The sequence below is a fragment of the Tenrec ecaudatus genome, chromosome 2 (genome assembly GCF_050624435.1).
Source record: "Tenrec ecaudatus isolate mTenEca1 chromosome 2, mTenEca1.hap1, whole genome shotgun sequence".
In the NCBI taxonomy this organism is placed as follows: Eukaryota; Metazoa; Chordata; class Mammalia; order Afrosoricida; family Tenrecidae; genus Tenrec; species Tenrec ecaudatus.
The window spans coordinates 29,646-173,824 of NC_134531.1; the positions used below are offsets into that span (position 1 = coordinate 29,646).

Genomic DNA, 144,179 nt, shown 5'->3' on the forward strand with positions numbered 1-144,179 from the left:
GCTCTTATTGAAAGATTAATACAGTTTCTATCAGGAAGATTTAACCTTAGTACTCAAGAAATTAGAATTGATACTGGAGTTGATAAGAGTTGTAAGAAAAAGTCCAAAACTGTGATTGAATCAGAAATTAAGAGCAGTAATTGGGGACCACTACCTAAAAGAACTATAGGATGTTTATTAAGGAAGTCCAACATAAATTCTCAAGGTGTTGCTGGAGTTATTGGTCAGGATTGTGAAGAAGAAATTAAGGCAGTAATGAGTTCTGATATACCATGGTTTATAAAAATGTAGGATCGCTTAAGCCAATTTTCCCTTCCTTGCATTTCTAGAGTAAAAATTTATACCTATCAGGAAAGAGTACTTGAGAAGTTTGACCACCCTTTAAATCAAGCAGTCTTCTGGACTGCTGTTGTGGAGAAACAGCGCCCCCACATGGAATTAGAAATGGAAGGAAAAAGGTTTGTTAACTGTGGATGCCGGGTCATTTCCTTAGGGCATTCAGGAGGGCCTAAGACCCTCCCATTAACTTCCCCTAAAGCCAGCATAGAGGGAATGAGTGAAGTTAACCAAGACAGAACAAAGGTAAAATCATACAGTGTGAGAAGCCTGAAAGGCAAAACGGCTCAATTGAGCCTATAACCTTATTGGTAAGCCTGGAGAAAAAATGTCTGCTTGGTAAGTTACTTCAAGATCAGCTGAACAAATTTATTAAGAATTTTTTCAGTCTTTCAAAGTATGATAAGAAGTTCTCCCAATTAGTTAGCTCTCTTAATTCTCTGAGGGATGGGAGCCAGTATTTACATAACAATGAAGGTTATCTAACTAGTACTTTTACTGGTTCAAGATCTAGCAAGGTAACAGACTGCTAGCAATGCTTTACTATTTAAATTGTTAAAACAGAAGGGGGAGAAGAGGAATCTTATGTGTGACAAAGTTCATTTACTCATTTTAACTAAAAAATTTTTCTCCTTACAAAAGCTTGTAATAAAATTAGGGAAATAAACACGTTTTCAATTCTACAGAGAAAATTGATCCTAAGAAATCTGAGGATGATGGAAACTGTGTTTGGGATCCAGGTCCATTCACCTGGAGAAAAGGCTATGCATGTATGTTTTTTACAGAATAAAACTGATGGACTCCCTTTAAAAGGACGCAACCACCTTTGGAGAAAGATGGACAAGGAAGAGATGGAGAAGCCAACCAATATTAATCATAAATCCTTTTTTCAGGTTAATGATACCCCAAAGAGAGGTGCTATTTCTTTATATTTTCACAGGCAAAGGAGATAGGTGGATTTCTCTTCAGCCAGCAAGGCCCAGAAGAAAGCAGGCAAGCTGATGTGTGACCTGACCCCCTGTCCTGTTATTGAAGTTATTCAAAACGTCAAGAAGACCTCGAAGATTCCTGAGAGTGGCGATTGCTGACTGCTGAGATATTTCTTCCATTGCTGACGCTGTCTAAGAGACACTCTGGGATGCTATCATAACTGAACATTTTATACAATGTGACTGGAATATTACTGCAGACTGCTTTGCTGAAAGATCAAGATTTTGAATTTGTCAATGCTATAATGTGATTGGAATGTAACTGATTTCTGTATAACCCCTTATCCTTATAATAAGACATTGCATGATTGGGATTTGATTAGGAAACATTTGCAAGGGTTTAAGGGAAACATTTCATTAGATATTGATCAGCTTAAAAAGGATATTTTCTATACATTCAAAGACAAGCTTGAGGCTTCTCCTGGCTCTGATGTGATTAAGCAATTGATGAGTAGCATGGAAGGGTTGGACCCGCGAGCTTGGGGGCAAAGTACTTCACATAGCTTAAGTTCCAGTCTGACTGTGTTTTTTATCATCATAATTGTGATGCTTGCTGTCTCATGTCACTTCTATAGGAAGCTAATAGATATGAAAAGAGACCATGTTGCCTCCGTGACACTATTGAATCTTAAACATAATGCAGAGAGGGGAAATGTGGGATACTAGCACCAAGGGAAATAATACTGGGACTTATTCCCTGACTGGTACAGAGGGAATCTGGGAGACTAATGTTCCATGGCTGGAAGACCGCCACTCTGTTAGTTGGAGATAGACTCCAAGTTCATGTTCCTGCGGTAATCTATCATTTCCACAGATTCTCCCTTAAAGCTGTGCTGCCTTAAAGTGAGCACATGGTTGATTCATTCTCCCTATAGAAGCAGACATTCCTATTTGGCTCTATTTCTACCCACCACAGTATCCAATCTCTCTCATACCTTCCTCCAATAGCAGATGGGAATAAGGGGACTTTACCCCCAGTGCCTGGATTCTAAATGTTTCTATCAAGCCTGAATTTTTGGCTATATTAATTGGATCATGAAGTTTTGCCTTTACAGCTTTAAATGTATAGAAAATGATTTAAAAACACGTCAGTCACGCCCACCACACAGGTTTCCCGCTCCTAAAACACACTTCTGCGCAAAAAGACACCTGAGTGGCAGGCGGGTCTGGGCGCCGGCATAGACGCGATGGCGCCAACGCCACTCTCCGCTGAGGCGCCCCCTCAGGAGGCGCCCGAACGTGCCCCCCCGCCCGCTGGGGACTTCCGGCCGCGCCTCAGCAAGGCGTCCCGGGGCCTCCGGGCGGGCGCGTCCTCCGAGCCGGCCGGAAGCGCGGCACGGGCGCTGGAGCCTCCAGCCGGGACCTGCCCGAGCCTCCGGTCTTAGGAGCTCGCCACCCGCCAGCGCGGGGCCCAGGAGCCGCCCTCAGCCACGCCCACATCTGGGTCCCGCCGCCGCTCTCACCTGCCTGGCGCCCCGCGCAGCGCGCTCCGGATCCTGTGCGCCGTCAGAAGCCCCCGCCACCGCGGCTGCCCCGCTCGGTCACCTCACGCCCGCCCTGCGCGGCACTCCGCCACCCGCCGCCCACGTTCAGGGCCAGCTCTGCCGCCGCCGGGACCGACGGAGCACGCGCGCCCGCGCCTCCCAGCGAGCTGCACGGCCGGCCGGGGCCTCCAGCCGCCTTTCTCGAGCCTTTCCTGGCGGGTCCTGAGGGACCGCCGAGCCCCCGACCCCTGCCTTCCGGAGCGGCCCGCAGCCGCCTCGCGGGGACCCCTCTGCCTCGGCGTTATCTCGCAGCCCTTCGCCCCACTTGTGCCCCGCGGCGCCGCAGACCCCAGACCCCCCTTCCTGAGCGTGGGAGCGCGGGGATGTTGCCCCGCACCGTCGATGGCCGTTGAAAGGCTGAAGTTCCCACTTCCAAGTTCAAGAATATTATTCTGTGTGTTCATTTTTGTGATAACAGCTAACACTTTGCTGCAGTTTCATCGTTTAACCAATTCTTTTCGTATTCTGCTCTCCTGTTCGCTTTTGTCTCAACCAGGAAATGTCACGCCCGTCATTCTTCGAACACAAGTTGAATTTTTTATTGATTATAAACCCTAATGTCGACTAAAGCACCTGTACGAGGAGGCTTCAAAAATTCATGGGAAATTATCTTCTCTTTTCATTCCATTCTCCCACGATCTTTCCGAAGCTCCCGCGTATTGTGATACCAGTGTACAATTAGTAAAGCCACTCTGGCAAACAATTCAGTAGTCTGGGATATAATTTAGAACTATATGCTATGCAAAGCAAAGGTGGCAAAACAATCCAGTGGTAAAGGAATACTTTGGTTAATGAGTGGTTGAATTGGCCGAATTTACAAGAAATCAAAGGAAGGAGCATACTACATTCAAAAATAAACTCCAGGAGGATTAGAGCGATAAAATATTCAAAGCATTAAAAACTTAGAGAGATTTATTTTCGAGAGTAGCAATTTAGCTTTAGTGAGGTGGAAACTTTAAGCAAGACAGGAAGGTTCATGTCTTTAAAGGAAAGATAAAGCTATTTGACTATATACAGAAATTTTTACCTTTTAGCATGGTATCACAATGACAAGAAAAGTGTTTTAAAAGAACAATTGGCTATGCAAAACGCATGGCAATCTAACATAAAGTTTCTATAAATTATTTTTCCAGACAAATTGCTCGGTTGTATATGTTTTTAATACAGGCAATGCATACACATAGACAACTAACAGAAGAGAGGTTCATAAGCATGATTCATAAACATTGAAAAGATGCCTAATGTCATTGAAAGCCCTGGAAACATAAAGGGTTGAGATATAAATATTAAAGTCATTGGGAGCATGAGAGATAGAAGAGATATTACAATAATGCAGTCACACACATATCATGGTAGCATTGCTCACCTCAGCCCCACTTGGTGGCTTGGTGGTCCACGTGGAGGGGGAAGGGAAGGAAGACAAGGGGAATTGGAAACGGGAGGGTAAAGACATACATCACAGGAAGGAGTTGCACTATGTTATACAGCAGTGAGAAGGGGTGGTCTAGGGGCATACATGCAATAGGAAGAGGAGGGATGGGGGTATACACGTGACAAAATGGGCAGATCCTACATTTAGAATGGCAGCTTTAACTTTGACCTGTTTTCTGGATCTCCATATGAACCATTATCAGTAGGGTGTGAGCTCCACCTACTGGAACCAAGCTAATGGTTCCAAGTTTTAGAGAGAAGCAATCCATTGTCTCCACCAGCAGGGAGCAGAGACTGCAGTCTGGCAGCATTGCCTTGAGGGACCTTGCAAGCATCTGACTCACATACAGTATCCCTCTAGTAGGAATCAACCCAGTTAACTTACATTGGGGCTTTTTATCTCCAGACTATATATTTTTATTGGAGTAGAAAGCCTCATCTTTCTTCCCTGGAGCTGGCTGGTGGTTTTGAAGAGTGAAACCTTGTGGTTAACCGCCCAACCCATAACCTTCTATGGCACTAGAGCTCCATGACTCTGAACTAGCAACGTAAAATGCTTTGCCCTCAAGCAGAGTTTGTTTGCTTCCACCCACTCCTCTGGCCAGCCTGGTGAGGAGTAGTCTAGCCCTCAAGAACTTGCCTGAGTATGCTCTTGATGGGAATTGGGGTACTGAGGTTGCACGTTCATGCCCTGACCAAGATGGTTGGAGGGCCCTGAACCAGTCCTGTAAACTTTTCTAATCTGCAATAATGTATTTACTCCAATCATGGTCCTTTTCCCATTTCTGTAGTCACATTTCCAACTGCGATGGTCTGATCTGCTGGGAACGTGACTTTTAAAGGGGCTTCCTTTGTTTTCCATGTGACCGAGCTGTTGTGGATCCCTCGGTCCCCATTATGGCCTCATGCTTACGGTCTCCCTCAACCAGATGATTTGTTTTTTCTGGACTTTGTCCCATTCAAGATTTAAAAAGGGGGTCTCTGTAAATTATATTTGAACTTCGAGTCTTCTCCCTGATCTAAAACAATGCACACACAAATATATACCAATTCGATCATTTCTACATGTACAATTTGCTAACATTCATTATATTTCTGAAATTATGTAGCCATTCTCACTGTCCTTTTCCAATTCCAAATTTCCATCATACACATAAGTTCACTGCCCCTCAAACTTTTCACCTAACCTTCCAAGTTCCTGTGTCAATCTGATCACAGACAGATTATTCTTTAAAAGAACACAATGTCTAAAGCAGATCTTCTTTACTGATTCAGCTATTGGATGGCTTTTTTAAAAAAAATTGGATGGCTTTAAAAAGGCTTTCCAAAAGTAAAATCTGCTGCTATCAAGTTAATGCTGACTCATAGTGAATACCGGCTATGGGCTTCTGAGACTGTAATGTTTACAGGAGTAGAAAGGCCCACCTTTCTCCTGAAGAGCGGCTGGTGGTTTCAAACTGCTGACCTTGTGGATCGCAGCCCAATACGTAACCACTACACCAATAGCGCTCCTCAAAAGGATTTTAGGGGATGTTTTGGGTTTAAGGTTTTAGGATCTCCACTTTTTCTTTTTTCCCCCTTCTTTTCACCCAATTGATATTTGATTCATACTATTTCATACCTTGGTTTTACACATAAGATAGCTCTTGTTCATAACAGTTCATACGGTGCTTCTACATTCTCCTCCTAGAATATATGTGCAAAAATGTGGACATATCATAACACTTTTACAAAAGAAGCACACATGCATAACCAGTTCACAGATAGAAAAAGAGAACGTAACGACATTGCAGACTCCCACTTGAAACCCCTCCCAGTCACCGACTCTGTCCGCAACTTCTAACATCAGAAATCCATTTTTCCTAGTTTTGATCCTTAATTAAGTGAATTCATACAATGTGAGCTCTTTTTATGTCTGACTTCTTTTGCCATTTATTGGTCCTAAGCTCTTGGTGATATACCTATACAACTGTGTAGCAATACCTTGTTCATTTTCAGTTAATATGTATCATTGTGTCATTTTTTTTCCATTCTCATTGTTTTATAGTATTTCATTACATCTATAGCTCCAAGGGAGCCCTAGTGCCAGAGAGCTTCTACGTTGAGCCTCTAACCTCAAAGTAGGCAGTTCCAAACCACCAGTCGTTCCATGGGAGAAAGGTAGGGTTTCTGCTCCGGTAAAGTCACAATCTCAGAAACTCACGGGTAGTTGTTCTACCCTGTTCTATAGGGTCACAATAAATCGACATGCACTTATGGCAGTGAGTGAAATTTTTGTATTCTGTTCTATATGGTATCATGTTTCCCTTTAGGAATAGTTGTTATTTATTTGGTCCCTATATGTTTGTTTCCAATGACTTGATAAGCAAAAAAATCATAAATTAAATCTCTAAAAGACTGTTTAAAATACAAACTGTCCACTCTTACATCATTGTCAATTGCTCTTCCATGTGGACATTGAACTGCTAACACCAAGGTCAGTGGTTCAAGCTTACCAGCCCCTCCGATGGAGAAAGATGAGCCTGTTTGCTCATGTAAAGATTCACAGCCTTGGTGTCTCCATGTAGGCTCACTATGAGTCCTGAGCACCACCTGTCTGTGGAAGCCAGTCATCTTCTCTCCCCAGCCACTGCTGTCATTGCCCAGTGGGCACAGGAACAAAGGGGCCATGGTGGCAGGTATCAAGGTTGTCTCTTGGAATTACCATGTTCTGTGGTTAAAGTCCATGGTAAACTACAACAATACAATTCTGACAAGATTACTAATGGCACAGACTCTTCAGGAGTGACAGATTCGGTCACTGAGTCAGGCCAAGAACCAGGACCAGCTGCAGGACTTGTGAGGGCAAAGGGAATACAGAGTGGGTGGTGGAAGAAGGCAGCTCCAAAGAGCAGACCAGCCACATGATCAGTTACAGAGACGAGGACTACAGTTGTTATGAGGGCTTCCTCTTTGCATGTACACATCCAATATTTGGGGTTCATTTATACAATATAAGATGAAAATGGGGTTGTGTGCTGTCAGTCGTACTCGTGTTAGTTGTGTCATGTTACATGCGAGTATGTCTTTGTTTGGAGATTCTGTTTGGTTTACAGAGAAGTGTGTAGGTGCCAAATAGACAAGAGGTTTCATGTCAACTTGGCTGGGCCAGGGTTCTCAGTAGGATGTAATCTAATTGCATGGTGAGCAGCTATGCAGTTGTGGTCAGATGAGGGTGGAGGGCAATGGACAGGCAGTTTTCTCTTATTTCAGCAAACTCCTGGGAAGCCATGCCTTTTCCTCCTGGTATGAATCCTGCAGCTGTCTCCTTGACCTCTGGATCTTTGGACTTCAACCACTAGCCTGCCACCTTCCCTGCTCATCCTATCATCTCTTGCGCCTGCCAAGTTGCCATCTTGTTGGAGCACATAGCTGTGGGAAAACAGCCTGAGGAGCAGGCTCCTGGGAGGGAACGTGGGGATTGGCAGGCAGAACGCCCAGGCCCAACTCAGTGCGCTGTTTCATTTCATCCAGACTGACGCTCCTCCCTGCGATGTCACGGAGGACAAGCTGGAAGCAGTTTGTAAATGACAAAGCACCTCACACCATGAGCTTTCTCTGAGGGTCCGAGATGGTGGGACCGTGGACTCTGATGCTTGGGCTCTCAGTCTAACCTGCCCAATGTGACTCTGAGGGACATTCCACTCAACCTTTAAGGTTTCTTGCCCCTGACCCTCACCACCATAGCCCACTCTCCTGATTTCCAGTCTTAAGAAGTTGCCACAAAGAGCTACATGAGGCTGGGCCCATTTGAGCTTCTTCAAACATAATTATGTGGCACTCATGTTCAGTGTCCACCTTCCTACCCAGGGGTCCTGAGTGGCCTGAGGGCACAAGGTGGCGAGGGCTGATGTGCAGGCTGTCTGAGGCAGGGAATGTGTAGGGAGTCCTGGGGAAGAAGAGCAGAAGCTCAGTGATGTCAGTGCTCGGGGAGAGGAGCAGTATGGCGTGGCAGGCGGGGGGTGGGATGGGGAGCAGGTGATGTGTTTAACAGAAGGGCATGGGGAGAGGAGCAGTGTGGCGTGGGGAGGGCAGGTCATGTAGTTAACAGGAATTCATGGGGAGAGGAGCAGTATGGCATGGGGAGGGAAGGTCATGTGGCTAACAGAGGGCATGGGGAGGGGTAACTCAGTGGGATAAGGACAGCTGCCATCAAGGTGAGGGGTGGGGGTTCAGGAGGCTGTGGATGATGTCAGGGGTGAGGAGGGGCAGGGGTAACAGAGCCTAGGAAAGGTTGTGACCATGCACTGCAGATGTCCCTGCCCCAGCCAGGACTACTGTCCAGGTTGTTTGCTCCTGGACACAGCGTGGCCTTCTGTCTCCTACAGCCACCAGGGACAGCCCCTAACAGGGGTCAATTTTGTCAGCAGACATGTCTAGAAGCTATTATTCCTGTGCAGGAAAGAACACCCAGTGAAGCCCCATTGGCAGCCACCCGAGGAGCAGTGGTCAGAACCCAAGACTGTGCTGCTTCCCTGCCGTCCATCCCCACAGCCATTCGCCATGTGGCCCCACTGCTTCAGCAGCCACCAGATGAACCTTCTGAGGGGACAGCCACTGACTCACTGGGCTGGAAGATGGTCAGAGAAGTCTTCTTCAGGGAACTCATATCGTTTGGGCCTTCTGTCCCGACAAGCTCTGACCTTGACCCATCAAGCCAACCCAGTTCAGCTTCCTCTTGGGCAGCTTTCCCATGTAGAAACGCTGTGACTTCCCGGCCAGAGGACACTTCCAACCTCCCAGCAAAGGCTTCTTTCCATGAATGTCTCACAGACATGAGCTCTGAAGCTAGGGCCACACTTTCCTTGACCCTGACATCCAAAAAGTTCCTGTAAATACACATTGTCAAGAGAACAAGTGAGTTCTGACTGACTCCCTGCCCCCCCCCCCCCGAGTTCTTTGGGGATGTTGCAATCACTCAGGCAGAGCAGACCACCTCAGTCCCCAGTCCTCTGGAGCAAACCGGCGCAGCTGTCCAGCCCTGAGCAGCTCATCTCTCCAGGACCTGGGCCATGCACACTAGAAATGGAAACAGCTCCTCAGGGGCATCCCCTCTGCACAGGGAGTCCCTGGGGATTACTGCCTGGGTCCCGAGGAGCTCCTCCCCACGGCAGTCTCCCTCTGTTCAGTCAAAGAATTTCTAGTGCTGCTCAGTTCAAATCTATCCATCACAGCTGAGGGAGTGAAACAGAACAGTCAATTGTGTTTCATTTGAGTGATTAACTAGAGATAATAAGCTCCTCTGTCCCACAGATAGCAGGGCCTGTGATTTTTCTGCATTCGGCATCATTGCATGTGTTTAGTGAGTCTGAAGAGGACTTTACAGATTATTATTTGACATATGGGCTAATATCAAACTTATGGACTTGATCTGGACTGGACTGGAATGTTTTCTCCATATTCAATTGCCATTGTATATAAAGCTCTTTCCTATACAAAACAACAACAACAAAATGACCACAAGTGTCCCAGTTTTGTTTATCTAGTGAACCCTGCATAACACACTCTCCAATCTCTCATAAACCATAAATCAAATATGGAGAAAAACTGTCAAGCAAATGGCCAGCAAGAGTAAATTTCCACTGGTTCAGGCCAGTAGATGTTGTCTTTCAGGGTCTTCCAAGGAGATCAGATCATTCATCGGTTCTGGAAGGGTACTGGGAGCTTTCTTCAGGGAGGGAACCCTGCACAGCAGCGGACTCACACATCTACACACAAGGCAGTAAACTTTCTGAGAGGAGGCAGGCAATAACCACTTGCCTCACGAAAAAACAACCATTTTATTCACTGAAGAATAATTATTTCTCCCGTGAACAACTGGTTTTAGGGAGGCTGGTACCATACATGGGATATGGAATCATCCTTGGTCTAAAGCATCTCCTTAGGTGAGAGTCTACTTGTTCTGTAACATCAGCAAGGGCTTGAAATTTTTCTGGAACCCAATCTGTGAGCACCTCAGAAGTATACAGGTACCTGAGTAAACACCCAACTCATGAAGTGCTAGCCAAGGATGCAAAGAGACTATGCTTTGACAATGAACTCAGTGGGTACTGCTGACTGGGAGGCTGGCAGTTCCAAGCCACCTGTGTCTCTGCAGGTAAAGGGTATGGCTGTCTGCTTCTGTAAAGATCCGGTCTGTGAAACCCTACATTGGGACTCTGAATCAGGCTGAAAGGACCACAGACCTGCTAAACAGCAACACAGTCGCTTTGGAAGCAGGACTGCCAGAATGCTCCTCAGAAGCAAGGATGGTGAATCTTTGTCTCACAGTCGGACATGACATCACCAGACGAGTGCCTGGGAAAGGCATCCTGTTCAGTAAAGCAAAGGGCCAGCGAAAAAGAGGAAGACCCTCAAGGACATGGACGGACACACTGAAGGCCACAACGGGCTCAAACCCAGTAACAGTGAAGACGGCGCAGGCCATGTTTCGCTCTGTCGAATATGAAGTCGACGGGTCAAACCCACTCAACAGCACCTGACAACCGGGATGGGGTGAGTGGATGGCAGCGTGGATGGCTGGATGGTAAGCTGTGCACGCACATAGTGGTGAGATGGAAATGAAGAGGAGAGTTCAGATCATGAATGCTTTCCTAACTTGTCATTTAATGCTGGTGAACATTTTTATCATAAACGCAATGGACTATAACCGGCAGTGGAAACCACTTATCCTGCTCTACCATCAACAAAGGGTTTGCCTCTAGGTTTCTCAGAGGAGAAGCAATCAAAACACACAAATGTTGAGCATTGGCAACCACAAAGAGAACTGGGGGAGGTTGGGCCTTGTATCACAGTGCAGGTGGGAAGGTGGCTGGCAGTGGCTCTCTAGAGAACAGAGTGAAATGATCAGATTTTTTTTTTCACAAAAGAAAGGCTTGTAGTTCGTTCAAGGATCGTTTGCTGGCCCTTAGGAGCATTTTCCAGTCCAGTCTGTTGGGGCACCACGCCCTGGCCCCAAAGTCCACTTTCAGCATTCCCTGGGGACCTTGCCACTCCATTCCCTTGCTGTTCCACTGCACTCCCCCAGTGCTTTGCCTCGGTGTGGTGGGATCAGGTCAGGTGCAATTCCCATCCTGTGTCTCCGGTGCTGTCCCCTGTATCGCCCTTAGTCACTGAGGGGCATCATGTCTCATAGTAGGGCCAGCCATGTTGTTCTCTCTGGAACTGATCAGATTTTGTCCAAAGCGTGGACTCTGGTCTATCCCTGCCTGAGTCAAACTAAATTGCCTTTACCTTGTGACCTCAGGAACAGTCTAAAATACCAAACTAGTCCAAAATCAAACCATTCTAACACAGCCGTGTGCAGGAATACCACTACGTTTCTCAAGGGGTCTGGGAGTTGCTTCTTCTGTGGATCAGAAGCTGCAGCTTGTCTTCAACATCCAGGCGAGGCACATGTGCTCCCCCTGAAGTTCCAGCCACCTCCCCAAGAGAAGCTCAGTCCAGACTGCTGCCGGAGAATTCACAGAGCATCCGCACCCCCACACGGCATCACTGGAGGCTTGGCCAGCAGGCTGCTGCTCCTGTAACCAAGCACAGCACCTTCCTCTACCTCCAGCTGTCCTCAGAGTGCTGACTTTCCAGCCCAGAGTATATCCTGGCCCGCCAGACTCCACCAGCTTCCTGCCCAGTGGATCCCACACAGTGCATTCCCTCCTCTCTTCAAAAACCCTTCCTCCACTTCCACCTGCAAACCTTCACCACCACCACGAACTATGTCCCTCTGCACCGCAGGGGCTCAATGCACAGGCAGGAGTAGAGTCTCTCCTCTGGGCCAGGCACTGGGACTGCAGGAGAGGTCACGCAGGGCCTGGGGGAGGCCTCACCTGGCTGGTGAGAAGGGGTAGGCTCAGCTCCACAGCAGACATGACTCCAGGTGGTTTGCCTTTTGGGGTACGCAGACAGTGCCCCGTGGAGTGTCTGCTTGTCAGCTTTCTAGGTCTTCAGGGATGTATTCAAGTTCAGACAAGTCTAATTTTCAGTTGGGGTCCAGAGTTGAGGCTTTGAGCTGGAGGGTCTCTGCTGCTACTTGAGCAGCGAGCTTCAGGCAGAGGCAGGCAGTAGCCAGCGCATCGGCCCAGAGGTTGCCCAGAACCTGAGGTGTCTTGACATTTTGGAGCTCGGGTGATGTGTGACAACTCCCTGTGTGGTGTGTGACAGTCTCCCCTTGTGGTGTGTGCACACCCCCCCCCCCACCCCCCCAGTGTGTGACAGCCCTGTGCCTTTTGTTTCTCTTTTCCTTCCTTGGAAATGCCTGTCCAGGTTTGGGAACAGTAACAAACTCCCTGGGGCTGGGATCGGCCCCACTCCAGATGCAGGGTCCGTGTGTCACAGGTAGGAAGGGGGGCTTGGACGAACCCCCACATGTGTTGCCACAGAAGTCGGGTCTCTGCCTGCTGCTGAAGTCAAGCCAAAAGGTCTGCTCCAGTGCAGGCTTTGGTGAGAAGAGAGTGTTTTATTGGGAGCAGACTAGCACAGGACACAGAGGGATTCTTCTAACCACTTTCTTGAATGCAGACAGGAGGGGCTTTGAGTCACTGGGGAGGAAGTGGAGAACGGAGAAGTGGGATTTGCGCATTGGTCAGTCAGTCTCATGCTTTCTGAACTGGGGGTCATCCCTGGGCAGTGGTCCTCGTGTCTAGGCTGTGAGACCACCAAGACAGCACAGTGTAGTGGTTTTTCTCAGTTCTCTCTGACTCAAGATCATCAGTTTTAGTGAAGTTTTTCTTTTTTTTTTTTTTAATTTTAATTTTTTTTTCCGGTGGTGGTGGTGGTGTGAAGTTTTTCTTAAGCATTCTTATTTCTGTTTGAAAATCAAAAAGTAATGATCTATTTAAAAATTTAAAAATCATTTCATTGGGGGCTCATACAAATCATTACAATCCATACACATCAACTGTGTAAAGCACATTTGTACATTCGTTGCCCTCATCATTCTCAAAACATTTGCTTGCCACTTAGGCCCCTGGCATCAGTTCCTCATTTCCCCCCGCCCTCCCCATTTCCCCCTTCCTCATGAACCCTTGGTAATTTATAAATTATTATTTTGTCTTATCTTACACTTTCCAACGTCTCCCTTCACCCATTTTTCTGTTGTCAGTCTTCCAGGGATGAGGTTATATGTAGATGCCTGTAATCGGTTCCCCCTTTACACCCTACCTTCCCTCCACTATTTAAATGTTTATTGGTAAAAGAAAACTTGGATGAAGCATATGGAAATAATAAAATGATGTAAATTTCAGGTTATAATAAAACTAATCTCCAAACCTACTCTTTGCCATCTCACTGAGTGAGTGAATACTACTCCCCAGCCTCCCTGGACACTTGAAACAGAGCCTGTCCTGACATCCTGCCTGTCTGTTTTTCAGACCAGAGTCGCCCCAGGCTGTGTCCTTCTTCCCTGATATAATTCCCAAGCCTTTAATAGTGGATGTTGGTGTGCTTACATATGAGCTTAGTAGTTGATGTCACATTCAGATGGCTGCTTGCTTGAAAACAAGTCTTTAAGACCCCAGATGCTATTATTTCTGAAAACTGAGCAACATGTAATTTCTTCGCCACACTTGGTATAGCACCCATATCTTCTGTGTTTCCTTCATGAGGGCAAGAATCAAGCAGGGCCATGTTCTAAGAACTAAATACTTTTATATTGGAGCTAGGATTAAGTGTGATCAAGAGGTCATTTACTGAATCTATGCTTTTTATCTGCCTCTGGTTCACCTAGTTGGTAGAACATTGTCAAGATACTGCTGGCAGATTGGCCCCTCAGGCCCAAGGGCATTGGAAATGTGACGGAGGAGGAGCTGACTTTTTGGTGGGGAGTCAACCATGGTGACGTGAGACGGGGAAAATTCATGGGAGTGGAGCCTGCAGCATCTTCATATGCTGATGGGGCCCAACTCAAAATAAAGAGAAACAGCTTTAAAAATCTTCTAATGATTAGAACTTGGAATGTGTGAAGTATGAATTTAGAAAACTTGGAGGTGGTCAAAATGAAATGGAATGTATGTAGATCAATATCCTAGGACTTAATGAGCTGATACGGACTGGTATTGGCCATTTTGAATCCGAAAATAATAAAATTTACTATGTCAGGAATAACAGAATCAGGAGAATACACAGAATTCAGCTGGAATACACAGAAATCAAGTTGACGACATCCATGGGAAGAATAATGCAGAAGCTCAATATCAGCTAAAACCAGATCTGGGGAAGTCTGTGGAACAGGCCACCAATTGCCCCTATGTAAGTTCAGGATCAAGCTGAAGAAAATTAAAACATATCCATAAGAGTCAAAACACAACTTTGAGACTATCCCACCTGAATTTAGAGAACATCTCAAGAACAGATTTGATATATTGAACAACTAATGACAGAAGACCGGATGATCTGTGAGGGCACATTAAGATAATCAATCATGCAGACAGCAAAAGGTTCAGGGTACAACACTGGAGACACAGTACAGGAATTTCGTCCGACCTGACCCCGCCACACTGAGGCGAAACACTAAAGGTGGCCAACAGAACAGCAAGGGGAACAGAACAACTAAGTCCCAAGGGAATACCAAAAATTAGATGTTGGGGCCAGGGCGTGGCACCCCTTAGGGCTGGACAGGAAAACACTCGTAAAGGTCACCAAACAGACCTTGAACTATGTACAGGCTTCGCTCTCTCTCTCTCTCTTTTTGTCCTTGGTATTTGTTGCTGTTGGTTTGTTTTCTTTTGTTGCTTGGTTTTACCCTGTCTTGTTTTTTTGTTCATATTATTATCTCTGTAGGTCTATCTAGATAAGATAGGTGGGACAAACAATCTGGAGGAGAAAACAATAGAACCAAGGTTCTGGGGGGACATGGGAGGCAGGAAATAGGGGAAAGGAAGTGGGTATTAACAAACCCAGGGACAAGGGAACAACAAGTGATCCAAAATTGATAGCAAGGAGGGTGTAGGAAGCCTGGTAGGGCTTGATCAAGGGCAGTGTAACCGAGAGGAACTACTAAAACCCAAATGAAGACTGAGCATGATAGTGGGACAAGAAGAAAGTAAAAGGAAATAGAGGAAAGAACTAGGAGGCAAAGGGTATTTATAGAGGTCAAAATACAAGCATGTACATATGTAAATATGTTTAAAATGTATGGTGATGTGAAAATATCTCTATGTGCATACATTTATAGGCCTAGTATTAAGGTAGCAGATGGATATTGGGCCTCCACTCAAGTACTCCCTCAATGCAAGAATACTTTGTTCTATTAAACTGGCATTCCATGATGCTCACCTCCCCGACACGATTGCTGAAGACAAATGTGTGCATAAGCAAATGATGATGCTTATGCTGATGATGCCCGGCTATCAAAAGATATAGTGTCTGGGGTCTTAAAGGCTTGAAGGTAAACAAGCGACCATCTAGCTGAGAAGCAACAAAGCCCACATAGAAGAAGCACACCAACCTGTGTGATCACGCGGTGTTGAACGGACAGGTATCAGGCATCAAAGAACAAAAAAATCATATCATTGTGAATGAGGGGAGTGCAGATTGGGGACCCAAAGCCCATCTGTAGGCAACTGGATTTCCCCTTACAGAAGGGTCGTGGGGAGGAGATGAGCCAGTCAGAGTACAGTGTACCAACGATGAAACATACAGCTTTCCTTTCATTCTTAAATGGGTCCTCTCCTCCCCATCACTATCATAATCCCAATTGTACCTTACAAATCCAGCTGGACCAGAGGATGTACAGATAGGAACTAGAAAAACAGGGAATCTAGGACATATGATCCCTTCAGGACCAGTGTTGAGAGTAGCGATGCCAGGAGGGTCGAGGGAAGGTGTGGTAGAAAGGGGGAACCGATTACAAGGATCTACATATAACCTCCCTAGGGGTCAGACAACAGAAAAGTGGGCGAAGGGAGACGTTGGACAGTGTAAAACATGACCAAATAATAATAATTTATAAATTATTGAGGATTCATGAGGGAGGAGGAGTGGGAAGGGATTGGAAAAAGGAACCGATACCTGGGGCTCAAGTTGAAGACAAATGTTTTGAGAATGATGATAGCAACAAATATACAAATGTTCTTGACACAATGGATGGATGTATGGATTGTGATAGGACTTGTGTGAGCCCCCAATTAAGTGATTTAAAAATATATAGAAAGAAAGAAATGTGCTGGAGAAGAATATTGAAAATAACCATGGATTGCTAAAAGGACAAACCGATCTGTATTGGAAGAAGTAAAGCCAGGATGTGCTTTAGAGGCAAGGATGGTAAGACTTCATCTTACATATTTGGAAATATTGTCAGGAGAGACCAGTCCTTGGAGAAGGGCATTACACTTGGTAAAGTGGGGGGGGGCGGTGAAAAAGAGGAAGGTCCTTGATCAGATGGCTTGATCCAGTGATTTGTGAGGATGGTACAGACCACTGTGGTGCATAGGTCCACTGTGAGTCAGAGTCAACTCCATAGCACCCAACAACAACAACATCAGAATCACCTGAGGGACATCCTGTTATTTTATGGTACACCATCTTATCCATGATCTTGCCAGAGCAAGCATAAGAATTTTTGGTTTATAGTGTCATTTATTAGCCTACGGTAGTACTTTTGAACCACTATTGAGAAAGAGAGATTGAACAAGTGTCATCTAACTATGAATAACAATACATGGATTGTTGACTTGTACAAAATAAATCCTGAGGTGACTGGATGCTATTTACACAAACAATGGGAGTTGGTGGTGAGGCAAAACTTATAATAATATTCACTGTCAATGTCAGACACAGGTCTGCTAGAATAATATGTATCTTAATACAGCAAGTAGGGCATGGCAGTAGTAGGTCAATGCTAGTCCACCTACTCAATGGTCAATATTCTGGGTATAGCTGTCTTCTGCCCCTTCACACACCACGTCATTTTGGTCTTAAGTCTTTGGGTTACAGGTGTATTTGGGGTAGAGCCCAGTTTACCTAGTGGGGTTTCCACATTGTATCCTCTGATATGACTTTTGGAGCATGTTGTATGCCTTGAAGATCCAGGGTTCAATGTCTTGGTATTCTATGGCATGTGACCTGGTCCCCAAGGGGTGCACAGAAACCTGGACCAGTGTGGCCTTTTGGGAGCCTAGTGTCAGACATACTCATCCCTTAGGGTCATTAAAAGTATTATAACTAACTTTTAAGGGACCGTTGTTAATGTTTGGTCCTATTTACAAACTTAGTTAAACTTCTTTTAAATGGCTTTTATAACTTTAGTATATTCAATTTCCTTTTAAGTACTACTATAATTGTCGGCTTTAACAGAAACTTTCTGAATATTTAAATAAGTCTTACAAATGCAATAAAACTATAACTATACTAAGTTTTTCATTCCTTTAAATTATTCAATTCTATATATAAACTTAAAGTATATTATGACTTCAACTTAAAATCACAAGGCTAAATCTATTACACATTTACAATTAGAATCACAAGGATGAACACTTATTCTTCTGGGCTAAATTATTTTAAACAGTACAAATTCATAAAAGGAAAACATTGCACATTCTCATTAATGTGACTATATTGACATTCTAGGTTCAAGGCATATAAACATTCTTATGCTGCTGTTACACACCATTACATGGGTTCCAAACAAAGTTAAGCAAAGAACTACTGTGCAGCTTTGTAACTCCATTCCAAGATCCTCACCCCAGAGAAAAGCAAGAAGTATTCGCAGCAGCATTACTCACAATACTCCCAAATTGAAACAAACTAAATTTTCATCATATGGTAAAAGAAAAGACAAAATGTGCTATATCCCTAGAGTGGAACAGTATTTGGCAGTAAAAAGCAGTGAATATGTACTGCTTCATGGATGAATCTCAAAGAAACCAGACACAAGAGACCATGTTTTATGATTGAATTTTTAGATGAAACTTCTGCAAAAGATGCATTCATAGAAACAGAGTGAATTAGTGGTTGCCTGAGTCTTGGATGTGAAGAGTGATAAACTCTAAATGGGCATGGAGGGTCTTCTCAGAGGAAAAAGAGCCCTGAACCTGATATGTGCTGGTGGTAGCAGCACTTGATAAAGTTAATACGAGTAATTGCATTGTACACTTAAACTAGGTGAAGTTCATGATATGTGAAATATGAGGTACCTCAGTAAAATTTAAAAACAGGTGACATTTGATAGGGGATTTTTCAAGGCTTTCATTTTTCATTTGTAAACTGGGGCCAGTGAGAATATTTACTTCACATGGTCAAAGGACAGATTAAATGTGGTAATAGATACATAATGCTGAAAATACAGTGAACACTCAATTAAATATTGGCTAATATGTTTATTAGGAAACATCCAATTACTGAAGAAAAAAGGAATTTATTTCTTTTACAGGAGTTGCTAATATACCAACAATGGGCCCCCCATTTTTAACAGCACTCAAGTGGCATCTTCTCCAATCCTTGAAGCTTTTCAGCAAGTGCACAGGAATGCGGCCCCGTCTGAAACAACAGCTGGTGTGCACATGAAGAATCCGTCACTGAGACATCAAAGAGGAGCTGGGAGGAGGAAGACCTTCACCTTGTGGAGCACAAGAACTGTGGTTGAAGTCCAGAATGTGGTAGAAGAAGACCTTAAACATACTTAGAGCTACTGACGTCAGGCTCTCTCATGGTTCAACAGTTTCAATTTTAAGCTTTTGACTTACAGGTGCAAAAGTTATTGTGTGAGAATCAGCTCAAAGAATGGATTTTTTCCCCAATAAGTCTTTTAAGCAAGGTCAAAACCACTGAAGGCAATTTTATGGAAGGAATTGTACCTGAGAACAAGTCTGGGCTTTTCAGATACAAACCAGAGAGCAAAGTCAAGTGAAAACAGTGGCTTCTAAGGCGGTCTGCTGGAATAATTAACTTCAAGTTAGAGAAGTTAGCTCAGAAGGTGATGGCAATTTTTTTTTAATTCCCAAGGTGTAATTTTGATAGGTTTATCAAAGAACACAGGGTGATCATGGGAACTTATTACAAAGAAGTTTTAAAAACCAAAAGCCACAGTGTTGAGATAAAGGCCAGTAAACTTGTGCTGAAGAATTGTTTTCCATCAGGACATACTCATTCTTTGAGTGTTACAAGGGCTGTCCTAAGGGAATTTTCTTGGGAAAACTTACCCATTCACCTGAAAGCCCTGATATTGCCCCTTCAGATTTCTTTTTGTTCCCCAAACTCAAAGGAAATTTCAAAGGCACACAATTGAAGTCTCTGGAAGATGCCCCAAATGACTGTTTTGATGTGGTGTGAATGAAAGAGTGCAGAATCCTTCAGGGGAAGGGATGGAAACAATCTCTTCAGAAAGGTCTCCACTTAGATGGAGGAAGTGTTAAAGGCCAAGGTTTCTGCGATTATGTAGGAGCCATGGTGACAAGGTAGATTAAACACTGGAACACGAAACAAAACGTGATTGCTTTGAACCCACAAGGCGATTCTTGGCAGAAATATGAAGTATCCTTCCACGAAGATCTATATCCCGGAAACCCCCTGAAGCAGTGGCATGTAACGGTTCTACAGTGTTGTTTTGAGTTAGAATTGCTCAGAGAGTTGGTTTTTTGTTTAATGATTGCGTATCAATACATTTTAACTTATCCTCATTTGAAAAATGTGAGTTAGATACAGCAATGTGTAATAATGAACACCTGCCAGACTTTATGGTGCTCTTGAAAAGGTGCAGGATGAGATTGCTGTCATGTCTTTTTAAGTCGGAGCACATTGCTGTTGACACTTTTTTGAATGTGGAACTTTGTGTCTGGACTAAACTTTCCCCTTACTTAGCTTTGTAACCATGCCTTCAAAGTGTAGATTGGATGCAAATGTTGGTGCTTCAAGGAACATGGACAATGATGATGATTGGAAATATAGGCCGAACAATACAGCCAATGGAAAGAGGAGAAATGCCAGTGGTTATTGGAAAGACTTTACTCAGTCAACAACTGGTACAATTTAAAATGCTGCAGTGAGAATTATGGAGAACGTGAAAGGCTCGGCCTTGCCGAAAGCTAGTAATTACTAAACAATGCGGTGGTTTCATTTTTGAAGTGAAAGGCTATTGATAATTTGGGTAGAAAACAAAATCAGGGTAACAGGCTATTAGCTTTACCGACTTTCTTGAAGACTTTTCAATGCTTTCAGAGGTGCATGTCCAGTAAGTAAAGGTGGCTGTGATACAAAGTTTGTTGTGAGTAGGGGTTGGGTCAATCATTCCAAATGAGAGCAGATTTACATAATTTATTAAAGTACAAGGTAAAGCAGCTAGTGCCTATATAAGTGCTATCAATACTTTTCCTTAAATGTTGAAAATATCATTGAGGAGGGAAGTTATTTGCAAGTCAAAACATTTAATGTAGAGTATACAGGCTTATTTTCAGGGAGAAATTCCTGATAGGACCTATCTTTGAAAGAGGGGAAATGTGCCAGGGAATAAGGCATCAGAGGATAGGCCAATGACATTCCTTGTGGGTAACACAACGGGGATTGATAGTTCAAGTCTTTGCCTGTGTGTTGCTCCCCAAATCCAAAGGCGTCTTCACTGTATCACTAAGGCAAGTCTCTGTTATTTGGAAGGTAAATGCAAAGACTTGGGTTACAAGTGCCATCTTCAAAGATTAGTTCTTGATCATTTTGTCCCTTCCGTGGAACATTATTGCTTGACCAATCAAAGCAAGTTTCAGAGTCTCATCTGACATTTATTTTGGTGTTTTATTTATTTACTATATTCCTCACGACCTTTTGATTTTTCCATGTTTCATGTCCTGGCTGTCACATCTGTGGTGAAGTGAGAAAAGCATGTGGCAGAACATTATGCATAGCATCTTTTCAATCATTTCAAAAAGATAAAGGTACATATATCTGTACCTGGAGAAATAGTCTGTATGGATACATACTAACCTCTTAATATTTTTGGATGAGAAAGCTTGAATTGTTACAATGGTATTTATTTGTCTTTAGGAAGGTGATAAATGAGAGAATAGATAATGTACTTGAGTTTATTAAAATTCTCTAAATTCCAATGGGAATCCAGATATAATTCATTTCAGGGTTGGAACAACTCTGTGGATCCCTGTTTCTTATTCTAGTGGCTAGATATGAATAGACATTTTTAGATATTAATAGATAATATTCAATCAAATTATTCAATTTTTAGGTGAGATTCTTCAGAAGGACAAGAGAGTTCTTCATCTGTAATTTGAGGGTAATAATAACCCTTGCATACAAGGATTGCTTCAAATGTTAAATATAGGAACACAACATTTAAAGCATAGTTAGTTTAGTGACGCCTACTTCAATGCCTAGCACAAGGTCAGGACTCCTCAATGGTGGCCATTATTGTGGTTATTCTTTGGGGGAAATTCTAGATCAAATTTGCATTTTTTCTGGTCCTTCATTTTCTTTATTTAGACTTCCGATGTAATTAGAAGTCAATCACTATCCCTGGGATTTCATGCTAGACCATCACAGCCTATGCCCTGTGTCAACATGTAGAGAGGCAGCCTTTCATTCACCTCGACTCCTCACCACAGCCCACTTACTGATCCGACCATTGGTAGGCGTCACAAAGGAAGCCCCAAAGTATCTGTGTATGGCTTTATTATTCACTTACTGTTCAAATGCCTTATATAATTTTCAGATATTTTAAAAATAGGTTCTTTTAGACACATTAAGTTTATTCTGAGAGATGACATTAGGCCATATTCTATTCTCTTGAGTGGATTGAATGTACCTCCACATTCTTAAAATGTCTTTATAATAGCTTATAATTACAAGGGATGCTTTTTTTGGGGGGGGATGCTTTTTAAATACATTGACTCCTCAGGAAAGTGACTCTGACTTGCAGTTTGCATGAATTTTATTAGTGCCTTTTGTTAGTGCTTCAGCATCAGCAACATGTAGTGAGAAAACAGATGAGTCACAGGACCATGTCACCCAGCTGTAGAAGTTATGAAAGCCAGTCGGCATTTGCACATGGTGAGCACTGTGTGGCAGAAAAGAGCTTGTTGTATTTCTTATCATATTTATTTCATCATTTAATTTAATTAAGAGAATGATGTACTTTTAAAATTTCCCCAAAATTTCTAGTCAGGTTCTGTTGGAAGCCATATAGATCTATATTTGGAAATATAGATACATATTATATGTCTGTAGAGATATAGATATATGTGGCTTCATGGGATGGAATTTAAAGATCCTACCTTGCAAGTCTGACTAGAACAGAGGATGTACACTGGTATAGAAGGGAACTGGAAACACAGGGAAGCCAGGGCAGATGATCCCCTCAGGACCAGTGGTGTGAGTGGCGATACTGGGAGGGCATAGGGAGGATGGGTTGGAAAGGGGGAGCCTATTTCATGGATCTACATGTGACCTCCTCTCTGGGGGGGGGGACATACAACAGAAAAGTGGGGGAAGGGAGATGTGGGACAGAGCAATATATGACAAAATAATAAGTTATAAATTATTAAGAGTTCATGAGGCAGGGGGCAGCGGGGAGGGAAGGGAAACATGAGGACCTGATGCCAGGGACTTGGGTGGAGAGCAAATGTTTTGAGAATGATGAGGGCAACGAATGTACAAATATGCTTTACACAATTGATGTATGTATGGATTGTAATAGGAGTTGTATGAGTCCCTAATAAAATAATTTTAAAAAAAGATAATGGATGTTTTAATGAACTCCATATTGGTGTATGTGTGTAGAAAGAAAGATTGACTGGCTGATTTACTTCAAGGGATAAGCTCACACAATTGTGAGGGCTGATAAGTTCAAAATCGATAGGCCAGGTGGCAATCTACAGGCTTGCATTGATAAATCAGGTAGGGGGACAAGTGCAGAGATAGGGAGAGCTCAATCAAAATACCTTACAATCTGGAGGCAGAACACTCTCTAAAAAAGCTTTCTCTTTAAATGACTGATTACATTATAGTACATTAAATTGTGGAAAGTAATTGTATTTCTCTTACACCCCTTTTTTATTAGTTGGGATTTAATACATGTAACATATCATTCCATGCTTCAATTATGTCAAGCAGACTGTAAAATTGCTACTACAATCAGTTTCCAACCATTCTTTTCCTACAGGGACTCCTTGACACCATCTTCCTTTATCTGCCCCCTCCCAACTGTACCCCTTTTCACTCCGCCCCCATAGAAAGTAACGATATTTCTGTATGAAACAGCAATTAGACTAGTGTTTGGCAACGCAACTAATGTTTGGACCATAGCATAGCCAAGTTTACACAACAAAATTAATCACTGTAAATACATTGACAGTTCTTGAAACTTAGGAAAGAAAAAAACCAGCTAAGGATCACTAAGGACCCTGGAGGCACTATGGGTTCAGCATCGAGTTTCTGACTGCAAGACCAGCAGTTCAAACCCAATAGCCACTCCATGGGTGAAAGATGAAACCGAATTCCCATAAAGATGTCCAGTCTTAGAAAACCAGTGGAACCATTCTTTTGAGTCCCATGGTGTTGCTATGAGTCAGAATCTATTCATTGGCAGCGGATTTGCTTTGCCTTCGGGTTAAGGATTCTCTTTAACCGAGTAATAATTCGGTATCCTCTGTCCAACAGTAGAATCCTAGGATGCGCTACTACTGGTTCGATACCTGTAACAGGGAAATGTGGCATAAATGCATATCGCTGTGATGCTAGAAGCTGTGCCACTGGAACCTTAAAGACAAGGTTGCTCATGAGAGCCAGGTTTCCGCAAGCCCACAGGCCAACACAGACAAGCAAGGAAGGAGAGGCAGTCCACTTATAAAGGAGTAGGCACTGGAAACCCAATGAACACATATTGGAGTACTGTCTAATAGAGAGCTTGAAGATCAACAGCTCACGTTGGAAGGCACTCAAAATACTCCTAGGGAAGAACTGCCTCCTTCCAAAGTAGAGCAGACTTTATCAATGTGGATGGAGCAGAGCAAAGCCTTTTGCACCTCCATTTACTAATGGAGCATGGCGCAAAATGAGAAGACCGCTGCCAGCATCCATGACAATGTGTGATGTATGAAGTGTGCCTCCAGGAAGACCGGAAGTCACAAATGAAACAGACATACCCTAAGCATCGATGAGCTGGGATGGACTGCTACTGGTCATTTTGAATCAGACAGTCACATGTTTTAATAAACCGTGAAAGAGAAATTCAAGAGGAATGGTGTCCCAGTCATCAAAAAGAACACCTCAAAATAGATCTTGAATTTGCTGTTTATGATAGGATAGCATTCACACACCTATAAGAAATAATAGTTAATTACTATTATTCAAATTTACATTCTAACCACTAAAACTAAAGGTGAAGGGATAGGATATTTCAATACATTTTTGCAGCTTGAAATAGATCAAACATGCAACCAATTGGCATTGATAATTTCTGGTAATTGGAACATGAAAATTGGAAATAAAGAGGAAGGACCAATAGCTGGAAAACACAGCTTTAGTGATAGAAATGAAGTTGGAGATTGAATGATAGAATTTTGCAAGACCAATGACTGCTTTATTACAAATACCATTTTTTTTTACAACAGCATAAATGGTGACTGTATGTGTGGACCTAGTGAGATGGAATTAATTGGGATAAAATTGACTACAGGGAAGTCGATGGAGAAGCTCAGAATCATCTGCCAAAACAAAGCCAGGGGCTGACTGTGGATATTATTTGCTCATAAGGAAGTATGAGTTGATGCTGAAGAAAATGAAAACAAGTTCATGAGAACCAAAATATGACCTTGAATTTGTCCCACCTAAGAACAGATTTGACCCATTGACCACTAATGACTGAAGACTAGTTGAGTTGTGGAATGACATCTAGAACTACAGAAGAAAGCAAAAGGTCTTTAAAAACATAGAAAAGGGGGGAATGGACATCAGAAGAGACTCTGAAACTCGCTCTTGAACATAGATTAGCTACATACAGCAAATTAAAGGAATGATGAAATGAAAGAGCTGGGTAGAAACTTCTTATTCACGAGGGTCCTACCAGTAAGCCTGATCTCTCTTATGATTTGGGGTTTGTTCCTGCTAGTGTGGTCCTTGCTAGTGCGGTCCTTGTCAGAGACTTGCTAGTGCGGTCCTTGTCAGAGCAGTTGGCAGTGATAGCTGGGCACCATTCGATCTTTCGGGCTCTGGGTTGTGGAGACGAGGTTTGTGTGCTCTATTGGACTCATGTTTCTATGTGTCTTTTAACTTCGTCATTCTTTCCTCTGGACAGAGAAAGGAGTTGCTCCTTAGATGGTGGCTTATAAGCTTTTCAGAGCCCGATTGCTACTCACCAAAGCAGGAGGAAGAACATTGTCTCTGTGAACTATGTTATGACACGACCTTGGTGTCCCCTAGTCTCAATGACTCACTCTGTCAAGATATCTGGTAATGGCTGAGAAGATTTCATAATTTTGCCTCCTGTATGCTCCACCATATTCATGGGTACATTTTCCACAAAGATAAATGCACATGTACAAATGCAGGTGGTCCACTCTTCCTCTATCTTTTTAGAAAACATTTTCCTACTGAGTCTGAACATAACTTCAGAATCTTTTTAGATATTGAGCTTCAAATAAAGTGGAGGAAACCTATTGAGCTTCGCATATTTATCAATTTATTAATAATGCATTTATATACTTTAGTCAAATCAGTTCCAAAATGACTTAGATCAACTTTAAAAAGTAAGCCAATTGGCAGGGAGCATGCTCTACATATGCTTTGACCAAGATTTTTAATATTCAAACCATTGCTTTATCACAACATTGGCAAAGTTTGACCAGTTTGCACAACTCATGCTACAATCAAGCCCAGTGTGTTAGTATTACACAGGAAAAGTTGCTTTGTGAATTGGTTGACTCGCATGCAGGATCACATCAGCTAAGTGTGATTGTGTCCCACACTTCTCTTCCTTTGTAACAGATTTCTTTCTGTCCACTGTTCTTTGCCATCTTCCCAGCATATAGTAAATTTGCTGTATTCACTCCATGAAAACTCATTACCCTTTCCTAGCCTTGTGGCCGATGGAGAGATCTATGGCCTGGCTTATTCATTACTGTTGAGTAACTTTATAACTTGGGTTTAGTATGGAAGGTGGAATAAATCTGAGCCTCATGCGATATACAAATTGCAGTTATAAAAACACCTTAGGCGCATCTCTTGCCACATGGTCAAGGTAAATGGCACATAGGAGCTACCAGATGCATATTTTCATTTTTTACTACACTCTGCTAACATTGTACCACAATTTAGAACAACTGGAAGCCTTCTAGACTGGATCCCCAGAGATATAGGACCCCTCTGCCTCTGTTACTAAGCCCCTTAGTCTCCTTTGATAGATGCAGAAAAGCACTGGAGAGGGGTTTTTGGAGGGAATGGTGCACGAGGCTCCTTTACCCCAAGCACATGTTCAATGACTTTGTTTTAATACTAAGAGTTTTCACAGTAACAACACTGACATGATATTATTTATCCTATGGGGAAATAACATTAGGAGAGACAGCATGGAACCAGCACATGAAAGACAGAAAGATGGTTTAAAAAAAAAGATTTTATTTTTAGATGCATGCTTCCTCCCCAACCACCAACACCTGCCCCTATCTTCACTGGGTGCCCCCTCTAGGCTCAGATACCTTAAGGCTAGCTCTGGGTTAGATGGTCCCTTGGCCTGCTTGTTCATGAACTTGAGACGTGCTGCAGGTATCAATGTGGCCCAGCAGACGTGTGCCTAAGTGACTCCGTCTGCTCCCTGTGTCCTTCTGCAGGCAGTTTCTTCTCTCGGTTCGTGGCCCCCAAGGTGGCCGGGCAGCCTGAGGCTTGGCGCGGTCACCCCAATTTGCAGTTGGCAGGACAGCACAACTTGTCAGGCAGTGAGGGTCAGGTAATGACTAAATCATTTCCTTTTATTTTGATAATTAGAGAATTTTTAAATTAAATCCCTTACAACAGGATTTTTGGACTAAACCATTTCTTAATCTTGTGTTTGATAAATATTTAATGCCTAACTGCTCACAACGGCTGCTCCCACTAGTCAATGATTACCAGAGCTTCATTTGAGTATGAAATTAATATTCAAGATGATCTGGTTCTGGCATTTAAGCCTAAGCCAATATGAGGAGGCATGTTGATCTGGTGGTTGCAGGTAGAATATGCTGTTGCGCCAGTAAGATCATAAAAGGAAGACTTTCAACACTTGGATGCTATAAACCAACTTGTCCTCATGGTCCCGGCTGGAGGCATGGAACAAGGGCACATTTGGGGGCAATGTCTCTGCAGGAACAGATTTGTTCTGAGTGGGAGGGGCTGTGAAGCTCATCCTCTCACTCTGCAAATATGTGTTATATTCCGACCATGTTAGCCCACTGTGCCGAGAATAGTTTTTTTCCCTTTCTTTTACATTTTATTGTGCTTTGGTTGAAAGTTTACATAGCAGATTAGTTTTCCCCATACAGCACATTGCTCCATGACATTTGTTGCAATACACAACGTATCAGCACTCTCATTTCCTCCCTGGGTTCTGTGGTTCTCTTCTCTTCGCTGGTTGAGGCAAACGCTGCCCACCTGGTGTCTTGGAGTAGAATGTTCTGGGGAGGGAATTCTTCACATTGTTTCACCCGCCTGCCTGTTTCGTGGGAAGAGTGGCTTCAGTTTCAAGTTACAAAGTTTTCACAGGACCATATTCTTGGAGGTTCTGCTAGTCTCTCTCTGATCAGTTAAGATTGGTCCTTTTTGGGGTCTTCGATTTTTTGGTAATTAATAAATTACGTTGTTGGGTGCTCTTACAACTCAAAACAATTCATACATCAATTGTATCAAGCATATGCCACCATCATCCTTTTCAAAACCTTTTTTTTTCTGCTTGAGCCCTTGGTATTAGCTCATCTTCTTTCGCTCCCACCCTGACCGTCCCACTCTCATGGACCCCTGATACGTTATAAATTATTATTATTTTCATATCTTACATCATCCGCTCTCTCCCTTCGCCCACGTTTTTTGTTGTTCGTCCCCCTGGCGGGTGGCGGTTGTACGTAGGTCATGATCATTGCGATCATGAATTTAACTATTGGTCCACTAGCCAACTTTCTCCAAGTTCAAGACGTTTCCTTGGATTTTATTGACTTATGACAAGGTTTCCGACTGTGCAGATCATTACAAAATGATAGCCTCAAGAAGAGGAGGCTCCTGCAAGGTTTGGAACAGGAGGCGGGGCGACCCCCGTCCTCTTTAGACACCTGCACCAGACCAGGGCAGTGGGTGGCCCCGGGGTCCTTCCTCCTGGCGGCCACTCTCCGCCGGGCTGTCCGCGGCGCTGCCTGTCGCGGCTGAGGGGACGCGCGGCCCCTCAGGGGCGTTCTCCTCCGCTCCGAGACACAGCGTGTCCCCGCGCGGTGGGGCAGGAGCCAGGTGGGGCGGGCGTAGCTCCCCGCTGCCCGCCGCGGGCCCGCCCTTCGGAAGCGGCGCTGGCTCCGGACGCCTCCGGCGGGGCGCGCGAGCCGCGCGGGGGCGGGGCGCGCGTGAAGCGGGTGGGGCGCGCGGCCACCTCCCTGGGTCAAAGTAGGGGTTCGGTAAGTTTCTCAGGGTTCGGGGTGCAGGTTGTAGGGTAGGCGTGCCCGCGACCTCGCGGCGGAGACGGACGGGGTCCTGTCTGCCAGGAAGCGGGCTCCGGCGGGCGGGGGTGAGGCCGCCCGTGGCGCGGCTCCGCTGGCGCCCGCCCGCCCGCCCGCCTGGCCTCGGGCCGCCTTCCGGGGTGACAGCGGCCGCCCTGAGTGCACCGGCCTCCCGGGGGACGCCGGCGCCTGGCGCGCTCTCCCCTGCTCCAGCAGGCAGGGCACGGGCAGGGCCCGAGGGCGGCGTGCTGCGAGCTGGGTGGGAGCCGGACGGATTTGCACCCCAGCTTCGTTGCCCCCCGGGGGGCGGGGAGCCGGGGCGGCGCCGAGGGGCGGGGCGAGCCCAGGTCCTGCTGGGAGGAAGCGAGACCCGGCTATGGGCATGTCTGGCGCCCTGGCGGCCACCCCGGCGCCGCGCGTGCACTGCGGCGGTGCTCCCTCGGAGGAAAGGGCCAGGTCGGCCTCGAGATAGGGAGAGCGAGCGAGCGAGAGAAAGCAGGTGCTGCCCGTGCCGTGGGCCCTGGCACCGAGCTCACCGACTCAGTACTGCCCTCCCCTGCACCTTGAAGCGGACGAGTGAGCAAGCCAGAACCCAACTTGCTGCCCTGAAGGCGATTCCGACTCATTGGCGGGTCTGCAGGCGAAACCTTTTAGGGAGCAAACCGCCTCCCCCTTTCCCTTGGAGCGCCAGCGCCTGGTGGGCTTCAGCTGCCTCCCTTGCCAGTAAACAGCCCAGGGCCAAACCCCACTGCCTTGGGTCAGTCGGCCACCCTGCAGAGCGGTTCTGAGGCTGTACATCCCCACAGGAGCAGGTGTAGCCTCATCTTTCTCCCGATCATTTGAACCTCGCGACTGGTGCTGAGCAGGCAGCACCATATAAGTATGCGGGCTACCTCTAACCACCTCCTGCTTACCTGTTGCCAGCACATGCCTCCACCTTCCGACTTCCTTTACCCATTTTCTGACCCCACCAGTAACTCCTCCTACACCCTCTTCTGCTGGGTTCCAGAATTCATTGCATTTCCCACACAGTACTCACAGATAAAATTTATGGTTATGGAGAGCTAACAGCTTGCTCCCAATGAGGATCAGTCAACAGCAAGGATACAGCCATTGGTCCACAGTGGCACCTCTTAGGTAGCAAGTCTCTCCCTGGACCTCAGCCTCTCAGCCACATGCATAGTTACCTTGGTTCCTGTTTCTGTAGGCCAGGAAGCCCACCTGCCACTCTTCCTGGTATTCACAGTCTCACCTCAGCCCCTCCATTCTGTCTTCACGTCTCCTTGCCTTGGCCTCTGCTCAGCCTGACTCCTCTGCTCTGTCCTATGGTCTCTGGGTAGTAGCAGCTGGTCTCAGCCTTCCCCACTTCAGACAGAGATCTCAAACATGCTGCAGGGGTGGCTCTTATTCTGGTGGCCCCAGGATTTCTTCTTCTTCTCTCTGTCCATCTATCCATCCATCCATCCATCCATCCATCCATCCATCCATCCATCCATCCATGGCTCATATCACATGGAGGAATGGCTTCGATGGAGGTGTGGTTTTTGTCCCTGAGTAGATCATGTTGTTGTTGTTAGGTGCTATTGAGTCAGCTCCAACCCACAATGACCCTGTGCACAACAGAAGGAAACCCTGCGTGGTCCTGCCCCCTCCTCAGAATAGATGCTATGCTTGAGCCCATTGTAGACCGTAACCACCAGGAAACCGAGGGTGGTAACTTCAGTTAACTTTAAGGAACTAGTGAGGTGGTGACTTATTCTTACCTGAATCCTGGAACAGAGAACTCTCTCCAAAATGGGATTACAGCCACTGGCATTGCCCAGAATCTATCATACACCACATGGGAGATTATGGTGAGGAGGCCACATTAATCGAGCATGTCTCATAGCACTTGAAAATCTTGACTGGTCCAAGCACTGAACTCACTGCCTAGTTGTCTGATAAACCTGCATAGCAATCTGTTAATCGTGATCTGGGTTTGTATTCTTTGTTTTCTAACTCTGTGTGTGTGTTGTGTGTTTTGGATAACAATGTTTTCAAGGCCGTGACCTTTCAAAAGTCCATTGCCAGGTGGCACTGGGTATGTGGTAACCGCCAACATTTAGGCTTCTTAGAGGTTTTACCACCCTTATTTTGAACATGTTAGCGGGGAGGGACCGGTCAGTAGGGAAGGACATCATGCTTAGAAAAGTAGAGGGTTAGCAGAAAGAAGGAAGGCCCACAGTGAGGTGGATTGTGCCTGCAGCGAATGGACTCAGAGACAGGAACAACAGTTGTGAAGATGGTCTCAAGGTACTGAGTCACTTCCACAAGTCTTTTGTCATACCTGCTTCATTTATGCTTAGTGTTTTAAGTGAATTTCATATTTCACCCAAATACTTAACATTTGTGTCTCTAAAATGATACAACCCTCTTAACTGTTTGTGATTGTCCCCCTTAACGATCCTTTGACAAGATTTTTAAATGATGTTATCAGACACGTACTTAGTATTCTAAGGACTTCCCCCAAATGTTTTCCACAGCTGATCTGTTCAAACCTAGTTGGAGTCACCTCTGCCTTCTGTCACATTGCTTACACTTTAGGTTTCTGTTCACCTGCAGTAGGCTCCACTTCCTTCTTCTTTCTGGTGGGGTTCTTTGAAGGATTTCATCTTACTTTAGGGTTCCTGGCATGTCATGTCCATGCAGCACCTATGCAGGATTCGGCAATGCAGCACAAGACTCCTCTTGGTGTATTGCTTTTGGAGTCTCATCCTGTGAGGCTGGTCCCCCTGGACTCTGCTCGGGTGGAGGTGCGGCATATTGGTGGACCTGTGAGGGAAAGCTGTGGTCATTCGTGTCCTTCTGGACAACTCAGCTCTGCCAACCATGCCTCTGCCCCTGAAGGTGAGAGGCCTTGTGACCTGTCTGTAGAGTCCCAAGGCCCTCATGATGTCCAGCACTGAGCCCCTGAGGACACAGCGCCCCACCCCTCCCTGGACCTTTGACACCTGGAGATGTGAGGGGCCCTGGCTCTGGGGAAGGTTGATCTCCTGGATTCTGGGCCATTTTTTGCCCCCCACCCCTCACCCCCTACCTCAATACAACCGTTTCTGTGTTATAGGTAACTGAGCTGCTGTCCAGCCACCCCCATCTGGGTAAGTTTTGTTCCCCCGAGTCCCGGTCTCCCACCCAGGCTTGTTGGCAACTGCAGGTCCAATGCCCCTGGCATCTCAGAGATGGCATCAGTAGTCATACTGGGGACGGACCCATATAAACCACTTTGTCTTTGTAGCTATGGAAGCCCAGAGCATGGGTTTGGGTCCAACTCTCAAATCTTCTGTTTGTGGGCTTGAAGATGTTGGTCAAGAGCTCTCTCTCCTGAGCCTTGGCTTACATGCAGAATGGGTAGGTTTCATCCTGGGAGGTGGGCTCCGGGTTTAGTGACATGTCTTACCCTGCACAGGTAAGAACTGAATATGGTAACGTGTACAGGTGCTGTGGAAGATAAAATGTTAAGGCATTTGTTGGTGTTTAGGTTTCAGGTGTGACTTAGAAGGCTAAGCCTATGGCTATCAACCTTGAAGGTGGTGGTTCAAGCCCACCCAGAGCATCCTCAGGAGATCCAATGGCAGACAGGGCAGTCTACTACTGTCAGGACCACGCCCCCCAAAGCTGTGTGGGCAGTTCTGTCCTGATCCGGGGTCATGATGAGTGGAAAACCCACTCAGTGGCACCCGACAACGGGTTCCAGGGAAAAGAACCCACACTTTTAAAATTCTGAAGTGGGGACAGGACTGGATAGCTCACCCGATAGGCTACATACTTTCACACACAGCTTAGTCAGCCGCTAGGGGCATCATTTATGCCAACTGCTAGACATGGCATATGTGGCCACATCTGCCCTCCTCTGGCTTCCCTGTGGCGTGCCTCTACACTCCATGCTCCTTTCCCTACTCTGACACCCCCCCACTCCTAACCTCACCCACACTCTGCTCCTGGACTGAACCCAGATCATTTGTGGCAGTGGCCGTATAGAGGTCACTGTGATGGGGAGTTCTGGGGACTGAGGAGCCCTGGTGGCATCATTGAATGGTCACGCATTGGGCTGCTAGCTGTAAGGTGAGCAGTTGGAAAGCACCAGACACCCTGCAGGAGAGAGACAAGGCATTCTGTTCCTGTAAAGAGTGACCGTCTTGGAAAACTCCGAGGACCAGGTCTACCCTGTCCTAGAGGGCCGCTGTACCAGCATCGACTTAATGGCAGTGGGAGTGAGTATTAGGGGACTTTACAGGAAGGGTCAGTCAAAAGTAAGGATGTGGTCATGGGTCCACAGCGGAACTCTTTAGCCGCAGCCATGTGTCTCTTCCTCCGGCCTCCAGCCCAATGGTCCTTAGCCTTATGCCTCGGTGGACCGTGGAGCCAGCCCACCTGTTGCTCTGTCTCATAGTGCCGTAGTCTCCGGCTCAGATGAGGAGAAGGTACCTATAGCCTCGATCGGCACTGTGCCATCTCTGTGTCTCTGGTGCCTCTAGCCTCGACCTCTGACTCTTCCCACAGAGATCTCGAGTGTGCTCTCGCCTTAAGGTGGTCCTGGGCTCGCACTCTGTCAGAGATGGCTCTTTTACTCAGAGGGATGGCTTTGATGGAGGTGCGGTTTTTGTCTTTCAACCGACTATAGTCCCAGAGAGAAAAAAAAAGATGGCTTGAGTTACACCCTCCATAAAGGAGGGTCTCAAGATACAGCCTATCCGAATCTTGTAACAGAGAAAGGAAAACATAACAACCCTTGAAACAGGTCTGCCTTCAAGCCAATTCTGATTCATAGTGACCCCATAGGATGGGACATTACTGCCCCTGTGGGTTTCTGAGACTAACTCTTAATGAGAATGGAAAGTCTCATCATTCTCCTGCAGAGCAGCCAGTAGTTTTGAACCTTTGACCTTATGGTCTGCAGGCCAACGCCTGACCACTATGCCACCATGGCTCCCTGTGATGATAGCTGTATATACAGAGTCCAGAATTATAATACATCACTTAAGGAAGTATGACATGAAAGGCCATATTAATTGATTGCATCTCATCAGCTGATTTAATTGTCCAGGCTATCTTTAAGTTCTTATTTGTTTATTATAATGTTGTTTTTTAAAAATCACTGGGGGCTCGTACAATTCTTAGCGCAATCCATACGTACATCCATTGTGTCAAGCACATATGTACATTTGTTGCCATCATGATTCTCCAAACATTTGCCTTCTACTTGAGTCCTTAATATTGACTACTCATTTCCTCCCTACCTCCCTCCCCACAACCCCCTCCCTCATGAACCTTTCATAATTCATAAATTATTATTATTATTTTGTCATATGTTACACTGTCTGGCTTGTGTAACAAGCCCTCTTCTCTGCTGTCCATCCCCCAGGGAGGAGGCCATACGTAGATTCTTATAATCAGTTCCCCCTTTCTACCCCACATTCCTTCCATCCTCCAGGCATCGCCACTCTCACCACTGGTCCTGAAGGAGTCATCTGTCTTGGAATCCCCGTATTTCCAGTTGCTCTCTGTACCAGTGTACATCCTCTGGTCTAGCCAGATTTGTAAGGTAGAATTGGGATCATGATAGTGAGGGGTGGGGGAAGGAAGCATTTAAGAACCAGAGGAACATTATATGCTTTATCGTTGCTACCTTGCGTCCTAACTGGCTCGTCTCCTCCCCACAACCCTTCAGTAAGGGGGTGTCCCATTGGCTACCAATGGGCTTTGAGTCTCTACCCTGCACTCACCCACATTTAAAATGATATGATTTTTTTGTTCTTTGATGTTTGATACCTGATCCCTTTGATAGCTCGTCGTCACACAGGTTGGTGTGCTTCTTCCATGTGGGCTTTGTTGCTTCTGAGCTAGATGGCTGCTTGTTTATCTTCCAGCATTTAAGACCCCAGATGCTATGTCTTTTGATAGCTGGGCACAATCAGCTTTCTTCACATTTGCGTATGCACATGTTTGTCTTCAGTGATCGTATCAGGAAGGTGGGCACCCACTGATATGATTTTTAGTTTTTTGATGTCTGGTAACTGGTTCTTTCTGCACCTCATGGTCAGACAGGCTGGTGTGCTTCTTCCATGTGGGCTTTGATGTTTCTCAGCTAGATGGCCGCTTGTTTATCTTCAAGCCTTTAAGGGCTAATATAATGTTCTTGTTGACCCATCTTACCCTCATTATAATATGCCCCTTCCCTTCCCGTCCAAAGCTCTCTTAATTTCTACCGTGGCCCCCGTGAACATGGCACCAGTTGTCTAGAGACAGTTTCAGAGAGCTATGTTATAAACAGGTCTGTGTTACCAGAACAGAAACAAGCGTTTTGTTTTGTTTTGCAGTTCCATGGGAGCCAGGTGCAGAGGGACAATGGCTTCAGTGAAATGGACCTGAACGTGTCTCCCCTAATGAGCCCTGGTAGTGCTGCAAGGTCAGCAGTCCTGGTGAAGTGCTTGGCTGCCAACCAAGAGGGTGGCAGTTCACAAGCAACAGCCACGCTATGTGGGGGGGTGAAAGGTGGCAGTCACAATTGGTTGAGAATTCTCCTCTGTGTTGGGGGAATGCTGGGATTCGGAAATGATTCGGCAGCTAGTTTGGTGGTTGGGGCCAGCAAGCAGCAATTGGTGTTGAGGAGACAGATGCTGGTTTTGTCAAGGGTTGCCTGCTGTGCACCTCCTCATTGCTGGCCAGGAGAGGTAGGGAGGTCTAGCCGACCGACGGGGGAGCAAGAGGAAGTGTGCCGCAGAGTCAGAGGAGACCTGCAGGGCATGACACGCAGGAGTCCCTGGGTGTGCTCACAGTGCCAGGCTGTGAACTGCAAAGCTGGTGGGATTGAGGTCACCCCGAGGCTCCAGGGAAGAAGGGCTGGTGGTCTGTTCCCGAGAAACCAGCACCTGAGGGGCAGGAGCCAGGTCCTGTCCTGGTGTACAGGATCACTGTGACTCATGATCAGTTTGATAGCAGTTTCCACTGGTGATGTTAATGGGCGCCATCCGTACAGACTGCTCTCTGAATGTGTTCTGTTCTACACTGTCCAGTCCAGTAGCCCTGGTCACGGGTGACTGGTGCGACTGGAGGTAAACATTTTATTTAAGTAGCGGCTGCCACTCCAAGCAGTATGCTTCTGTCCTTGATGCTACTGAGGTTATTCTGACCATTGAGGACCCTGTAGGATACAGGGGACATACCTCGAGGGGTGTCCTAAATGGAGGGGTGTCCTAGATGGTCACCTTTGTGGGAGCAGGTCGCCAGGCCTTCTGTAGAGCCACTGGGTGGCTTCAAACAGTCACCCTTTCATGTACCAGCCAAGAGCTCAGCTGTGCTGCTGGGACAGCATCCTGGGCGGTCAGGCATAGGTTTGCATGTTGGCGGTTGAGAAAGAGCAGCTCTTACACGCAGGAGGCTCTTGGCACCATGAAGTGCCTGATGCACCTTCCAGGGACTCCGGTGAGAGGCAGGCAGGTGCCCTACTGCATACACTGGGCTCTTGTGGAGTCACTGTCCACATTACAGAGCAACAAGGAACCTGCTTCCCGGAGGTGGTGTGACTCCAGAGTATGGGGCATCTCCTCAGGCAAAGAGCTCTGGAACAGTTGGCTGGGGAAGGAGACCTAGGTGTGGGGACAGATGGATCAAGGGTGTCTTCCTTGGGCTGTGGCCAGGGACAGATCTCCCATGAAGCCAGGTAAGCACATGCTTAAGGAAAAAGCAAAGACCCACAGGCAAACAGTAGAAGGGGACTAATTGACAGGGCACTAAGTGACACTGGTACCTTTTTTACACATTCTGTGTGCAGTGACCATTGTGTTTTCCTTTTCCCCTGGGACTGGGTCTGACTTCACATTCATTCAATTCTCTAAGTGACCCCTGTTGTTGCTTGACGCTCTTTGTGATTGCTCTTACCCCTGTCCTGTATCAGCAGTCATCCAGGAAACTGTGAAGACGCAGCATCAAAGGACAGGTGCTGATAAGTGTGAGTCTCAAGATAAAAAAAAGCACTTGTGGAGGCCTGGCCAACACACATCCACGCAAAGGGATGAGCCCATTTGCAACTGCCCTGTAAGTACTGCTTTTGACTGTCTCAGACATTCCATGTGCCAAACATGTATGTTTGTTTGTTTGATTTGTTGCCAATGTATTGATTGCCAACTTTAAAGTTCTGTTTTGTTTTTTTAATCATTTTATTGGGGGCTCATACAATCCATACATACAATTGTGTAAAGCACATTTGTACATTCATTGCCCTCATCATTCTCAAAACATTTGTTCTCCACTTAAGCCCCTGGCATCTGGTCCTCATTACCCCTCCCCACCATGAACCCTTGTTAATTTATAAATTTTTATTTTGTCATATCTTGTACTGTCCGACATCTCCCTTCACCCACTTTTCTGTGAAACATACAACTTTCCTCTAGTTCCTAAATGCTTCCTCCCCCGCGCCCCCCCCCCACCATCATGATCCCAATTGTACCTTACAAATCTTGCTAGACCAGAGGATGTACACTGGTAAAGATAGGAACTGGAAACAGGGAATCCAGGGTGGATGATCCCTCAGGACCGTGGTGAGAGTGGCGATACCGGGAGGGTGGGTTGGATAGGGGGAACCGATTACAATGCTCTACATATAGCCTCCTCCCTGGGGCACAGCCAACTTTAAAGTTGTGTGTGGATGTCCAAATTCAAATTCTGTTTTATTTCATAAGCTTACCTTGTTTTATACATTTTATTTATTTTTCAGTCAGTCATTCAAATTTTATTGGCCACGGTAGAACCACATCTAAAAGGTGATGTGATTTATACCCAGGTGAGATGAAACGGCAACAGCTAAGTGGAGCGCTGAAACGCAAGCTCACCGAAGGGCCAAAGCAAAGGGTCTATGACTCCCTGGAGACGACTCCAAAGTTAACTTCCTTTGTACCATGTCTGGATAGTGAAGAGACTTCTTTCCTTGAGCGCTCGAGTTCAGTGGCTGCTTCTCGTCGTGCTGGGACTGCCAGCGCCGAGGTGACTAACAGCAATACAGGTGGAAGGGAATCTGTGCCGTCCCGAGCAGCGACTCCTAGTTGTCGTAAAAGAGCCAGTAATGGCATAGAAAGTGACATTGGTGTAGGATCTGAAATGGTTTCGTCTGCAGACCTTGTCCAGAACAGAAGTACAGATCCTGCTTTGTGGAATCATTTTTCTTCTAATGATGTGAATTACTGGATTGTCAGAGGGCCGAGCGATTGTCAGCACCACAGTGGACCATTTGAAAACTCATGTCGAAAATTTCTGGATGGTAAACAAACCAGGTTCTGTAGCCAGAATATATTTCTGGGGTGTAAAGCAAATGGAGAAAGTTACAAGAGGGAGTGGCTGCTGTACTCTCCATCAGTTGGCTCTGTGTATTGTTTTGTTTGCAAACTCTTCAGCCCTAAATCATTTAATTCTCAGTTTGCTACGGATGGATTCAGCGACTGGCGCAACTCCAACATGATCGACAAGCATGAGAACAGCTCAGCTCACAGAGAGTGCATGTTGTCGTATCTGCACCGAAGGCAGGCTTTGGGCCCAGGTCGGGAACTGGCAACAAAAGTCTGTGAGGAGCGTCAATATCAGAAGGCCGTTCTGCAACGTGTCGTGGCTGTCATCACAACAATTGCCGACCTTGGACTACCTTTCCACGGGCGAGAGGAGGAAGTGTTTGGATCCCCACGAAATGGAAAGTTTTGGGGCTTACTTGAACTTGTTGCTCAGTTTGATCCATTTTTAGCAGGTCACATCTCAAAATATGGTGGCCCAGGAAAGGGCAACCCATTGTGTGTGTCGGACACGACGTGTGAAGAACTCATCTACTTAATGATTGATAAAGTTCGGTCAGCTATTTCCAGGGAAATAAGTCTAGCGGGGTATTTCACTTTGCTTGTAGATTCCACTCCTGATCTTGCCACTTCAGATCGGCTGAGTGTTGTTGTACGATATGTGTCTCCAACAGATGGAAAGCCCGTGGAGCGATTCATCATGTTTACTAGCCTGAAAAGTCATACTGGTGAAGAAGTTGCAAATGAAGTACTTCGTGATCTACGTGAAGTGTGTAAAGTTGATTTTGCTAAGTGCAGAGGCCTGACCTACGATGATGCTGCCAGTATGTCAGAGTGCTACAGAGGTGTGCAGCAGAAACTCTTAGAGCACAATAAGTATGCCATTTCCATACCCTGTGCTGCGCATTCACTTAATCTTATAGCACGTAGCGCAGTAGATTGCTGTCCAGAAGCAGTAGACTTTTTTTCCACGGTTCAGTTACTCTCCACATTTTTCACCACTTCTCCACAACGGTGGGCAGTCCTCAAGAAATATGTAGGCAGTGATCGAGTATTAAAATGTCTTTCCCACACACACGGGGATGTGCATGTGGTCGCAACGAGTGCCATCCTGGAATCGTACACGCAGATTCTAGAGGCCTTGGAAGATATTGTAGAGGACCCAGCACAAAAAGGAAATACCAGAAGAGAAGCTGAAAACCTTGCCAATAAGATGCAGAGGCTCGAGTGTGTGTTCATGTTGGTTTTGTGGAACAATATTCTGCAGCATTTTCACTGGCTGAGCCAAGCTCTCCAAGATTCAGAGGTAAACTTGAAGACATGCACACATCTCTACCAGTCGTTAACAGGGTATTCACAGAGCTTAAGACAAGATTTTGAGCGATTTGAAAACACAGCAACACAAATCCTGCCCGATACCGATTATCAAGCAGTTCGCCACCGCAGACGCCTTAGTAGGGAAGGAGGGAAAGATGCAGGCGCCCCAGAGGAAGCCTTGAGTGCCAGAGATCAGTTTCACACAGTCACATACAACACCGTCATTGACGCACTCGACTCTTGCATGAAAAGAAGGGCAGATACGTATGAAGTTCTTTCGGATAGATTTTCTTTCTTAAACAACATGGATCTCCCTGATGAAGAATGCATGGCGGCAGCCAGGAAATTAGTGCAGGCTTACCCCAACGACTTGAATACAAACCTTTATGGAGAAGTGCGGCAATTTCATTCTTACATGAGGACTAAGTTTACCGACTCGAGCAGGATGAATTTCACTCATGTAGCCTTGTATGATTCCATTGTCGGTGATAAGATACAATGTGTATTTCCAAATGTTGAAATCGCTTTACGCATGTTCCTAACGTTAATGATCACAAACTGCACAGTGGAACGTTCATTTTCATCCCTAAAGCGACTCAAGAGCCCTCAGCCAACAGCGATGATTCCAGAAAGCCTCGATTCCTTTTCCTTATTATGTATGGAAATAGATATTTTGCGGCAGCTTAATTCTGATGAGATCATCGAAGAATTTCTGAGAGCAAAGGATAAAAAGCAGTGTTCTTAATTACAACACAGTTGAAGTGCTACAGGCCATTCTAACAATAAACAAGTGATTTGTAGTAACATTTGCTTCCTGATCATTACATTTTTTTTTCTTTCAAAAGTTTATTTAACACTACAGAACATTTCAAGACTGGAGTTACAAAAGAATACCACATTATTTGCACTTGTAATTGGCTTCCCTTTTTACGCATGTTGGCGAGAGGAAAAATAAAAAAACGGAAACAAAGCAAAAAAAAAAAGCCAAAAAACGTCCAATGACTAGCATATGGCTGAACGATAAAAGAGCTAAGTCCTGCGGGAGCCTTTACCAGGAAAGGTGAGGCTTATGTTAAAAGAATGGATTAACATATTTAGTCAACCTATTTGTGGTTGGTTTTAACACTAGTTAATCAATGTTATTTTGTACTTTTGATGACCTATTTTTCATATACAGACTAGAAATAACAACATTTTTACATGTCCTTTTTCCCTCTTTTCTGCCCAGTTGACGGTTCAGCAAAGTAGTTTTTAAGTTCCATCCACTCGCATCTTATTAAATAGGGGTTGCTCATAGAAAACAATTACTTTGAAGAGGATACATGGCTGGAGGAGACTGGCTATCTCACAAGCCCGTACAGTCAGTATCTGCCGTATGGCTGCTCTCGGAAGGCCCCCTTCGTGGTCCTCGATGAAGGAGCCTTGTGTCTGGCGTTCGGCCACTCCTCTTGCCCGTAGGGATCGTCGGTCTCATCGCTGATCCGTGCCGGTAATCTTAGTAATCAGTACCGCTCTGGGCTGGGGCGCTACAGCTGCTCTCAGGAGTCATAATCCTGCTCATCGTAAGCTGTGCCATAGCCATCGTCGTAATCATATTCTCCGTAGGTCTCTTGCGCTGAGGGTGGCGGCGGAGGTCGGTACCCGGTCGGGGGCGCTCCTCTGGCTGGGGGAGGGGGGGTCAGCAGCCCCTTTCCTCTGCTCACTGACCCTCGGGAAGACAGGGCGCCACCGGGGGGGGGGGGCGGGGGCGGCGTGCCTCAGGGTCCAGCAATGACAGCGGGCTGGGCTGTGACACTCCCTCTTCCTCTGGGCACTGCCGGGGTGGGCACCCTTCTGGTCTGTAGGGGGGGCTTCCCCCGGACCACGGAGACGTCTGCGTTTTCTGAGCCGCCGTTCAAATAGGTTAATTCCTGGAGCTGGGCTTGTCTGATTTCATCTTTGTAGTCGGGGACGAGGAACTTCTTGATCTCTTCCAGCGCATGCCCCATGCGGGCATACGCCTCTGCAGGCGGGGCGAACACTTCAATGAGCACGTGAGTACTTGGCTTCTCACTTTTCCGCAACTCCTCCTCCTTCGCCTTGTCCCGCATGGAACCTTTTCCAAGGATAGACATTTTTGTCAACGTTTCTTCCTGTAAGCGCTTCAGGGAATTGCCGCGTGGCCCCAAGAGCTTCCCCACAAAGTTAAACTTGGGGAATTGCTTGACAGGGATTAACACTTTCTGTCCCAGCTTCATGTTCTTATTAATCACCACGTCAATATACTTTTCGTTTTCCTTGCTTTCTCCTTTCTGAAATTTTTCTATTTCCTGGTTGACCAGCCGCAGCGCGTGCGTGAAGGAGGAGTCCAGCGAGTCCTCAGCCATCAGCTTGGGCAGGTACTTCTCCATGCTCGCCGCGCTGCCCCGCAGCCCCCGGAGGTCCGGGGCCGGGAGGCTCCACGTGCCGCCCGCGCTCCAGCCCGCGCCGCCCCACATTTTTTTCTTATGGCCTCTTTTTATTTGGTCCATTATAATGATAGCATTTGTTAGGAAATAGGCATCAAAATTGAAGTGTTACAAAGGTAATTTTCCTGTGAGAGGTCATCAGAATTGTACCTGGTCAAAGTAACTAATTTTCTTGGCTTTAGAACATGTGGTGGTGTTATGTTTCTAGAAACTATGCTGTACTGTGAAAATCCTATTGCCCACATCCACTGAAAATTTGAGAATCCAGTTCTTGTCCTGGCGCTAAAATGACATAGGTCACTTTTCTCTACCATAGCAAATTTTAGTCAAATTTTAAAATGTATTACATCATGGAGAGCAGACACACATACACGCAATGTAACTCACATATTCCTTTTGGATGAAGAAGCAGTGCTTGGGACCCTCCCAGGCTTCCATCTGGCCCTGCTTACAACAGAGAACCTGGGCTCCATGTGACAGGTGTTGTCCCAGGCATACATTGACCTGGTTTGATGCTGTTGGCCCGGACTGCGGCAGTAGAGCAGTTCCTCACTGCAGGCTGCCTGGGGGGCAGGTATAGGAACTACCTTAACAACACTGTGATCCTAGTGTGCTGGGAGGTAACTGGAGTCATCCTCCGGGGTCTGGTTTTTTTCCTCTAGGAGAGCAATGTTGGAGTATGTGTGAGAAACTGAGGCCGACTTGGGCAAGGCGAGCTGTGTTTTCTTGAGCTTTTAGGTTGTGTGGCACTCTGGTAAGGGGTGAGTGCAGGGCACTGAGGAGAGAAGAGGAGCAGCAGAACATGGGGTAGGATTGCCTGGGGAGAGGGGACAGCCCCTAAAAAAGGCTCCCCATATTACCTTCCGGGAGTTAGGCCAACAATCAAGGATAAGAGCCTACTGCTCACAAGACTTCACTCACTCACTTGCTCGCTTCAGACACCAGGCGCAAGCTTGAGGTCCACAGCTTCCCCAAGTTCACAGCTGTGGGAAATCCTGTGCAGCTGTTCTACTCTGACACACACACTCTCACACATACACACGCTTTCCATGAGTCAGGGCCGGCTGGAGAGTCACGGGTGTGGATTAGGGTTTGGAATAGTTTGTTTGGTTTTCCCCAGTGCTGGGGCAGCAGCCATTGAAAATCTCTAGTTTGTTCTGTACTGCATGGAAAGTCGCTTTCTTGGAGAAGAGTCAGCAGGTTTCTCCTGCGTGCTCTGCTAGCACCACAAAACTTCCTAAGCACAGTGCACTTCAATCCCCATGTGTGCAGGTCACCTCATGATGTGAGGAAACCAACAGCCCATGGGTGTGACAAGATTTTATCCGAGTCAGGCAGCAGTACCCCTATTGGCTCTCATTCCCTATCCTGCTTTCCCATTGTCCATTTTATTCCTGCATCCTGATTGGTCCTTTATCCAGAATAGTGCATTCCATGATCATGGGGGCAGTGGTCTCACTATATGGGGTGGTGTCAGTCAATAGGTTATCTGGACATGACCTCTGGAATGGATGATGTCAGGTATTTTGGTCCTCCAAATCCCTAGTTGTCCTTGATGTGACTGGTGTGGTGGGGTGGGGATGACAGGTGGATGGATCAGGTGAGCTAATTTAGGATAGGTCATTCAGACCGCAAAGGTCATTCAGGCCGCAAAGGTCATTCAGGCCTTTAGGTGACCCTGACTCATACTCCCACAGAAGAGGACGAAAGAGAACAGCCCCTGGAGCATATACTTAATAGGGTCCGTCAGGTGGGTTCTGACCAATAACAGGAGGAAACCTCACCATCAGAGTTGTTGCAGCCTCTGTCAAGGGCCTTGCTTGGCCTGCCTCCAAATGGGTGGTGGTTCTCCAGGGGTTGGTCCCTCCTGATAGCATGTCTAAAATTCCCAAGATGAAGTCTCACCACCAGGGAAATGGAAAAATCCTGGAAGCCAGGCAGGTAGAGACTGTGTTAGATAAAGGGATAGGATGGGAAACCACAAGGCTCCAGGGAGGGAGAAGAAGAGGGAGAGCTATGAGCTGTGAGTGAGGAGACCGAGGAAAGAGTAAGATTGGGAAGAGACCAGGAAGGGGAGCCAGACCAAATGAGAGTGAGTGAGTGATGTGAGTAGCACAAACTGGGTCCTGAAGGCCAGCTTAGCTGAGGTGCTGTTTCCTGCTGGGTTCTGTCCTGACCTTCAGTCCCAGGATAGTGTGCCCTTCCCTCCCTTCTGTCCTGCAAGCAGTCCTTCTGCCTCCCACAGTGGACTTGGTGGACTGCTGGTGGTAGGGAGTCTTCCCTAGACTTCGCAGCTACTGGGTCATCACAGACCGCGCATTGCCCAACGGTTGGTGAACCTCGGGCCTCTTTGGAAAGAGGCGGCGAGTACAGCACCAGTGGCTGCCCCTTTCCATGCGACCTTGGTGGCCAGTACCAGCTGCAGTCCTGCTTCAGTATTCAGCATCATAGTCCTCCTAATTCCTGGGGAGCAAGAAGGCACCTTCCCAAGGCCCCTCATTGGGTTTGGGGTTTGTAGGTTTGGAGCCCTAGCTGCGGGCTCGAGCTGGGGGAACTGGAAGGTTAAGTGTCCGGTCTGTCTCATGGACCATCTCTGTACTTGGACAGCGCCCTTCACGTGGCGCGCGCAGGAGTAGGCCTGGCCCCTCGGCGCCAGCCCCGCCTCCGTCCTCAGGGGTCTTCCTCCTCGGGGCGTCCGCTCCGCCCGCTCATCCACAGCGATTCGAGCCCCGCCCTTCAGAGCAGTTCTTCCCCTCAGCGCCAGCCCCGCCCCCGCCTCCACATGGCTCCGCCCCTCATCGCCGGGGTCCTTCTAAGTTTGCGGCGGCGGGGCTGTCCAGGGAAGCTGCCTGACGTGCCCGAGGGATTTGCCGACCCCCCAGCTCCCGGGTACCCCTGTTCCTTTCAGGAAGACCTTGGCGGGTGGGGTGGGGTGGTGGACAAGCGTCATTCCCTTCTAACAACAGCAAGGCGGGCTTCCCACACTGGAGCTGGAGCCTGACGCCCCATGCTGTGCCCAGGAAGGGTCGGGCTCTGCCGCAGACGCACGCGGGGGCCCAGTCTAGGATCTCCTGCTCTGTCTCCAGTTCTGAGACGTCGTGAGCTGCCAGGTCCCAGCGACCCCACAGAGGGGGTGGGCTCGTGCCCCTCGGGAATTTAGTAGAGGGTGACTGGGACCACGGGGCGTTTGGAGAGCCCCAAAGATGACCTCCGTAGCTTACCCTAACCATTGATCTAGGGGAAAATGGCCCCAAATTAAACTCCTGAACAGAACGAAAACAAAGTGAAGGCAGATCATCACCCCAAGAAGGGGTCTTCAGCGTGATGCCACGAAGCAATGTACTCGTGGTTCATTACTTAACACGGAGAGCAGAAAACTAGTATCCACATTGGGATTGGCAGCAGATAAATCTCTCAGTGACCCAGGCTGTACTGGCTTTTTGAAGTCTGTGTATTAGGGCAAGCGGCCATTTAAGGAGCTGTTGACTACAGCAGTGGAGCCCTGGTGGCAACGCGCTTAAGGGTTGGGTTGTTAACCACAAGGTCAGCAGTTTGAAACCACCAGTTGCTGCTTCAGGGTAAAGATGAGTCTTTCTACTTCGCTAAAGATTTGCAGTCTTGGAAACCCACAGGGGCAGTTCTACCCTCTTCAACTGGGTCACTGAGTCGGAATTAATTAGATAGCAGCAAGTTTGAGCTCTTTCGGCAATGCGGGTGGGGGTGGGTTCCCTCCAACCAGTGTGATAGGGTGAATGTGCTTCCTCAGCCCTCCAAACACTTTCCTCGAAACCATGCAATCCCAGTGCCCCAACCTCCATAGGATGCCCAGGGATAAACAAGCATAGAGCTATAACGGAAGAAAAGAATTTTATTCAGCACATAGGGATTAAGAAGAGAGGTAGGAAATAGTGACACAGCACCAAAGCTATGTCTGCCCAAATCAAAACAATATGTTTTAGGATATGTAAGAACCTCGAAATCTCAGCAAAGGAGAACATGTATTAAGCCTTAAGTAGCACAAAGACAAAAAATGATCATCTGGATGAGGAACATGATGACCTCAAGGTCATAATGGCATCCAAGGGTCCACAGAGAACTGGAGACTAAATTAGGATGTAGGAGGGCAAAGGAACCTGTCCACAAACATGCTTGGCAGCAGGTGAATACATTATAGCTGTAGACAGGACTACAGAAGTGGGAATATGACCATGATTGGGACAGGTACGTTAGGAGACCTGACAAGATTGGTCCATGAGGAGCTTGCCCAGACAAGATCCCAAGGAGGAAATGTCTTCTCCCATACTGGCTAGGGGACTGGTTGTAATCCGTTTTCTTACTCATTCTTCCAGAGGACAAAGCTATTCACATTGCTGATTTTTGGTCAGAAGCAATTAATTCAGTGGAGGCAGAATAATAGAGAGTTATTAATTGGTTTAGGGCTTCCACTGTAGGCTTTTGAAAACGTAGTGCCTAGGAATTTTACCTTGAATACAATCCCTTCCTCTTATCATGGATTTAATTAAAAATCTCTCTATCACACTAGAGCATTTTACACCCACTCCCTCCCTGAACCCCCAAACCAACATTTCCTTAGATGGCTGGTTGTCCTTAATACAAGCCCTTGAGAACCCAAATGCTATCCTTTTAATATCAAACTTTCAGATACATATAAGATGATAAAATATATCATGGCTTGGGTTTAGTGTACCTTAGTCCTCAACGTTCTTGCTCTTAAATGCTCTAAAGGGGTCTTAGGCAACAGACTTATCCAGTGTAATGTGTTGTCTGTTTCCATGAGCATCAGTTGTGCATCGAAACAAGACAAAATCCGTGGCAACTTCTCCTTTCATCCTGATGTTACCTATTGGTCCAGTTGTGAGGATTTTTGTCTTTTTAACATTCAGTTGTAATTCACTCTGAAAGCTGCAATCCTTGCTCTTCATTAGCAAGTGCTTCAAGTCCGCTTTGTTTTCAGCAAGCAAGATTGCTTCATTTGAATATCGCATGTTGTTAATAAGTCTTCCTCCAATGCTGATGCCACATTTTAAATACCCTCTAACCACACTTAATCAATATGTATGCTGAGCAGATAATCAGAGAAGATGGAGTATATGAAGTAGAATCAATGCATTTAAATTACAGATCTGGCAAAGAATATTGAAAGTAACATGAATTTCCAAAGTAGACATGTAGTGAAAAAGAGGAAGACTTTGAACAAGTGGAGTGAGAGTGGGTGAATCAATGGGCTCAAGCAGAGAAACAATTGTGAGAATGGCACAGGGCTGGGTGGTGTACACGTGTTTCATTCTGTTATATACAAGCTTGCTCTTAGTTGGAACTGACTGGACTGTATCTATCAACATCACGAGTTGGGACCAACTCAATGGCATCTAACTTCAATACAACACATCTATCTCATATTCTGTGCTTTCAGCCATGGTCTGTCTTCCTCAGCAATAATATTATCCTTGCAATGTCCTCATCTGAATTTGTCTAGTGTAGTGCTGCAACCGTTGCTGCATAATCTTCAGCAAAAAAAAGGAACTGTCTTCCAAATATCTCCGTATAAATGAGCAAGTTCTTCCAGTGCTTCATTAACATGCTGAAACTTTTCAGTCGGTAATTCTCTCAATTCCTAGAGCCTTGCTTTTCATCAATGCCTTCAGTGCACCTTGGATTTCTTACTTCAGCATCATAATATTTCGACCATGTGCCACCTCTTTAAGTGGCTGAATATTAACTATTTTTTTGCTGTAGTGACTCTATATTATTTCCATATCTTTTGATTCTTTCTGCACCATTGCAACTAGAAAGTAGGGATACAACTGACTATTATATTGCTCTTGTAGTCTGTGAACTTGCTTCAAATCCAGTGGATGTTTTAGATACCTTGGCCTTTCCTACATAAAAGATCATACTGTCTGAGATTAAATGATATTGATTTTTTTTAACAATATGTTGTTGTTAGATGCTGTGATGTTGTTAGTTGCTGGCTCACAACTCTATGTACAACAGAAGGAAGCACTGCCAGGTTCTGTGCCATCCTCACAATAGTCGTTCTGTTTGAGTCCGTTGTTGCAGTCACTGTCAATCCATCTTATTGCCTGTCTTCCCTTTTTTCTCGCATCTTCTACTTTCCAAGCGTGATTTACTTTTTCAGGGACTGCTCTCACCTGATAGCCTGTCCAAAGTATGTGAGATAAAGTCTCACCATCCTTGCTTCTAAGGCACATTCTGGCTGTACTTTCTCCAAGAATGACTTCTTAGTTCTGGCTGTTTATGAAACTTTCAATAGTCTTCAACAACACAATAATTCAAATGCACCAATTTTTCTGTGTCTTCTTTATACATTGCCCAGCTTTCCTGTAGGAGGTGTCAGGCACATCTTATATCTCCAAGTGACATATTTTCTCTTTGTTAATTTAAGTGGTCTCTTGTGCAGCAGATTTTCCCAGTGTGAAGTAGTCTCATCTCTTAACTTCTGCTTAGTGTGCATTGGTTATAATTGCAAGCATGGTTGGGCTCAATTTCCCAGCATGGTATTGAATATAAATAGTGAGAGGAGGCTTGTCTTGGCTTTGATCCTAGGGGAAAACATCCAGCTTTTCATCATCCAAGTGTTCTGTAGCAATGGGTTTTGTAGATTCTCCTACTGAGGTTGAGAGAAGCGCAAAACCAAACTCACTGCCATTGAGTTGATGCTGACTCCCAGCGAGCCTACAGAACAGGGTAGAACTGGCTCTGTGGACTGTTCTGTAAAGAGACCGAAGCTCTTCACAGGAGCAGAATGCCTCATCTTTCTTCGGTGGAGCAGCTGGTGGTTTCAAACCGGTGACCTTGTGGTCAGCAGCCCAACACATAAACACTACACCCTCTATTCAGGTTGAAAAAGTTCACTCACATTCTTATTTTTTGAGTGTTTGCATTATGAATGATGTTGGAATTTTTCTCAAATGCCCCTTTCAGCATCTACTGATACGATCATGTGACTTTTATTACTCATTATCTTCATATTTCATCAGTTGATTTTCAGACATCAGACTGTCCTTAGATCCCTGGAGTAAGCTATGCTTGGTCAAGGTGCATAACCATTTTTAATATACTGCTGCGTTGTCTATTAGGATTTTGCTAACGGTTATTTGCATTTATCTTTATGAAAGGTATTTATCTGTAGTTTCTTTTCTTATGCAGAGACTTTGTCTTGCTTTTGTATCTGAGTAATACTGCTTATCTTATAATATTAGATGGGAGCTATTGTCTCCTACTGTATTTTCCAAAATGGGTTGTGAAAAATTGGCATTCTTTCTTAAACTTTTGGTAGAAGTCATTCATGAATCCCTCTGCACTTGAGCTTTACTTTTTAAAAAATTCATTACTTTTTATTGGCATATAATTCACATGTCATGAAATTCAAGCAGTTCAGTAGTTCAATCATATTAGGAAAGGTTGTGCACTCATCACCACAATCAATTTTAAAACATTCTCTTATTTCTTGTACTCGTTGTTAGCTCTCCATTCCCTGCCATGTCCTTATGTACTTAATCCAGTTAGTGACTCTAGATTCACCTATCCTGGATTGCATATACTGAAGAAACATAAAAACAAAGTCAAGAAACAACAACAACAAAAGCATCTAACAATAATGACAGAACAAAACAGAGAACAACCTGAATTGAAAAGAAAGTATAAAATATTAAGAAGTGGAACAAATTCTGTCCCATCCCACGGGGACTTCAACGTGGATCCTGGAGGAGAGAGTGGGAATTGGGGTGGGGGGGGACAAGAGGCTAGGAAAATGGAGACAAGACAGTATCCTGATCAAGTCTCATTTAATGAACAAAGAGTTACAGCTTATATTGGCCAGCAAGGGGGAAAGCATCTGTCGCATATGCAAATTAGGCTACTTTGGCAATAGGCCAATCAGGGAGTTCAGGGCAGTGAGTCCTGCCTGTGAGTCAGTAACGGCTTACAGTCTTCAACTAGTGGCATGTTTATGCAAATCAGGCATGGGCGAGGACAATCTTTTACCCAATCAAGGGGATGCAGGACACAGGTGCTTATCTAAAGAGCATCACACCTTGTTTGCTCAGGCTTTACAGCTGCAGTGCTCTGTCACATAGGCTGGGGTAGAGGAATACCCAGAGTTCAGGCTAATAAATTCCAAGTAATGGCCGGGCCTCATGGCTCCAGACAGGTCCTAATAAATTCCAAGTAATGGCCGGGCCTCATGGCTCCGGACAAAATTCAAAGTAGGTCAAAAGAGAGATAAAATGACAAGGTGTTAACACTTTAAATGAACTGTCTCTGCCATAATTGACTTTATTACTAATTGAATTATGTTACTTGACATGATCTATCACACTTTACACTTCTCCTGAGACAGTTTTTGCTATCGGAATCCTTCTGAGAATGTGTGTTTTATCCAAGTCGCTTCAACTGTTCATATGAAGGTGTTCTTTACCTTTCGCAGTCCGATGTTTACCCAAAGCTCCACCAGGACTCTTCTCCACTCTGATCATGCGTTTAAATTCTGTAGGGCTTGTTCTACTCAATAGTCCACGTTTCTTTCAGAATTCCGACTTCTGAAATTCTGATTCCCTCAATCTTTTTCTGCTTAAAAAATATCTTGGCTTGCCTTTAATTTTTTCTAAAAATTGACTTTTGAGGGGCTGCCCAAGAAAGTAGGGGCTTGCAGCTATCAGAAAGAATAACATCTTAGGTTTAAAGGCTTGTTTTTAAACAAGCAGTCATCTAAGTGAAATGTCAATTGAGCCCATCTTAAGAAGCACACTGACATCTGTGATCCTAGGGGTGGAAAAGATATAATCCAAATCCAAAGTAGGGAATGGTATCTAGAGTTTAAATTGTGAACTTCTGGTTTTCAGAAGGACATACATGGCATTGGGAGCAAACCAGACACTTTTGGGATCTAAGCCTGCAGTGGAATAAGCCTGCAGTGATTCTCCTCGGACCCTAACTGAAGAATAAGAAAAACCTGTTGATCAGGCAGAGAGTATTGGGGAGACTATTATCGTAGATTTAAATGATTAAGTTGACTTGAATGGTCAAAATCTTGTTATTTTATCTACCTTTTGATACACTTTGAACTTGATCTGGTTTTTAATATTGTGTATGTGTGTGTTTTCACATTGGAGTTAGCTATGTTGTATTTTGTTATTGGTAGTGTTCTTGACTCTCTGTTAAGTATCTATCTTTTTTTTTTTTTTTTGGTATATAAAACCCAGGTTGGGTGAATCTATAGAAAGAATAACTAGAATAAGGGTTCCTGGGGGGAGGGGTGGGGGAGTGTACAGCAGCAATAGGAGGGGGTAATGGGCAGCTGAGATCAAGGAGGACAAGAAGGAAGAAAAAGTTTTGAAAATGATTGTAGTAACAATTGTACAGCACTGCTTGCTATGACCGAACTATTGAATGGTATGATGTCAGATGATGTTCTTATAAAATGATTTGTGTTGGTGGGGGTGGGGCTTGGGGAGCTGAAAGTTGGATGCTGCCAACAGGTGGAGGAGTTCTTAGCTTGGCAACTTCAGTGCTCTTTTCTCTGTAGCGAGAGGCAGGAGACGTTTTAATCCGGAGATAGCAAGTCTGGCTCGAGTTTTGTGGGAGGCATTAAGTATATCCAGTGCTCAAAGTTGCAAAGTGCCCATGTTGATTTTCAAAACCATTTTAATGGGAGACAATACAGATAGCATTCCATAGTTCAATCACATCAAGCAGTAGTGTACAATTGCTACCACAATCAGTTTCAAAACATTCTCTTCCCTCTTGAACTCCTTGATATCAGCTCCCCTTTATCCCCATCTCCCACTGTATCCCCCCAGAAACCCTACTGCTGTCTCTATAGGTTTATCAATCTTGGGTTTCATATACCAAAATTCAGAAAAACATATAAAAATTCAAGAGAGCTATACCCAATGACAAAATGCATCAGAAATAAACCCCAATATAAGAACACACACACACACACACACACACACAGAAAATGTTGAAAACCAGATCAGGCCCAGTGTGTATTGGGCAGAATCAATTGACAAGTTTTAACAGTTCAAGTCAGGTTTAGCATTTTGATCTCCTATAATAATCTCTCCAATGCACTCTGGCAACCGGTTTCTTCCAATCTCTCTATTATGGAGGGAAATCTCTGAGATTGTTTCCTATGTAGATTCACAAATTTATCTTGGGCTCCCACTTTCATCCATTGCCTTATGCAAACCAGAATCTTATAATTTATGCTCTGATACTGATCCCTCTTTTGGCTTTTGGATTATAATCCTTCAGTGACTGACGATGGGGTGCTTTTTCCATGTGGACGTAGTTGACATCTCACTTAGATAGCTGCTTGTTTGGAAACAAGCCTTTAAGACCACAGACGCTATTCTATCTGATAGCCTGGCACCATCTAATTTCTTCACCACACTCTGCTGTAGCACCCATAGCTTCTGTGCTCCATTCTGGAGGGCAAGTGGAGAGCAGGGCTCTGATGTAAGCGCTAATTGAATTAAATTGGAGCTAGGATTTAATGCAAGTCAGAAACCCATTCATAGATCTGTGTTTATTGTTTTTTAATTTGCCTTTGGCTCCCTTTAGAGACCGCCTTGTTAATATATGATAGAGTCTTATTGATAATCTCCCTGGGGCATAGAAAGCTTCTGTTAATATTGTCATTGATTGGGCGCTGGCCCTAATGTTTTAAAGTGCTGTTGAAAGAGGGATATTGGGCCAATGTAGGCTAACTCCATATCACAGTACCTGAATTATTCACTTGTACAGAATCAGTCCTTTCGTGGTTGGACGTTATTTACACTAACAATGGGAGTTGGTTGTCTGAAAAAAAGTTAAAAATAATATTCACAGAGAATGTCAGTCACAGGTTTGCTGAAATAATATATATCTTAATATAGCAAATAGGGCATTGATATAGCAAGTCAGTGATTGTCCATTTAATGACAGCTCAATACTCTTGTTATAGCTGTCTCTGTTTCTTCAAACACCATGAATTTTCAGTCTTAAGTCCTCAGGTTACAGGTGTAATTAAGGTAGAGTCCAGTTCACCCAGTGAAGTTTCCGCATCAGGTCTCTGGTAGGGCCACAGAGTGCCCTTGTTTTGTCCCATTTTGTTCTTCGAACCTCGCTGAGGCTTGCATTCTGTGATGCTGTTTTTGTCCAAACTGGCCCTGAACGTGGTCTGTGAGGCCAGCATGTACATTTTCCCTGTCCATCCTTTCCTTTCATACATTCCTTATTCAACTTAGGTTTGATATATCTTGTGTCTCCTTGTGCACTTGTGTGCGTGCATGTGCTCACGTGTGCACATACACATGTCTGTCTCTGGGAGCTCCAAGGGGAGGGGAGTGGAGCTTGCTTTATGTCTCGTGTGACCACCAGAAATACCACACTAAACTTGTATTTGTTCTCGGCTTTGCACAAGTCAACTCTGAACACAGCACATGTTCTTTTGAACCATCTTCACTTACCTTAATTCTTTTAATTTGCCCATCACTTATTTTCCCTCTTGGACTCTATTTGGTAGCAAATACTGCAAAGGACAACATTGCTTGGACAAGTAGAGGGGCAGTGATAAAGAGGAAGACCCTCGATGAGAGGGATTGACACTGTGGTTACAGCGATGGGCTCCAACTGGTGACAATTGTCAGGATGGCGCAGGACTGAGTGGTGCTTGGTTCAGCTGTACTTAGAGTTCCCTGTAGTGGAATAGACTGGATTCCCCCAAACACCATTGCCACCCGATATTGCTGGTCCCCTTGTGTACTACCTTGACTATGTGTACTATTAAGTGGTCTCACAGCATCTGCTGTTAGTGCTCCTATTAGCTCCACTAGGTGACACTCTAGGCCTGTGGTGGACTGCCTAGACAATCTAGGTTCACCAGAAAGGGCATATTAGAACCCAGCGGTTGTGAGAAAGTCCAGAGCCCAGTTCCTGTGGAGGGACTGCCAGTGCTGCAAGGCGTTGCCACTGGGCGGTGCTGGTGCCCCACTGTGGCCAAGGTGTCTGAGCACAGCCTGGGAGCTGCATCTTGCTTTCCACTGTCTGTTCATAAGAGTGTTCTCTAGCTTTTAGACACCAAGGAATTGCTGCCCCTCCTACCTTATGATTCATTATTGTCAGCTACCTGTTCACTATTGTCTTTCTAGTCACGCCTTGCCCCAGTCATGAAGTTGATCCTTTGGGAGCCTTTCATCACGTGGCTTGGAAAGAAGCCCTTGCCCCTCTTCTTCTACTAGGCACAGAGGGGTGTACGACTCTCAAGACTGTTTTCTCATCGATGGTGGTATAATTGTGGTTGTAGCTCTGATTCAACCTATCATCTCTCAAACACATCCACTTTTTTTTCAGTACTATTTTACTGTGTTCAGTGAAGGTTGGCATAGAACTTTTGGGTCCCATTCTAAACTCTCCACACAAGTTCTTCAGTGATGTTGGTTACCTTCTTCTCAGAGTATGAGCAAAAACTCTCCCAAGTCAAGTCAAGTCAAGCCAAGCCAAGCCAAGCCAAGCCAAGTGCCATCAAGTTAATTCAGACTCATAGAGACCCTGTGCAGGGCTTCCAAGGCTGCAAGTCTTTATGGGAGCAGACACCTCACATTTTTCCTGCAGAGTGGCTGGTGGGTTTTAATTGCTGACCTCACCATTAGCAGCCCAATGCCTGACCCACAGTGCCACCATGGCTAAAACATTCTCATTATTTTCACAATGGTTGGTCTTCTTCCATCTAAAGCAACAACATACCACATTCACAGTATTTTTGAAACATCCTGTGGCTCAGTATCTGTGTGAGGCTCATGTTTCTTAGACACTTGGAGTTAGAGAAGGAGCATGGGGCAGGCTGTGGGGTAGGGGTTGGTCTTAACTCCAAGACTAGTGGCTTAAACCCACCCGATACTCTGAGAGACAGACGAGGCTGTCTACTTCCATCACGATTTACATCCTTGGAAACTGTGTGTGGAAGTTATACTGCGTCTGCTAGGGTCACTCTGAGTTGGCAGTGTATTTGATATTTTGTTTTGTAGTTAGTGAAGTCAAGTGCTGAGTTCTGGAAGTTGAAATGCAATCACAAGCATCACCTTTGGGCTTCTAAAGCATTTAAGGGAGGGTGCGCACCCTATGGTTCTTTCATGTTGATGGACTGATCTGACAGCTTTTGACCCAGATGGTGCGGCTGTAAGAAGCCAGTCGCCAGGAGCTCTGGGTTACTGTGTGGAAGTGAGATGTCCCAGGAAGTGTGACAAATCATAGGTGACTTTGTGGGGGCAGATATATAATCCTTGATGTTCACAGCCATTGAGTTATATGCTACTGCAGCATAATCAACCTTATTCTGAGTAATGTGTGAAGTATCTGAAATATCAGCAAGCACCGCTTCAGAAATAACTATAAACTAATGCATGGAAAAAGGAGAGAAATCATTTCCCAGTCCCTTAAAAATTGACCTCCTGTAGCCCAGGGCATGGGATTTGTAGCATGACTATGAAGGAGGTTCTAGGCAGAATCAGGGCTGGCCATTAGAGACCTTGATTCACTTTACACATGGCCCCTTTTGGTTAACTCCAATACATTCCTGAACCCAATCAGGCACACTGCCCTGCAGGCCATTGTGCCTCCTGGTGAGAACAGACCACCAAAGTTTTCTCTGGTGGGGCAGTCCTTTGGCTTGCAGACCAGTGCTTTCACCACGGCACCACTAGGTCATGTCTAGTTTATAATCAACAAAAAGAAAGGAGAGAAAAACGACTCTCTTCAGGCAAGAGTGTTAACACAGAGAAGCCTGAGGAAGGGCCCATCTTAGATGGAAATGCCTTGGGTGTGGACAGAGAAAAGCAGAAGGGAAGGTGAGATCTGTCTTTCTCTGACTTTTATCACGATTTATGGTTTTTCTAAGGGATTGGAGATGTTGAGAATCCTTTAAGTCAGGAAGCCTCCTGAATTGGACTCTGGAGGGTTCTAGCTCAAGGGACAGCTCCCATGGGGAGCGGCTGGTGATGAGGAAGGCTGATGGCCAACACTGGCTTTTAGAATATGGAGAATTTGAGAAACTTTCATTGTTGTTCTTATAATCTTGAAGTACTTGTAAAATAAAACAGTTCTATTCTTTGTAGTAGTGGTTCTCAACACTAACTTTAAAGCATGCCCCTAAATGTCCCCCTATCCTTAGAGCAGCAGTTTTCAACCTGTGGGTCGTGACCCCTTTGGAGGTCAAACGACCCTTTCACAGGGCTTGCCCGATTCATAACAGTAGCAAAATGACAGTTATGTAGGAGCAACAAAAATAATTTTATGGCTGGGGGAGGTCACTGCAACATGAGGAACTGTATTAAAGGGTCACAGCATTAAGAAAGTTGAGAACCACTGCCTTAGAGACTTCTTTCTCTAACAAAACCCCAAGTATTTGTGATTGTGCACATTCGCACACCACACCAGAGTGCTGTGTAATAGACAAAGTCAGTGTTCGCTTGCCTGCTAGCCTTTCTGCCCCATCAGTGGATTTATAAGTATTTATGCCAATATCTTTCAAATCTTTCTCTGAAGTACAGCTGCATGCTCCTTACAAGTGAGGATGGTGAGATTGTCTCATGCACATTGGGAGGGAGGGCCAGCCCCTGGAGAAGGACATTATGCTTGTAAATTAGAAGCTCAGTGACCAAGAGGAAGACCCTCAGTGAGATGGTTGGACATAGTTGCCGCAGCAATGGGCTCAGACAATGGTGAGGATGGCGCAGGACTGGGCAGTGTTTTGTTCTGTTGTACACAAGGTTGCTATGAGTCAGAACTAACTCAATGGAACCTAACAACAACAGCAATAGCATATGTTCTTTTATTGACCGTTAGCCTATTGTATTTGTTGCTAATATTTTCTTTCTTTTCTAATTTCTCCTTTGATTAGTTATTGGTCACATGTGTGTCTAAAATGTAGCTAATTGGTCAGTATTTCCTTTAAAATTTTCAAGTTTTGTGATGAGTTTAGAAAATTATTCATCATAAGATTTTAAAACATTTCTGATATTTTATTTTCATTCTTTCAAAATCATCTGGTGCTTATTGTTATAATTTTAGGTCATTGTTAAAGTAATTTAAGTTTTCTCCCAATTAGCTAGCCAGTTATATTATACACGGAAGAGAACACTCTTTCCACTACGATTTGAAATGCCATTTTAGTGATGTTTCTGGATTTTTCTCTTCAGTTTTTGTGATTAATTTGTCCATTCTTCCACAAATCTCCTCACATATCACCTTATTTCAATTGATATAGCAAGATGGTACATTTTGATACCTGGCCTGGCCATTCTCCTTAATTGTATTATAAATTGGACTGGAATTTTATTGGCTGTTCTGGGACATTGGTTTATGAGAATCAGCATACCAAGTTTGAAGAAAACTCGCAATCACAATTTTGATTGGGATTGTGTTGACTTTATAGAATTTTAGTTAATTCAAGATACATGTAGATAAATGGACTGTCTGTTTACTGAGCTTTAAGGGCTGCTTTGTAAGTGTTAGGAGCCCTGGTGTGGTGGTTACATGTGGGGCTGCTAAGGAAAGATGGACACTCAAAACCGCCAGGTGCTCCGCTGGAGAAAAGGGAGGCTTTCTACTGCCATTCAGAGCTACAGTCTGAGAAACTCACAGGGACAGTTCTACCCTGTCCTAGATGGTGGGTATGATTTGGCATCAACTTGGCAGTGAGTTCATTTTTGGTCTTTGCGAATGTTGCTGGCAGACTCTTTCTTGATATGTCCTGTAAGTTGCACAAAGACTTCCTTATCTGTTCTCCGACTTTGCAGGGGAGTCACATGGTTCTCGCACATTTCTCAGGAGACATAGATCTAAGTGCCTTTCGCTTTTTCCCTCAGGCACTTCTCGCCCCTCTACCCATTCTACTTTCTAATGGCTTGTGAGACCACACAAAATTTTAGATTCCAGTAATTCATGTGAGTGGCAGTGATAAAGAGCGCCAATGTTTCAGTGCCTTGACACCAGTAATTTTTATTTCTTGCTGATGAGCATCTTAATGCAAATTGTGCCAAGTTCTTCTTGTGTCCAACACTATACTGCTGTGAATGTCTGATGGCTCTGTATTCCTTTCTTCCCTAAACTCATCTATTTCAAGTTTTCTGAATTTGGTGACAACTGGTTCCCCCTTTCATAGCACCCTCCTATCATCCATCTCCTCCAGAGCTTCAAGTCTGACTGCCATGTGGCCTGCCTTTCAAGAAATAAAGGTAAGAGTTTTACCAAGTCTCTGCCCACAAAAATGTCTACCCATTTTTCCATCATAAACATGATTTGCTTTCACGTCTCTCACCATCCAATTGTTAATATAACACCTATATTTTATATTTTTAAATACTTTTATTGGCATATACTTCACATACTACATAATTTAACCACTCAGTGATATTAAGAAGATTTGTTCCATCATCACTACAAGAAATTTCAGGTAATTTTCCCCTCATATTCACTGTTAGCTCCCCATTCCCCACCAACCTCTCCTGCCAGGCCGCTGTCCAATTACTGTCTCTATAGATCAACCTGTCCTGGATTTCATACAAAGAAAATCATACAAGGCAAAACACAGTCCAACAAAGCAAACATACGAACAATGCCCAACAGCAATGACTAGACAAAACAGAGAAACCTCACCCTCAATCAAAGAGAAAGCAGATTTGGGTGTGTTTTAAAAAAATAATTTTATTGGGGGAATCATACAACTCTTATCACAATCTATACATTCATCCATTGTGTCAAGCACATTTGTACATTTGTTACTATCATCATTCTCAAAACATTTGCTTTTTATTTGAGGCCTTAATATCAGCTCCTCCCTCCCTCATAAACCCTTCATAATGTATAAATTATTATTACTTTGTTATATCTTACACTGTCTGACGTCTCCCTTCACCCACTTTTCTGTTGTCCATCTCCCAGGGAGGAGGTTATATGTAGATCCTTGTAATTGGTTCTCCCTTTCTACCCTACCTTCCCTCCACCCTCCCAGTATAGAAAAAAAAAGTTAATGTTTAGTAAATGAGGATGTCAACATATGTACAAATATGATGTTTGGATTGTTATAAGAGCTGTACTATCCCCTAATAAAATGATTTAACAAAAAGAGAGAGTGAAAGCAGAAAATATTAAAAACAGAAATAACTTAAAAATATGTAAAAAGAGAGATTAAATGATAGGGTATTACATTTTAACTTAACTGAATGTGCCTTAATCAGCTTTACAATACTCTCTGATAGCAAGGCTATTCACCGTCCTTGACTGTGGTCAGAGGGGCTGACCAGACACTTACTCCATGTGGGGACCCTGCAAATGGATTGTGGGGTCCACTGTCATCCAGAGTCATCTGCAAACTGGGTGTTCACAATTTAAGCTCAGATATCATTCCTTCCTTCAGATTTGGATTTTAATATTTACAAAAATAATAAAATAACAAATAATTAAAACAACCATAATATTTGTGGTATTATTATACATTATAATCGCAATATTATTTAGTAACAAAGCAATCATGCTTACAATATAGTATTATCCATTTTATTGTTAATATTATTTATAGTAATAATATCAGTAATTGGATCACACAGTCTGATGTGCTTCTACCATGTAGACTTAGTCGATGTCTCACTTAGATGGCTGCATGTTTGAAGACAATTCTCTTAGACCACAGATGTAATTCTGATAGCCAGGCACCATCTGATTTTTTTACTACACTTTGCTGAAGCACACATGTCTTCACTAATCTCTTTATGAAGACTAGCCTTGATCAGGGCTATGTCATAAGAACTAATTGTTCTTAGACAGTGGCTAGAATTAAGTGTAAGCCCCAAATCCACTCATATTTTGATGATTCATATATGTCTCTGGTTTACTTTAGAGACATCATTATCCTTTTGTGATAGGGAATATCCACATTCACCCCCACCTCCCGAGACATATGGTAATGATATAGATGTTGCTGCTGTTGCTAGGTGCCATTGAGTTGGCTCTGACTCGGAGACCTCTGCACAACAGAACGAAACAAGGCATGGTCCTGCACCATCCTCCCAATTGCTCCTGTGCCTGAGACCATTGATGTAGCTGTGGCATCAATTCGTCTCCTTAAGGGCCTTCTTTTTTTTTTTTTCACTGTCCTAATACTTTATTAAATATGTCTTTCTCCAAGGACTGGGCTTTCCTGACAATATGTCCACAGTATGTACGATGAAGTATTTCCATCCTTGCCTCTAAGGAGCACCCTGGATATACTTCTTCCAAGACAGATCGATTTGTCCTTTTAGCAGTTCATGGTATTTTTAATATTCTCTTCCAGGACCACATTTCAAATTTTCCTACAATCGATCTATGATCTTCAGTGTCCGACTTTCACATGCATGTGAGACAATGGAGAACACCATGGCTTGGGTCAGGCATCTCTTACTTCTTAAAGTAACATCTTTGCTCTTCAAGACTCTAAAGAGGCCTTGTGCAGCAGATTAACCAAACGCTATACGTCTTTTGATATCTTGACTGCTGCTTCCATGAACATTGATTGTGAATCCAAGCAAGACAACATCTTTGGTAACTTTAACTTTTCTGCATTTATCATGATGTTACCTACTGGTCCCATAGTGAAGATTCAGGTCTTCTTTACATTGAGTTATAATCCATACTGTAGGCTAAAATCCTTTATCTTCACATCAGAAATACTTCAGTTCCTCCTCGCTTTCAGCAACCAACTTTGCATCATGTATGCACTACCGGTTGTTAAGCCTTCCTCCGATTTTGATGCCACATTCTTCTTCATACAATTCAACTTCTCTGACAATTTACTCAGTGAACAGATTGAATAAGTGTGGTAAGAGAATACAACCCTGATGCACACCTTTCCTGATTTTAAATCATGCAGTAGTTCCTTGTTCTATTCATAAGACTGCCTTTTAACTTGTGCACAAGTTCTGAATGCGCATGATGAAGTATTCTGGAATTCCCATTCTTCTCAAGATTACTCACATTTTAAATGGTCCGCATAGTTGCACAGTCACTGAAACACAAGTAAACATCTTTCTGATATTCTCTGCTTTCAGCCAGGATTCATCTGACATCAGCAATGACATCCCTTTCTCCAAGTTCTTTTCTTAATCTGGCCTGAACTTCTAGCAGTTCCCTGTCAATGTAGTGCTGCAACTGTTGTTGAATGATCTTGAGTAAAATTTTGCTTGCGTGCGACATCAATGATATATCGTTGTAGCACTCTCTTGGTCCCCTTTCTTTGGAATGGGCACAAATATGGATCTCTTCCAGTCAGTTGGCCAAGTAGCTGTCTCCCAAATTTCCTGACAGATGAGTGAGTGCTTCATTATGTTGCTGAAACACTTCAGGTATCCATTAATTCCTTGAGCCTTGTTTTTGGCTAATATTTTCAGTGCAGCTTCATCTTCTTCCTTCATTGGTTCTTGCTCATATGCTTCTGAAATGGTGGAATGTCAACTGGTTCTTTTTGGTACAGTTATTCTGTCTATTCTTTCCATCTTATTTTGATACTCCTTGCCTCATTCAATATAATCTTTCAATATTGCAACTTGAGGCTTGAATTTTTTCTTGAGTTCTTTCAGTTTCAGATATGTTGAAAGTGTTCTTCCCTTTTGTTTATCTAATTCTAGGTCTTTGCACAAATTATATTGATAGTGTCATTAATTTAGGCAATGGTATATAATTTAAAAGACTATTGAGACACGGAAATTATACAAGTATCAGTCGACATCAGACCCCAATATATGAATTGTTGACTAATATAGATTAAACTTTTAAGTGACTAGACACTGTTTAAACAAATAATGGGAAAAATAATGGGGGTTAATGATGGGGCAAATATGTCAATAACACTCATTAATAAAGGCAGAACTATGCTTCCCACATCAATAAATGTCATAAAAAGTATTTTTAATCAAACATTAAATATATGGTAGTCTGAGGCCACGATTCATTGGACACCCTGGAAGTCCAACAACCACCAATTTCATAACCTTGGGATAGCAGTCGTCTGCTTCTTACACAGGGCTCTTCAGGGAAAACTCCAAGGGAGTATGTCACTTCCATAAATCTTCTACAGGGTAGTTTGAAGTAAAGTCAAGCTCACGCAGTGGGGTTTCCACATCAAATTCTTCTGCTGTGACCCACGATGGATGTTGTGCAACTTGAAAGGTCAGAGTTTTTTAAAGTTCTGTAGTTTATAGAGCATGGCCTGGGTCACTAAGGGATGGATAGAAACGAGAAAAAAGGGTCCAATTAGGAACACAGAACTGGGCATATTCTCCCTTTGGAATCTATATAAGTATTGTTACGCTTTCCATCCACACCCCCCCCCACCACCACTGATGGGAGGTTGCTTCTCCTGATTTACCCACCAACAGTAATGTAATTGCCTTCTCTGAGACATACATGCGTTCTCCCACATCTTCACTTTAATTTCCAGTAAGGTTCACTTATTACTCTTCTAGAAGCATGTTGGGTTGGGGTGAATTTAGCTCACTGTCACATGGCAGCAACTGCATAGTCTTTTCTCTTTCCCCTCATCTTGAAAAACGAACCCCAGTTGAGGTGGAGTCTCCTTTGTTGCAGTGGTTTTGAAGATCTCTATATAAAGGGGTCATGGTTCATGGACACTAGGAGGCTCTCCACCTTGGTGCTTAGGAGACCAGATTGGAAGATCACATAACTTGAGAGCAGAAGCCTACCTTCTTCTTGGTGTTTATCTTTATGGAAGTGGATTCATAATATCTGTCCTTTTGTGATTGACTAGCTTCACTCAGTATAATGATTTCCAGGTCCTTTCATGTCATAAGGTGTTTCATTGCTGTTTTTAGGGACGCATGCATTCTATTATGTGCATGTACCAAAGTGTCTTCATCCACTCTTCTGCTGATGAGTGTTTGGGCTGTTTACAGTTTTTTGCTATTTTGAACTGTGCTGCAATGAACATGGGAGAGCATATTCTGTGTCTTATTTCTTTGTGGTACATGCCCAGTAAAGGAATTGCTGGGTCACATGGTATTTCTAGTTAATTTGGGTATATCCAGATCACTTTCTTATGGTTGTACATATTGACAAGCCCACCAGCAATGTATAGGAGTTAAAATCTCTCCACAGCTTCTTCAGCATTTGTTATTCTCTGTTTTTGTGAATTGGGCTATTGTGGGTATAAGGTAATATTGCATTGTTGTTTTGATTTGCATCTCTGGATAGCTAGTAATACTGAGCATTTCTTCAAGTGTTTGTTAGCCATTTGAATGTTGTCCTTTGTGAATTCTTTACTCATGTCATTTGTCCAACTTTTAATTGGATTATTATCTTTTTTTTCTTGAAGTGTTAAGCTCCCTTGACCATGTGTCATTGCTAATGATGGCCCCCCCCCCAATCACTGGGTTGTCATTTTACTCTTTTAATGAAGTATTTTGATATTCCTGTTCCTTCTATTTTAAATTTCCAGTTTTATAGCATTATGATCTGAGAAGATGGATTGTAGTATCTCAGTGGTTTTGAATTTGATGAGACGTGCCTTGTGACCTAACATATAATCTATTCTAGACTATGTACCGTGTCACTGGAGAAGAATGTATATTGTGCTGGGTGGACTGCTCTGTGTATGTCTACAAGGTTGAGCTGGTGGATTGTGTTGTTTAGCTCTTCTGTTTCTTCATTGTGTTTCTTTCCTGACAAGCTGCCTTTCCTTGAAAATGGAGTGTTGAAGTCTATTAGAATTATTGTCAAGACATTCATTTCTGTTTTCAGTTCTGTGAGCATTTGATGCATGCATTTTGAGGGTCTTTCATTGGGTGAATATATGTTTATTAAGATTATATGTTACTTTTTCCTCCAAAATCACTTTACTAGGAGCTCTTACAGATATCATGCCATTCCATAGTTTAATCTCATGAAGCAGGATTGTGAAATTGCCACCGCAATCAGTCTCAACACATTTTCTTCCTTCTTGAAGTCAGTATCAAGGTTATATATTCTTGATGTATTGTTCCTTAAATCATTATGTAGTATCTATTTTTGTCTCTCCTTATGTTTTTCATCTTTAAATCTATTTTATCAATGATTAATGTTGCCATTCCCACCTTGGAGTTACCATTGGCTTGGTAAATTTTCACTATCCTTTGATTTTTAGTTTATTTTTATTTTTGAGTTTAAGGTGTTCCAAGATTGCAACTCTTTTTTTCCCCTTGTAAACACGTTTAGCCATTTATCTTGGGAAATAACATTTTTATCCAGAAATTATTGTGGACATTTTATTATTTTATTTATTAAATACTTTTGTTGGGGCTCCTACATCTCTTATTACAATGTATACATTCATCCATTGTGTCAAGCACATTTGCACATATGCTGCCATCATCATTTTCAAAGCGTTCCCTTCCTACTTGAGTCCCTGATGTCACCTCCCCATTCCTTCCCCTTCCCTCCTGTACCCTCCCTCTTTCACAAACCCTTGATAAACTAAAGACTATTATTTTCATCTCTTACATTGTCCTCAGTTGCCCCTCACCCACTTTTACATTGTTCATCCCCCTGGGAGGGGGTTATAGATTGATCCTTGTGATTGATTCCCTCTTTCTCCCCCACCCTCTCCTAATTCTCCTGGTGTATTGACTCTCATTGTTGACCCTGGGGGATTTATCTATCCTGGATTCCCTGTGTCACAGGCTCTTATCTGTGGCAGTGTGCATGTTTTGGCCTAATATGATTTGAGGTCATGATAGTGGGTGAAGGAAGCACCAAAGAACTAGAGGAAAGTTGTATGTTTCATCGGTGCTATACTGCACCCTGACTGGCTCATCTCTTCCCTGTGACCCCTCTGTGAGGGATGTCTAATTGTCTACAGATGGGCATTGCATTTCTACTCCATTTCCTCTCCACCCCACCCCACCCCCATTCATATCTGGTATGATTCTGTTCTGGGTCTTAGATGCCTGATACCTGATACCATCGACACCTCATGATCACACAGACTGGTATGCTTCTTCCTTGTGGGCTTTGTTGCTTCTCAGCTAGATGGCCACTTGTTTATCTGCAAGCCTTTAAGACTCCAGATGCTATATTTTTTTATAGCCGGGCACCCTCAACTCTCTTCACCACATTTGCTTATGCACCCATTTTGTCTTCAGAACAAGCGCAACTCTTTATGGGAGCAAAAAAGTATCATTTTCTCCTACAGAATGATTGGTGGTTTCAAATTGCTCACCTTGAGGTCAGCAACCAAGTGCATCACCCACTACAACACCAAGACTCCAGATGATTTTATAAAGAGATAGAATGATGATATAGATAGATACAAAAATACTTAGCCACCTCTGACTCATTTACAACAGAGGAAATACTAGATCCTTGGTTTTCCTCACAATTTCTGATATGATGGATGCATCATGGTGGCTATTGTGCTAACTCAGCCCACAGAAGGTCCCCTCACTCATGCTGACCCTGTGCATCACCAGGTGTTTTGTCTTCCACTCACACAGAGAAGCAGAGGGCTTCCAAGGCCTGACCCTCTGCCTGCCTGATCTGCTACTCATTTAATTTACCACCCAGTGTCATATGTGCTGACTGCAGCCACACTGAAAGATGAGTTCAGAACCTCCATACTGTTTAGGCCCCTGAACAGAGGCAGGTGTTATTAGAGGCCCCATGCGGTTTGTCCTGCACCCATAGGGTTGCCTAGGTTGTCATATTTATCAAAACTGACTGAAGGGCTTCTTTTTGGTATTTGGATGATTTTATGTGAACTAGACACTCCTGGATAGGGGTGGAGTAAAACCTGTCAGTCAAGTGGTAGCTTGTTGATACCTCCTTGTGGATATGGCCTATGGGAATGAGGGACTCTGGGAACTGTCCTTTCTTTGCAACTTTTCTTTCCTTTTTGTTGGGGACTTGCTGGAACCCCGCCTGTCACAAAGAGTGGCCCCATGTCTGTCACCCGACCCTGAGAGCTGCTGGCACCCTGCCATTGACCTTAGATCCACATGACACTGTACCCACTGGCCTGTCACTTTCCTTCTTCTATGTTCACCTTTCTGTATCACTGGTGGGTTTGAAGAGGCACTATAGACTTAACCTAAAAAACTCACAGCCATCGAGTCGATTTCATAATGTAGGGGTAGAACTGCCCCTGTGAGTTTCCAAGAGTGTAACTGTTTATGAGAGTAGACAACCCTGTCTTTTTCTGAGAAGTGGATGATGGTTTTGAACTGCTGACCTTGTGGATTGCTTCCCAACTTGTTACCACTATGCCCCAGGGTACCTCCGACTTATGGCCTTGAGTTGGACTGAGCTGGAGTGCCTTAAGGATCTAAACTTACTTCTTGGTAAAAATCTCTTTCTTAGACACAGATAAGTGCCACAGGGTTTGTCTCTCTAGATAACTCGGCCTCACACACCATTTATCCACTAGAGCTGCTGGGTGGGTTCCGACAGAACTGCCACTCTTTCAGGTTGAAACTGAATTCAGAGGTTGTGCTGCATCACCACAGACATAGTGCATTTCTTAAATACGAGTCAATTGAACTACCATACAATTTTCAGAAACATGTACACATTCTAACAGATTAGCACCTTCTGACTCCAGAAGAGACTTTGTCATCACTGACCAGGGATGTGAGGAAGCCCCTGCCAGCAGTCCTGTGGCTCCCGTCAGCCGCCCTCCTGGAAGGGGGCGGGTGTGGGCCAACCTTCAGCATTGTGATGGGGTGATCACCCCAGGGGAATTTCAAAATCCCTACCAAGGTAGTCTGTTTTGATTAAAGTGGAGAAATTAAAAATAGCAGGAAAGCATTTCTATTTATAGAAGACCTCACAGGCATTCTTTTATAAAACCTGAACTTGGCTCCAGTGCTTTGGAAGGGCTTTTCCAGTTTTTCCTTGGACTTTAATTTTGGTCATTCAGGATTCTTTATGAAAGCAGCCAGTTGTGCAAGCAGGCAGGCAACAGACAGGCCATCTTGCAGAACTTGGGCTCTTCATGTTGAAGAGAATGGCCATCAGCAAATAGAAGAGCAGTCTGAATTGTAGTACTACTGTATTTCTGTGCAAATCATGCACTCTTCATCTGACTTTGCAAGTCTTACAATCCCCTCAACTGTGCAATCCCCTCGAGTGTTAGTTTCCCATGAGTGTTAGCTATGTGTTTGTGTTATTTATGTAGACACATTATATGGGAATAAAAAGGAAATTCTCTGAGACACAGCATTCATTTATTTCATATTGTGTAATGTAAGGTACATTTTGTGGTGTTTGGTCATTGCTTATAAAGGTCCGTCTAAGGAGTTGGAAGGACTGTTTTGTCTTCTCATATTTATAGCAGAGATGAAGAAGATGAGTCTTGATGGTTCAGGGTAGGAGTCTAAGTTGTGTTGAACATTGCTGATAGAGGCATGGAATGCTGGATTTGAAAGAATTCGGCATTCTTCCATGTTTCTGTATTTGAGGTTTCTTTGCTATTTCATTCACCGTGTCAGCCAGACCTTGGCTGGTCTTGTTGGTTTGGGGTATGGATCCACATTAACCAAGCAGAGTAGGGTCCCTTCCTTCATCTGTGTGGTGTGGACCCACATGCTAAGTGGACACATGTCCCCATTTCAGCAAATTCACTTGGGATCAACAACTAGTTTTTGTGGCAATGCAAATACAGAAATGGGAGGTTGCCCACCCATTGCCATTGAGTCGATTCTGACTCATAGCAGTCCTCTGTAGGGCTTCTGGGGCTGGAACTCTTCACAGGAGCAGACAGTCTCCTCTTCCAAGAAGAGGCCGATGAGCTTGTAGTGCTGGTTCTACACCTAATGCTTACCTACAGTGCCACCAGGGTGTGCTCCTTTGGTAAAGTAGAAAAAAAGACAATGGTCACTGCTGTTTAGCATGGAGTGATGCGAAATGAACTCATAGGCAATGTGGTTCTTATGAGGAAGCTGTGGTGATGTGCAGATCACTTGGGTGACCCAGAGTCCATGCAGTTTGTGAAGCTGAGATGTGTACGGGAAGGAAAGAAAGATCATTCTCTCTGAGAGTCTTTAAAGCTGCTGTTATTGCTACTTTTGAGTCAGCCTTGAATCATGGTGCCCCTGTGCACAATGGACTACAAGACTGTCCAGTCCTGCGCCCTCCCAATGGTCAGACCGTGGCCATCCACAAGATTGCCACTGGCTGATTTTCAGAAGTTGGCCCCCTGACCCCCCTTCCTAGTCAGTCTTAGTCTGGATGCTCCACTGAAACCTGTTGAGCATTAAAGTCCCACACAATCCTCCAGAACAGAGAAGTGGCTAAGCATGAGGGGGTTGCACGGGAATAACACTGGATCTTCTGCATGAAAGGTGAGAATTCTACGTTGAAACCACCAAGCACTTCATTCTTTACTAACAGAGGGATACTAACCACAGCTTTAGAAAACAGGACCTTTCTAACATCATATGCCAAAGGCCTCTAGCAGGCCTACTTACCAATTCTCCTTGTTGCCCCTCTAACTTGGAAGTAATGTGTGATAATTATCAGGAGCTGGGAAAATGGGAAGTTCTGAGGATGCTGGAGAAGACATTTACTGATCATGTAGCACCATGGGTTCCCCACAGTCCCTCATCTCTGTCTCCAACCCTCCTTCCTTTCATAAGTCTACACTACCTGCTGTCCTGGCCATCCCTGTCAGCTCCCGAGGGAAGGTGACATCTGATTGTGCTTGTCTCTTTGTGAACAAAGACCTGGGGTAAGTCACCCCAAACATCTTATTTCTGTTTGAATCTTGTTCCCCATATTTGTCAAATGTCATCGTTTTTGGAACTAGCTTTTGAGGTTGTCTTTCTTCTTCCCAGAGTGTTTCAAGGTGACTTGAGAAGATGGTGGGGTCTCCGCATCACTGGGCTGTGAAGATGCTGTGGGATGTGGTCTCTCTTTCCCGAGAGTGCTTAGAACTCTCTGAACTTCTCACCTGTCTCTTTCCCAACAACTGGTCCCCAGGCTGTGCTGTAGATAATGGTCTTCAAGGAGATATTGTGAAATCTTGTTTACAAATAACTAAGCCCCGGGAGCAGCTCCTCTACAGCTCACATTTTTTCTTGCGAGAGAACACTCTCTCAATCCCATTTCCTGCTGCTCAGATGTAAGAGCACCCTGGCGCAGGGACCTTTAGGGGAGAGGAAAGAAGCTTTTGGCCACAAGCGATGCTGCAAAGGATGCCAGGGTTGGACAATCTCACACGGAGGATGCTAAAGTTCATGGAACTACTGAGAATCCCTGCCAAAAAGGGATATTGATGAACACATTTTTACTACAGAAAGGGAAAACACCTAGGCTAGGAGTTCTGAAACCGTCAAACCACGTACTTCAGGTACAATTATTTGTTATTTGAAGGACTACTCAGCCACAGCCAGCTCAGACGTCAGTGATCTCCCAGCTGCCTTGACCTGACCTGTGATTTGTGCTTACCGACAAGCATTCCAGGCATCACCTCAGGTTTCAGTTTTCACTTGATGGCTCTTTGGCCAAATTGTGTGAAAGTGTGTATGTGACAGTCTTTTCAGCTGTGTACGAACGCGGAGTCTTAGTGTTCTCCGAGCTGGGGAGATTTTTAAGGAATGATTCTACAACTACTTCTTCTTTTTAAACCTAAACCAACACAGTGTCATCAGCTAATGGCAAGTCATAGTGACCCTTGGGACAGGGCAGAACTGCTCCTGAGGGTTTTTGAGGATATAAATCTTTACGGGGCAGACAGCTTCAGCTTTCTCCCTCAGAGCAGCAGAGTCACTTGGACTGCTGAACTTGTTGTTAGTAGCCCAGTCCTTAACCCAGTGTGACACCAGGGTTCCTTCCTTTTACAGATGAGGAAATGGAGGCTAGACTGGGGAAGTCACCTGTTGAAGGTCTAGAAGGTCTAAGTCAGTAGTTCTCAACCTGTGGGTTGTGACCCCTTTTGCAGTCAAACGACCCGTTCACAGGGGTCACCCAATTTATAACAGTAGCAAAATTTCAGTTATGAAGTAGCAACGAAAATAATTTTATGCTTGGGGGTCACCACAGCAATAGGAATTGTTTGAAAGGGTAATGGCATTAGGAAGGTTGAGGACCACTGGTCTAAGTGCTTCTCTGTGGCAAACTTGATGAGATGGAGAAGGCTGTGGGACAGAGAGGACAAGTGTGGTAGGCTCTTTTGGGTTGCTCCTACTTTGTGGAGACTCCTGTATGAGAGAACAAATATTGATAGTTCCATGGATGGCTAAAAGGATGAGCTGACTTGTGTTAGGAGAAGTAAGGCAGATAAGGATGGCGAGACTTTGTCTTACATACATTGGACGTGCTATCAGGAACAACCAGTCACTGGAGAAAGACATCATATTTGGTAAAATGGAAAGGCAACAAAAAAAAGAGGAAGGCCCTCAAAGAGATGGACTGACACCGTGGCTGCACCAATGGGCTCAGACATAGGAACAATTGTGAGGCTGGCACAGGACAGGGCAGCGTTTTGTTCTGTTGTGCATAGGGTAGCTATGGGTTGGAGCCGACTCAGTGTCACCTAACAACAACAACAACAACAACAAAAACAACAACCCATTCTTAAGAAAATGAATGCTCAAATTTTAGAGCAAGATCATTGATATTGCACAAAAGTAAGATTTTGCCGAAGATCATCCAACAAAGTTTGTAGCAGTACATTGACAGAATGCTACCAGAGGTTCAGACCACATTCAGAAGAGGATATAGAATAATGGATATCATTGCTGATATCAGATGAATCTTGGACCAAATCAGAGAACACCAGAAATACTTGTGTTTCTTCGACTATGTCAAAACATTTGTCTGTGTGAATCATACTAAACTGTGAACAATTTTGAGAATAATGGGAATTCTAGAACACTTCATTGTGCTTATGTGGAAATTGTACATGGATCAGGAGACAGTTGTGTGAACAGAACAAAGGAATACTGCATGTTTTTTTTAAAAATCAGGAAAGGTGTGCATCAGGGGAGTATCTCTCACTATACTTATTCAATCTGTATGCTGAGCAGATCATCAGAGAAGCTGGATTATATGAAAAGGAATGTGGCATCTGGATTGGAGGATGACTTATTAACAACCTTTGATATGCAGATGACACAACCTTGCTTGCTGAAAGTGAAGTGGACTTGAAGCACTTACTAATGAAGAGCAAGAATTCTAGCCTTCAGTATGGATTATAATTAAATGTGAAGAAAACCAAAATCCTCACAACTGGACAAATAGGTGACATCATGTTTAATGGAGAAAAGGTTGAAGTTGTCAAGGATTTCACTTTGCTTGGATCCACAATAAATGCTCATGGAAGCAGCAGTCAAAATATCAAGACAGTTTGTATTAGATAAATCTGCTACACAAGAGATCTTTCCAAAAAACCAAACCAAACTCATTTATTTCAAGGTTTGCAACCCCACACAGCAGGTTAGAACTGCCCAACTTGAGCTGCAGAGACTATAAAATTTTATGGGAGTAGAAAGCCCTGTCTTTCTCCCTAGGAGTGGCTGGTGGTTTTGAACTGCTGACCTCATTGTTAATGGTACAGCATGTAACCACTACACCACTAGGACAAAGATGTTACTTTGAGGACTAAGGTGCACCTAATCCAAGCCCTGGTATTTTTAATTGCTTCATATGCATGTGAAAGTTGGACATTGAATAATGGCAATTGAAGAATAATTGATGCATTTGAATTGTGGAGTTGGTAAAGAATATTGAAAGTACTGTGGACTAAAAAAAAAAGACAAATATGTGTTGGAAGAAGTATGTCTAGAGTGCTCCTTCGGTACAAGGATGATGAGACTTCATCTTACAATCTTTAGACATGCTATCAGGAGATAAAGTGCCCGCGGAAAACATTGTGCTTGGTAAAGTGTGGGTGGAGGGGGGGCAGGAGGAGGGCCTAAAAAGAGGAGGGTGCTCCAGAAATGGATGGATACAGTGGCTGAGACCATGGGCTCAAGCAGAGGAGCACTTGCGAGGATGGTGCAGGACTGGGCATTGTTGTGTTGTACGCAGGGCCACTATGGGTGGGAACAAACTCACTGGCCCATAGTCACCACCACCTCCTTCAACACCACTACCACCACCTCCAGCGCCTCTGCCTCCTCCACCTCCATCACTACTACCACTACCACCACCTCCACCACTACCACCACCACTACCACCATCTTCAGTCTGAAATTGATCAAACATGGTATCAATATGCATTGATAATTATTGGTGATTGGAATGCAAAAGTCCAAATGAAGAGGTAAAACAGTAGTTGGAAACTATGGTCTTGGTGATTGAAACAAAGATGAATATTGCACGATAGAAATTTTGAAAGACGACAACACAAATGGTGACTATATACGTGGACTTCACTAGATGGAATCCACAGCAGTCAGATTATCTACATCCAGGGGAAAAGATGGAGGAGAAACTCCACATCAGGAGCTAAAACAAGCCCCCAATAAAATGGTCTTAAAAAAAAATACTTGTGAGGATGGTGCAGAACTGAGCAGTGCTTCTTTGCTCACCATGAGTTGTAACGGACTCGATGGCATTTAACAACAATGAGCAAAATGTTGAATGATGTAAGAAGCATCCAAAGAAGATATAAAGCATACACAGAGTTACTATATCAAAAAGAGCCAGTGCACATTCAATCATTTTGAAAGGTACCCTATGAGCAAGAACCATGGCACTGAAGGAGGAAGTACAAGCTGCACTGAAAGTGTGAGCAAAAAAGAGGCTCCAAGAATTGATTTAATACCAGTTGAAGTGTCTTAACAAGCTAAATGAGGCACTGGAAACACTCACTTGACCAAGCCAGGAAATTTGGAAGAGAGCTACTTACCCAAAAGACCCATATTTGTACTCATTCCAAAGAAAAGTGGTCCAACAGAATGCTCAAATTATAGAACAATTGCATTGATATCACATGCAAGTGAATTTATTTTGAAGACCACCCAACAATGGCTGCAGCTGTACATTGACAGGGAGCTGCCAGAGGTTCAGGCCAGATTCATAAGAGGACATGGAACAAGGATATCGTTGCTGATGATGAATAATGGTGCAATGCAGAGAACACCAGAACGATATTTACTTGTGTTTTATTGACCATGTCAAGGAATTCACCTGTACGTATTCTAACACAGTATGGATAACCTCGAGAACAATGGGAATTCCAGAACACTTCGTGTGCTAATGAGGAACTTCTGCATGGATCAAGAGGTAGTTGTGGGTATAGAACATGGGAAAAAAGACAGTTTAAAATTAGGTAAGGTGTGCAACAGGGTTGTATCCTTCCACCACAAGTATCCAGCCTGTGTGCTGAGCAAATCATCAGAGAAGCTGAATGATATGAAGAAACATGTGACATTAGGGTTAGAGGAAGGCTTATTAGCAACCTGTGATGTGCAGATGACACAACCTTGCTTGCTGAAAGTGAGGGGAAGTTGAAGCACTTGTTGATGAAAATCCTGGACTGCAGGCTTCAGTGTGGATGAGAACTCAGTGTAAAGAAGACTAAAGTTCTCATCACTGGACCGATAGGCAACATCATGATCAATGGAGAAAAGGTTTACGTTGTCAATGATTTTATCTTGCTTGGATTTACAGTTAATATTCATGGAAGTAGCAGTTCAAGAAATCAAATTATGCATTATATTGGGTAAATTTGCCCAAGATCTCCTTAATGTTTTGCTAAGCAGGAATGTTACTTTGAGGGCGAGGGTGCAGGTGATCTAAACCACTGTATTTTTGGGAAACAACATGGGCATGTAGTCAAAAGCTCTTGGAGTAGTGGAAAGATTACAGCAGCCTGAGTTCCAGATTCCCCTTCTGAGAAAAATGCACAATTGAGGAAGGTCCCACAGAGAGAACCCAACAAAAGAACCCTGTGAAAAAGAAAACAAAAAATGCCTTGGATCCTGCTCCATGTGGCTTGTCAACAGGAATGTCTCACAGAGAGAGACAGGAATTCCCAGAATCCTCAGGAGAAGGCCATCCCCAGGCAGAGTCATCATTGGTTATGACCTGATTGACAGGCTAGACTCCACCCCTTCGTTCAAGTTGACAGGATATTATACAACTGCCACATTTACTTATGTTCCAAAACATTCTTGGAAATATATATGTATATATACAGGATATATTATAGAACATATATTTATATATATTCTCTGCCAACCTAGATACTCCCATTCATCTCCCTACAATTATTCAGTTTACATGTCTATCTCTGCATCTCCTTGAAGATAATGTCTGTTATTATGGTTATTACAGACTTGTGTAAAGAATAGCATTTATCTCATTATTGTTTACTCCTTTGATCATGATCATGCTGTTCTGCCCTTTCCTTCTTGTGTATTGCCTTTCCCTTTACCCATGTTAATTTGAATCTATGCTCTAGTTGACTTCTCCCTTCCCTTCCTACCCTTGGTAACAAGCAAAAAACTGTTTCTTTCTGATGTCAACATTTTCTTGACTTTGTATAATTGTGATCTCATACAATATTTGTACTTTTGCGATTGATTTATATCACTCAGCATTTTGTCTACCATGTTTATTTAAATCATGAGATGTGTCATCATTATACTTTTGTGGGCATGCACCATGGTTTATTCATCCATCATCTGATGATGGGCATTTAAGTTGTTTCCATCAATTTGCCATTGTGATAGTACTGCTATGAACATGGGTGTGGGGTGACTTGAAACTCTTTTGGTTTGCATTTCAAAAGGTCACTAATTATGAGACGTTCTACATGTAATTGTTGGCTGTTTGTCTTCTTTGATGATGTGTCTTCTGCTCATTGTATTAACTAGATATTTTTTGTCTTTTTGTTGTTGAGGTTGTTGGTGTTTTCTATAAAATTTTGAAATTGTTGTCTCGGCAGGTATGTTGTTGCCATTTCATCTCCTTCAACCCCACCCTTACCCCACACCAGCCTGTAACTCACTTCCTGCTCTCAAAGGAGTCTTTCGATGTGTGTGGGAAGTAGTTAAGAGAGGAGCACTTTGACTTTCTTTTGATGAAGCTTTATCATGCACTAAGCCTCTAAGCCACTGAATCTGAGCACCACTATTAATTAGAGCTAATAAAAGCATTAAAGAAATATTGAATCACCTTGTTTGGGAGCTGGAGATTTTTGCAGCCTGACATTTATACGCCACAACTACTAGTCTTAATAGGTTTACTGGTGGCTGCAATTTGTAATTATGAAAGGTATGGCTTGCTGAGCTCCTCCAGCAAGCCACATTCCACTTTAAAATATCTTCTGGGGTTTCTTTTGTGAATATCTCTGACTGCTTTTCACAGACTGAAAATGAACACAAATCCTCCTCTAAAATAACTGTTCAGGAAGGATTTGCTAAACATGTATCAGGAATAACAATCTAAATTAGTACTAAATATAGGACTATGATTCTTAGATGCCTTCACTATTAAATCCACCACATATTGTTTGACTTAAGTTCCTTATCTTTCAAATAACTTCTTTTTAAAATTACAATCACAACTTTGAAAAGCTCCATTGCCAAATAACTCATCTGACTTGGTTTTTGAAGCCATTTGTTCCAAACAGTTTATTGGTCTTTAATTCGAATATCGTACAATTCAACAGTTCAATCACATCAAAAAGAGTTGTACTATTGAATCAACTTTAGAACATTATCTTTATTCTTGTACTCATTGTTATTAGCTACCCATTTCCTTCCAACCTCTTCTGCCATACCTGTTAATCCATTAATCCAGGTACTCTTTCTATAGATTTACCTATCCAGGATTTCATATATAGAAAAACATTAAAATACAAAGAAAAAACAACAACACAAAACAAGAATAAGTAATGTCTAACAATAAAGATTCCAGTAAAAAAGAAAGCAGAAATATTAAATGGAAAATATTAGGATGAAATATTAAATGGAGAGGAAAAATATTACAGAACAAATTTAAATGGCTCATAAGGGAGATCAAATGATAGGATGCTAAATTTTAACCTAACTGCATCTGTAACAATCCACTTTCCAATGCATTCTCTTATTTTTCCTTCATGAAGGGCATTTCTTTTTCTTAAAAAAAATGTTTTTGTTCTCATATAATCCTTATCACAATCTATACATCCATCCATTGTGTCAAGCACATTTGTACATTTGTTGCTCTCATCACTCTCAAAACATTTGCTTTCTACTTGAGCCCTTGGTATCAGTTTCTCTATTTTCCTCTCCCTCAATGCCCCCCTCCCTCAGGAACCTTTGATAATTTATAAATTATTATTATTTTGTCATGTCTTACACTGTCCAACATCTCCCCTCACCCACTTTCCTGTTTTCTATTCCTCAGGGAGAAGGTTATATGAAGATCCTTGCAATTGGTTCCCCCTTTCCACCCCACCTTCCCTCCACTCTCCCGGTATTGCCACTTTCACCACTAGTCATGAAGGGATAATCTGTCCTGGATTCCCTGTGTTTCCAGTTCCTATCTGTACCAGTATACATCCTCTTGTATAGCCAGATTTGTAAGGTAGAATTGGTATCATGATAGTGGAGGGGAGGAAGCTTTAAAGAACTGGAGGAAAATTGCATGTTTCATCTTTGCTATACTGCACCCTGACTGCCTGTCTCCTCCCTGTGACCCTTCAGTAAGGGGATGTCCAGTTGCCTACAGATAGGCTTTGGGTTCCCAGTCTGTACTTCCCCTCATTCACAATGATATGATTTTTTGGAAGGTCATTTCTTAAAATTATTCATGAATCCAAGATATGTTTATTGAGTGAACTGATAGCTAAAACAGTATCTTGGACTCTTGTGTAAGTAATTCCCAAACCTACATTTGCCATATTTACTTCCAGACTGTAAAATCCACAAAGTGGTCACTGGTAGAGTCATTCCAGACCCTTGAGTATCCAGGGAGACTCTTGGTCAAAGGCAGTGAGCAGAGATGGAAATACTAAAAACAAGCAACCAAACCAAAAAGACAAAGCAGGAGAATTCCCAAGACTGCATTCCCACCCAAACAAAACTTAGCGCCCCAGATCAGTTGCCATTGGATCAGTTCCAATTAATGTTACTCCATGTGTTACAGAGAGAAACTTCTCCAAAGAGTTTTCTTGGCCTTGGTGTAAGAACTTCAAGCACTCAGCTACTAGTTGAGAGGTTGGTGGTTCAAACCTAAAGATAGAAGTTGACACTATCTAACAACTCAACTATAACAACAATGGTTGAATGTGTTAGAGAGGAACAATGTCTATGTTCCTGTGAATTTCTATAGAGTACATATGCAAAACAAAAATGGTTGGGTATAAAAATTTCCACAGAGCTGGTCACTGACAGATATTCTTAATCTGCTAATATCCCTGGGGACTCTGGACTGAGGCAGTAACCACAGATACCATAAAAACAAATCCAAACAGCCAATGACCCTTTGTCAAGTTTAGCTCCCAGAGGCCCGTGTGTGAGAGTAGAACTGCTCCAGTGGGTTTTCTTGTCTGTGATCATCAGGGAAGCAGCTTGACAGATCTTTCTTCTCTGGCTCTTTGGGGGAGGGAGGATTGAACTGTCAACCTGTAGGTTGACTCCAGGAACTTCATCATTGTGGTAAGGTGTCATCAAGTCAGTTCAGACCTATAACAACCTTATGCACAACAAAAGGAAGCACTGCCTTTTCCTGCACCATCCTTACTATTGTTTCCATGCGTGAGTCCATTGTTTCAGCCACAGTGTCAACTCATCTGCTTGAGGCACTCCCTCTTTTTCATTGCCCCTCTATTTTACCAAGTACGAAGTCCTCCAGACACTGGTCTGTCTCTCCTGATAAAATGTCCAAAGTAAGTAAATGAAGTCTCACCATCCTTGCCTTTAAGGAACATTCTGGCCATATTTCTCCCAAGATGTATCTGTTTGTCCTTTTAGCTATCCACGGTATTTTTAATATTCTTTTCTAGCACCACAATTCAAATGCATTGATTCTTCTTCAGTTTTCCTTATTCAATGTTCAACTTTCACATAAAGATGAGGCAATTGAAAATACCATGGGTTGGGTCAGGCGCACCTTAGTTTTCAGAGGATTATCCCTGCTCTTCTATCATCTAGAGAAGTCTTGTGCAGCAAGTTACATAACGCAGTATGCCTTTTTATTCTTTGGCTGCTGCTTCCATTAGCATTGATTGTGGATGGATCCAAGCACGAAAAAATCCTTGCCAACTTCAACCTTTGCTCTATTTATCACAATGTTACCTATTTGTCTAGTTGTGAGGATTTTGGTCTTCTTTATATTAAATTGTAATCCAGATTGAAGGCTGAAATCCTGGATCTTCATCAGCAAGTGCTTCAATTCCTCATTTTCAGCAAGTAAAGTTGTGTCATCTGTATATCACAGGCTGTTATTAAGCCTTCCTTCCATCTTGATGTTAGATTCTTCTTCATATAGTTCAGGTTCTCTGATGATTTGCTCAGCATACAGATTGAATAAGTATGGTGAGAGGATACAACCCTGGCACAGACCTTTCCTGATTTTAAGCCAGCCAGTATTCCCTCCTTACATTCCTACAATGGCCTCTTAATCCATGTACAAGTTCCAAATTAGCACAAGGAAGTGTTCTAGAATTTCCACATTTCTCAGATTACCCATAGTTTTTTAATGATCCACACAGCTGAATGCCTTCACACAGTCAATAAAACACAAGCAAACATGTTTCTGATATTCTCTTCTTTCAGCTAAGAGGCATATCTCTTGGTCCAATTCTTCTGAATCTGGTCTGCACCTCTGGAAGCTCCCTGTTAATGTACTGCTGCAACAATTATTGGATAATCTTCAGCAAAGTTTTATGTTTGAGGATTCATTTTGGTCGCATTTCTTTGGAATGGGCACATATATAGATCTCTTCCAGTCGGTTGGCCAAGTGGCATACACAGATTAAGTGCTTCCAGTGCTTCCTCAGCTTGTTGAAACATTTAAATTGGTACTCCACCAATGCCAGGGACCATGTTTTTGGTCAATGCTTTCAGTGCTGCTTCAACTTCTTCCTTCAGTACCATTGAATCTTGCTCCTAGGCTACCTCCTGAAATGGTGGGATGTCTATGAGTTGTTTGTGGTAGAGTGATTCTGTATATTCTTTCCATCTTCTTTTGATGCTTCCTGCATCATTCAATATTTTGTCTTTAGAATCTTTCAATATTGCAACTCAAGGCTTGAAGTTTCCTTGATTTCTTTCCATTAAAATGTGTGGAGTGTGTTCTTTCTATTTTGTTTTCTAACTCTAGGGCTGTGAACATTTTGTTATAATATTTTCTCTTAAGCTTTTCTTTGAAATTTTTTGTTCAGAGCAATTTACCAGAGTGCATTGGAAAGTGGATTATGGCCCATATAGTCAGGTTAAATTTAGCACCTTATCATCTGATCTCTCTTTTGACTCATTTTAAAGTTGTTCCAGTTTCTAATATCGTCTGCTTTCTTTTTGATTGAGGTTTCTCCCCATTTTATTTTGTTAATGTTGTTAGCTTTTTTTGTTCCTTTCTTTTGTGTTTTGTATATTTTTTAGTACATGAAATCCAGGATGGGTGAATCTATAGAGTCAGGAACACGATTAATGGTTTCTTGGGCATATGGTTTGGGAGTTGTGGGAGTGGGGAACTAATAACAATGAGTACAAGAAAGAAGAAAATGTTCTAAAATTGAGTACAAAAAAGAAGAAAATATTCAAAATTGATTTACAACTCTTCCTGATATTATTGAACTACTGAACTGTATGCTGCGTGGATTCTGTGCCAATAAAACTGCTAAAGGAGCAAGTTCCAGGGTCTCTTCTGACATCCACTTTGATATTTTCTTTCTTGTCTTTTCTTTTTAAAGAGCTTTAGATTTTTCATGAATGGTGTTCTTGATGTCATCCCACAGCTCATCAAGACAAAAGACTTGATTTTCTGTTCAGCTCTGTGACTTCATCATTCCTACGTTTGTTGCACAGTGTTTGGTGCAACAAATCTATTTTTGAGATATTTTTGAAAATCAGGTGAGATGGACTCAAGGATTTATTTTGGCCGTCATGGACTTGTTTTAATTTTATTCACCTTCAACCCGAATTTACATGTGAACAATTGTGTATCTGTTCCATAGTCAGCCCCTGGTCTGGTTTTTTGCAGCTGATATTGAGCTTCTCTATCCTGTCTTCCCTCAGATATAGTCTTTTTTATTTCTGTGTATTCCATTTGGGGAAGTCCATGTGTATAGTTGCCTTTTGTGTTGTTGTAAAAGGTATTTTCTATGAGTAAGTCATTGGTTTTGAAAAACTCTACCATGTAGTGTCCAGCTTTATTTCTATCACCTAGCTTGTATTTTCAACTACTGTTTCTTCCTTTGTTTCCAACATTTTGCATTTTAGTCCATTATCAATGCATCTTGATTACATTTTGATCAACTTCTGATTGAAGTCATTGGTAGAATTCTTCAAGTTCTTCATCACTAGCTTTTGTGGTTGGTGTATAAATTTGACTTATAGTTGTATTGACTGGATCCTTGAAGATGGATAGGTATAATCCTATACTTCATGATGGATTTAGCAAGATCCTGTGTGACAATAAATGCCATGCCATTCCTCTTAATGTGTTTGTAATTCCCGGGATAATAAGTCTTATGATTTTCTGATTCAAAATGGCCAATGCCAGTCCATTTAGCTAACTTATGGCCAGGATATCAATCTTTATGCATTCCATTTCATTTGGATCACTTAAAACTTTCCTAGATTCATACTTTGTATAGTCTAAGTTCATCAGCAGATATTTGTAGCAGTTTCTCTTGCCCCATCAGCAAATGAAGATCCTGAAGTCTCCACTCCCACAGGTTCCATGGGACTCACGGCTCCATGGCTCACTCCACTTTGAGAAGTAATTTCCTCCTCAGTCACATTTCGAGTTCCCTTGGACTTGAGGGGCCCTTCTTCAGACACCATTTCTGGCAATATTCTGCTCCCACTCATAAGGCCCTCGGTATCTGACTGTATTTCAAAGCTACACAGAAGGTTTTCAGTGGAACGAAGGGTTTCCTTCCTCTGAAGTGGGCTGGGGGGGTCGTTTCAGTCCTTCAGGGTGCAGATCCAGATCAGCAGAGCAAGGAGAGCATTGCCATCAAGGAATCACAGACGTGGGTGGTTCCCGGTGCGTACAGAGCGGTGCTGACATGAACGCACCCACCCACCCATCGAGTGACCCTCTGGGACAGAGCAGAACTACTCTTTGGGGTTTTGTCGGAGTAAACAGGGTCTTTTGTTTGTGAGGTAGCCTTTTGGGAAGTGTGAAAAACAGCGAGAATGAGTGAAATGGACAGAGACTCAACTTGAGCACACACTGATGGGAAAATGCATCAGTAGGTCTGCTCGGTGCAGGGTTACCCCAAACCTTCATTTGCAAAACACAATAGACAACCTGCCATCCAGCAAGGTGTGCCTGTCCTTGAGGTGGTTGGGTGCCAGGTGGCACCAGTGGTTTCTGCTCCACCACCAACTGAAAGGGTGAGGAGGCCCAAGATCTGCTTCCATGAAGATCACAGCTGAGAGGTATATAGCCCTACCTTGAGGACTACCAGGTTCACCAGCCTGCTGGGTTCAAAGTGAAATTGGGTGTTTGGGGAGGAAGACAGCTCAATTCTAGAAACAAGAACCAGGGGAAGAGCACATCCCATAGACCGGGGGCCTCTGTGTTGAACCTGCTTGATTCAGGAGAGGGCTGTGACACTGGAGACTTTGTGATAAAAAACACCCATGGTTCCATGAGCTGATTCTCTCAGTTGTCTGTCCCATGCTGTGCTTAGTTCACAGGGTCACATAGAAGGCACTCAGTGATTAAGAGCCCTACTAGTGCACTGGTTACGCACCATCTGCTAAGCCAGTGATCAGTAGTTCAAAGCCTGCAAGTCACTCAGTGGGAGAAAGAAGAGGCAGTCTATTCCAGGAGAGATTAGACCTGTGGAACCCTGATGGGGTAGTTCTACTGCAGGATAGCGGGTTGGGGTTTTAATAATTCCCTTGACAAACACTAGCAGGGGCAGACTGACAAAAGAACTAAGTTCAACTGTGGAACGTGCCTGCCCATTAGGACCAGCTGGAAGCCGTCTGTCTTCCTGACCTCCTGCTGCCATCACAGAAGTATGAGGAGCTCGTGCTGTAAGGAACAGAGGTGTTCTACCACAGTTCCTGGTTCACAGCCCAGGCAAGGGTCTCAGCCATATCAGGGCCTTCTCTAGACCTTTCCCTTTTAGGGCTCTTGACTGTCTGGAGTCTTCAGCAACCCTGAGTGCCAAGTCTGTCTGTTCTGTGTCAGAAGTGGGCTTAGGATGGATGGCCCCATTTACATAACAAACCAACAGCCCCAAACAAAATAATCCAGAGCCACTGAATCCATTTTGACTTTTCCAAGATGGTAAATCTTTCCAGGAGTAGATGATTTCCTGGTTCTCCCTTGGAGCAACTGGTGAGTTTGAACCACTGACTTTTACAGTTAGAAGACCAACCCCTCACCCAGGGCCAACAGGACTCCTTGAATATGACAAAGGAAACATCTATCTCCAAATAGGATCGCATTAAAAGGTATAGGGGTTAAGCCTGCAACGCATAATTTGAGGGGACATCGTTCAATCTATAACAGAATCCAACAGACTACCAGATATCAAGTAAATCTTGGTTGCCCCTAGAAAAATGGCCTAAGTTTAGTGGAAGATGATGGAAAAGCATACAATATCAGAGACTATCTGATGGGCCATAAGGTGGGAACAAGCAGGATCCGGGAGGTCCAAAAGGTTTGGAGATGCAGGGAACATCCCATAGATTCTTCAAAGTGTCACACTGCTGACAGACTTGGTCCAGGCTGCTGTCCCTTAGCCCGAGCGTCAGCGCCACATAAAGCTGAGCTCTTGGGCCTGGTGGTGCGTACCTGTTACAATTGTCTATAGTGCCTCTCCTGCTCAGAGCCCATGAAATGGCTCTTCCTAAGATGATTGATTTGAACTGCTCTCTACTTTGACTGGAAGATGCAAGTCATGCCATGCGTCATTACAGTGTGCTGACTCAGCCCCAGGGGCCCCACATTCCTTATCCTCTCCATCTAGAATCACAAATCCCCTCCTGGAAAATCTTGTTAGCTCTGCTGTCTGGCTCCAATAAATCAGCTGTGGCCTGGAGGTAGGCTCATGTGTCACAGAGGGGGCAGTGGCATGTGTGGCAGTGGACAAGAACCCGTGTCCTTAGAGCCTGGGAAACAAACTCCTGGAAAGTGCCACCACGGAAGAGTTTCACAGGATAAGCCATTCACATTTCCCCACGGCATGACCTGTTACTCCCCTCATGGTCTTTTCGTCACCATCATATGCTTCCTAAAATCTCTTGGGAGGAATCTCCAGCCTTGGAGAAGGTGTGTTCCAACTCATGGTGATCCTCTCCACGTCCAACACTGCCCAGTCTGTGCCATCCTTACAACTGTTTATGTGCTTGAGAGCAAGAGCACTCTGCCATGGCCCCCAGTACAATCCCAGCCATATTCTCCGAGAAAGCTCTGCCAGCCATGATGGCAACAGCTCTGGAGAAACACCTGGGGAGCCCTGGGTGGCATGAAAGGGAATGTGGTCACATTAGCTGAAATCCACCAAGTGCTCCCCAGAAGAAAGTCCTGGGAATCCATTCCCAGGAACCCTGTAGAGCCCAGCTCTAGTCTGACACACGGGTCAGAGTAGGCACAATAGTACTTAACGACAGCAACAAGGCCAAGAGATGTTTCCTAAAATGTTATCAGTGGAAACCTAAATTAGCTTATTAAAGAATAGAAGCAGAGCCTCAGGGAATGGAAGGGGAGGTTGGGAGGAAGTGGAGAATCAACAACAGTAAGTACAAGAAAGAAGAAACTATTCTAGAGTTGATTATGGTGATGAGATATATTAATTCTATCTCAATAAAGCTATTTTTAGAAATACATTTTTTAATTTTGAAAGAATATAAGTAAAACTTAATTCTTATAATCAAACTGATAAAGTAGAAATGATTTTTTTCCAATTACAGGTGAGCGAGGGTCAGATACTAGTAGATCATTGTTTACTTTTCTACAGAAGCAAAGACCTTTGTGCAGTATGTGTTCTTGAACTACATTCCTAAGTGAATAATTCATTTGCAATATAAAGATGAAGTCTCAAAGCATTATTATAGGGTTGTTTATGTTAGGTATAATTGATCACATTTGAATCAAATTAACATGAATCAAAATGTTTACTAATATGAATATTAAGAATAATAATGTAAAGCTTTATAATTATTGAAGCCTGTCTTTCAAGGACTACCCAAACATTTGTAGATTTTCTGCCAGGTCGCTAGTCTCTCTGTACTCCTCTTCATTTATTTACCAAAATCACTCCCAGAAATACTAGTAGAGGGTAAAGAGAGGAATGTTTAGAAAAGAACAACGGAATATATGTACGAATATGTCAGATACAATTGATGTGTGGATTGTAACAAGAGTTGTAAAAGCCCCCAATAAAATGATTACCAAAGGAAAAAGAAGAATAGGCTAGGGCAATGAGGCATGTTGAATGACAGATATACAGCTCCAACAGTTTCGAAGGCATTTCCCTTTTAATAGATTTCAAGGCAATGCAACGAAACCGGGATAATTGTGTGCACCCATCGCAGGGAGCACTTTGGGTTTAACCATGTTTCCCCAAATCAAAGTCACTTTAACATAGAGTTGGTTTGTTTGTAGACTTTCAGAAGAACTAACAGTGGAGACAGGGACTCAAATCATGCACTTAAACTTGTGAGTTGTAAATCTCTGTTGCCCCTAAATCTTGGCTTCAACAAATATTGTTTTACAAATCTGCTAAAAAATGATAACAAAACTAATGAAAAGTATGTAGACACCCATTTGGCTCATTCCCATCAAAAATAAAAGTTTAAACCTGTTGTTGTTGCTGTTAGGTGCAGTAGAGTCGGTTCCAACTCTTAAAGGTCGCACGCACAACAGAAGGAAACCCTGCCCAGTTTCACGCCATCCTCACAATTGCCATGTTTGAGCCCATTGTTGCAGCCACTGTGTCCATCTATCTTGTCAAGGGCCTTCCTCTGTTTCGCTGCCCCCCCCCCTCTTTGTCAAGCGTGATGTCCTTTTCCAGGGACTGGTCTCTCCTGACAATATGTCCAAAGTACATAAGACCAAGTCTTGCCATCCTTGCTAAGAAGCACTCTTCATGTACTCATTCCAGCACAGATCTGTCTATCCTTTTGGAGTCCGTGGTGCTTTCAATAGTCTTTGCCAGCACCACAATTCAAACGCATCGATTCTTTTTCTGTCTTCCTTACTAAAAATCCAACTTCACTTGCATAGGAGGCAATGGAAAATACCATGGCTTGGATCAGGCACACCTTAGTCCTCAAAATAACATCCTTGCTTTTCAATACTCCAAAGAGTTCTTGTGCAGCAGATTGACCCAAAGCAATGTGCCATTTGATCTCTTAACTGCTGCTTCCATGATAATTGATTATGGATCCAAGCAAGACCAAAATCCTCCGCAATTTCAGTCTTTTCTCCGTTTATCATGATGTTACCCTACTGGTCCAGTTGTGAGGATCGTGGTTTTCTTTACATTGAGTTGTAATCCACTACATTACATTAAGTTGTAATCCAAACTGAAGACTACAATACTTGATCTTCATCAGCAAGTGCTTCAAGTCCTTACTTTCAGCAAGCAAGGTTGTGTCATCTGCATATCTCAGGTTTGCTAATAAGCCTTCCTCCAACCCTGATGCCGAATTCATCTTCATATAGTCCAATTTCCCTGATGATTTGTTCAGCATCAAGATTGAATAAGTGTGGTAAGAGGATGCAACCCTGCTGCACACCTTTCCTGATTTTAATATCCCATTGTATCAACCACCGCCTTTTGCTTCTTCATTCATCTATTGATGGACATTTTCATTGTTTCCTCCTTTTGGCTACTGTGAAAAATGCTGCATCTGACATGGGTGCATAGGTTTCTGTTTGTGTTCGTGCCACACTTCTTTTTATGACTCACATAGAATTAGGATTGTTGGGTCTATGTCCAACATTTTAGAGGCCACCAAACCCTTTTCCACAGTGCTCGCACCATTTTATAGTCCCATGAGCAATGAAAGAGGGTAGCCATCACCGGCTCATGCCTGGATGGCTGAATCCAAGCCCAGGTCTTTGTTTCCACATTTTCTCCTTGCCAATTTTCTCAGGGAGCATTCCCTTCCTGTGGTCTCAGTCCCCGAAACTCGGTGCCATAGAGTTGATGCTGCCTCACGGTGGCCCTCTAGCACAGGGTAGAACTTCCCTGTGGGTTTCTGAGCTGGGCACTCTTCACATGAGTAGAGAGAAGCCTCATCTTTCTCTAGAAGTGGCTGGTGGTTTCAAACTGCTTACCTTACAGTGAGCAGCCCAATACATAACCACTTCAACACCATATGTTGTGTTAGTGACATTGCTCCCTTGTCTAATACCCTTCATTGGGGTCCCATCTCAAAATAAAATCCAAAGTCCAAGGCCTGAGACCCTACATGCACGATCCCCTGACTCCCACTAACCACCTCTCCTATCATGCTCCCTCTCATGTCCTCCATTCCAACAAGCTTTGCCTTACTGTCGCCCTCCCTGAATGCTGTGGCAAATGGTATGTCCCAAAGATGACAGCAACAACAGGATCTTATATAAAGTGGCATCTCACTCTTCCCATAAAGAAGTGGCTTATATGCTCCTTCACCTGGGTACATACTGTTACAGACTTGAATTGTGTCATTCACCAAAGAACTGTTGAAGCCCTAGCCCCTATCTAAATGAGCCCTCAGTGGAGTGGACCCCAGTGGGAGAGAGACTGGGTGCATGCAGCGCTTGACTGTCCCCACTGCGCTGAGCCTTCAAGCCATCCCAGCCCAGGGGCCTACGCAAGAGGGAGGAAGGCTCAGGGTGATCGCAGCCCTTGCCGCAAGCACTGCCAGCTACTGACCTCTGCAAAGCTGAGATGCCAAACCCAAAGGCAGGAGAAGAGCACCCTCCAGATCTGTTTAAACTCCTGACCCCAGAATCCATGAGCATAATCACATATCTGAACCACTTTGCGGTTTGTTTCTTATGCGTCAATTGATAAGTGGCACACATTCAAAGGCGATCTCGAAGCATTTATGCGTGCGACTCTGTATTCCTCGTGGTGACCTGAGGGCAGCGGTCAGCTGAACTCAGGGCTTCCAAGGCTGTGACCTTGTGGAAACAGCCTGGCTTCACAGGACCCTCTGGGTGGGTTCAACTCACCAGCCGTTGGGTCATACATCGTTGACACTTAACCATTTTTGCACTGAGGAGTCAACTCAACGGCAACTTACAGCCACCACCTCCATGGGTGTCCTTGGAATGTGAAAGCTGGGCAACGAATCTGGAAGATCAAAGAAGAAAGAATCGTGTCAACCAGGACTACCGAAAGCATTGTGGACTGCCAGAAGGACAATGTATGGGTCCTGCAGGTACAGCCAGAGTCCTCTTTAGAAGCAAGACTGGGAGACTCGGTCTTGCTTACTTTGGACATGTTCTCAGGAGGGACCCGTCCCAGGAGAAGAGCTTCATGCTGTGGATCACAGACCAAATTGGACATATCATGGAGGGGACAGTAACTACAGATGCAGAAGGGCCTGGGAAGGCTTTTCTGGGAAAAGCGAAGCCAAGGCCTCACTGCATGCTAAGCCCACCATTGTGGCTCCTGTGTCCATCTGTTCCCTTTCAGTCTTCCTCCCTTTCACTGGCCCTCGAATTTGCCAAAGGGAGAAAGATGCGGCTTCCCGCTCCTGTAAAGAGTAGCTATCAACCCACAAGGCGCAATTCTACTCTGTCCTATACAGTCAGTAGGAGTTGGAATTTACTGGCAGTGAGTTAGTCTACTTGACCAAGCATGATGTCCTTCTCCAGGGACTGGTCTCTCCTAAGAATATGTCCTTTATGATCACTAAGCTGGTATATCACTAAGCAGCTGGTATGCACCGGTATCCTTTGTCTAGCCCTAGAATCTCTGTGAGTCCTCCCCTGCCCTCTCCACATCACCACCATGAGCAGATGCAACTCATTGTGTTCATGGTCATAACTCACTCCAATGACAACCTAAAATTTTCCACTCTCTGCCAGAGCAAAGCAACTTGGACCACAGACTGAAGGAAGTTCAAAGAGAGAGTACTTTCCCTTGCAGTACCTTCACTAGCCCCAGCAGCTCTGTGTCCAAGAGGAAGATTGTAATGCCACCCTGATCTCTCAGGTCCCAGAACAATGCTGTGGCCCACTCATCTAAACGGAGTGGTCCTCTTTCCAAAGTGACAGCATCCCTTGATTGATTAACAGCGCATCAGCTTCTTGTGAAAACAGAACACAAGCCAAAAGAGACAGATCAGTAAACCTAGGTCACTACTCCCCCTTTCTTGTCCGATAACAGCTGGTGCTGGCCTGGGGATGTTTGTCTTGTCAGCAGCAGCTCCTACCAGATGGCACATTGACAAATCCATAAAACAGAATGTGCACCAGGGAATAGCTGGCACTGCCCTCCATGTATTTAGGCCAAAGTGCTATGATTGGTCCGTGCTCATGCCCTGCTTTCAAAAAGAGAAACCACATGTAGGTTGTGAAGGGTGGGTTTCTAAGGAAAGATGGAGCATTTAAAGGCCTGTATTTCCAGAGTCGAAGCAAAGCATCGCATTTCAAGTCATTTGAGGACCTTCTGAAAAATAATTTCTCTTTCCAAAGAATTAGGGGTGTTCATTTCCTTTCTGCTCAAGGAATGTTCAGGCAAAGGACTTGAACAACATGGACCATACAATGGGAAAGGGCACCTGCGAGGGCCTGCCAGGAAAGAGAATCAGGGGGTGAGCTTAGAGGTTGTGATGGGAGGTCAAAAAAGGGGAGTGGTCTTTGTTCCTGCACCCTTGGCTTCTTGGAAACATGCAGGGTGAAAGTTTATAATGCTGCGAGGTGGGTGGTGCTCTCTCACACAATCTGCCTGGATCTCTTCACCTGCCATTCTAAGGAAGCCACCAAACTCCTCTCTGGAAGACACACCGAGTTGTTCTTCTGTTTGGGCAGGAGGTTTGGTTGATGGTTGCGGTGTCTTACAGAAAGAACAGACTAGAACCAGAGACACTCAAGCCAGGAGCCAAGCTGCATGTGAGGCTGTGTTGATGGGTGGTCAGGAGAGAGACTCCGAAACATTTGGCACAGCCAAGACCAGGATTTGAACCCTGGCTTCCAGAATTGTTTCTTAAAGATGCCATCTCTGATTTCCCATGACAACTGCCTGGAAAGACTGAGACAGATGGGGAAGGACTGTATTTTCTCTCAGCATTAACATCTTCTCTTCCCTCTACCCAGCCAAAGGGATCAGATCATTAGAATCTTCAACATAAAAAACCACCTCTGATACGTTTTCCGTTCATTTTTGCATAGAATTATCACCCATATTTCTCCCTTCTAGATCAATGTTACCCAAATAGAGAGACCCATTAGAGTTCTCCTTTCCTGGGCAAACCAAACAACAATTGTTCTACCTCCTGCACAAAACAAGAAAACAACCCCGTATTTCTCTCTCGCGGGTCTGGAGGTCCAAAGTGAGAAACCAAGGGGTTGGCAGTGCTTCATTTTCTTTAAAGACTCCAGCTCCTGATGAGGCTTTCACTTAGGACTGTGTCCCTCCAATTTCCACCTCCGTCTTTACATTTTCTCTCTCTCTCTCTCTCTCTCTCTCTCTCTCTCTCTCTCTCTCTCTCTCTCTCTCTCTCTCTCTCTCTGTCTTCCTCTTCTTATAAGCACACTTGTCACTGGATTTAGAACTGGCCCAAATAAGCCCAAATGATCTCAGTCAAGATCCTTAACTTTATTATATCAGCAAGACACATTTTTCAAACCTCTGTGTTACTTTCTTGACTTCCAAATACATTTCATTTCCTAACAGGCTCTAGCTGCCAAAAAAGTGTTCAGAGATGAAACATATGATGCTCCTCAGATTTCAAATGTACCTGGAGCCTTTAGAGCTCTACAGACTGTCCCTTCTTTTGGCTTTGCCGTGTTCCCTGCTCTGCTGGGAGGCCCTGGGATAGCTGCTAGCATGAACACGTGGCCTTCTTCCACTTGTCCTTACCAGAGGCAAGGGGAAGGATGAGAAAGAGCCAGTGTCCAGGATTCATGATGAAACTACAGAGTTCCTGAGAAGATGGAATGTCAATGATCCTGAGAAGAAAAAAAGGTACAATATACAAGACCGGGAGAAAGAATTTCCTTTTAGAACCCAAAAGGGCATTATGACAGTGGGCTGACATTAAGAATAATCCTTTCATAAGCAAATTAATTTATTGAAATATAAGGGGACTTGAAAAATTCATGGAAATATTCTACCATCTTTTTATTTCATTTGTCCACCAACTTGCTCCTTTTAGCTAGCCTATGAAATTCTCTACCAGATATTCAGAAAGTTGTGTCATAGTTACTGGATTCAAATTTCTACTACAGTACATAAAATCATTACAATTAAAATAGCCTTGTTCTTTGTGGACCACAGAAGGAAATTTTAAAAAGATAATTAAAATATTATCATAATTTAGCCTTGCATTTTCATCTAAATTAAGCTTCAAGTTGTCTTTCATTTCCTCCTGAGTTTCATAAAGCTAGCATCTACCATTAAGCCACTGAGGAAATGAAAGGTAAGATTCTCTCTTCTACACACTCACTGGCTTTGCATTTTCTCATCTGGTGGGAATTTTCTTCCTAGGCTTCCCGTTCTCACCGTGTCACAGGCGACTGGCTCTGATCGACCACCCGCTTGACGCAACCCTCCCACTCATTCCCTTGTCTCATCTTTCCCTGATCAGTCAGGAACTCCCAGTGAACTTTCGATGCATTCTGAGTGAATCAAACGTTCCCTCCTGTGGTTCTCGTTGCGGCCCAGGGGCATGAGTTCTGTGAAAGGACCACAAACTATGGTCTGAGCCATCCTGACTCCCTTCTCTGATTTGCTATCTGCACAATCTTGGGTCCTACCTGCAGTTACCTATTGGTGAAGCTGGTGTGAGGACCAGACCACCTAGAGAAAAAGCCGGTTGTTGTAGAGTTGATGCTAACATATGGTGTTGCGGCATGAGGGAGAGGAGCTGTGGGAGTTTCTGGGTTGACATTCTACCAGAAGTAGACTGCCAGGTCTTTTCTTCTGTGGTGCCAACCTGAGGCTAGCAGTCAAGTGCTAATCCTCTGTGTCCCCTAAGGTGACCACCGTGAGAAATCAAGTAGCCCATCCACCCTGGAATCTGAGGGACTAGTGTGTGAGCTCCAGCCTCATCCTTACTGCTACTTCCCTCAGGGTCAGGCTGAAGCTCCCCCTCTGGGCCTGTCCTCTACCAAAGCACCAATCATGATCACCACTCCAATCCTAATGGCTGGCCATCTACTTTCCTACCAGATTAAACCACGGGAGATCTGAACACTCTCCCAGGCACCTTGAAACACCCATGGAACATCAAGGAGGACATAGCTGTGGGTCCACCTGTTTCTTCCACCCTTGGTCATGAATTGGCCTCCCACTTCCTCCCTGCTCATCTTGTCTATGCAATAATTCCCACCAGTCTGAGTGTCACCAAAGTTCCCTGTAACCAGACTCTCCTCCCCAGCTGCAGAGTGAGGACAGAGGGGCTGGCCAATTGTGACAAGGCAAGGCGACGAGACTGCCCATAGGGCTCGTTAATCAGCCTCCACAGATGTGTCCCACGTGGGGTTCTGTCGCGTCTCTGTGACCTTGGACCTCCAAGTGACTCATAACTGCAAAGCCCCTCTGGAGAGAAGAGAACATGAGACTGAGACTCTCAGGCACCAAGGACTGGAAGCAGACAGCTCCTGTGGGAAACATAATGGGGACATTGCTGGCCTCTGTCACCCTAACATTTAAGCACCAAATCTTTGAAAAGAAAACTACAATGACAGTAGAGTTTAAAGCCGAGCATCTCTTGACCACCACTTGCTAACAATGAAGAGAAGCAGGAAATCAAACTGCTGGCAGTGGTCCAAAAAGCAAAAAGGTGGTGGTCCTTAAATGTGCCTTCCTTGTTGTTGTTGTTAGGTGCCATCAGGCTGTTTGGTACTCACATAGCATGCAATAGAGTTAGACTGTTTCCTAAATTTCTTTCAGGTGATAAAGCCCCATGAGGCTATTCCGCCTCAGCTGACAGCATGGTGATGAGTTGGAATCAGACTGTCAGCAATGTATAGAAAGGTCTGCATTTTGAAGAGACCCTTCAAAGAAATACCTGGTTCCCTCTTCCGTGCTTAGGGAAGCCTTTCTTATTTTCTTGGGAGAAAGATTAGAGTTCTCATCATTCAGTATCTTCATGGTAAAGAGCGATTTCAGCAAGAAAAATAAGGAACTGGGGGAATAAGAAACCAAAAATGACCTACACAAATGGAAGCATATTACATGTTGATGGATAGGAAGGTTTAATATTATAAAAATGCCCCTACTATAAAAGCAATGTATAGATGCAATGCATTCCCCATCCCGATGCCAACTTCATTGTAAAGAAATGGAAAAATCTAAATCCTAACTTCTGGTTGTTGTTAGGTGCCATTGAGCCTGCTCCAACCCATAGCAACCCGAGGCACAATAGAACAAAACACTGCATGGTCCTGCTCCATCTTCACATTTGTTCTGATGCCTGAGCCCGTTGATGCAGCCATTTCATATTGAAGTCAATTCATGTGGAGAGGAGAGAGACACAGGATAAGCAAAGAACTTTTAAAGAAGAACAAAGTATGAGGCCTCATATTACCTCACCATAAAACCTATTACACAGCCACAACAGTCAAAACAGCTTGGAACTGGTTCAATGATAGGTACATAGGCCAACCGAACAGAATAGGAAAACCCATAAATCAATGCATCCACCTATAGGCAGTGGATCTTTGACAAAGGGTCAAAAACTATTAAATGGGAGATAGTCTCCTCAACAAATGGTGCTATCAAAATTGAATCTCCATTTACAGAAGAATCAAATAGGACCCACAGTTCACCCCATCTGCAAAAACAAACTGGATCAAAGACCTGAATGTAAACGCTAGAGCTGTAAAGATCATCAATTTTGAAAATAGGAACTAATTGAAGGGATGAATTGCAGGGCATACACAAACTATCCAATATAACTGAGATAGTTAACGTTTATGGTACCAACATGGCCAATGAACACATGTGGAATTAATTGAAGGGCGGAGAGATAAATGGCTCTGCGAGCCTCACCTCTCTTATCTCTTGCACTTTGACCATCGGACCAGTGTGTGGCTGCCTTGCTTATTCTGTGTCTCAATTTGCAAGCTACAATACCTGTGGGACACCTAACCCATGGACTGTGTCACTTTTATTTTTAGGTCCTTTCAAGACCTGTTTCACCACACTATTGGAATTTTACATCTCTTGAGCTGGGGACTGTTGGACCCTGTCATCTGGCTGACTGTTGGTGACCTGCCTTGCTGTTTGCTGCCTGTGGCCAGATAGCCTGAATTGCTCTACAGAGGACTACCTGGCGGCCCTCAAGACTTGAAGGACTGTCAGTGCCTCACAACTGTCTCATGGGAGTGAGTTTCAATGAGCTATTTGTACTGCTTTATAATTTAATTAACTGTTTATTTCTTATGTTATCTATCTAGCTGTATAAATATAAATATAATTATTAGTGTTCTGGTTGTGTTTCTCTAGAGAACTCTGTCTAACACATATAACTAAGGAAGCACATACAACAAAAGGCAAAATAGATGACTGAGACCTACTACTAGTAAAATACTTATGTGACCCTAAACACTTCACCAAAAGAGTAAAAACAGAGATGATGAACTGGGGGTGGGGTGGGAAATCTTTAGTAATAACACAATAGACAAGGGACTAATCTCTAATATCTATGGAATACTGCAAGACCTCAATAAGAAAAAAGATATTTATGAAAAAATAGGCAAAATATGTAAACATACAGTTCACCAAAAATGAGATTGAGGTGGCTAACAAACACATGTGAGAATGTGCATGATCACTGCCACCTGAGTGTAATTCTAAACAGCAATGGGAATGGGATGTCACATCACACCACTGACAGCCCAATTCAATAAAGCAGAAAACAACAAATGCCAGAGAGGATTTAGAGATTGGAATTCACATGCACAGCTGGTGGATAAGTAAACATGTCCAGCCATTGTGGAAAGATTTATGGTTCCACATAAGACAACTGGAAATGAAAATCCCATATGATCAAGCAATACCACTGAAGGTTAAATACCCTAAAGAAGTGAAAGACATAACATACACAGATATATGCACTCCTATGTACATGGTAGCACTGTTCACAATAGAAAAAAAGCTGAAAACAGACCCATCAGTAGAAGAATGGCTAAAATCCTTGGGTATAAAAACATTATTAAACACAATGCATAGTTAAAACATTGACGTGAGGCACCTCACCGCGTGGACATACCCAGAGAACAATATGCTGAGCAAAGTCATTATTGTTATTGTAGGAACTGTTGAGTTGATTCCAACTCAAAATAACCCTAGGTAGAACAGAACAAAATCACTCCAGTCTTTCACCATCCACACAATTGTTCTCATGAGTGAACTATCCTTGCAGCTACTGTGTCCATCTTCTCAAGAAACTTCTTATTTTTGGCCATCTTGCTTCTAAGATACATTCTGATTTTACTTCTTTCAAGACATAGTACTTTCAATATTCTTCTCCAGCACCACAATTCAAATGCACGAATTCTTCTTCAGCCTTCCTCAGTCAATGCCCAACTTTCACATGACTGAGGCAATGAAAACGCCATGGCCTGAGTCAGAGACACTTTACTCCTGAAAAGTAATGTTCTTGCTTTTCACCACTTTAAAAGAGGTCCTGTGACACAGATACATCCAGAGAAATGTGTCATTTGATCTCTTGACTCAATTTCCATGAGCATTGATTGTAGATCCAAGCAAGACTAAATCCTTGACAACTTCAACCATTTCTCCATTTATCAGTTGTGAGGATTTGGGTTTCTTTATATTGAGTTGTAATCCATAATGGAGGCTGTAGTCCTTAATCTTCATCAACAGGTGTTTCAAATCCTCCTCACTTTCAGCAAGCAAGAAAGCAGGGGATGGGGGTAGGGGGTGGGAGGAAGAAGAAACTAAGGGTCTTGAGGTACAATATTGAAAGACTATAGGCAAAATATTAAATGATGCAAGAATCATCGAGAGGAGATGAAAGGAATATACAGAATCTGTATGAACAGTACTAGAGATGACATACAAGCAAGAACAATGGTTCTGAAGGAAGAAGTTCAAGCTGAACTGAAGGAATTCGCCAACAACAAGACACCATAAATTGATGAAATGTTGCAACATGGTGATGAAGCTTTGAAGCACTCAATAATCTATGCCCGGAAACTTAAAAGAGAGCTACTTGGCCAACTAACTGGAATAGACCCATATTTGTACCCATTCCAATAAAGGTGACCCAAAATACTGATCATATTTATAGAATAATATAACATGCAAGTACAATGTTGCTGAAGATCGTGCAACAACAGTTGCAGCAGCACATTAAGAGGTAACTGCCAGAGATGCAGGCCAGATTCAGAAGATGTGGAACAAGGGATATAATTGCTGATGTCAGATGGATCCTGGCTGAAGACAGAAAATACCAGGAAGATGTTTATTTGTGTTTTCCTGACTATGCTAAAGCATTTGACCACCACTTTTCTGTCAGTGTGTTGTACTGTGGTGGCTTGTGTGTTGCTGTGATGCTGAAAGGTATGTCACTGGTATTTCAAATGCTAGCAGCATCACCTTAAAATGAACAGGTTTCAACAGAGCTTCCACACTCTGCATAGTCACTTCTCTCTGGTATCAGGGAGACATGACCACCCAGCTCCAGGTAAGGCGACAGCTGACATCCTGGATGTCTTGCTAGTGGAACTCTGCCACCTCTCCAGGCTGGTGTGGCCACCATGCACACCTGGAAGCAAGGGTCCCCAGGCATGCAGGGCTTTACTAGAGTCACTGGGTCTTGCCACTAAGAAAGGGAAGAGGCTACACCACTTGTCTGTCAGTTTATAGTACTGTGGTGGCTTGTGTGTTATTCGGCAGATTCTGTGTGCTATTTCTGAACAGGCTCTCACTTCACATGGCAGCCTGAAGCAGGAGGGCCTGCTGGGATATCGAGGTGCCCATTCAGCATATACTTATGCTCACATGTACCTAGCCCTGTTTCAGGGCAGAAAAATGCTTCGCTTTTGTGGATGTGATGTTCATGTGACAAGGATGTTCCACCAGAATGAATATTTGTGCATACGTGCATGCACGCGTGCACATACACACATATACAGACCTTCCCCTAGAGCTGACACACAGAGACACTTCTGGGAGAGTTGGCCCTTGAATTTGGACATCAAACCCCTAAACAGTGAGACAACCAGTGTCCGTAGCTTCTTAGAGCCCTCATGGTGGTCTTTCTGTGACAGAGGCACCAACTACATGTCCCCTAATTGCCTGATGTGGGTCCACAGGGTCTAGTTTTTGCTAGGAGCTCCATGGCTGTTCCCCTCTGGTGCCATCATTGGGTTGCTTTCTGCCTCAGTCAGTCAGGTTGAGTTTCTTCAGTCTGCTTCCAGACAGACCTGGCCGATGTACCTTCAGGAAAACATTTAAAAACAGCTGGCTTAGCCTGTGAGATCATGAGGTGTCGAAGGCATCAGGTATCATCAGAACGAAAAATCTTACCATAGTGAATGACAGGGGGTGTGCAGAGTGGAGACCCAAATCCCATTTGTCGGCCACTGGATATCACCTTGCAGAGGGGTCTAGGGGAGGAGACGAGCCAGTCAAGGTGCGATGTAGCACTGATCAAAAATACAACTTTCCTCTAGTTCCTAAATGCTTCCTCCCCCCACCCCCCACTATCATGACCCTCATTCTACCTTGAAAGTCTGGCTAGATCAGAGGATGTATACTGGTACAGATAGTAACTGGAAACACAGGGAATCCAGGGTGGATGATCCCTTCAGGACCAGTGGTGTGAGTGGCGATACTGGGAGGGTAAAGGGGGAGTGGGTTGGAAAGAGGAAACCGATTGCTAGGATCTACATGTGACCTCCTCCCTGGGGGATGGACAACAGAAAAGTGGGCGAAGGGGGACATCAGACAAGGCAAGATATGACAAAATAATAATTTATAAATTATCAAGGGCTCATGAGGGAGTGGGGAGCAGGAGGGAGGGAAAAAATGAGGACCTGATGCCAAGGGCTTAAGTGGAGAACAAATGTTTTGCAAATGATGAGGCAATGAATGTACAGATGTGCTTCACACAATTGATGTATGTATAGATTGTGATAAGAGTTGTATGAGCCCCTAATAAAACGATTAAAAAAATAAATAAAAATAAAAACAGCTGTCTTGACTTTAATTCAACCGTGACTTAGGAAACCATCCTCTCCACCCCCCAACCCCCAATTGCAACTGAGAAAGTGTGCTGCTCAGTTGTTGGGGAAGCACCTTTTCTAGGAGTCTTTCAGCAGGACGACAGGCTGCGTGAACATCTGCAGATGGACCTGGCCACACGGAGTCCCCGAGGAGCACCATCAGCTGCTACAGGGAGGGAGGGAGGTTCAAGTGCACTTGGGGACTTCAGAAGAAAGCCCTGGAGCCCCTGCCTCTGCTAGGGCACAGGCTAAAAGCCCCAGAAACAGCAGCTCTCCCACACACGTAGGGTGGCTGCCAGCGAGGGGGGCTTCATGTGCAACTGTGAGCTGAGGTCTGACAGCATCCCCACTGGCCCGAGGGAGCTGTGGCCACATTTTGTCCCAGGTAATGCACACAGAAGATGCCCAGTGGGTGCGTTCAGTGGGGCAGCCCAGGGGTCTGGAGAAAGGCCTGGCTCTCCTCTGAGTCTGCAGCCAGGTCTGTGGAAGTTCCCAGGCCTTGGGCTCCTGGCTCACAGGTGCTGCCTTCTGTGCCTGGCTTGGCTGTGGCCCCGGTGTGTGCCCCTCAGACTCAGGAGACATTGGGTAGAACCCAGATTTCTGAGATTCCCTCCTAGGAGCTGCCTGAGTGGTCGGGGAAAGCTGTGCCATGGGAGGATAGTTTGTGTGAGAGAGCGGGTGTGTGTGTGAAAAGATGCAGGCAATTATGTGTGCATAAGTATGTGATCATGTGTACATGCATGAGTGAGTGTGAGCATGGGTGTGTTTTGCAATGATTGTGGATGTATAGTGCATACAGGTGAGTGTGTTCATGTGCTCATGCATGTGCATTTATGGGTAGCATGTGGTTCAGTGAGTGTGTGTGCATGTGTGTGGTTTTGAGTGGGCAGAATGAGTGTTTGCTCCCTCTGCTCATGCCTGGTTTCCTGGAGGAACGTGCTCATCATGCTTCCTGCACAGGGCAGAGCCCGGTACCCTTCTCCGATGCTTCAGATGGCTGTGCTGAGAGATAGAGGCCCCGGTTATGAGCACCGCTCCCCAAGATGCCTTTGACCTGGTCATCTTCTAACCCCCACTCAGGAGTGGATGGCTGAATTCCTGCTGAGCTGACTCAGTTCTGGTAAGTGACCATGGGCCACCTCAGGGCTGTTCATGTCCTCTCCCTTCCAGACCTAGGGGAAGATTGAAATCAATACACGTGGAGACCTATCTTCAAGGAATTCCCCTTGAATTTGAACGTCTAGCCTCATCAACTGTGAGGGAAACCATTTCTGTCCTAGCAGCAGTAGACCAGACATTTCCTGTTGGTTTTATTTGTAATCTAGAGTATTTATAGTATTTCACCTTGGTTGGACCACAGTATGTTATTAAGAAGAAAAAAGATGGAAAGTAGTGTCTGCTATGGAGCAGTATATCCAAAAGTCAACCTTACTGCCATTGACTTGATTCACCGGCTCTTGCCTGGATTACTGAAATTCAAACTGAGCTCTCTTTTCCTCACTTTCTCCCTCTGCTGTGGGGTCGAACTGCCTCTCTGGATTTCTGAGACTGATTTTTTTTCATGGAGTACAAAGCCTCATATTCATCCCATTGATCAGCTGGTGGTTTAGAACTGCTGACTTTGAGGTTAGCAGCCCAATCTACAACCCAGGGCTCACTGGAGCAGCATGCAAGATGCTTATACCAATGAGGGAACAGGCTGATGCTCATGCCTCAGCTTTGAAGGGAAAGCGAGAGTTGGTTGAGAAGATAGGACCAAGGCTCTGGGTCTTCAGCTAAAGTTCATCAAGTGGAGTGTCCTAGGTCCCTCCAGTGCTGTGTCTGGTGGGCTCTCAAACATCATATTTTGTCTTGGTAGGACTTTTGATGGAGATGTAGCCCAGAAGAGTGGAGAGAAACAGACTGAAGGAGTGAAGCATGGGGGCGAGTATAACCATGTCTGCCTCCCACATCAGCCAGTGCACACATGTAACCCACCATGTCTGCCTCTCACACATCAACCAGTGCACATAGGTAACCAACCATGTCTGTCTCTCGCATCTACCAGTAAACACAGGTAACCCACCATGTCTGTCTCTCCTATCAGCCAGTACACACAGGTGACCCACTATGTCTGTCTCTCATAGCCAGTGCACACAGGTGACTGACCATTGCGATGAGGCGCTACATGGGTCAGAAGATGCAGCTGGACCACCATGAGCATACGTGGCTACAGGTGACGTTGCTCCAAGAAAGCTGGTTGTACTAGAAACCATGGGCTGAATACAGGGGCCACACTTCTCAGAGTTGCAAACAGCTAGTCCGCTTGGCCATCACTGTTACATTTGTGTCGACCCAGAGATCGTGCACAGCTTCTCTGTGGGATGAGTGTGTGCGCACGTGTATGTCTGAGGGTGAATGAGGGGAATTTGGTGAGTGTGTGCATATGAGGGATGAGTGAGTGAGTCACTGGGGTGTGCTCACATACATATGTTTGTGTGTGAGGAGTGTGGAATATGTGGGGAATGTGAGCATGTACGTACAAGTATGTATGAGTGTGAATGGGTGGGGAGTGTGTGAATATGTGGGAAGTGCGTGAGTGTGTGCATACGTGTGTGCACATATTTTCATGTTTCTCAGAGAGCTCAGTTGCCAGTCCTCCCACCACCTCTTGGTTTACTGGGTGAGTTTTCTCCCCCTGAGCCTCTGGGCCTTGTTCTCAGCTGCTACCTTTCTGCAAAGGCCCTCTCTCTACCTAGAGGCTTCTTTAGCTCAGACTCTATCACATCTCTCCGGCACCCCCATCATCTCTGTCAGTTAGCTGCTTCACTTTGTCAAAACCTATTTAATGCTCAGTGTGACCCCCAATTTTTTCACATGATCTTTTAGTAATAGCCTTAGAATCACCTTGTGATCTGAGCAGATGTTTTCAGCTGAAGTGCCTGAGTAGCCCAAGGCCAGTGGGGAGGAGGAGAGCCGGACATGGCATTAAACTCTTCTCCCAGACCACAGCACAGTCCTTGGGTGGCAGACCCTGTGTCACTCTGATGCAATATGTGAGGACACGTCTTCCTCATCAACTGGTTCCATGTGTAAGATCCAGGGGCATTCATATCATGCACCTTTACCACTATCCATTTTAAAATTCTCTCTTCACCCTTGACAGAATTCAGTCAGTTTCTTTAAAGCAATGACCGCCCCTCCCACCCACTGGCCACTGGTAATCATGGGCTGGGAGTCAATTACCTCTGATCTCCACACACTTGTCTATCCAACATCTTTCCTGTAAGTGGGAACTTTACAATATTTCTTCTTTTGTATATGGCTTATTCACTAATGCTTTCAAGACCTGTGCATATTGTTGTATGGATTGGGACTTAAAAAATTGTAGTTAAGGGTTGCTGGTAGCTCAGCAGTTAAAGCAAAACTAGACAAAGGTAGGTTCCTTTTGCAGGCAGGCAGAGATAGACTCTCTCTCGGGAGACTCTCAATAAAGTTCTCTATGAGAGAAACAAAAGAAGACAGAGAAAATACATAGAGCGACTGTCCCAAAAAGAGCCAGTTGACATTCAGACACTTCAGGAGGTAACATATGAGCAAGGACCTACTGTGCTGAAGGAAAATGTTCAAACTGAACTGAAAGCATGACCCCAAAATAAGGCTCCAGGAATTGATAGAACATTCATTGAAATGTTTCAACAAGTTAATGAAGCACTCATTCATCTCTGCCAGGAAACTTGGAGGGCAACTGTTTGGCCAACTGACTGGAAGAAATCCATATTTGTTCCTGTTCCAAAGAAAGGTAACCCCACAGAATGCTCAAACTATAGAACAATGTCATTGATACCGCAGTAAACTTTTGCTCAAAATCGTCCAACAGTGGTTGTAGCAGGACATTGATAGGGAGATGCCAGAGGTTTAGGATGGATTCAGAAGAGAAGGTGAAATAAGAAATATCATTGAGGATGTCAGATGGATACTGGCTGAAAACATATTAGAAAGATGCATGCTTATGTTTTATTGACTATGCAAAAGCGTTTGACTCTGTGGATCACAAGAAACTATGGATAACTTTGAGAAGAATGGTGTGGTAGTTACATAATCTCGTGTCAACTTGAGGATATTAAGAGTAAAGGCATGGCGTCTACCCTGCTAATCCAAGTCACAGACTGATCACACCTCCTTGTGGGTGTGGCCTTCTCATGAGGATTCTTCCTCTCTTTCTCCCTGGAGGTGGGATGCACTCTCTGCTACATGTTCCTGTGGACAAGCTGCATGGAGCCACACTGATGGCAGCCAGAGGCCTGGAGATGCTTCCTCCACCATTGTATCCACAAGACTTTCCACCCATTGGCCTGTGATGTTCCTGTATTCAGAAACATTGCATGTGCTGCTTGAGTCTAAAGAGGAATTTATGAACTACTATCAGGCATATGGACTAATATCAGACTTATGGAATTGATCTTGGTTGGGGTGTTTTCTCAATATACAATTGCTCTTTGATATAAAGCTCTCTCTCTCACACACAGGAGTATCTCTGGACTCACTTCTCTAGTTCACCCGGACTAACACAAATGGGAATCTCAGAACACTTCCTTGTGCTCAGGTGGAACCTGTACATGGTCATGAGGTAGTAGTGTGAACAAAACAAGAGGGTATTGCATGGTTTAGGATTAGGAAAGGCATGACTCAGTGTTGTATCCTCTCACTCCACTTATTAGAACTACATGCAGAGTAAATCATCAGAGAAGTTAAATTCTATGAAGAATAATGTGGCATCAGGATTGGAGGAAGGTTTATTAACCACCTGTGATATGCAAATGATACAACTTTACTTGCTGAAAGGAGAGGACTTGAAGCACTTGCTGATGAAGATCAAGTACTCCAGCTTTCAGTATGGATTACAATGTAAAGAATACCAAATGTAAAGAAGATCAAAATCATTTTAACTGGACCAATAATTGAACCAACATCATGATAAATGGAGAAAAGATTGAAGATTTTGTCTTACTCAATGCACAATTAATGCTCATGGATGCAGCAGTCAAGACATCAAACGATGTACTCCTTTGGGTAAATCTGCTGCACAAGACCCCTTAAAATTGTTTTCAAGTAGGGAGGTTACTTTGAGGGCGAAGGTGAGCCTGGCCTAAGCCATGGCATATTTAATTGTCTCCTAAGATTGTAAAAGTTGGACATTGAATAAAGAAGACTGATGAAAAATTGATGAGTTTGAATTACAGTGCTAAAAAAGATTATTGAAAGTACCACAAAGTGCCAAAACAACAAACAAATCTGTCTCAGAAGAAATATGGCTAGAATGCTCCATTAAAGCAAGGATGGCCAAACGTTGTCATGTATTTTTAGCAATGTTGTCAGGAGAGACCCCTTCTTGGAGAAGGACATCATGCTCGGTAAAGTGGAGGGGCAGTGAAGCAGCGGAAGACCCTTGACAAGATGGACTCGTATGGTGACTGTCAGCCATGCGCTCAAACTTAAGGACAATTGGGAGCATGCAGTGTCTTGTCCTGTTGTGCATAAGGTCTCTGTGGGTTGGAACTGACTGAATGCCCCCTCACAACAACATCTGTGAACATGAGATATTCTTCCCTTTGTGTAGGTCTCTTGTGGTTTCCTGTAATAGTGTTCTGTAGTTTTCTTTGTATAGGTCTTGTGTTTCTTTGCTTAGGTTTATTCCTACATATTTCTTCTTTTGCGTAGCTATTATAAATGGTGGTGCTCTGTTTTTGCTTTTATTTATTTATAAATCATTTGGTGGTATGTTTTTATAGGACTTTTGCTTTGAAGGGACATTAATGAGACTAAGGCAAATGCATTATTGAGAGTTTGTCTGTAGCCACCCACTGATTGTAATGGTTGAATAAGCCCAGGACGTATAAGTGAATCCCTAGTAGCAATATGTTTTTTTTTTTACTTACCCTCGTATTTTGCTGTTGTCAAATTGAGACTTATGAGTGAAGGGGTGGAGTTTACCTGTCAATCAGGTCGCAGCTTGATGATCTCATTTGGAGGCACTAAGGAGATAAATAGCTCACTGGAGGCAGGACACTTGCTCACACCCTGTGAGACATTTCTGATGAGAAGCCACATGAAACTACCTTGATGCAGCCAGAGCCCTGGGAGTTGGAGGAGCCACGTGGAGACCCCTGCCAGCACTGAGATGCGTGCAACACCACTGGACCTGAAGACTTTCTACCCACTGGCTTTTGATCATACTGCCTTTGGCTTCATTGCATGTGTTTCATGAGTCTGAAGAGGACTTTATAGATTGGTATTGGACATATGGGCTAAGATTGGACTATGGACTTGAGTTGGACTGGGCTGGGATGTTTTCTCAATATTCAATTGCTTATATATATAAAATTCTTTCCTATACACATATCACTGTCTATGAATTTGTTTCTCTAGTCCACCCAGACTGACACATTGCTTTTCTTTTTATTGGTTTCTTCCAGTAGACTGTTGGCTCCTTGAACTCGGTTCTTTATATCAGTTCCTCACATAGTGCCAAATACATCCTCAATGCTCAATAAATATTGCCTGAATGATTGAGAACATGTGTGAAAGGAGGACCTTCTGAGCTAGATACACCTGTCATTTCATCATCTGGTTCATGCCACAAAATCCTAGAACATTAGATAACCATATCCAGATACAGATTTTAAAAACCGCGCACACAATCACAGTCATTTCCAAAGTAACACTGCTTCTGTATCTACCTTTTGTGATTATCCTTGCTCCTTTAATAGTTAGGTAATTAAATTTTTGAATAACTTTTTCCCCTGCCCATCACATTTTGGACCAATTTGATTGCTTTCTTTTCTTTCAGCACCATCTGAATGATAATTACGTAGCAGCCTTGTTTTTCTTGGCTTCTGCTTCAGACTCAGAGAAACTATATTTTACCTTCAAGTGTGAGCTCAAAATAGACTCTTTACTGCAATCCCATATTCATTTAAATACCACCCATTTCTGACTTGTTCTTGGAGTACTGCAGGACCCATGTATGGACTATTTTATGGTTCTGGAGGATAAAAGAAGTAAATTGATCCTTAATCTAATCTTGCTCAGTTGATTGAATTACATAAACATTGATCTGTCAAACTTTGAAATTTGTTTATATTTGGATGAAGAATGTCAGGAATATAAATAAAAAGAGTTAAATTATGATAGGAATCCATGGACTTTGAACAGAAATCTGTCCAACACTAGCTATTTGTTAATTAATTTTAAACCAGAAATTAAATATTTTATTTGTCAAATACAGAAGATGTACATGAAGTTGTAGGTTTGTTTTGTTTTGTTTGTTTGACTTTTATTTCACTTGTTCAACCATTACTTTCATGATTTAAACTTTCTGTTAGGTTACATGGGGAAAGGAAAACTTTCAGTGACTCAGATGGCTTCTTCACTTAGGTCTGTCAAACCCAAACCCACAGCATGAAGTTCATTCAGACTCACAGTGACCCCAGCTCCCATGGATCAGATGGTGCTTTTGAACCACCAACCTTTCAATTAGCAGCTGCATGCTTAACTACTATGTCAACAGGGCTCCTTGGAGTTTGGCACTGAGTGTGGATGAAGGGTGTGCCTCTTGGCTTGGGTTAGGCTATATTTTAGGGGGGAAAAAAACCCCAAAAACAAAACCAAAAACTCAGCCCTGGCATCCATGGGCTCTCTCCCTGGGTTCCACAGATCAGTGGTGGCGGTATGTTGACCACAGATAATTCCACAGAACATTAATATCAGACAATGCCACTCTGAGACTACAGCTCATCTGGAATCTTTGTAATCATGTCTGAATATAGGAAAAACCAGACCATAGTTCAAGATATCCTGGCTGATGTGGGTGACCAATGCTTTGTCACCAATGACAGCTTTATGCAATTCTTCCTTCTGGATGAGCCTTATTAAAATGTCAAGTTATACAATATTATAAAAATTGCAAAACCAAAAGGGAAGAGCGCATTCAGCATATCTGAAATTGAAAAACTTCAAGAAAAAATTCAAGCCTCATTTCAATTTTGGGAGATTCTATAAGTAAAATTCCAAATGATGCAAGAAGCATCCAGAGAAGATGGAAAGAAGACATAGAGTGGCTGTACCAAAAAGAACTAGTCGACAGTCTACCATCCCAAGAGGTAGCACATCAGCAAGAACCAATGTTGCTGAAGGAGGTAGTTCAAACTGCACTGAAAGCATTAGCCAAAAACAAGGCTCCAGGAATTGAAGAAATACCCAGGGAAAGGTTTCAGAAAGCCGAAGAAGCACTGGAAGCACTTACTTGTGTATGTCAGGAAGTTTGAAAAGAGCTACTTGACCAACTGACTGGAAGAGCTCCATTTTTTGTGCTCCTATTAAAGAAAGGTGACCCAAAAGAATGCTCAAACTATAGAACTATATCATTGATATTCCTCACAAGTAACATTTTACTTAAGACCATCCAACAACAGTTGAAGCAGTACATTGACAGGGAACTGCCAGACGTTCAGACTGTATTCAGAAGGGGATATGGAACAAGGGATATCATTGCTACTGTCAGATGGATCTTGACTTAAAGCTGGGAATACCAGAAAGATGCTTACTTGTGCTTCTTTGACTTCAAAGGCCTCTGCCTGTGTGGACCACACTAAACTGTGGATCACCTTGAGAAGAATATGAACTCCACAACACTTCCTTGTGATCATTTGGAACTTATGCCCGGATGGAGAGGCGGTTGTGTGAACACAACAAGGAATACTGTATGGTTTAAAATCAGGAAAGGTGTGCATCAGAATTGTGTCCTCTCACCATACTTATGCAATCTGGATGCTGAGTAAAGCATCCGAGAAGCTGAATTGTATGAAGAAGGGTTTGCCATCAGGATCAGAGGAAGGCTTATTGATAATCTGTTTTATGCAGATAATACAACCTGGCTTGCTGAAAGTGAGAAGGAATGGAAGTACTTGCTGATGGAGATCAAGGATTGTAGCCTTCACTGTGGGTTACAGCTCAGTGTAAGGAAGACCAAAATCCTCACAACTGGACCAATAGGTATTATCATGATAAATGGAGAGGAGGTTGAAGTTGTCGAGGATTTTGCCTCGCTTGGATCTGCAATCAATGCTTATGGAAGCAGTAGTCAGGAGATCAAAAGACATATTGGATTTGGTAAATCTGCTACACAAGATCTTTTTACAGTATTGAAAAGCAAGGATGCTATTTTGAAGACTAAGGTGAGCCTGATCCAAGCCAAGGTAATTTCCATTGCCTCATATGCATGCAAAATTTGGACATTGAATAGGATGACTGAAGAACAATTGGTGTATTTGAATTATGGTGCTGGAGAACAATGACGAAAGTATGATGAACTGGAAAAAGGACAAACTGATCAGTCTTGGAAGAAGTAAGACCAGAGTGATCCCTAGAGGTAAGAATGGCAAGACTTACTCTTACTTACTTTGAACATGTTGTCGGGAGACACCAGTCCCTGGAGAAGGGCATCATGTTTGGTAAAGTTGATGGGCAGCGATAAAGAGGAAGGCCCTTGTGTTGGTCTGGGTAGACTAGAGAAACAAATCCATGGACACACATATGTATATAAGGGAGAGGTTTATATATAAGAGGAATTGAACATTGAGAGAACATCCCAACCCAGTCCAGTCCAAGGCCCTAAGTCTGATATTAGCCCATATGTCCAATACCAATCTATGAAGTCCTCTTCAGACTCACGAAACACATGCAATGAGGCCAAAGGCAGTATGATCAAAAGCCAGTGGGTAGAAAGTCTTCGGGTCCAGTGGTGTTGCAAGCATCTCAGTGCTGGCAGGGGTCTCTCTGTGGCTTCTCTGACTTTCGAGATATGGTTGTGTCCATGTGGCTTGTCTTCTACAATGTCTCCCAGGGTGTAGCAGAGAGAGAGAGAGAGAGAGAGAGAGAGAGAGAGAGAGAGAGAGAGAGAGAGAGAGAGAGAGAGAGAGAGAGAGAGAGAGAGATCTTCCACCTCCAAGAAGGAAGTACCAGAATTCTCAGGAGAAGGCCATGCCCACAGAAGTCCCATTGGCTAATTCCAGTTTGGCAGCCTAGACTCCACCCCTACACTCTTAATCCTTAAATTGACACCAGATTAGGTGACTACCACAGCCATCAACGCGATTGATGGACATAGTGGCTGCAACAGTGGGCTCAAACATAACAACAGTTTTGAGGATGGCACAGGACTGGGAAGTGTTTTCTTCTGTTTTATTTAGGGTTGCTTTGAGTCAGAACTGGCCAATGGCACATAACAATAGTTCATTAAGACAATGTTCTGGTCAACAGAAAAAGGTTGTGTAGAAGTTTTATGGGACAGGTCCTTAAAAGGGTCAATACAAGTGGGACAAGTGCCGTTCTCCCTATTCCTCATCCTACTCCCTCAGATATGGGCATGGTGACTGGACCCTCAGCTCCGCTTAGACCATGAGTTGCTGTTTCTGATAGAAGCCACGTGCTGAGGGGGTTCAATCATAAAGTCTTGAGGTGACTGGTAGGACATGTCACACTGGCCTGGACTACCCTGACCCAACTTTTAAATGAGAGAATGAACCCTGAGATGTTGGGCAATCTGGATGAGGACTTGAGAAGCAGAGAGGTGGGGTAATTTGTGGAATACTGAAGGACTGGATGAAATTGCAAATTCTCTATGCTCATAATCATGCAGTTTGGAAGGCTGACCCTGGTGTGTGTGTGTGTGTGTGGGGGTGTCTTACAGTTATGAGATAGAGATGACTCCCAATGTGTAATTCTACAGAGTGAAAAAAGCCCCATGATAACACCCTCCCCACGAAAGTGCTACTTTAAAGATGTCTCCTGCTTGCATTGGGCTGCTCACTCTGTGCCCGGAGGCTGTCTCTCTTTATGAGTCCTCAAGCTCTAGTGTCCATCCCAACTCCTTTGGGCTCTACTGCAGCCAACTTCCTTCTGATACTGATCATAGATTGTTCCCCTGGAGATAGCTCAGGAACGTCCAAGGTTCAGTCACTCACTTAACTTTACTACCTGCCCCTCTGTTACTGTGTACCTCTAGGAACTGCTTGTTGGAAGTTTGCAAGCCCCATGACTATCTCATTCCATTGGAAAATATGTTTGCCCTCTTGATTCTGACATGTGGAAAGGTGAGCTCCTGTGCCCTGTTCCTTTGTCTCTATTTCTTATAATTGGGCTTCTGCTCCTCAGGGCCCTGTCTCCACAGTAAAGTTGTTGTTAGGTGTCATTGAGTCCTCTCTGACCCTATTCCCAACAGAAGGTAATACTGTACTGTCCTGAGCCATCTTCACCATTTCCCTATGTCTGAGCCCATCAATGCAGCCACTGTGCCAATCCATCTCCTTGAGGAACTTCCTCTTTTTTGCCACCCTTCAACTCTACCAAATGTGATGTCCTTCTTTAGAGACTGGTTTCTCCTGACAATATGTTCGAAGTATGTAAGACTAAGTCTTGCCATCCTGGCCTCTAAGGAGCACTCTGGCCATATTTCTTTGAAGACCGATCACTTTGTCCTTTTCAACAGTCCATTGTACTTTCAATACTCTTCTCAGCAGCACAATTCAAATGCTTCTGTTCTTCTATGTTCTTCCATATTCAATGTTCAACTTTCACATGCATGTGATGCAGCAGAGAATACCATGGCTTGGATTAGGGGCACCTTAGTCCTCAAAGCAATAACCTGTTCTTCAATATTCTAAGGAGGTCTTGTGCAGCAGATTTATCTAATGCAATATATCTTTTGTTTAAGAATGGTGAGAGGATATAAGCCTGACCCACACCTTTCCTGATTTTAACCATATAGGAGTCCCCTGTTCTGTTCCCACAACTACTTCTTGATCCATATACACAATCTGAATGAGCACAATGAAGTGTTCTGGGATTCCCATTTTTCTCAAGTTTATCCACAGTTCATTATTTTCCACACAGTCAAATGCCTTTGCTTAGTCAGTGAAATACAAGTAAATATCTTTTTTTTTCTATTTTAAGCCAAGATCCATCTGAATCAGCAGTGATATCCCTTGTTCCATGTCCTCTGCTGAATCTGGCCTGAACCTTTGGAAGCTCTCTGTCAATGTATTGCTACAAGTGTTGTTGCATGATCTTCCACAAAAAAAATTACCTGCATGTGATATCAATGACATTGTTCTGCAGTTTGAGTATTCTGTTGGGTTGCCTTTCTTTGGAATGGGCACAGATATGAATTTCTTTCAGTCAGTTGGGCAAGTAGTGGTCTTCCAAGTTTCTTGGCATAGACATAGTGTTTTTAATGCTCCATCAGCTTGGTGTAACATTTCAAAGGGCATTCCATCAATACCTGGAACCTTGTTTTTGACTATGTTCTCAGTGCAACATGGACTTCTTCCTTCAGCACCATTGGTTCTTGCTCAGATGACACCCCCTGAAATGATGGAATGTGTACCAGTTCTTTTTGGTACATTGTCTCTGTGTATTCTTTCCATCTTCTTTTGATGATTCAATATTTTGCTCATAGAGATTGTAAATCAAAGCTAGAATATTTTCAAGTTCTTTCAGTTTCAGATATGCTAAGCATGTTCTTACCTTTTGATTTTCTAATCCTGTTCTTTCACATTCATTATGATATTTGACTTTGTCTTCTCAAGCTTTCCTGTGAAATATTCTATTGAGCTCTTTGACTTCATCCTTTCTTCCATTTGCTTTAGCTATTCTATATTTAATAGCAAGTTTCAGAGTCTCTTCTGGCATCTACTTTGATTTTTTCTTTCTTTCTTTTAAAAAATCTTTCTTCATCAATGATGTTCTTCATGTCCTCCCACATTCGACCAGATCTTCTGTCATTAGAGTGTTCACTTTGTCAAATCTATTTTGAGATGTTCTCAAAATTCAGGTGGGATAAATGCTAAGGTTGTATTTTAGTTCTTGTGGACTTGTTAACATTTAATTCAGCTTTGTCCGGAACCTACATATGCACAATTGATGATCGGTTCCTCATTCAGCCACTGGCCTGGTTTTAGCTGCCGATATTTAGCTTCTCCAGCATCTCTTACCACAGGTATTGTCAATTTGATTTCTGTGCATTCCATGTGGAGAAGTCCTTGTGTGTAATCACCTTTTGAGTTGTTTGTTATTTTCTTGATAGTTGTTTTATATTTGAAAAAGATATTTGCAATGAACTAGTCATTGGTCTAGTGAAATTCTATTATATGATCTCCACCTTCATTTCTATCACCAAGTCGATATTTCCCAACTGCTGTTCCTTCCCCTTTGTTTCCAACTTTTGCTTCCAATTGCCAATAATTATAATTGCATCTTGATTGTATGATCAATCAATTTCTAACTGAAGTTTTGGTAGAATTCTTTAATTTCTACTTGACTGCCTTTTGTAGTTGCTGCATAAGTTTGAATGATAGTTGTATTGATTGGATTCCCTTGAAGACAGCTAGATATAATCCTACCACAGACAGCATTGTGCTTTGCAATCGTTTATTGTGCCAGCCTGGCCAATAAACAGATGTGGGATTAATTGAAGGGCGGAGAGATAAATGGCTCGGTGAGCCTCGCCTTTCTTGCTGGAAAGAGCTGGAGATCTATCAACTGTTCATTTCTTGTATTATATATCTATCTGTATATAATTTAATGGTTCATTTCTTGGGTTATATATCTATCTTTATATATATATATATAATTACTAGCAATCTGGTTTTGTCTCTCTAGAGAACCTGTCTAATACTTTTTGGTACCAGGAGTGGGGTATGTCGAGATATTTCTACTAAAGTGAAGGATAAGCTATTGCATTTAGAACCCCCAATGACTAAAAAAGAGGCACACGCCTAGTGGGCCTCTTCGGATTTTCGAGGCAACATATCCCTCACTTGGGTTTTCTACTTCGACCTGTTTATCAAGTGATATGAAAGGCCTCCATTTTTGAGTGGGGCCCAGAACAAGAAAAGGCTCTTCAACAGGTTCAGGCTGCTGTGGAAGCTGATTTGCCACTGGGACCATATGATCCAACTGACTCAGTGGTGCTAGAGGTGTCAGTTGTAGATAAAGATGCAGTGTGGAGTCTTTGGCAGACCCCTACTGGTGAATCACAGTGTAGACCGTTGGGATTTTGGAGTAAAGTCCTGCCATCCTCTGCAAACAACTATTACCTCTTTGAAAAACAGCTGTGGGCCTGTTACTGGACCTTGGTGGAGACTGAGTGCCTCACCATGGGCCACCAAGTCACCATGAGGCCTGAACTACCTATCATGAACTGGGTATTATCTGACCCATGGAATCATAAAGTTGGACGTGTGCAGCAACACTACATTGATAAATGGAAGTGGTATATACAAGATCGGGCCAAAGCAGGACCTGAGGGAACAAGTAAACTGCATAAAGAAGTGGCCCAAATGCCCACAGTCTCCACTCCTGTCACATTGCCTCCTTTCTCCCAGTCTGCATCTATGGCCTCCTGGGGAATTCCTTACCATATTTTAACTGAAGACCAAAAACGTCAGGTTTGGTTTACGGCTGACTCTACGCGATATGCAGTTGCCACTCGTAAGTGGACAGCAGCAGCACTACAGCCCCTTTCTGGGATCTCCCTAAAGGACAGTGGTGAAGGGAAATCTTCCCAATGGGCAGAATTTTGAGCAGTTCACCTGGCCATTCAGTTTGCCTGCAAGGAAAAATGGTCAGATGTGACTATATACTGATTCATGGGCTGTGGCTAATGGCTTGGCTGGATGGTCAGGGAATTGGAAGGACCATGATTGGAAAATTGGTGACAGGATGTGTGGGGAAGAGGTATGTGGATAGACTTTTCTGAATGGGCCAAGAAAATAAATGTAATTGTATTTCACATGAATGCTAGCCAAATGATTACCTCTGAAGAGGAGGACTTTACTAATCAAGTGGATAAGATGACATGTGCTGTGGAGACTGGTCCTCCTCTTTCATCTGCCACTTCTGTCATCGCCCAATGGGCACATGAACAAAGTGGACCTGGTGGCCAGGGATGCATGGCCGCAGCAACATGGAATTCCACTTACCAAGGCTGACTTGGCCACTGCCACTGCTGAGTGCCCCATTTGCCAGCAGCAGATTACCAACATTAAGTCCAAGATATGGGACCATTCCTTGGGGAGATCAACCAGAAACTTGGTGGCAGGTTGATTATATAGGACCACTTCCATCATGGAAGGGACAGCGTTTTGTTCTTACTGGAATAGACACCTACTCTGGATATAGATTTGCCTTCCCTGCACGTGATGCTTCTGCCAAAACTACTATTCGTGGACTTAAAGAATGCCTCACCCACCGGCATGGCATCCCACATAGCATTGCTTCAGATCAAGGAACTCACTTTACAGCAAATACAGTGTGGCAATGGGCCCATTCCCATGGAATCCACTGGTCATATAATGTTCCTCATCATCCTGAAACTTCTGGCTTGATAGAATGGTGGAATGGGCTCCTAAAGACACAATTATGGTGCCAACTAGGTGGCAACACTTGTGAAGCTGGGGCAAAGTTCTCCAGGAAGCTGTATACGCTCCAAACCAGCAGCCAATATATGGTGCCGTGTCTCCAATAGCCAGAATTCATGGGTCCAGGAACCAAGGGGTGGAAGCTGGAGGGACCCCACTCACTATTACTCCTAGTGATCCACTTGCAGCATTTTTGCTTCCTGTTCCAGCAACCCTGTGTTCCTCAGGCATGGAGGTCCTGGTTCTGAAGGAAGGAACTCTCCCACCTGGAAATACAGCACATATTCCACTGAACTGGCAGCTGAGAATGCCCCCTGGCCACTTTGGGCTTCTCATGCCTTTGGATCAACAGGTCAGGAAGGGTGTCACCGTACAAAGTGGTGTGATTGATCCTGATTACCAAAAGAAATTGGACTGGTGTTACATAATGGAGGTAAAGATGACTATGTCTGGAATCCAGGAGATCCCATAGGCCGACTCTTAGTGCTACCATGCCCTGTGATTAAAGTAAATGGTAAGTTACAGCAACCCAATCCTGACAGGACTTATAATGATCCAGACCCCTCAGGAATGAAGGTCTGGGTCACCCCGCCAGGCAAAAAAAAAAACCAGCCAGCTGAGGTGCTTGCTGAGGGCAAAGGTAATGCTGAATGGGTAGTAGTAGAAGGTAGTTCTACCTATCAATTACGACCATGTGATCAATGGCAAAAACGAGGTTTGTAATTGTCAATGTATTTTCTTTTTAATGTGATTATTGCATATCTTTCCTTTGTTCAGGTACGATGTATCAGATACAATTTGACTCAGTGTGTTTTCATTTATATGCATGATAGATGATTGATGATAAGTATAAGTGTGATTTCATCAGTGTCTAGAAATTATATAAGTATATATGGCTAAAAATTGTGTACAGATGCCAGGTCGGCAAGGGATGGATTGCGATAATTTATTGTGCCAGCCTGGCCGATAAACACAAATGGGATTAATTGAAGGGCAGAGAGATAAATGGCTCGGTGAACCTCACCTTTCTCATCTTTTTCAGTGAGCCTCACTTTGTCTCTCGCTCTTTAATCATCGGACCAGCATGCGGCTGCCTTGCTTGTTCTGTGCCTCAAGTTAAAGGGTACACTACCTGTGGGACACCTACCCTGTGGACTGTGTTGCTGTAAGTTGAAGTCCCTTTAAGCCCACATGTTTGGAATGTACATCTCTGGATATCGGGACCGACAGTTGGTGACAATTGGCGATCTGCCTTGCTATTTACTGCCTAGGTATATATAGCCCAGCTCTCTCTACAGAGGAGGAACTGGTGACCCTCAAGACTTAAAGGACTGCTAGTGGCTCACTACTTTATAATTTAACTGTTCATTTCTTGTGTTATATATCTATCTATCTGTATACAATTTAACGGTTCATTTCTTGTGTTATCTATCTAAAATCACTAGCAATCTGGTTTTGTCTCTCTAGAGAACCCTGTCTAACACATGCTTCATGATGGATTTAGCAAGTCTTTCTGACAAGGAATGCCACGCCATTCCTATTGATTGATTGTGTTCTTCCCATCATAGCAGATCATCTGATTTCCTGATTCAGAATAGCCATACCAGTCCATGTAAGCTCACTAGCATATCAATCTTTGTTTTCCATCTTATTTTTGACAATTTCCAGTTTTTCTAGACCTATACTTTGTACATTCTAAGTTCTGATATTTAGGTAACTTTTGCAGCTGTCTCTCTATCTTGAGTGGTTCCCCATCAGCAAATGAAGACCCTAAAGGCTCCACTCCCACATGGTTCTCTGGACCCGTCACCATGGTTGACTCCTGAGTTAGATTATTGTTCCAACCTGGTCGATAAACACATGTGGGATTAATTGAAGGGCGGAGGGATAAATGGCTTGATGAGCGTCGCCTTTCTAGTTCTCAGGTCTCTTGCTTTGTGATGGTCATGCCAGGAGGCAGCTGCCTTAGCAGTTCCCTGCTTCAGCTTGCAAGGTTGACTTCCTGCAAGACATCCCCAAGGAGAAGCCAAATGGACCTACCCAGATGCAGCCCTGGGTGCTGTAGCCCCTGTGTGGAGACCCCCTGCCAGCACTGAGTTGTTTACACATTCACTGACTCGGCTTTCCTCCTGCAGTTGGCACCATTGTGTCTGTTTTGTGAGATGGAGGAAGCCTTTGTGGACTGGTTTTGGACATATGGGTTAATGGCTTAATGTTAGACTTGTGGGTTTGAGCAGCACTGGGTTGGGATGCTTTCTTGATGCATTTTACCTATATATAAAATTCTCTCTTATACATGAGTTTCTGTGGATTTGTTTCTCCAAAGTACCCAGACTAACATATTATGGTACGTTGGGAGTGGGGTACTGGAGAAATAAATCAGAAGATGGAGAGTAGATGTTTGTCTGACCTCTCCCTTGTAGTAGTTTTTCTTTTTTGTCTAGCCCAACGTCAGATTAAGCCACACTATTTACTCAGTTGTTTTCTGGGGAAAATATGGGAAGTAGGAAAATGGAAAGTTTGTAAGTCGACTTGTCTGTCATTGAAATTTAATCTTTAAATGGGTTTTGGGCATGCTTTCAAAGAATGCTTTGAAAAGATATGCCCCACCCATTGCTTTGGAGTACTCAGGAACCAGTAGTCTTTGTCAAAAGCTGGAAAATATCTGAAACCATGAAAAAACTCCTCTCTCATACTGAATGATAAAGGGAGCCTGTGAGCAGGCTGGACTGCTTGATAGGTGACCACCTGGATCTACTTGTTGAGTGGCAGTGGGAGAAATGCAGCAATACAGAGATGGGTTGAGTTTGGCCACTGACACCTGTGGACTGGGTTTACAGGAAAAAGGAGAAGACAAGAGCAGGTTCACTGGTCTAAAGTTTATGACCTACCCTGAGGGGGTTAGGTTTGTTGAGTATTGGTGAGAGCCCATGGTCTAAAGGCAAGGCGACCAATGGGTACCCTGTGGAGGTTGAATGAGGCAGCCCACATTGAGTTGACCAGAAACCGAACAGATGGAGATTTTTGAGCCTGTGAACTGGGGCATATTGTTGCTGACTTTATGGATGGCCTGTCCAGATTTGACTTTGCTTATGGATGCAGACTTCACAAGGTTCCAACTTGACTGAAGACTCTTCATGTAGAAAAATATGATTGTCTTCTCAGAGAACTGGGTTGATGTAAGTGGGCAGTATATAAATAGGATACCCAAACTTGGGGGAGATAAAGGCATGGAATGGTTGGCTTACAAACTTTCATAGGTAGGGGTAAAAATTCACAGGATTATAGGGTTAAGGTGTAGGTGTTACTTAATTGCAATTGTGAAGCTAAAGAATTATATACAGTTGCCAGATTGGCAAGGGATGGATTGAGGTAGTTAGTTTATTGTGCGAACCTGGTCAATAAACACATGTGGGATTAATTGAAGGGTGGAGGGATAAATGACTCGATGAGCCTTCCCTTTCTAGTTCTCAGGTCTCTTGCTTTGTGATGGTCACACCAGGAGGCAGCTGCCTTAGCAGTTCCCTGCTTCAGCTTGCAAGGTTGACTTCCTGCAAGACATCCCCAAGGAGAAGCCACATGGACCTACCCAGATGCAGCCCTGGGTGCTGAAGCAGCCATGTGGAGACCCCCTGCCAGTGCTGAGATGTTTACACATTCACTGACTCGGCTTTCCTCCTGCAATTGGCATCATTGTGTCTGTTTTGTGAGATGGAGGAGGCCTTTGTGGACTGGTATTGGACGTATGGGTTAATGTTGGACTTGTGGGTTTGGGGAGCACTGGTTTGGGATGCTTTCTTGATGCATACTTAGCCTATATATAAAACTGTTATACATGAGTTTCTGTGGATTTGTTTCTCCAAAGTACCCAGACTAACACAACTCCACTCAGAAAAGTCAACTTCTACTAAGCCGCATTCCGAGTGCCATCTGACAGGAAGGGCCCATCCTCTGACAGTGTTTTGCTTTCATTCATTAGACCTTCAGTACCTAACCATGTTTCCATTGTATGCATGAGGCTTTCTGCAGCTCCATCCTCCAAAGTGTGGAGGCAAGTCCTTAGTTGTCTGTTCTTTGTTTGGAAGTTCAGCTGGAACCTGTTCCTGCTGGCAGAGACATAGCTCAGGGCATCCCAGCAGTGCACAAGCTGCCACCACGGCTAACTATACAGATAAACCCACCACTCCTCAGTAATACAATTAAGGGAAACTCTGTCTCCACATAGGATTGAATACATCAAGCCAGAGGCCAGAATTCAGCTCATACATTTTTGAGGGAGGGGGCGGGGGGAGATTATTCAATCCACGGCAGATATGAGTATCTTCAAAACGTTCATGGAAAAATGGAACAGTAATAATGGGCTCATTCCCTGAATTTTTCTTGTTTTTCTTTTTGTTCCCTGAATTTTTTGAAGCCCCCTCGTATAATTGCTTCTAGAATAGGTGGCCACAGGAGTGAAGGCAATAAGCATTAGCTATAAGCTTTTCCATTTATAGAGTACATTTCTTTCCCTTGTTGAGCGTCATGTGACTATTTTGAGATAAGGCAATAAAATTCCACACAATTTAATAGACCTAATTCTGGTTGCTGTTAATTTCTTCCTTTTACTTATTTGTTTCGTCCTCCAAACAAGCACTATATGCAGCTTGTTTGACTCTCACCGGTTCTGGGTAGCTTGTCTGCAGAGATGCTCATTAGGGGAAAAGCTTGATTTGTCATCTTAAGAAAGGATGACAAGTCTTAAGACTCTCTGGGGAACAAGATCTTATTAGAAATCGGCATCTTGTTGATTTAAAAATGGTTCCTTACTCGGTGTCTAATATATACTCCTCTTGAAGTGCAGGGGAACATTTTCTGATTCTCAGAACAGACGTTCACCTCGCAGAGCAGGGGCAGCTCATTTCGGAGAAGCTTTCCTTCTCTTTTAAACACTGTTTACTGTGATCTGGGTGACAGTTCACGGGGCAGGGGTAGGGTGGGGGGAAGAGGCATTCGTTTTCCACTAACAGTCCATGCACGTGTCGCCCAGTGGTACCCTCACTTGCTCTCAGAAACCGTGCCTTCGCCCCGAGCTTCCTCTCAGCCCCGGACGGCCTGTACGAGAAGAAGTCGGTGCCTCCCTGTGTTCGAGTTCGCTTGCCCGCCAGTCCGCGCTGCCGTGGATCCCAGGAGTCGTTTCGGTGCCAGGAAAAAGAGCGTCTAATGCCGCCGTCTCTGGGCTCCACCAATTTCTGTTAAACCGGTAAGTCTGGTCTTTTCCGCGTTTTCAAATTCTGTGCTGCATTTTTGCCGCCTCCTTTGTCTCGGACTATCTCCGGGTCACGTGGTTGCAGATGGTTGCCGCCACTGACTAGCCCCGGTCTAGGTTAGTGGAGGCCGAGGCTCATCTGGTGCGCATCTCTGAAGTCTACTGCTGGATTCTGGTGAGCACCCTCCTTGGGTTCCACGGCCCCGCTATTGCTGTGACAGTTTCAGAAGGGAGGGCTGTCATGGTCCTTGGTGCTCCTGTGGGCAGTCCAGAGAAGTAGGAGAAATGGCTCTTAGCCCCGAGAGAGGCGTGGGGTGACAGCCATGATGGGGACGGATCATGGTTTAGATGACTGCCCTTTTGGGAGGGCAAGTGGTGTCATTAGCGTGTTGACAAGACATGGACCAGACTAAGTGACACTGTGAGGGGGTGACTTCAAAATGGGCGTCTACAAACTTTTTGTACAGTGTTTCACAAGTTTATTGTTGTATAAGAATATCCATGTAGTTACTTATAACAGCAAACAGGCTTAAGGTAAGACCAGCTTGTTTTGTTAGGTGCCATTGAGCCAGTTCCGACGTGTAGTGACCCTATGCCCACCAGAACGAAATACTACCCAGCTCTGCACCATCCTCACAATGGGCCCTACACCTGAGCCCATTGTTACCGTCCACTGTGTCAGTCCATGTCCTTGAGGGCCTCCTCTTTGTCGCTGCCCCTCCACTTTACCAAGTATGTTGTCCTTCTCCAGGGACTGGTCTCTCCTGACAGCATGTCCATAGTATGGAAGACAAAGGGCTGCAAAACCTTGCCTCTCAGGAGCACCATCTTCTCTGATTGTTTCTTCAGCATACCGATTAAGAATGGTTAAAGGTACTTTGAGACAGATTTGTCTTTTGGGCAGTCCATATTTCAATATTTTTGAATACTTTCAATAGTCCTCACCAGCCCCACAATTCAAATGTATCTTACATGTATTAATGTGCCTACAAGGCTAAAACTCTGTGCTAACTTACTTTTTAAATGGAAGCCCTGGTAGCATAGTGGGCTACAGACTAAGTTACTAATCACAAGGTCAGTAGTTCAAACCAACCAGCTGAGGAGGGAAGATGAGACTGTCTGTTCTCATAGACTTAAAGAATTGGAAACCCAAAAGGGGAACTTCCACTCTACCTTCTGGGTGCTGGGAATTGGAATCCACTGACAGCAGTGAAGTTTGTCTGTTTTTTTTTCTTATTTTTTTAGTGCGTTCAGGTCAGAGCTGTCATTATACCCAGCTACAAGGCTTCGAATCACATGGTCCATGTGCTTGCACTACAATCACATGCTGTTGTCTTCAGTGCTGCAGGTGGGATTACCAAACACTTCATTGTGCTCATGAGGAACTTGGACATATATCAAGAGGCAGTTGTGCAAACAAGAAAAGGAAATCCTACACCATTTAAAATTAGAAAAGGTGTGTGTCAGGCTTACAACCTTTCACCATACTTAGTCAATCTGTATGCTGAAGAAATAATCAGAGAAGATGGATTACATGAAGAAGAACGTAGCATCAGGATGGGAGGAAGGCTTATTAACAATTTGTGATATGCATATGGCACAACCTTCCTTGCTGAAAGTGAGGAGGACTTGTAGCACATGCTGATGAAGATAGAGGATTGCAGCCTGCAGTATGGATTACAACTCTGGACCACTAGGTAGCATGACGATAAATGTAGAAAGATGGACATTGTCAAGGATTCTATCTTACTTTAATCCACAATCAATGTTCGTGGAAGTAGTAGACAAGAGATCAAAAAATGAGTTGCATTGGGTAAATCTGTTATACAAGATCTCATTAAAATGTTGAAAACCAGGAGGTTACTAGAGAATTAAGGTGTGCCTGACCCAAGTTATGTTATTTTCCGTTGCACCAAAGAAGAATTGATGAGTTTGAATTATGGTACTGGCAAAGATTATTGAAAGTATCATTGACTGCCAAAAGGCTAAACAAATCTGTCTTGAATGAAACAAGGCCAGAGTGCTCAGAGGCAGGATAGCACGACTTAACGTACTTTGGACATGTTGTCAGGAAGACCAGTTCTTGGAGAAGGATGTCATGCTTGGTAAATTAGAGGGACAGCGAAAAAGAGGAAGGTCCTAATGCGATGGATTGGCATAGTGGCCGCAGTGAAGGGCTCAAAGGTAAGAACAGTTGTGAGGATGGAGCAGGACCAGGCACTGTCTCATTCTGTTGGGCAGAGGGTCACTATGAGTGGGAACTGACTTGACTGAGCTTAACAACATCATATCTATGTAATTGACTTTGTAATGCACTCCGCCCAAGGGCAGGGCATTTCATATCCTTGGATAATGGTGAAAAAGGAATTCCATGAAGGTTTATTCCCAGTTGAATCTCTGCACATTGGGCTTTCACTCTCTTCCATTGTCTTCGGTAAACCGAGTGCTTACAAGTTAAGCTCTAATACATTTTCCTCATTTATTATTGGATTTTGTTAAAGCTTCTCTGATGCAAAGATGGCAAACCTTTGTCTCACATACTTTGGATATGTTATCAGGAGGAACTGGTCCCTGGAGAAGGACATCACACTTGGTAGAGTATCAGCAAAAGAGAGAAGGCACTCAGTGAGACAGACTGACTGCATCCTGGACTCAACATTAGCCTTTGGGAGGATGGTGTGGGACTAGGCAGTGCTCTGTTTATCATGAGCCTGAGAGGACTCGATGGCACTTAATCATAAGAGCAGGGAGAGCATGGGACGGGGGTGGGTGGTGGGTGGCGGTGGGGCTTGTCCTTGTGGAAAGCACTGCTTTTCCTCATCTTGTTTTTCAGAAAATCAAATCAGCCTTCTAATAGCCTTGTCCCTCATACCCACCCTCATCTCATTTCTCCTCTCTGCCCCAACATTTAGACAGATAAAGCAAAAATGGTGTCTACATTTGTTGTTTTTGGCCCGTGTCAGATGAGCCATTGTGAGTGAGTAAACTGAGGTGAGCAACACCCTCCACAGCCCTGCTGAGGCCCCAGGCCCTCCTGCCTTTGACTCACTCTGACAGAGTGGGGGAGCAGGAAAGGCCTTGCCCTTTAAGGCTGGTTGTTTGCTTTTCCTTCCGACATCGTTAAACAATAACCTCACCCACTCCACACGGAGCCCTATAAAGTTTCTCACAGAAATTATAGGCAGCCATCTGCTTTTTATTTCATTGGTAAACAAGCCGATTACAAGGACACTTGCTTCCTTTAAGCCTCCAGAATTTGCAGTGAGCACAGAATAATTCAAAATCCCAATTATTTTGAAATTATTTGACCTTGTTTGGACCATTTAGGTTCATTTAAAATAGAAAAGCTTTGATCTGGACAAAATTAGACTCTGATAAGTTCACTTGATATTGTTAACATTGGAGTCTACACTAAATCTTACTAGGACACTTTCCTTCCAGGGATAATCTTCCATCTAACCTTTTACTAGTATTTTTAATGATGTTAGTTTAACTTAATTTCAGATATTTTATTGTTGCTGATGTTCCATGCTCTGACTCATAGCGACCCTGCGCCCACAAAACAAACTCTGCCAGCCGTCCTCACCAACGTGACGGCGACACTGTGCTCGCCACGTGCAGTCAGTCGAGCCCATCACTGCAGCTACTGTGTCAATCTTGTCTAGTTGAGCATCTCCCTCTCTGTCATTGGCCCTCTTCTTAACCAAGCATGATGGCCTTCTCCAGGGACTCGCCTCTCATGGTGCTGCTGTTGCTCTAACTCACAGTGATCCTGTGTGCAACAGAATGAAGCCTGGCCTGGTCCAGCCCTCCCTCCGGCACAGATGTTTGGAAATGGTATCAGGTTTCTCCTAAAACCATGCCCAGCATACATGAGACCAAGTCTCTTCATCCTCACTGCTATGGCACATTCTGACTGTGCTTATGCCAAGACAGATTAGGTTGCTCTTCCGGCACTCCCCAGTAGTTTCAACCTCCTTGGCCAGAGCCGTAATCCAAGTGGATCGACTCTTCTCCGGTCTTCCTTAGTCACTGTCCAACTTTTATATGCTTGTGGGGCAATTGAGAATGCCATGCCTTGGCTCAGGCTCACCTACGTCAGGAAGATGACACCTTGTTCTTGACCACTGTCAAGAGGTCTTGTGTAGCAGGCCAGGGTATTTTTCCAGTGGAATATGCTGTCCGGTTTCTTTACTGCTGCTTCTATGAATGATGATTGTGGATCCTAGAAAAACGCAATCCTTGAATATTTCAATTAAGAAAAAATCATTTTGTTGGGGGTTGTACAGCTAATCACAATGCTTACATACATCAATTGTGTCAGGCACATGTGTGCATTTGTAGCCATCATCATTTTCAAAATACTTTCTACTTGAGCCTTCCCTCCCTTATGAACCCTTGATAATTTATAAATTATTATTATTTTTTTCATGTTTTACACTGACCAATGTCTCCCTTCACCCACTTTTCTGTAGTCTATTCCCCAGGGCAATGGTTATATGTAGATCATTGTGATTGATTTCCCCTTTCTCCTCCACCTTCTCCTTCCCCTCCCAGTATCGCTACTTTCATTATTGGTCCTGAGGGGTTTATCTGTCCTGCATTCCCTGTGTTTACAGCTCTTATCTGTACCCATGTACATGCTCTGGTCTAGCTGGATTTGTAAGGTAGAATTGGGATCATGATAGGGGGGGGCAGGGCACACTGGGGGAGCTTGAGCCCAGAGTTGCAACCATGGTGTCATTCCATCTCCTTGAATGTCTTCCTCTATTCTCTGCCCCTCTACTTTACCAAACATGATGTCCTTCTCCAGGGACTGGTTTTCTTCTGACCACATGTCCAAAGTATGTACGATGAAGTCTCGCCATGTCGCTTCTAAGGAGAACTCTGGCTGTACTTCTTCCAAGATAGATCTGTTTGTCCTTGTAGCAGTCCACGATACTTTCAATATTCTTCTCCAGCACCACAATCCAAATACTTTGATTCTTCTTAAGTGTTCTGTATTCAATGTCCAGCTTTCCCATGAATATGAAGTGATGGAAAGTTCCATGGCTTGGGCCAGGTGCACATTAGCCCTCCAAGCAATATCCTTTCTTTTCAAAACTCTGAAGGAGTCTTGTACAGGAGAAAAAAACAGAATATAGCCATTTTCTGTTCTTAAGAACCTTGTTTCTTGATAGACATATCAACCTGGGCATATCAGCGTACTTGGATGGTGTACTTATTTAGTACTGACTGCCAACCAAAAGATTGGAGGTTCAAGTCCACCCTGGAGAAAGGCTGGCAAATTACTTCTCAGAATCAGCTATTGAATGGCCTCTGGAGCACATTTCTACTGTGACACACATGGGCCCACCATGGTTTGAGGGCAGGTGGTCTTCATGGGCAGTATGTAGAACAAAACAGCAAGCATAGTTGTGAGTCAACCAAAGGCTGCATTCATGGGCTATTACTTCTGGGGTGCTAAATTTGAAGCAATGTGTGGAAGAGATTTTAAACTCCAAAAGGATGTGTGAAATGTTTATCATTGCAATGTTTGACTGCTGTTGTTTTTCTTGTGTCTTCTCAGTATCACCAGGTGGGTTTGGATGAGAGGTAGCGTACCCAGGCATGCGTTCCAGTCAGGGAGTCAGAAAAGATGCTTCTAACAGAGACAAGACAGAGGAGCTGAGAGGAATAAGAGGTGTGGACTGGGTGGGGTGGGACAAGGTGGACTGTCCGCCATAGGTGTTTTGTCAGGGGGTGTCATCCCAGTCCCTGTGCATACCTCTTGTCAATATAGGTCACCTTTGTGGAAACTTCTTGCTCCTCCTTTGACCTCTGGCATCCAGGTGCTAGCTCTTGGTCCTGTCCTGTCAATCACCTGACACAGGAGGGTAAGAGAAGATCTCGGTGACCATCTGCCTAGGCACATCAGAGCAGACACACAAGAAGAAAAAGTTTGTCCATGAAAATGATTCTTGTGGTGGTTGTGGTTAGCTGCTGTCAAATCAGACCCTGACTCATGGTGACTGATCCTGTCTGTGCACAGAGGAATGAAAGGCTGCCAGTCCTGTGCCATTCTATGATTGTATGCTGAATAGACTGCTGTGACTGGCAGAGTTTTCAGTGACTGGTATTTGGAACAGGGTTGCCAGGCCTTTCTCCCTAGCTTGTTTTTGTCTGGAAACTCTGTTATATGTTCAGTATCAGAGCAACCTGCATGCCTCCCTGATGGATGATGGGTGGCAGGTGTGTATCAGATGCTCTGGTCAGCATGGAATCTGAGTCTCCCTCCAGGGAGGGGCACTTTACAACCGACCCACCAATGGCCCTACAAATGGTGGACTCATCATTAACAACAAAAAGCAACGAGATGTCGATCACAGGAGGAATGGGGCATTATTGGGTTTCTTCAGAGTAATTGTTGTTCAAACTCACAGTGACCCTGTGTACAACAGAGCCCAGCCTCGTTATCTTCAGCCCTTCGCTATGTTTGAGCCGATTGTTGCAGGCCCTGTGCCTTCCCATGACAGCAAATGTCTTCCTCTTGTATATGACCCTCTATTTCACCAAGCATGATGTCCTTTTCCAGGGCCTGCCTCTTCCTGACAACATGTCCAAAGTTTGTGAGATGCAGTCTCACCAGCCTGGCTACTAAGACATCTACTGGCTGTGTTTTTTCAAGACAGATGTTTTTGTTCTTCTGGTGGTCCATTGCACATTTAATATTCTTCATCAATAACAGAATGTAGACAGATCGAGATTACCTAGAGCTTCCATTTGCAAAAATATGGCACAGTGCTGGCTACAAAAGACAGAGATTTGTATTTTCACAATTCTCGAGACTGAGAGTCCAAATCAGGATCTCAGTCATGTTGACTCTTCCTGTGGTCACTCCCAGGACCTGGTGCCTCTTGGCAACCATGGGCATTCCTTGGTGCCTGCTGGCTCCTCCTTCTATGTGTGCTCAGAAGTGATTAGGTTAAGGACCCACTCTGCTCTGGTAGGCCCTCAGTAACCTGATGAAATAAAAGCTTTATTTCCAAGCAGGGTCTCATTTATAGGCCCAGGGTTAGAATTTTAACACATCTTCTTAGAGCTCACCATTCAGTCCATAGCCAGTGGCTGAGAGTAGCTGAGCAGCAAAGGCAAGAGGTCAGTGGGAATTCTGTGGTCTCCATCTGGCTGTAAAAAAAGAATACAGTGGTGATAGTGAATGTCTGCCGAAGAGTTCTACATTCTGAAGAGTTCACCAGGGTTATCTTTGTTCCTCTTGCCAGCCACTCTATGAGATGGGAACATCTCATTGAATGTCCTTGTGTTAAGAGAAGGAGCCTGGGGAGGCAGAGTGCGTTAGAAGTGGAGGAAGCTACCCATATCCACACAGCCAGTAAACCGCAGAGTGGGGTCTGTCTTGAGTTAGTCTTGAGGTGAAACCACTTGAGAATCCTCAGATGCTCAAATTGCTACTATCGTGCTATTTCTAACTGAAGCATGTTGGATTCTGGTCAGACTGTAGATTAGCTAAAGGTCTTCATTTAAGATTTCAGTGAATTTTGCTCACATGTTGTTAGGTGCTGTTGATTGGGTTTTGGCTCATAGCCACCCAGTGTACCCTAGAACACAACACTGTCTGGTTTTGCACCATGATCCCAATTGCTGCCGTGTTTAAGCCCCTTGCTGCAGCCACTGTGTCAAGTCATCTGATCAAGTGCCTTCTTTTTGCTGAACCCTCTACCAAGCATGCTCATATCGTGGGATCTTTATTATAGACCTTTTCAAAATCGTCTGACTCTTGGTTCTTTGTCTCTATGCAAAGTGACTTTATACCCAGGAATTTTCATCATTTAGGAATTCTATTTTAAGTAAGAGATGCTTTCTCAGAAACAAAATGTTTTCCCTCTGCCCCAATCCATCATTTCTTCTTCCATGCTGGCTTTTTTGTCCTGTGGCTCTATACTCTGGCGCAGCCTAGCTGTCGCTCCATGGCCAGTGGCAGTGCAAGGTTTCACTCATGCCATGTCTTCTTCTCAAGATTTTATTTAGATTGAGGGGAAAGTTTGCAGAGGAAGCTGGCTTTCCATCCAATAATTCTTACACATTTTGTTTTGTGACCTTGATTGCAACCCCCTGATATAGCAACACCTTTCCCACTTCCTCCCTGTGTTTACTGTTGTGTCTGCCCTGAGTGTGGCCCAGACCTGAATTGGACATTTGCACATCAGTGGCATTTTTGAGGTGGAGGTGGGTTGACTGTCAGAAGAGCTGTTTGGCAGATGTTGCTGCCAGAGAGAAAGGCATCAGACAGCCTTGGAGGAGAGGCAGTGGGCATGTGCTCAGGAACTGGTGAATGGTTTCAGGGAAAGGTCTGTCCTGGGGTCCCTGGCAGGGTGGGAAGGATGAGATGACCCCCACCCCTGAGATTCTGTGTCTGTCTGATTCTGTCAGTGCTTGCTTATGCCTTTTGTCCCAACACATGTATCAACCATGGGATGCTCATTTCTCTCCAGAAATTCAGGTCCAGATAGACAGTGACTTATAAGACAGGCTGGCATTTCTTGGCACCTAATGTTAGTTTCCACCATCTGTCAGTGCATTTTTCTGTGGCTATTTGCTTGTTGCTATGATGCTGGAAGCTATGTCACCAATATTTCAAATGCCAGCAGAGTCTCTCATGGTGGACAGGTTTCACCAGTGCTTTGAGGCTAAGAAATACCAGGAGGAGAGGTCTGGTGATCTCCTTCGGACATGCATCTAATGGAAGCCCTGTGGGTCACAACAGAATATTGTCTGATCATGTTCCGCAAGGCCCTCAAATACACAGTGGCTGCAACAGTGAACTTGGGCTTCGAAAGATGATGGAGAGGGTGCAGACTGGGCTCAGTTTGTTCTGTTGTGCATGGGGCCGTCGGGCATCAGTACTGCACCTCCTGCTGTCTGACCAATGGCAATGAGCAACAAATGCCTACACAATCCTGGCAGTGAATTAGTTAATGAGGCTCCTCTGGCTAAAGTCTCTAACATCCAGCAAATGACCTTCTCCTTCATTGGTCTGGTAGGAAGGTGGGGGGAAGATAGAATTCACTGGTGAGTAATAATTATGGACAGGAATCCCTGCAGTGCATCCTGCTGGGTCTAAACGAGCCCTGTGAGAAGCAGGAGGAGGGATCTCATGACCAGCAAGAGCCAGGAGGGGAGCACGTCCTCTGGACCGAGACCCCTGCACAGTGGACCTACTGGCCCCAGACGAGAGCTGTGCCAGCAGACGAGCGGCAGCAGAACCGGGGGCCAGAGCATGGAGCACAGTGAGGGACTTTCCTACACACGGAGCAAGTGCAGTGTGGAGAGCAGGAGGCTGGCTTGTGGAGTGGGTGGCACTTAATTCAGGGAGTTGGACTTGCTGGCCTAAGGAAGTGGCGTTGAGGGCCTTTGGGCTGAGACTTACTGGAGTGGGGTGACTCTGGGCACTTAATTTGGGGAGCTGGGTTTGCTGACCCTGAACTTTCTCCTGCATTTAGTCCGTAAGTTCTGCATAGCTGTCGCAATGACTATAAGAACCCAGAGATCAAGTGAAGCACACAAGTGCCAACAGCAGATGTAGTAATTAACCATGACCTCAAATGAGGGCAGTGGGCTCCTTACCTCCCAGTGGGAGACCCAAATTCAATTCCCAGTCAATGCACGTGTACTCTGTCCCCACCTGTCTGCCATTGGAACGTTGCGTGTGGCTACCGTGTTGAGCAGGTTTCAGTGGTGCTTCCTGGTGAAGGCAGATGAGGAAGGAAATCCTGGAGATCCACAAAGTGCTGCCATGGCTTCCTTGTTCACTCCCTGCAGCAGTCCGTGCAGTAGGCGGAGGGTACACACTCCCCAGATGCCTTGTGGTCGTTGTTGGGTGTGGGCCAGTTGGTTCCCCTTCCTAGTGTCTTGATGTCCAACAGCGGGTCCCACCCCTAGTGCCCCGATGTATAGCAGCGGGTCAGCAGGTTCCCCTTCCAGTGCCCCAATGTATATCAGTGGGTACCCCTCCTAGTGACCTGATGTCCAGCAGTGGTCCTCCTCCTAGTGCCCCAATGTCCAGCAGTGGGTACCCCTCCCAGTGCCCCAATGTCCAGCAGTGGTTCGCTCTCCTAGTGACCCAATGTCCAGCAGCGGGTCTCCTTTCTAGTCCCCCAATGTATAGCAGTGGGTACCCTCCTAGTGACCTGATGTCCAGCAGTGGTCCCTCTCCTAGTGCCTCCATGCCCAGCAGTGGGTACCCCTCCCAGTGCCCTGATGTCCAGTGACAGGTCCCCCTTATAGTGCCCCGATGTCCAGCAGCAGGTCCCCCTTCTAGTGCCCCAATGTATAGCAGTGGGTCCCCCTCCTAGTGATTTGATGTCCAGCAATGAGTCCCCTCCTAGTGCCCCAATGTCCAGCAGTGGGTCCCCCTCCTAGTGCCCCAATGTCCAGCAGTGGGTCCCCCTCCTAGTGCCCCAATGTCCAGCAGTGGTCCCCCTTCTAGTGCCCCAATGTCCAGTAGCAGGTCCCCCTTCTAGTGCCCAAGTGTATAGCAGTGGGTCCCCCTCCTAGTGCCCCGATGTCCAGCAATGAGTCCCCTCCTAGTGCCCCGATGTCCAGCAGTGGGTCTCCCTCCTAGTGCCATGATGTCCAGCAGTGAGTCCCCCTGCTAGTGCCCCAATGTCCAGCAGTGATTCCCCTCCTAGTGGCCCAATATCCAGCAGAAGGAAACCCTGCCATCCTGCATGGTGCCCACAACTGTTGTCAGGGTTGAGCTCATCGTTGCAACCACTGTGTCAGTTCCTCTTGGTAAGTGGCTTCCTCTTTTCCTCTGCTCTTCTCCTCCACCGCTTGTCTGTCACTTTGTCATAGTGTGCTGGCTTGCGTGTTGCTGTGATGCTGGAAGCAATGTCACCAGATTTTAAATGCCAGCAGGGCCACCCACAGTGAACAGTTTTCAACAGAACTCCTAGACTAAGAACAGACTATGAAGCAGGGGTAGGATGCTCACTGCTGAGGAATTCGCCACTGAAAGCCCCATGAGGAGCACTAGAACAGAGGTCCAGATAAATACAATGCCTTGTCGCGGTCTCTGCTGCAGCACACCTGTGAGCAGGAGCCCCAATCCAGACCAGGGTTATTTTCATGCCACCCTAGCTCACTCTTCGCAGTCTCTGCACGAGTGGGCTGCACAGGTACCCTGCTCTCTGGTTGATGTGGGGCAAGGGCAGGAGAAGAGTTTATGGTTTGAGAAGGGAGGAGAATGGACTATAGAAAGGCCAAGTGAAGGTGGCTATATTTCCCAAGATGAGCCAAGGGTGATGATGCCACAAGCAATCTAGCAGCAGTCCTGAATCTATGTGAATTGATGAGGGGCAGGTGATCCACGAGAAAATTTTACTCTTGGGAAGGGAGACCTGGTGGCTTTTATCTTCCTGAGATTTAAAAAATGAAGTAGCCCATAACGTAACAGCTTCATGGTTTTCATTCACTTGTATATCCCTAAAACCGAGGGGAAGCTCTGACGTGAAGACATTCACATGCACCATTGCATTTTCTTTTGGAAGCATCATGATGGTGTCATCATCATCACCATCCACATCATCTCGCCATGGGAGTCACTCTATGGGTGGATGCTGCACACAGCAATAAACTTAGGAAGGTCACCTTTCTTGGTAACAGCTTTGTGATCATCTCCTAGTTAGATTGAATTTTGTTTTAAACTCATCCTCTCTTCTGGAACTGTCAACGAGATGGTTCTTGAGGGACTTGAATTAGACCTTTCAAAGTTCAGGTGAAGCATGCCAGGAAAAATGAGCTCTCCGGTTGCAGAGGGCATGGAGAAGGACGCTGGCAACCTTCTGGGAGCTGGCATTTGTGAAGGCTGAGCTACCGGCAGCTCTTCAACATTTGGTGCAGGCCTGCTTCAATTCTCTGTGAGGTCAGGATGGCAGTCAGATGTTTCAGCTGAGTCCACATTTTTGGAACAAGGTGTAGTGATAAGGTCTATTTGGGCCAACTTTTACAGAAGTGTTTATAGAAGCTCAGGCTGAGGAAATTTTGCTGTAAAATTGCTTCCTGTTCTTCATTAAGGTTGGACTTATCATTTCCAGATAGAGAAATGGTTGCCATGCCATTCATTTGTCAAAGGTAAAAATGAGTAGTAATGAAGTGTAATCTTTGAAATGAGTGAAAATGGCAATAAAAATTTAAATGAGGAAATGAAAAATGAATAAATAGAACATTAAACAAATATGAAAAAGTCTAAGGCTGTATAGTCAGAACACTCCTTTGAAGTGAGGATGGTCAAGCTTAATCTCATGAACTTGGACATGCTATCTGGAGAGACCTGTACTTGGAGAGGGACTCCATACTTGGTGAAGTAGAGGCGAGGCGGGAGACCCTCAGTGAGATAGACTAGACCGACTAAGGGCACATCGCAGGAGACTGCAAGAGCCCGTCCAGGAATCAGACACGTTTCCCAATGAGCTCACAGGACAGACCCGGGTTCTGGGAGTCCTGAGCCCCGTTTCCAAGCACTGAGCTTTCGGTGTGGCGACTTCTTCTGTTTACTACCATCAGCTGCAGAGAAGGCGCCACTGAAGACAAGACAGGGATGCTGGTAGAAATATGGCTATTATATATTTAGAAACTTGCGCTACTGAAGGCAGTTTTCGCAAACCGTGATGTTTATGTCCCTGCCCTCTGAGTGACAAAGCCCCTCCGGTCAGCTGCCTGGGAGCAGATGCAGAGGCAGCCGTCTGCAGAGATGCCCTCACAGTGCCCATGCACAGACACTGGCAATCGAGGAGGTGCTGAGTTAGTGCCCCACAAATCCACACATGCTACCGCCACTGAAGTTCTTCATGGCAGTTAAAGCATCCATGGCATCCTTTGCGGTTTTTTTTGTTTTGTTTTGAGTCCCTGCATGGTGCAAACTGTTAAGGACTTGGCAACCAACAGACAGTTCACAGGTTCCAATCCACCCGGAGGACTCTGATGCCCTCACACCTGAGTGTCCTGTGGAAAACCTTGTGGGGCAGAGTTTTGCTCTGACACACCTGGGGTCTCCGTGAGTAGGAATCAACTCAGAGGCAACTTGTGGAAAGAATTTTTAGCCATGATAACCAATCAGTACCCAGTTCTCTAGGGGATTCCTCGTTTACATTCCTTATGGCAAAAGATTCCAAGCTAAGACTTGTCATAGACACCCACCCACCTTAAGAGCCACGCAGAGGGAAAGACATGCAAAGAGCAGAAAACCCAGCTGAGCAACAGCAAAGAAACCCGTGGTAAATATGGGGAGTCATGTTCCGAGAAGCAGGTGATTGCCCTTTCTCTTCCCACAGGACTCGGGTTCATTAGCAGATGCAAGCTGCAGTCCAGAGGGGCCATGTCTGGGGCACCCTTTTAACTTGCAAACTTAGCAGGTAGCCGCTCTCTAGGCAGGCCAAGTCCTCAACACCAGGTAGTTCCATTCACCTGGAACTTCCATCCCAGCCCGTGAAGGTAGTTTGCCCTCATAGTGGGAGGTAGTGTTGTTGACTGAGCCCTGACTCCCAGTGACCCCGTGCACAGCAGAAGGGAGCGCTGCCTGGCCCAGTGCCGTCGTCACAGTCACGGTTATGTTTGGGCCCATGGTTGCAGTCAGTGTGTTGTCCATCTCCTGGAGGGCCTTCCTCTTTGTCACTGACCCTCCACTTGACCAAGCAGGATGTCCTTCTCCAGACTGGTCTCTCCTGACGACACATCCAATGTAGATGATACAAAGTCTTTCCATCCTGGATTCTCCGGAGCATTCTGGCTGTCCCTCCTCCAATATAGATTTTTTCCTGTTCTTCAGGCACTTTCATATTTTTCACAAACACTCAATTCGAATCATCAGCTCTCCAATCACCCTTATTGATCGCCCTGCTTTCACAGGCGTAGGAGCTCACTGAAAATACCATGGCTCACCTCTATCTGGTACACCTTCGTCCTCCAAGTGACATTTGTGCTCTCTAATCCTTTAAATTGGCCTTTTGCAGCAGTTTTTCCAAATGTGACATGTGGTTTGATTTCTTGACTGCTGCTTCCATGAGTCTTGATTGTGGATTGAAGTAGAATGAAACTGCTGATAACGTCCATCTTTTCTCAGTTTATCATGATGTATATGCTGGTCTAGTTCGGAGTGTTCAGGCTGTAATTCACACGGAAGCCTGCCCGCTTTGCTTTTCATCCACAAGGGAATCAAGTTCTACTCATTTCCAGCAAGCAAGATTGTGTCATCTGCATCTGGATGATTGTTAATAAATCTTTCTTCAATCCTGATACCCCATTCTTCATACAGGCTAGCTGGGTTATTTGCTCAACATCCAGACTGAGTAAGTATGGAAAGAGGGCACAACCCAGACACACATCTTTCCTGATTTTAAATCATGCAGTATTTGCTTTTTCTGTTTGGACATGGAAACACACAGTTTTCACATAAAAAAAAGAAGTATTCTAGAATGCTTATTCTTCTCAATGTTATCCAGAGTTTGTTATGATCCACACAGTCAAGTGCCTTTGCATGGCCAATAAAACACCAGTGACCATTTCTCTGGTTTCTCTGCTTTCAGCCAAGATCCCTTTGACTCCAGCAAGGATATCCCTCTTGCCATGCCCTCTTCCAAATCCAGTGTGGATTTCTTCCTGCGCTCTGTCCATGTGCTGCTGCAACTATTTTTAAAATTTTCTCTGGAAAGCTTTGGCATGTGGTGTTAATGCTGTTAATGGATGACTTCTGCACTCTGTGGCTCACCTTTCTTTGGTAGGGGTACAAATATGGATCTCTTCAGCCCGCCAAGTAGCCATCTTCCAGATTTCTTGACCTGCAGTAGTCAGTCAGTGCTTCCAGTGCCTCATCACCTGCTGAAGCTTGTTCAGGAACCGGGCACATTTCCCAGTGAGCATGCAGGACAAGAGTCTTCCAGTGAGCCTGGAGAGAGGATGCACAATGACCGTGGAGAGTGGTTGACATTGAACCAGATAGGGCCTGGTGGAGGGAATTGGACTGGATGGTGTTCTGGGAGACAGGTGTGCATGGATTTCTGCTCTGGAGCTGCATGTCCTATGCTCAGACCCCCAGGAATTTTAAGATACTAGGGCCATCTCTCATGTCAGCAGCATCTGCTGAGGCAATGAATGAGCCCATGGGAATACAGATGAGCTTGTAGGAACCATGATGAGACAAACAACAAACATTAACCAATACCACCAACTAGGAAATAAAACCAGGCGATGCTAAGATTGTAGATTTAAAAGAGACATAAAATACCCCAGAAGTTAACATGAAGCAAGAAGAAATGATTACAGAGAAGAATCAAATGTTCATATCGCATAATAGAATTATAATTGTTTAAAACCAAACTAAACCTAATGAACTGAGTCAGTTCTTGAAGGGGGCCAATAGAGGATTCAATAATGAGCTGAAGGATTAGGGATCAGTAGTTTCAGAGTAATGTGGACAACCTTAGTATAAGTGTCCACATGTGTCCAGTAGGGGCCTTGGAAGGAAAGCAAGGAAGGAATATAAAGAATATGTAATTAAGCTGAAAAAGAGTCACTGTAGCAATTTCCAAAATCAGATATAAGTAAAGTATTCACCATTGAAACACATCATAAATATTGGGACATTACAAATAGAATTAAAGCATGACTCAAAACTGGCATTTATTTTTCTTTGATGCAAAGAATCAAGAAGCCTAACCCTAATACTCTAGAGTGTCTAACAGCGGGCAGATTTACATGATCATTGTTAGAGTTTTAACATCATGGTCCACGGGCAGTGGTGGTTCAGAGGGAGGATTCTTACCTACCACCTGGCAGACCTGGGCTCAACTCCCAGCCAGTGCACCCCATATTTTAATCACTAGCATATAACTTATTTTGTATATCCTTTCTGGTTTACCTTTTATACATTGATTTGCATATTTATCCATAAATAGTATTATTTGCGGTGTGCAAATATTATTTAAATGGTAATTCTACAATAAACAACCTCTTGTAAGTCAGTGAGTATTAATTTTTCATCTGCAAAGTAGGTAGAATTCAGTGAGAATATTTGTTTTGGTTCTTTGTTCATCAAATCCATGGGTATAAACTTGAAGAGATCCTGGAATCTGCATGCCTCTTTATTTTCTAGCCCACGACCTTTCTCAGCACTTCCCTGGTCTCATTGCTTCAGGCCCATTGTCATGTAGGGCAAAAACAGCATGTTTCAGTAAGAAGGGAAAGCCCAATGTCTTGAGAAAAGATCCTTAAATTATACTGCAATTTCCCCTTCTTCTAACAAATCCTCCTATATTTAGGTCTGCACCTGGGGACTTATTTTCATATCTGTATCGAGGGAATACAGCACTCATCTGCCAGCTTGTTGTAGTGTGTGTGTGTGTGTGTGTGTGTGTGTGTGTGTTGCCGGGGAGGGAGTTGCTTGGTGCTTTGTTGATGGAAGGGATGCCACCAGGATTTCAAGTTCCAGTAGGTCCACCCACAGTTGACAAACTTCAGTAGAATTTCTAGACCAAGATAGACAAGGAAGGAGGACTTGGTGACCTACTTTTAAAAAATATCGGCCAATGAAACAGCAGAACATTGTCTGACATAGTGCCAGAAAATGAGCCTCTCCTCAGTTTGGAAGACAATCCAAATATGACTGGCAAGAGCTGCCTCCTCAAAGTATCATTGACCTTAAGGAGTTGGATGGAGTAAAACTGAGAGGACCTAGACTTACTGATGGAGCATGACTGAAAGTGAGAAGAAACAACTGCAATCAACTGTCATCATCATCACCATCACCATCATCAAGAACATCTCAAGATCTACTGTAAAGTGCAAGGCTGTCAGTGACAGGATGATACCCGTAGGCCGACAAGGAAGACTGCTTGTCTGGAACGTTGCCGTACTGTGTGTGTTGCTGTGATGCTGGGAGCGATGGCACTGGCATTATCAGTAGAGTCGCCCAAAGTGAACAGGTTTCAGCAGAGCTTCCGGACTAACCACAGACAATGACGAAGAACTCTGCTCCTCACTTCAGAGGAAGGAGCTGTCGAAAACCTTATGCACAGCTTTGAAACCTTGTCAGATACTGGAGACCCAATGAGTGGAAGCAGAACATTGTTGGAAAAAGTGCTGGAGGATGGGCCCCTCAGCTCCAAAGGCACTTGAAATGTGACCGAGGGGGAGCTGATTTCTCAGTCACCATGGGTCTTCATTTGCTGAGGAAGCATGGCTTAGGTAAGAAGAAACAGCTACAAAAAGGAAATGGAACACATAAAGGTTGATATCCCAGGCACCATTGAGCTGAAATGACTCATATTGCCATTTTGAGTCAGAAAATTATATAACTTAGTATGCCAGGAATAACACAATCAAGAGGATGGGGCGGCATTCATTGTCAAAGAGGACATTGGAAAACCAATCTGAAGTACAGTGCTGTCCATGACAGGAGTATATCTATCTGCCTTCAAGGAAATCCAATTAATACAACTGTTATTTAAATTATGCACCAGCCACAAAAGTTAATAATGAAGAAATTGAAGAATTCTACCAAAACTTTCAGTCAGAAATTGATCAAACATGTGATCAAGATGCATTGATAGTTATTGATTAGAAGGCAAAAGTTGGAAACAAACAGGAAGGAACAACAACAAAAAAGAACTTCCTGCCATTGAATTGATGCCAACTCAGACTGACCCTGTAGGACAGGGTAGAACTAACTATCCGTGTGAGTTTCCCACACTGTAACTTTTTAGGGGCGTGGAAAGCCCAGTTCTTCTCACATCAGAAACAGTAGTTGGAATTCATGGAACTGGAGAACGCATGGTAGACTTTTGCAAGTCCAGTGACTTATTCATAGCAAATACCTCTTTAAACAACATAAAGGACTTCTCCAGATGGAATACACAGAAATCAAAGTGATAACATCTGTGGGAAGAGACAATGGAGAAGCTCAATATATCAGGAGCTAAAACCAGGCCAGTGTCTGCCAGTGGCACTGACCATCAATTGCTTATATGTAAGTTTTGGAGAAAGTTGTAAATAATGAAAACTACTCCAAGAGAGTCAAAATTCGACCTTGAGTCTGTCTATTCCACCTGAATTCTGAGGACACTTCAAGAAAAGATTTGGCACACTGAGCACAATAACTGAAGACCAAAGGAGCTGTGGGAGGACGTCAAGAACATCATTCACGAAGAAAGCAAAGGGTCATTAAAAAGACAAGAGAAACAAAAGATCAAAGTAAATGCCAGAAGAGACTCTGAAACTTGCTCAATAGTAACTAGAGTAAAAGAAAGAAATAATGAAGTCAGAAAATTTCAAAGGGCAGCTTACGAAGACCTCGGGTTAGAAAACCCAAAAGGATGAATAGTCTCTGCACATCTGAAATGGAAAGTGTTAGGTAGCAGGGTAGGGGGGTGTTCATCTCCATGCCTAGAGGCTCCCTACAGGAGGTTGGAAGCTGATAAAGGCTAAAGGGCATGAGGCTAAATCAGGTCCGAGCAAGCAGGGGTGGTATACTTAGGTGGGTGGTACATCTGAATTGGACCAATGTAGACCAGGTGGGCTTAATTCAGCCAATGGGGTCAACCAATACCATCCACCAAGCTTCCCAGTGGAAGCCCCTAAAAAGCTGGGACCTGGAGACCACTGCCCTCTTTTCTGGCTATTCTTCTGGCTTCCGCTCCACTGTGCTGTGGTCTCTCTCTCGGGCCTCAGGTTTTTGAGTGTTGGTGGGTGCAGTCCTGTGTTCAGTTAACTGTAAAACCTGAAACTTCTTCTATCCTTTACAAAAACTCGTGAATTTCTTTCTCATGCGAAGCCAATAATTGAGGTTTATCCTACCTGAGGAATCTAACAAAAGAACTGACAAAAAATTTTCAAGCCTCGAATTGCAATATTGAAAGATTCTATGGGAAAAATATTGAATAATGCAGGATGCCTAAAGAGAAGATGGAAAGAATATGCTGAGTCACTGCACCACAAAGAGCTAGTCCACATTCCACCATTTCAGGTGGTCACATCCGAGCCAGAACCAATGGCCCGGGAGGAAGATGTGCCAGCTGCACAGAAAGCAATAGTCAAGAACAAGGCTCCAGGAAATGACAAGCCAGCGATGGAAATGCTTCAGGAAGCCCGTGAAGCATTGGCAGCACTCACTCATCTATGCCAGGAGATTTAAAAGACAGTTGCTTGGCATTTTGAATCAGAAAATTATATAACTTACTATGCCAGGAATAACTAATTGACTGGAAGAGGTCCATATTTGTGCCCATTCCAAAGAAAGGCGATCAAACAGAGTGCTCGAACTATAGAATGAAATCATTAGTATTGCTCACAAGTAAAATTTTGCTGAAGATCATCTGACAACAGTTGTAGCAGTACATTGACAGGGAGCGTCAAGATGTTTAGGCCAGATTCAGAAGAGGATGTGAAACAAGGGATATCATTGGTGATGTCAGATGGATCTTGCATTACAGCAGAGAACACCAGAAAGATGTCTACTTGTGTTTTATTGACTATGTAAAACACAGAGTGGATCATAGCAAACTATGGATAACCTTGAGAAGAATGAGGAGTTTGTACATGGATCAAGAGGTAGTTATGCAAATGGAGCAAGGAAAAAATGCATGGTTTAAAATAAAAGGTGTGCATCAGGGTTGTATCCTCTCACCATATGCATTCAATCTGTATGCTCAATAAATAATAGAAAAGCTGCATTATATGAAGAAGAATGGGGCATCAGAATTGGGAGAAGGCTTATAAACAAGCTGCAATATGCAGATGACCTAACCTTGCTGCTGAAAATGAGGAAGACTTGAAACACTGGCTGATGAATATCAAGGATTATAACCTTCAGATAGATGGCCACTTACTGTGAAGAAGGCCCAAACCCTCACGACTAGATCAGTAGGTGACATCATGATAAATGGAGAAAAGGTTGAAGTTGTCAAGGATTTTGTTTTGTTTGGATCCACAATCAACGCTCATGGGAGCAGTAATCAAGAGATCAAAAGAAGTGATGCATTAGGGAGATCTGTGTCATGAGACCTTTTTAGATCACTGAAGAGCAAGGATGTTACTTTGGGGACTAAGGTGAGCCTGTCCCAAGCCATGGTATCCCCCACCCCAAACCATTTTATTAAGAGCGAATCCAGACATCAAACTAATCCATAGTTCAGTTACATCCAGAAGTATCATAAAATTGCTACTAAAATCAATTTTCAAAATACTTTCTTCCTTCTTGAACTCCTTAATAACTGTTCCCCTCACCCCTACGAACCTCCCCCGACTATACTCCCTAGGAACTTTTATTCTACTTGTCGCTATAGATTCCTAGGTTTCATATACCAAAAAACAGAAAACACATAACAAAGATTCAAGAAGCCATCCCCCAATGACAAAATACAATAGAGATAAACCCCAATATGAGAAAAAACCAGAAAATTTTGAAAACCAAATCAAGTCCAAAGCATATAAGAGGGAATATCAAGTGACAAGGTTTAACTGTTCAAGTCAGATTTATCATTTTAATCAACTGTAGTTGTCTCTCTAATACTCTGTCTGATAACCATGTTATTCTCATACCTTTATTATGGAAATCACTGGAGGCTTATTCCCTGGATAGATCTTGCAAATACATTTTGGGCTTCCATTGTCATCCATTGCCTTCCACACAACAGATTCTCCCAATGTAAGCTCTGATACTATCCCCTCCTTTGGATTTGTATTACGTAATTTACAATTCTTGGGTTATGGCTATTGGCGTGCTTCTTTCATGACTTCCAGACTTAGTTGCTGTCTCCCTTAGATAGCTTATTGAAAGCCATGGTATCTGCATTCGCTTCACATGCATGTGAGAGCTGGACATTGAATAAAGGAGACTGAAGAAGAATGGATATGCTTGAATTTTGGTCCTGGAAAAGAAGATTGAAAACCCCATGGACTGCTAAAAGGACAAAGCAATCTGTCTTGGAAGAAGTATGGAGTGCAGAGAGCTCCTTAGAGGCGAGGAGTCAGGTGAGAGCAGTCCGTGGAGGACATCATACTTGGTAAAGGAGAGCGCCAAGAAAAAGAGGAAGACCGTCAAGAAGCTGGACGCACACTCTTGCTGCAACAATGGGGTCAAGCACAGGCCCAATAGAACAACGTTTCAAGCATAAGACCAATCGTGAGGATGGAGCGGGACCATGTGGTGTCTCATTCCTTTGTGGATAAGGTCACTATGGGTCCGAGCTGACTTGATGGTACCTAACAACAACAGAAGCTTGCTTGCTGAAAGCAAAGAAGATTGGAAGCACTAATGATGTGGCTGTTTACTTCTAGAAGGATCTACAGCCTTGGAAATCTGGTGTCCAGTTCTATTTACTCATATAGGGTTGCTATAAGCCCAAATCTACCTGTAATAAATCTGATATATATATATATGTGTGTGTATATATATATATATATAGATATATGACTCCTCAGAAAGATGGAGTGATACAATAGTTACAAAAACGGGTTAAAATATACCAGAGATTGTGAAGATAATGTGTGAGTGGGCTGTGCTTTGCTCTGTTGCTCGTAAGGTTGAAGACTCCACAGCAACTAACAGCAACAGCATCGATGGTGGGAACATTGCTCTAAACCTGCTGGCTTGGGGCATCTGCCATTTCTTTCTCTGCATCACTACTTTTTTTTTTGTTTAAAATTGAGAATGAAAAAAATTTAAGACCCCTCTCCATACCTCCTTCCTTCCCCTGCCACAGCCTGAGCTAGGTGTATCTGTGTGGGACTCAGTAACTCAGGCTTTAAGGAAAAGCTACCACTTCTGAAATAAACAACTGTTCTTATTTTAACCATAATGACAGTGTGCAATAAATAAACTTTAAATTATGCAAACCCAGAAGAAACTCATGTCACATTAGCTTGCATTTCTCTACTCCACCTGGAGGATATTATATGCAAATGTATGTTTATTAAGACGTGATCTCACATTTCAGAGAGGAGTCTAACCCTAAGGATTTCTCTGCAGCCAACAGGAACTTTTCAAAGTAAAGTTTAAGAGCCAGGCTCTGGTTAGAAATGCATAGTTTCAGTCCTTGGAGTGTTGGGATGATGCCCTTGTGCCCTTGACTTTCAAGGCACAGTGGCCTTGAAAACTAATGACCACTATACACTGGGGTTTCCCATGGATAACCTAAAAAAACAAAACAAACACCAAGTCCACCACCTGGAGTCATTTCCGACTCACAGCAATCTGATAGGACAGAGTAGAGCTGCCCTGTGCACTTCCCCAGACCATATCTCTTTACAGGAGTAGAAAGACTCATCTTTCTCCCTTGACACAGTTGGTGATTTTGAACTGCTTACCTTATGATTATCAGCCCGACTCGTAACCAGCTATGCCACCAGAGCACCTTTCTCATGGATAATACAGGGATAATCATAGTCCCCACTTTGTAGTGTCGTTGTGAGGATGAGATGAAATGGAAAGCATGTGGGACAATCCTCTGCACATGGGACACAGTGTGAGTCATGCTTCTGCTGCACGATTGTTGTCACTCTTATTTGCTGGAGACCCTCCATGTTATGGTAGGGACAGGAGTGAAATACAGTGGGTGACGAGGAACACATTGCATCCCTGTTTAGCTGCGTGCGCAGTGGTGTAGCTCCCCAGGTGGGGCAGACCATTTGTGCTTGACAGCTTACCTAAAGGTTGGTGGTTCAAATCTACTCAGTGATGGTGCAGAAGAAAGGCTTGGCTTATGTCTAGACTTTGTAAAAATTAGAGCTAGAAAAACCCGATGGAGCAGTGCTGCTCTGTAACACCTGGGCCACCATGGGTTGGAACCAACTCAATGACGAATGGTTTGGTGTTTTGGTTTATCAGTAGTTGTGCGAATTCATGGCAGCTGACCAAAGGATTAAAGACTTGAGCCAACCCGGAGGTACCTCAGGAGAAAGGCCTGTGATCTACTGAATAGAGCACACAAAATAGAGTCATCATGAACAACAAAAAGGCTGACAAGAGACCACAAGAATAAAAAAAGTCCACAACAAAATGGAAACTGGCCAGAACCCAAGACCATCGGACTAAACACTTGAGGCTGCACCCCTTATCAGATTGAACACCCACGGTCACACTATGGCTGAGCCCCTAATATGGTCTAAGAATCCAGCTAAGAGCCCAGAGGGGAGCGCTTCTGATAGTTACAATGGGGTAGAACTCTCACCCACTCCCTCACTCTTGCTGGGAAGTCTTGATATTGCTATGTGTGAAGGCCTGTTGGAATAAACTGGTTAAAAGACTGGCTCACAGAGTGTGTCACTGGGGAAAGAACCTGGCCTAGTCACTGTGCAAAGCTTAGAGACTAAAAAGTCGCTGCTCTGGTGCGGACGTCGACGGACTCCTAAGCTCTTCTGTTGGAACTGTCCTAAGGTGCTCAAGACATCTGCCTCTGAGACACCAAGCACAGTTCTGCTGAGTCATGTGTCCACTCCATGCCAAATGGTGGTGGTGGTATTGTGGCTGCTTGATGTCTTCCACTGGGTTTGGATACACAGCGACCTCAGGCACGGCAGAAGGAAACACTGACCTGGCCTGTGCCGTCCTCACAGTGATTGGTGGGTCTGAGCCTCTCGTGGCAGCCAGTGTCAGTCCGTATGATGACGGGGCTTCTTTCTCACTGCCCCTCTACTTTACCAAGCATGATGTCTTTTTTTCCTGGGGCTGGTCTCTCCTGAGAACATGTCAAAAGTATGTGAGACCAAGTCTTGTCATCCTCACTTCTAAGGAGTACTTTGGCTGTACTTCTCCCAAGTTTGCTTGTCTGCTCTTCGGGCTGTCCTGGCACATTCAACATTTCTCACCACACCACAATTCAAATGCATCTGTTGTCCAGCATGTGAATGCCTCTGAGGCCCCTGAATGACCCAGGCTCCAGGTCAGTGTGCTGTTGGTGACATCCCTGCTGTTTAATACTTTAAGGAGGCCTTAGTAGGTTTTGTAAGCCGCTTACTTTTGCTGCGGAGTAGTCCTCTTTGGGTGAAAGTGCCACATTTTGTTGAAGGGCATTGGGTTTTGGCAACTATGAATCAAGCTGTTTATTTCGGGCTTGATCTGATTTTATACAAGGACAAAGAGGGGGCCAAGGGAAAAGCTTTTCTATGGAAACAATCACCCCCAGTTGTTTGAAACTGGTCATAATGAAAGTACTCTGTGGTCTGTGGTCCCCTGCTGGCTGGTCTAATCCCCTACTCCTCCCTCCACCTCTCTCAGCCTTACTGCCTGCTCTTCATCCAGTACCAACATGTTCTGAGTCAGCTCAGAAGTGAGTCAGCTCAAGCATCTTCCATAATGTCTTTGTGCTCAGAGAACGGAAACAAAGGCAAAAAGGGAAAAGGGCAAATTAAAAGCTTATCACAGTTTCACAAGTTTTCTAATTAATGAAGATTTCCTGTTAAATTTCCGCTCGCTTATTTCATTTTCTTATGTTGTGAATCATAAAGCAATACTTCCTTATTTTAATTTGTAATGCAGATTTTAAAGTTCCTTAATACTTTCCATTTTTACATAACATACTTTCTTATGGCTATTTTAATACGATATTTCTCTTCAGATTTATTGTACAAAGAAATGATTTAATACTTACATTAATGACTTTTGGGTATGTTTGTGGCAGAAACTATGGTATGAGTGATTTCAAAAAATTCATGGAAAAATGGAATTAGAGGATTATGGGCTTTTCTATGAACTTTTGGAAGTCCCCTCTATGCAAAATTACCATCTTCTAGCTGTAGAATGAGAGAGTTTAGCCTTCTTGAGAGTTCAGTGGGAAATGGTGGGGCTCTTTCCCCTACTTCTTATCCATGCTTATCTTACTAGACCCTCTAGGTCATTCTGTCTGTGGTCCAACACGTAGGGATTCAGTATGCCCCTGTCTGTTCCATCTTAAAACTACAAATGAGCCAACTTCCGGAACGTCTTCTGGTGACCAGAGAGGAAGTGACAGACTTGGGTTGAGATCTGAAAAGAAGCTCTCTGTCTGTTTTTCCCCAGAGGTACCTTAGAAGAGACGAGTGGCAATATAAAAAATGAACCCATGAAAGCCCTCTGGGTTTCTACTCAGTCACACCATGGATTGCAGTTGGCTCTGATGACAATTTCTGAGCTCACATTGTACAGGACATGCTGTTGTTAATGGCATCAAGTGGGCCCCAGTTCATGGCAGGTAACCCCTGTGTGTGCACAGGGGAGCTGCAGACAGAGGTGTCTCTAGATGGGCCCCACTTTTCTGCTCTTATCTGAGTACTAAGCATATTGTGCCACCCGGGGACTAAGCTATGTTTTCGTGCATCATATGAAAGCTTTTCTGTATTTTCTGTTCACATTCAAGGTCCCACTCCCTTTGTTCTGCTGTTGGATTGCCTTCATTGGATTGATCTTCTTTTCTTTGGTTCTTTTTTTTTTGGGGGGTGGTGGAAAGTGGTGTTGGAAGCTATAGATCATATTCATTTAATGATTACTTAAAAATTTGAAGATATATATGTAAATATTTCTAATAAAATCTAAAGTTAGTCTTGCTTATTCCTGACAAAGGAAACCATTTAGATTTTACTCCCCCTTTCCCTTTTTATGTTTGCAGTGTTTGCCTTATTTTAGCTTATTAGATGTGTCGTAGTTAATTAGGTTAATCAACTTAGTTCTCAAAATGGGATGTTTTTCATTGTTACTTGAGTCCCATTGCTTCACCATTGATTTATTTTCTGCCTTTTAAAGTCTGCAATATATTAGTTTACTATATCTTAGTAATAGGCTAATATCCACCACTATTCAAAGAAATCCAATCAATACAACTATTATAAAAATGTATGCACCAGCCACAAAAGCTGGTGATGAACAAATCGAAGAATTTTACCAGTGTTATCAGTTGGA

General features: G+C 44.1%; 1 protein-coding gene, 1 non-coding gene and 1 pseudogene across 8 annotated transcripts; 2 read left to right on the top strand and 1 right to left on the bottom strand.

Moving 5' to 3' along the window:
- The first annotated feature begins 28,832 nt into the window (after nt 1–28,832).
- LOC142438810 (zinc finger MYM-type protein 1-like) lies at nt 28,833–93,780 on the top strand. Of its 7 annotated transcripts, none has more exons than XR_012782813.1 (5): nt 28,840–28,896; nt 32,042–32,075; nt 35,295–35,383; nt 36,872–37,011; nt 93,476–93,780. XR_012782813.1 is itself a non-coding variant. In XM_075540809.1 (5 exons), the coding sequence occupies exon 5, from the start codon at nt 37,762–37,764 to the stop codon at nt 40,312–40,314; it is 2,553 nt and encodes an 850-aa protein (XP_075396924.1). In that variant the 5' UTR covers nt 28,840–28,896; nt 32,042–32,075; nt 35,295–35,383; nt 36,872–37,011; nt 37,691–37,761; the 3' UTR covers nt 40,315–40,515. The 7 variants fall into 7 exon arrangements, 6 of the variants coding, with proteins under 6 accessions (XP_075396923.1, XP_075396924.1, XP_075396922.1 ...); XM_075540809.1 differs by lacking the exon at nt 93,476–93,780 and adding an exon at nt 37,691–40,515; XM_075540807.1 differs by lacking the exon at nt 93,476–93,780 and adding an exon at nt 37,757–40,513.
- On the top strand, nt 31,859–31,947 carry LOC142441673 (small nucleolar RNA SNORD88). The gene has a single exon (XR_012783030.1). It is a non-coding gene; the product is annotated as a small nucleolar RNA SNORD88 (small nucleolar RNA).
- LOC142439117 (KH domain-containing, RNA-binding, signal transduction-associated protein 3 pseudogene) lies at nt 40,722–42,046 on the bottom strand (annotated as a pseudogene).
- Nucleotides 93,781–144,179: the final 50,399 nt, after the last annotated feature.

Bases quoted from the DNA above. Each gene is read 5' to 3' on its own strand.
- LOC142438810 (XM_075540808.1), top strand. From the start codon at position 37,762: ATGAAACGGCAACAGCTAAGTGGAGCGCTGAAACGCAAGCTCACCGAA.